This window comes from Leuciscus leuciscus (genome assembly GCF_965113295.1).
Source record: "Leuciscus leuciscus genome assembly, chromosome: 21".
Classification (NCBI taxonomy): Eukaryota; Metazoa; Chordata; class Actinopteri; order Cypriniformes; family Leuciscidae; genus Leuciscus; species Leuciscus leuciscus.
The window spans coordinates 19,343,965-19,449,922 of record NC_138745.1 but is presented as its reverse complement, the minus strand read 5'-3'; the positions used below and the strand labels follow the sequence as shown (position 1 = coordinate 19,449,922).

The following is a 105,958-nucleotide window of genomic DNA, read 5'->3' as shown; positions in this document are numbered from 1 at the left end:
TTTTATTTTTTTTTTTTTTTTATTTTTTTTATAAGGTTAAGTGCTCACGGAAGAGATGGGTTTTCAGCTGTCTTTTGAATGTTGTCAGGGATTCTGCATTCCGGATGAGGGTGGGGAGAGCGTTCCACCAGCATGGAACTGTGAATGAGAATGTTCTGGAAAGTGATTTTGTGGCTTTCTGTGATGGAACCACGAGACGTCGCTCTTTGACCGATCGTAGGCTTCTGGTAGGGATGTAGACCCGTAGGATTGAGTGAAAGTAGGAAGGAGCTGAGCCTGTGATAGATCTGTAAGCAAGCGTCAATGCCTTGAACTTGATGCGAGCAGCGAGAGGTAGCCAGTGCAGAGAGATGAACAGAGGAGTGCATGTGGGCCCTCTTGGGCTCGTTAATAATGTCAAGGTATTGAATCTTCTCTCTTTATTCCAGAACATTTGATGTTTTGTATCTAATATATTTGAACTGATTATGAAATTGACCTGATACATTTACCTGACATAATAAATTGTAAACATTTGATTTTATTCTAAATCGACTGACATTATTTTCAGTAAAGAGTATAGTCAAACATTTGCTCACATTTAATGATGCATAGATATCATTAAAACCTTTTCATTTATGGAGTCAGATGAAATAACGAGAAAATACATATGATAAAATGTATTGCATTTAATCAAAAATACTTTGCCACAAGAAAAGACAGTAACACGCAGAGACCTTCCCCGCTGGTCGGATGCCTACATTGGGCCGATTGAGCGCAGGCTTACAACATTGAGACAATAACAGTATCGTTTCAAAAACGTATACTTTGAAACTCATTTTCAAAATAATTCATTTTCAGGCCCCCGACATGTCATTGTTGTGTAAAAGAATGCATAAAAAGTAAAAAATTTTGTTGAAAACGGTGTTGTGTAGCCTAAACGGCCCCTGAATAACTGCAACAAAAACAAACATTCCTACACTCTAAAAAGTAGAACTATGATTTACCAATTGTTTTTGGTGAAACATTTTTTACACTCAAATTTTTGTAAATTTTAAAGCTGTGAAATCCATGAAATGTACTGTATGAATTGAGTAAATGTGTAATAAGGTACCCACTGGAGGCAAGTTGAGAGAACCCAAGTGCAGTTTATTTATAACAAAAAAACAAACGCATGGCAAGGCATGAAAACCATGAACTTACAAGCAGTGGTTACAGCTAACAATACTAGACAAAGACACATGGCAAACATGAGGGCTTAAATACACACAAGACTATGACTAGACAAGGGACACCTGTGAACAATGAAACATGACACATCAGACAAGGGAACACATGGCAGGATCACATGACGGACGAACAAACCCAAAAACAAAACCGTGACAAAATACAAGTAAAAAAATTAAGTAGGCCTAAATCTGAGTAACTGCATCTGGTACATTAACAAATAAAATTGAGTAGAGATCATTTAACATTTAAACATTTAAAAAACAATATTTATGAGTAATATTAACAGTTTTTATTTATGAGTAATATCTTTTTTTGGGGGATTTCCTCTAAACCTTTGTAAAATAGTTCCATACAACCACCAGTATACATGACATTGGCCTTTATTGTCGATGAGTACAGTACAGCAATACAGCATATTTTACACTGTTTTAGCATGTTAACAATATTGCCTACATTTAACAAACATTTTAGAAGTAAAAATGAAACATTTAAACATTCAGGTAGCCTAATTCAAGTGTAATCAACCAGTCCAATTGTTATCCAATTTCCACCGGATCAGCGCTGGTTCTCGTGCCGGAGATGGAGATCTCGTCCTCATGCTCTGCAGGTGAACCTCTACTTCAGACCGCTGTCCTCTCATAGCCGAAAGATACTGCGAGCGATTGACTCCATAACCTGACAATAAACAAACAGTGCACAGTTCTGAGGACATTTTATCATCCAAATTAATTATATTGATTATCATTAGGAATAAAGTGGTGTGTTTTATGCAAGGCGTTTCAATCACGCGAGAAGACAAGTGCGACTCTCGTTTAGGTGTCGAATTACACCTCTGTATGTTGTTTTGCATTAAATAAAATGATTTAAAGCACAGTAATGATTTTATAGATCAAATAAAACATACACAAACCTGAATTTCACAGAGGAAATGCACCAATTCTGCGACGCTGAGAAGGGAGAACTGTTCTGGAGAGAATTCTAACAGTCCACCCTCACTCAACCGTTGAGTTGTGATCACGTCAGAGGGTGGGGGAGGGGTGCATTGTTTTAATTGAGTAATCTTACTTAATTTCTTAAGAGTGTGTTAAATATATTAATAATATTGATTTGAATTAAGTAATATTTTTGTTTCTTGAAACAGATCAGTTTAATTCCCCACAAATTTCACAAATATATTAAATGTATTATAAATAAATAATTGGTTAGTCAAATACTAAATTCTTTTAGTGAAAAAAAACCTTAAATATAACTGTACATTTGAGATAAAATTAACTGTTGGATTTTTAGTCAATTATTTTGGTATGTTTAACTCAAACAATCAAGTAAACGATATTCAGAGATTTTATTAAGTTAATAAAGTTAATTATTACTGTAATATTTACTAAGCCACAGAATTATTTTTTAGAGTGTAAGGTGCTTGTGTATCCTCTACAAATGAGAACATGTCCTGATTTCTTTATGCTGTCAGATCTATTGTATTTCAGGAATAAAGCCTTTATGTGCCATCAGCATCTTCAGAAAAGTGTTTTTCTCACTGGAGAATGTGGTTAGTCCTGTAAAGTGAGTTAGTTAGTTTCATCAATCAAACATGACAGTTTTTACTTTCTATATGACAGTGTGATACAACAGTCACTCACCTCTGTCAAGCATTTTAACCAAAGGTATCCACACAGGTCCTTCATAGTAACTGCTGAAATAGGACTGGTGCTCATCAAAACTGTGGTTGATTGTCTAATTCCCCAACAAGCATGGTAGCAGTTGTTTCTGCCAAAATATCAGATGCAACAGATCCATCAATCTATTCTTCATACCACTTCTCCTCAGGGTCGCGAGAGGCCCAGAGGCTATCCCAGCATCTCAGGCCAAAAGCAAGGGCCAGATTACTATATATTGTACAATACATTAATATTGGATCTCCATCATAGACTGTTTTTTCAAAATAATGTTTTTTATTTGGTTAAATTTCATGTAGGCCTAAATACACTATTCAAAAGTCAAAAAATATTTTATGCTCACCAAGGCTGCATTTATATGCTCAGAAATACAGTAAAAACAGTAATATTGTGAAATATTACAGTTTTATAGAACTGATTTCTATATTAATATATTTTAAATTAATAAAATGTATTCCTGTGAGGGCAAAGTTGAATTTTCAGCATCATTACTCCAGTCTTCAGTGTCACATGATCCTCCAGAAATCATTATAATATGCTTAATTGTTGCTCAAGAAACATTTCTTATTATTATCATGTTGAAAACAATTGTGCTGCTTATTGCTTAATATTTTTGAGCAAACTTTTTTTCAGGATTCTTGGATGAATAGAAAGCGCAAAAGAACAGCATTTATTTGAAATATATTTCAAATAAAGTGAGCTATAGCTCACTTCAAACTTATGAATTGTAGTAGGCCTATATTTGATCAAGTTTCATTTCTTTCCTTTGGTTTTGTTGTTGTATCAATATTTTTTAGATGAAACTATATTTCCATAGACTATTTTTTTTGTAAGGGAAGACTTATTTATTCGAAGAAAAAAAAAGAGTTAAATGGAGATGAAATAGAAAGCACAGTTCTCACCTCAGTCTCACAAAACTATTGACGAGGTTACAGGCAGTCTTGGTTTTTTATCTGAAGCATTGTAATTCCCATTACAGTTTCGATTGCCCTGATTTACAGCCCCTGTAAAGGAGAGATGAAAACCAGGCTGATGGGAAAGAAGCTACGTATTTAAAACTCCTGTCGATATCTGGAATCTACAGTGAACTAATGCAGAAGAGGCGGGATTTACCTGCACATCAGAGCAGATTCTGGATTCTGTGTTTGTTTAAAGAGCAACTTTATTTATGTAAAGTTTCTTATAAAGGCTTTATTTGTGAAATCATTTTCTTATTTTCTTTCTCTCTTACTCGTTAAAATTTTTGATCCTCATAAGAAGGCATTCATAAAAGAAGAAATCTAGCAAACGTAATCTAGTTCACGTAGGCCTAACGTCAATATTTTCATTAAAAGAAGGGCATACGAAGTCAGTATATTCGATTGTCTGCAATGGACAAAATATTTGTATTTCTTTAGACGTTCATTTGGATCAGAATTAGGTGGCACCGGTGTTTAATAAATGTTCGAAATCCCTGTAGTCTACAGGTGGAGCTGCTGGGACTTTTATTTTGAATTGTCCTTTAAGGTCCTTATGTAGGTCACAGTCATCAGCTTCACACGCTTTGGTTTCACGTTGCTGCATGCTGTGACATCCCTAGTCACAGAGTATTTATTTATATTTCTTAAATAACCGAATTAGCCTTAATTACACTTAAAACGTGTGCTTTTCTATTATTCCTGAAACAGGAACGATGATTTGTCAAATTAGCTTCAACGGCTGATCCAGCTTTCTAACCTTGACTGAATTTGACCACAGTCGAACTATTACGTTAATGCGAATAACGTTACATAGAATTTAAAATATAAGATGTTACGGAATATTTGTAGGTATCACAGACAATTTGGCCAGGTCATTTGGCCGTTTCCTCAAGGGCATCATGTTCCTAGATTATCAACACACCTACAAAAGGCAAAATATGCCAGTGCCATAACGGGTAAGATCATTACAGATATGTATAGCCTATAACTTAAGGACAAACCTAATATATTGATGCATGATCTCTTGTTCTTACATCGCGTTTTGCAGAAAGAAAGAAGTTCTACGAGAATGTCTCGATATCTCAAGTAGATGGTGAGCGTCATTAAGCATAGCAACACACATCTGCAACTTAAAAATAATACACGTAGGTTTTCAACAAGAGAAAAATGATGCCTGTTTGAAAATAGTCTTTGTGTTGTCTACAGGGGGCTTGTTTGAAATAAACCTTGACAAGCGAAAGCTGAAGACTCCAGGTGGAAAGCTGTTCACAGTTCCCAATGAAGCTCTTGCCATAGCTGTTGCAACAGAGTGGGATGTTCAGAAGGAAACACTGAAGTTTTACACCATGCACCTAGTAGGCCATTATTATTAAACGTTAAAGTTTCTAAATTGTATATATTGTGTATATATTGCATTTAAAATTCAACTGTATTCGTATACATAAGGACTGTCAATCACATAAAGCAGTATACAGTCGTTAAAAAGAAAGCTCTTTGAATTATTTGGTTTTATGTATCAGGACATAATACATCTTGTCTTTTGCAGATCTTAAAATTAGGTAAATACAACCTCAGATGAATAACAACATGACCTATTACAGTGTGTCATGATCTGTTTATGCACAGCTCTCTTAAGGTCCCGCCACAGCATTTCATTCAGGTTGAGGTCTGGACTTTGACTGGGCCAGTGAAACACCTTGATTCTTCTCTTTTTCAGCCATTCTTTTGAAGATTTGCTGTTGTGCTTGGGATCATTGTTCTGTTGCACGGCCCAATTTCAGCCAAGCTTTAGCTGTCGGACAGATGGCCTCACATTTGACTCTAGAATACTTTGGTATACAGAGGAGTTCATGGTCAACTCAAAGAGGTGTCTGTGCTGATATGCTTGGTTTGGTTTCCCCAAATGTGGCGCTGTGCCTTATGGCAAAACATCTCCACTTTGGTCTCGTCGGATGACCTCTGTTCCAGAGGTCTTGTGGTTTGTTCAGATGCAAATTTTCAAACCCTTTGCAATTCCTCCTTGGTGTTGTGTAAACACATACTTGGGGTCCATTCTTCGAACCTTGCTTAATACATCAGAGATGGTTTAACAGGTGCCAGATCTTCTAATCGTAATTTCTAACAAATTTGTGGATTTCATTAAAATATCTGGTTTAAGTTGTCTAATATCACTGATGGACTACACAACACAATAATATTGTTTTAAAATTATTTATTTATTTTTTATTATTATTATTGTCCCTGGTTCAATAGGGTACTATTGTAAGAAAGTAGCAGTGGCTGGGACAGACTTTAAGTATCACCTTTAAGAAATAAGCTTGCTCCTGAGCAGGTTTGAGCTTACAGACTTGTTGCTATGACAGCAACTCTGGGATGAGTTTCGAAGAACCTAACAATCAGTTATTCAAGGGTATTTGATTAGCTGTGCCTTGTTGCTATTTACCCTTTTAATTCCTATGGAAGCAGTAAGGGTGTATTTAGTTTTTTTAATTTTGCACATGGCTTCTCCATTTTGGCCCAGTTTTTGTTAAATAAAAAATGACACACTGTAATATTTCATATGTTGTTATCCATCTGAGGTTGTATTTACCTAATTTTAAGACCTACGAAGGACTAGATGATTTTTAAAAATATATATCCAGATACACACAACCATATAATTTAAAGAGGGTGTACTTTCTTTTTCACATGAATGTATATACTACAGTATGTAGCAGATTTTAACTGCTTGGTTGTTTATATTGTCACAATGTGAACTATATTATTGCCCAGCTCTAATCTGCTAAATGCAATTATAAAGCATGAAGAAAATAAGATTATATATATTGTATACACAAAACAATTGAACTGGCTTAAATGGTATATATGCTAATAAGACTTATTTCTGTCCATATAGACCACACTTTGCAACACAGCTCTTGATAACCCAACACAAAGGACGAAAGAACAAATGATCTCAGCAGCTTTAAAGTTTTTGGAGACTGACACTATCTGGTGAGGTTCACTGGTTTATTACTTAATGGTACTCTGCCATTATTGTGTCACAAAATTACATTAAAGGTAAATGGTATTAGTTCTCCTAAATAAATCTGCTGACAGTATTATGATATCATTAAATCAGATCTACCTTGCTTGCAGTTACAGAGTAGAAGAACCTCCAGGTCTTGTGGAACTGCAGACAAATGAATGGGAGCCTGTAATGAACTGGATAGAACAAAGGTGATATGTAGTTGTTTTGGCTAGATTATTTACACATTTTGGCTAGATCAGGTTTAATAAAAAAATATAGCCACAATAAATGGTGTATATGAACATCTTGTTATTTTTTAGATACAATGTAGTCATTGGCTCATCCTCCAACATAATGGGCCCTCAAATCCCAGAAGAGACTAAGGAGACATTTCGTCAACACCTTCATTCCTACAATTTTTGGTCTCTGACAGGTAAAGATATTTGGTGCTTTTGCAACTTATGGGAATGGGCCCGTTTGAACAGTGCAGTTTCTAATGTTCCTACAGGGCTTGAGTATGTGATCACTCAGCTGAAATCGTTGATCTTGTCCCTTGGGCTGATTGACAGACACCTAAGCGTGGAACAAGCGGTTCTGCTGTCCAGACTTGAGGAAGAATACCAGGTATGGTGGTTTCTTTTTTATTCCAAATGTTTAATGATTATAGCACGGTACAATTTTCCACATGTTTATGATTACTGTACATTTCTGTTCTGTTTTGTCTTAGATCCAGAGCTGGGGAAATGTGGAATGGGCCCATGATTACGACATGTATGAGTTGCAGGCACGAACAGCTGCTGGTGCAATGTTTGTGCATCTGTCTTCTGAAAGCACAGCCGTTAAGAGAAAAATTTTACGGGATTGAAAAGGCCAAAAAGGCTCTTTATGGGACTGAAACAGATTTTTTTGTTATCTGTCTTCGTTTACTTTTTACAGTAAGCAGAGGTGACACTAGTCACCTAACTAGTAAAACGATGTTGCTGTCCAGTTATGTTTGGAGCAATAATAAAGATGTCTAAGGTCATTATGTGTATTTTTAGTTATAACAGCTGCTGCATGGAAAAATTGTAAATGCATAATCCTAGTATGTAAATGTCAGTTTAATTAAACAGTTAAGCAAATATGTTAGAAACCAAAAAAAAGGAGACTTTTTGATAAATTACAATCATGTGCAAATGTCTGATCGAGTCACGTAATTTGCTTTTGCTACATGGTCACCCAGACATATGTGCTTTTCAAGCAATTCCCTTAAGGTCAAAGTCGCATATACAATGTCTGCTTCTTAAGTGCATAGTCTGAAAGGGCAAACTGATACATAACCATTAGTAATAAAGTATCAAATCTGCGGTTTATAGCAGTCGTGTCGACGAGTTCACTACTGTCCCTTTAAGTAGCTGGCGTGTCATTTCAAAAACAGACAGCAGGTTCGGCCAATAGCTTTGCAGCCCTAAATAAACCAACCAATAGGAGTCGTTCATGGGCGGGGCTTGAGTGTTTACTGTCTCATTGACTGTTTGTCGTTGGATATGTTGACAAGATGGAGTTCTTGCTGGGAAACCCATACAGCACTCCGGTGGGACAGTGCATTGGTATGTTTTTCAGAAATTAAATGATGTTTAAACATTGTGTCACAACAAGTTAACCTCTAAAGCGATGCATTTTGCCGAGCCGCTGTACAGAAGCTCACCATATGGAGAGCCTCTCAGTTAGCTGTCTTACAGCTAACGTTAATGCTCATTCATGCTAACTGGTCTAACTCACAGTTAGTTCTCAAAATGTGCTGTAAAAAATAGTAATATCCTTAATTCTTTGAATGACCAATTCTAGGGAGGCGAAATGCTGAAATGAGTTTAAGTAAACTGAAGTACTTCAGCGGCTATTAGCCTGCTAACTTAGCCACAGGACAGTGCGTCTATCTCTCACACCCAGTTTCATAGCTAAAGCTTGAGGTAATGTGTATAAATGAATCATACTAATGAACAACGTTTATAAATGGCCACTCTGTGTGAGGAACATGACAGCTTGCTTTGGAAGACACCCAGCGTTATCAAGCACATAATATTGCACAGCGGTTTGCAGATCAGTGCAATGTCATTAGTGTCGATGTTTTTCCAGATTCTCTTAGTAACCGATTCTCTTATCAATTTGCCTTTTGATCTTCTCCAGAAAGGGCCACAGATGGCTCCCTGCAAAGTGAAGACTGGACCTTGAATATGGAAATATGTGACTTAATCAATGAAACAGAAGATGGGTGAGACATGAAAGATGCATGATTCATAGCATTTAACCTTTTTGCTGACATAATCCGTAAGCCTTAGGAAACTAAAAACATTGTTACACAAATCCAGAAGTTGCTGTCATTGTTATAGTTGTACATATTTTTCCTAATATAAAATGTTTAATGATGGCTGAAGGATCAAGTCCAGGATGTTACATGACTATTCTTCAACAATGTGTTATAGAACCTGGTAATGCTTTCTAGCAGAACATGATTCATTCACTTGACCATGTCATTATACAGTCAAACCAAAATTTAGGCTATTAAGACACCTTCAATATTTCTCACAATATCACAGTTTATTCGGTATAGATATTTCACTGGGTTTGGCCATCCTTCTGTTAGACTGTCACAACTGAATTAGGTTGAATGGCTGTCAAATGTTAAATTTAAGTACACGATTAGATAATACCAATTTAGGTCAACCAATTACCAAGCAATGCTTAATTTTGTTCAGTCTGTGGTGTAAAAAGGTTGCATTAGCAATTATAGAAAAAAACACTTAAGCAAAACATGGTCAGGTCAAAGTGTGAATAATTTTTGGTCCCAAATTTTGTATACATTTTACTGGTAGTCCACTGTATGAAGAATGGGTATAATATGTCACAGATTCACAGTTTATTTTGTATTAACTATAGTGTCCTGCACCCACTAGTAAAACAAATATCAAAAATTATATCTGGTGTTTGAATAATTTTTGGTTTGACTGTAACTCCATAATGAATTGCTTTTTAGTTGCATATATGTGTTATCTGATTTATAGGCCTAAGGATGCTATAAGAGCTGTGAAGAAGAGGCTTAATGGGAATAAAAACTACAGGGAGGTGATGCTTACACTGACGGTGGGCAACAGTCGATGGAAACTTTTCTCTTTATAATCTTACTAACGGCTGATAATTCCTTTTTAAATTGTCCTGTTTATTTAGATTTTCATAATGTGTTCAGGTTCTTGAGACATGTGTAAAGAACTGTGGCTATCGGTTCCACGCACTCGTCACCACCCGGGACTTCATAGATGGCGTTTTGGTGAAAATTATATCTCCTAAAAACAACCCACCGGCCATAGTGCAGGACAAAGTACTAGCTTTGATACAGGTATGGATTTGGTTGTTCATGATCAGTCAAGAAAAATGCATTTGCCTTATGGTTTAAACATACCATGAGGAAAGGAAAATGACAAGAATGAGAGCATGATGGAGAGAGAGAAAGAGAGAGAGAGGAGGTGCATCATGGGGCTGGTTACCTGATGCTCGGTAGTCAAGGAGATCCGGCTGATTCGTTGGCACTGAAGTTGTGCTCATTAAAATCTAGTGGATCAGGTTACCAAGTTTGGCTCCAATGACCAAGGGTAACTTCAATTTACATGGTGTTGCATTTAATGTGATGCCAGAAATTTCTCATAATAAAAATAATCAAGATGGAATCTCTAGAATGGCGTTGTCTAAAGAAACTAGGCAAGTAAAGTTAGTGCTTTGCATTTTTGTTTGCCATTCAAACAACTATTTAAAACAGTCACCTGATTGTAGTTACTACACTACTTTTCAAAAGTTTGGGTAAAGTATTTTTTGAAATGCATTAATACTTTTATTTAGCATGGACACGTTAAATTGTTCAAAAGTAACAGTAAAGAAATTATATTGCAAATAAATGTTATTCCTTTAAACTTTCTATTCATCAAAAAATCCTGAAAACAAAATGTATCACAGTTTCCACCAAAATATTAAAGCAGCACATGTTTTTAACATTGATAATAATAAGAAATGTTTCTTTAACACCGAAATCTGCATATTAGAATGATTTCTGAAGGATCATGTGACACTGAAGACTGGAGTAATTCAGCTTTGCCATTACAGGAATAAATTTCATTTTAAAATATATTAAAATAGAAACAGTTATTTTAAATTGTAATAATATAATAGTACTGTTTTATACAATTTTTTGATCAAATAAATGCAGCTTTGGTGAAATTCTTCTTGCAAAATGTCATTTAAAAAATCCTACCGAACACAAAACTTTTGAACAGTAGTGTAGTTTGTGAATAAGGTATTGAATGTTCAAGTAGAGAAGATCTGAGCAGCTGAACGTGCATTCCTTTAGAAAGGTTTTATAGTATACAACACCAGTTTTAAACTATATTAATAGCTAGCTATTCTGATCCATTTTATGTCATGTTTTCACATGTTAATTTGCATGTACTCTATCCATCAGGCATGGGCAGATGCTTTCAGGAGTAGTCCAGATTTAACAGGAGTAGTCCACGTCTATGAAGAAATGAAGAGGAAGGGTATAGAGTTTCCAACGTCTGAATTGGAGACCTTGTCCCCCATTCACACACCACAACGGGTAGGTGTTGATGCCAGGTATGTTATGGTTTGTTTGTCACAGAGGTTATGGTGGCTTCCTCTAAAATATAATGGGCCTTATCATTTTCTTAACTTTATCGCTTTACCTTCCCTCTTTATCTCTGCGCTATCTCTCATTGTCTTGCTTTGTTGATAATAGCTGCAAAGTGCTCCAGAGATGGACCAGCCGAAATACAGCGCCCCAGTCCAGCCCAAGCCACAGCCTCAACCTCACCCTCACCCTCACCCTCACCCTCTCCCTCACCCTCACCCTGCCTCCGCTCCTCCCTTCTCTGCCCCTGTGACCCACACTTCCCCACAGATGCCCAATCTGCCCATCAACCCTTCCCCAGAACAGGTACTACAGAATCTCCTTGTTTCATTCTTTTAAATGGGATGATTCAACATTTGTTTCCTCAGATTGCTTAATGATGTCATAAAATATCATTGATTAGATTTGCAAACTGCGCAGTGAGCTCGACATTGTGCGCGGGAACACTAAGGTGATGTCGGAGATGTTGACTGAGATGGTTCCCGGTCAAGAGGATCTATCTGATCATGAGCTTCTGCAGGTTTCTCATTCAGTTTTTGTTTGTTTTTTATGTTAATTTTGCTTGAAAGAGCTACATAAGGCCACTAGAGGGAGTGTTGGTACAGCATTATATTGACCATTTTTATTATTCAGTATTACAAGGCTTGTTTGCTTTGTTGGAAGGAATTGAACAGGACGTGCAGGGCCATGCAGCAGAGGATAGTTGAGCTCATCTCACGCGTGTCCAATGAGGAAGTCACGGAGGAGCTCCTGCACGTCAACGACGACCTCAACAACATTTTCCTACGATATGAGAGGTGTGAACAAGCAGGATGAATTTGCCTTTTCTTTAAAGGGATAGTTCACCTGAAAATGTTCATAATTTCCACACCCTCGTGTTGTTCTAAACCCATTAGACTTTGGTTAATCTTTGAAACATGAAGATATTTTTAATGAAACCTAAGAGGCTTCTGCCCCTTCATTGAAAGTCCAGGTGACCAAAAAATCTGAAGATCATAAAGGCGTCATAAAATGAATCCATGTGAATCGAGCAGTTTAATCCAAGTCTTGTGAAGCGAAATTATCATTTTATATAATGAAAAGATTTTATTTAGACTTTTATTTACATCTAAAGAATTATGGACACACATACATTGAGCACATCACATGTTAAACACAGATGCTCAAATGTGCGAGTGTTGATGCACGAAAACCTATGAGGTTTGTTTTAGCATGTGATGCACACACAAGCTTCTGTTTATGTGTTTATACAGTATGTGAATAAAAGCATAAATGAAATCTGTTTATCATATAAAGCGATCGTAACACTTCACAAGATTTTTTACTGCTCGAGTAATGTGGATTCAATTTACTGCCTTTATGACCTTTATGGATATTTTTTGGTTACCTGGACATTCACTGGAGGAACAGAAACATCTCCTGTTTCATTGAAAAATATAGTTGTGTATCAAAGATTAACCGAAGTCTAATGGTTTTGGAACAACATGAGGGTAAGTAAATGATGGCAAAATTTCCATTTTTGGGTGAACTATCATCTTAAAGCTTCATGAAAAGACTGTTTTAAGCGAGGGTAAGGTTTTAATGATTTTGTTTGCTCACTTTTCTTTAGATACGAGAGGTTCCGGTCTGGCCGAACTGCGCAAGGCATAAACAATGGGGTGGGTTGTGTGTCTTCTTTAAGAGAGTGGTTTTATCTGTGTGTTAGCATCAGTTCATCATCAATGTGTGTGTTTTTTTCCCCCTCCAAACACATGTGAGGTAAATTGTTCATGCCAAAAGCACAGCTCAGAGTCACACGTGTCATTTTCTCTTCCCCTCATTGCTTGCTTTTTGCTCTAAAATACAGTATGCTCTGAGAAAGCATGGTACGTTTGCTTTGAGATGCATAAACTTTCATCATGTGCGGTTATCAACTGAAAATGTGATCGCATGTTGGTGTTACTTATTGTGTGGTTTGGTCTGTTTTGTGATTTGTTTTTCTTATTTTTATTTTTTGGTATTGCTAGCTGAGGGAGGCAAGTATGAGTCATCTAATCTAATTTTTTTTACTTGGACATGCAGATGCTAAAGAATGTTGTGTCAGTATTGGCCGGTCCAGTCCCAGTCCCGTGTTGCATCCATTGAACCTCCACTAGCATGTAGAATGCCTGTCCTGCAGTCTGTGACCTTTGCTTGCCATCCCCTCCATCTGCTTACCCTAGTACTAGTTCCTCCACTGCTTCAAATAAAATAGACTACATGGGGATTTAGGAATGGTGCATTTTATGTAATGGATATATGATTTTTAATAGCATAATGCAGCAATAATATGCTACTTTAGGCTATTTTAGTAGTTTTCAGGATTCCCTGAGAGAAATACACAACCGTTCAAAAGTTTGGGGTCAGTAAGATATATATTACGCTAAAAATATATCACGGTTTCCACAAAAACATTAAGCAGCACAATTGTTTTCAACATTGATAAAAAAAAGAAATGTTTCTTGAGAATTAAATCAGCATATTAGAATGATTTCTGAAGGATCATGTGACACTGAAGACTTGCTGTTGAAAGTTCATCTTTCCAGCCAATACAGGAATAAATTAATTTTTATTAATATATTAAAATAAAAAAGTTGTAAATTGTAATAATATTTCACAATATTACTGGTTTTACTGTATTTTTTTTAAATGAATACAGCCTTGGTGAGCATAAGATACTTTTAAATACATTAAAAACTCCAAACTTTTGAATTGCAATGTATTTTGGGTATTTTTGTTAAAAACAATTGTTGAATTTATTCATGTGGTGTCTAGTACTATGGAAAGGCGACGAGATGCACTTATTAAATATGATGTACCGTAGTTCACTGTTATAGAATCTGAAGCCAGTTATCACAGATTATTAATGTGCTTTTTTCTACTTTGTTACACAATACAGTACAGTAATACAGCACAGATGTATTATGGCTTCTGACAAATCACATTTTGACAGCATGTGTCTATTACTATTATTATTTATGGACTTTTGCCTTGGAATAAATAATTTCTTGTCACGAGCATGTCCCGTACCAACGTGCCACGACATCAACAAATTACGTTTTTTTACGTCATTTGGTGTTTCTTTTTAAAGTAAAATAGAGGATTCAAACACATTTAAGCACAACTCCTCTGAAATACAGCAACATGCCTTTTTTAAGTGGCAAAGAAACAAAGGCTATGAGTAACATTCACACACATGGAGTAATAATTGGCCTGGGAATATCCATTAGCCGTCCTTCTCGTGCACAGTCTAATAGTCAGTGTTCCTGTCTCACCACTTCACCTTTTCATCAATTCTTTGAATTTATTTCCTCTTACAAAAGAGTTGGTGAAACCGGTGAAACATTGTATGTAATACATCCCAACCATTTGTCTTAACTCCTCTCAACCTGTTGAACTGACTGCAGGGTCTCTCTCTTTTTTTTTTTAAGCAAACATTTAAAGGAATAGTTCACTTCAAAATGAAAATTGTTTCAAACCTGTATGAATTTCTTTCTTCTGCTGAACACAAAGGAAGATATTTTGAAGAATGGCAATAACCAAACAGTTGATGGACCCCATTGACTTCCATAGTATTTTCTTTTCCTACTATGGAAGTCAATGGGGTCCATCAACTGTCTGGTTGCCGACATTCTTCAAAATATCTTCCTTTGTGTTCAGCAGAAGAAATAAATCCATACAGGTTTGAAACAAACGATGATGACAGAATTTGCATTTTGAAGTGAACTATTCCTTTAAGCAAAAGTAAAAAAAGTAGAAGTATGTAAACCAGTTTGAAAATGTTCATGGTGTAAAGGTAAGATAGCAAATATATAATCTTTCATTTTTCCCTAAAGTGTCTGTAACTAATGTGTTTCTATGTGAAATGGTGTTGCATATCAACAGGTCCTGAACGAGGCGACAGAAGATAACCTGATTGACCTGGGACCGGGGTCTCCTGCGGTGGTCAGTCCCAGGATCAGCGCTACTCCTCCGTCCAGCCTGCCTCCCTCCATCGCTGCTGTTCGCTCTGCCTCTCCAGTCACACTCTCCTCCAGACTGGCGGTTTTGGGTGAGTCTCGTACCTTGGATACACAATATTCTGTACATTTTTGATATCTAGAGAGAAGCTGTTTTGTTTGCCTGCACTAATGTGAGAATACCGTTGCTTCACAGATGTGGGTTCTGACAGTGTGACTGGCACCTTGAGCTCTTTGACTACCTGTCAACCCCAAGATGACTTTGACATGTTTGCCCAGACCAGGACTGGTACCATTCCTGAGCGGAAGAAGTATAAACAAATCAAAATTTCATGCAACCAATAGATTATAATATATAATAGAGTTAAATGCCCCCCTTAAAGGGATAGTTCACCCATCTGTCATGATTTACTCACCCTCGTGTCGTTCCAGACCCTTTAGACTTTGGTTAATCTTCTAAACTCAAATTAAGATATTTTTAATGAAGCCTAAGAGATTTCTGTTTTTCCAATGAAAGTCCAGATGATCAAAACAAAAAGGTCAAAGGCATTGTGAAATGAATCTATTTGAATCAAGTGGATTAATTCAAATCTTGTGAAGAGACACTATCACTTTATATGATGATTTAATTATGACAGATTGAATTTAATTTAATAAACGCACATACATGGAGCTCATAATTCATGGTAAACATGGAAGTGCATTGTGTGTGCTTCGAGCTAAAACAAACCTCATTGGTTCTCGTGTTTACCATATTTGATGTGCTATGGCAATTTTATCCTATTTAAAGATGGCTTTATGACGATACATCATTCAATATGTTATTAATTTGAAATAAATGGAAACATTAAGCCAATTAGTTCTAATACCCCACAGCATTAACCTATCCCTAATTACTTTTTTTTTTTTTTTTAATTAAAAAAAGTGTTTATGTAGTTTGTCTCATTTCATGTAAAATACTAAACCAATTAGTTTAAAATAACTTATATATTCACAGATCACTATAATTCAGTATAATTACATTAAAGGTGGGGGAGGGGCATCATACCCTATAGTATATTATATAATTTAAATCATAAATAGGCAATAATAAAATATGTTTTATATTATATTATCCCTCGGTTTCAGACCAGGCTTAAGTTAGTCCCAGACTAAACTGCATGTTTGAGCTGTTTTAACCGAAAGCAACTTGCTCTGACACATCTTAAAATATGTCAGTGTCATTGTTTTATCTCAAGATGCACACCAGTAATGTTTTTTTTCGAAGGCACGTTTATAAAAGATACTTACAATAATCTAAGCCCTGTCTGTGAAACCATGACTATATATTATATTATATTATATTATATTATATTATATTATATTATATTATATTATATTATATTATATTATATTATATTATATTTAGGGCTGGGGGAATTAACGCGTTAATCTTTGCGACTAATAGTAGGACTATATTTTATTTTGATAATTAGTTAAAAAAATAAAAAATAATAATAATCTGTTAAATTGATTATATTTTAATATAGGGCTATTTTCTGTTCCTTTTCCCCCCTGTGTTGTTTAATTAGGTGATTCTAAGTTAAAAGGAATAGTTCACTTTAAAATGAAAATTCTGTCATCATACTCACCCTCATGTTGTTTTCAAACCTGTATGAATTTCTTTCTTCTACTGAACACAAAGGAAGATATTTAGAAGAATGTCAGTAACCAGACAGTTTCTGGGTCCCATTGTCTTTAGGAAAAATATATACTATGGAAGTCAATGGTACCAGAAACTGTCTGGTTACTGACATTCTTCTAAATATATTCCTTTCTGTTCAGCAGAAGAAAGAAATTCATACAGGTTTGAAACAACATGAGGGTGAGTATATGATGACAGAATTTTCATTTTAAAGTGAACTATTCCTTTAAATATTGATGATTACAAGCTTGGGGGAAACGCAATTAATTGCAATTAATTACAGAAATTGTGCAATTAATTAGTTAATTTTTTTTAATCGATTCCCACCCCTAATTATATTATATTATATTATATTATATTATTTTATATTATTAGCATTTAACTCACACATTCCTGGTTTTGAACTCCCAGTGTACCATTCGAAGACACAAAGGCTTCAAGTGGAGTGGCCCCAACTTTGGATGTCAGACAGCAAAACACTGGGGTAAGTTTTTGGGGTAAGACTGTGTGTGTGATTTATTTTCAGACAGTTCCTTGCCTTCTCCATCAGCATATGTACGTATGGACTTTTTGTTTTCGTGTTAAGGAGACATAGAGCTGGATGTTAAGATACTTATTTTGAAGTGGTTTATAAAGCTGAATATTACTGTTATGCTAAGTACGTAGTACACAGTAATGTATGTAGTGTCAGGGCTCGAAACATTTCTATATCGCCGGTAGCCCTTCGGGCGGGCACTCTTCAGATTTTGGTAGCCCGAAATGAATTTTACTAGCCCAAATGAAAAGACAATTTTTAATGTAGAAAATTGGTTAGGAGTCAAAACATCAATCAACAACTTTTTCAAAACACAAATATCAACAATTGGATATAAAATAATCAAATTAGAATCATCAATACAAATATGCATCTGGTTCTAACTGAACTGAAATTTGTGTGACCAATATGGAACATGAATCGGAGATATCATCTGAAGTGCGCAGCTCTGTTGTTTTAAAGTCTGACAACGTTAAAAGTGTTAATTTTCTGATGGAATAATTCACATATTGAAGTGTAGCAATAAATAATAATAATAACAATACCAGATTTTTTTGAGGCAAGTAAATGGTGCTGTAGTTATTTTATGCTGTTTATATAGCAGAATATATGATTTACAAGTGATTCAAACATTCTGACACGCAAAGTAAAGCATTCATGTGAAAGTGGAGCTTTAATTTTTATTGATCATGTGCATAGGCATAATTTGCGGGTGGGACGGGTGGGACATGTCCCCACCACTTTTTCTCAGGATCGCTATTGTCCCCCACTACTTTTTGAAACATTATGATGTGGCTAATACACATAAATAAAACATCTCCAGTTAACTAGCAGAGCATTCATTTAGTTTGTGAATGCTCTGAGACAATCTAGCGCTAAAATGTGTTGTTTTTTAAATTAAGCTGAGTGCTCATTGCTGCTGCTATCAGTTGCATGGATACAATATATGGATAGTGATATGGATAGTGTTCTCTTGTGGCTCGCGTACGGTCTTCACTCGGACACGCTCTTCAATCTATCGCCGTTGCGGAGACTCTCTATTCGTTCCGGTGAAATCACACAAAATACACACAAATGTGTCCCTGCTTGATATAGACTGTAACCACTGATGAACATATTCGGTTTTGATAAAAAATAAAATAAAATAAAATAAAATAAACTATAGAGTGCGGATTAGAACCCAGAACCTCTGACGCACTCTGCAAAAGTTTTAACCACAAGACCATTTAAGTACACAAGCAACAATTCTCGGCACTAACAATATTAGTAGATTTCATTAAAAGAATAATTAAACCCAATGTAACGTCACTATTGAAATTGATTTCTAGACATCGTAATGTAATTTTTTTCCCCCTAAAATTGTTATGGTACATATATCTGATTTAGCATTGTATTAGCAACCTCTAAAATAATTTACTTATTAGTAATTCTTGACCAATATTAATCAGTCAGTGCAGCTCAATGGTGTTGATCTGCTGTTTTCTGCGGTGACGCGCTGTGCATGTTTCACTTGTCCATATGGGGGTAATTTACTAATATTTGATTAAGACTTTTATGTTGAAGTCTTATTGTTTTTGTTTTGTTTTTTGTCGTTTGTTTGTTTTGTCATGTTTTCTTGGGATTATTATTTTTATTTTTTATTTGCTTGGCTCCGGCCCATGGTTTGGGCCCATAGGCAGCTCTTGACCAGTCCTCTGTCATGGATGACATTGAGGAGTGGCTCTGTACTGATGTGGTGAGATTTCCTTTTGTTTATTTTTATTTCCTTTTTTGTTTTGTTTGTCTTCTTCAGGACATAACTCACTTATTTGAAAAGAAATATGTAACTGCATATTTCTTTTTTGTTTGCCTTTTTATTCCTGGCTGACTACCTTGTACCCTCTTTTTTGGGTCACTAACAAACTCTCCTTGAATGGTTTTGCTGCGTTCCTTACTTTTCTGGGGTATTCTGTCAGTTATTTTAGAAAACACAGAGTGCGTAGTGAACAGACCCTTGCTTGACATGCTTTTAACACTTTGATATTCTATACTAATGCCTTTGGATGTTTTGGGTAATATCATTTAGAAAATGTGTTAATTCAAGAACTTCTATTGGAATTTTGAAGGGAAGAAATTATAATGTTTGATGTGGCTGCAAACAAATTGTGCTCTTTTTTTAAAAAGCCTTCATGCGCTGAAATATTTTACCCTTTTTTCTACTTCTCTTCAGAAAGGAGATGAAGGAGAGGAGGGCGTGACAAGTGAAGGTATGAAGAATTACTTGATTTATACTACTGTTAAAAAGGTTTTCTTTAAAAAAAGAAGAAATTAACACTTTTATTCAGCAGTGATGCATTAAATTGATCTAAAGTGACAGTAAAGGACATGTATAATATTACAAAATATTTCTATTTCAAACAAATGCTGTTCTTTTGAACTTTATTTTCATCAAAGAATCCTGAATTTTTATTGCATCACAGTTCTCACAATATTAGGCAGCAGAACTGTTTTCAACTTTGAAAATAATAAGAAATGTTCCTTGAGCACCAAGCATCAGCATATTAGAATGATTTCTGAAGGATCATGAGACACTAAAAACTAGAGTAATGATACGGAAAATTCAGCTTTGCCATCACAGGAATAAAATACATTTTAAAAATATATTACATTTATATTACATTACATTGTAAAATATAAAACAGTTATTTTAAATTGTCAGAATGGGTAGAATATCGAAATAGCATATTATTTGAAATAAATTCTGAGGTTGGGAAAAGATGTGTCTATCCATTTAGATCAAGACACGACCAAGTTGCGGTGAAGAAGCACCAAAATGTCAATACTGTAGTACCAACTTGTCTGTAAAACATATTCTTTTGGACTGCCCAATCTTTAATGTTATGAGACAGCGCTTTTTATCAGGACAAACCTTTATGGACTTATTTATGGATCAAGATTTTAAAAAGTACATTTAAAGAATCTTTATAGAATTTTACTAATTTTGTACATTTCTCTTTTTTGTCTAAGTTTGTTTTCATTATATTGTTCTTATGATATTATGTTGTTAAATGTTTAGTATGTATCTGCCATGTAATAGGCGGTGGTGCTATGGCTATCAACTCAAATACTACTACTATTTGAAATTGTAATATGTTTCTGCCACTTTTGAGTGGTAGTGTATCTATTCATAGACCTAGCAGTTAAAGGCAGTTTTTGACTTTAAACACTTTATGAAAACTTTCTTCCAGAGTTTGACAAGTTTCTAGAGGAGCGAGCCAAAGCAGCAGAGATGGTGCCCACACTGCCGACCCCCCCGAGTGACGAGCTTCCTGCTGCTTCCGGTGCTTCTTCCAGTGCAAGTAAAAAGCCAGGCAGGTCCGAGGACGCCCTCTTTGCCTTGTAGATAAGTGTCAGATCCTCAGGGGCGGCCCAGCTCTGCTCATGTGGCGGTGGTGGGTCAGTTCCTTTGCAGATCCATCAGCATCCCCTCTTTCTCTCCTGCTTCTCCAGCTCAATCAACACTATCACAGCTGAAGTGATCAGAACTGTTTCATGATCTAGACATTTTCATAATGGACATTTTCTTACTTTACCAAGTTTTCATTCCATTTGAAAATGCTCCACCGAGAACTCCCCAAAAGCATACCGTTCCGTGCGAGTTTGAGAGGTCAATGTCTATTTTTTTAATTGATATTTGTGGTATAAAGCAAGAAAATTAATGTAAAAGTCTATTAGATCCGGCCATGTCTAATTTTTGTGTTCACTGTGGTCCTGCATGCAACAGCTGAATAATCCTATTTCTCTTTCCTCAAGGATAACCTGTAAAGGGAGTTAATAATTGTTAGTTTTTCTTCTTCTTCTTTCCCCCCCCCCCAACTTTATCTACCGGAAGATTTGCTTTAAAGGGATGTTATATATAGGATTATTTATTATACAATTTCCAATTAATACCTCTGACAAGACATACCATAGCAGAAAGATGATGGTAGCAGTTCAGCTTTCAGAATTGAGAATTTTGTCATATTACCGGATATTTGAATCAGTTATTGAAAGAGACATAATTTTTAAGCATTATTTATAATATATTCAAATTAAAACTGAATATTTAAAAGGCAGAAGGACTTCACTACATAGGTCACATCAAAGGGAAAATTATATGATTATTATTTCACTGGATTCTTTTAATGTTATTATTTTACTTGGCAGAAGCATTGCCTATTAGAAAGCATTTATAGGAACAAAAGGTATGTATTTCAATTTAATTTGCACTGAAAGAATTATTCGCCTTTCGGCTGTTAACAGAGCTTTTGTTCAAATACAAAATTTAAGCTGTCCTTCATTTCAACGCTCTCTATTACGAGACCGAAAAACAAATGGAGTTTCTAGAGAACTGATGGTGACTGCAAGGCAGTTTAAATTGGATTTTACGTTCACAACTGCTGCAGAAAGGGTGTCAAGCTTAGCGTTGCTATTAAGGAATGAAATGAATCTGCCTTAAAGAACAGATTGTGGCTAGTTTAAGATGTAGTCCGCTAATGATCATGTAACGTTTGGTACTCTTATGTTTGCACACCAGACATTTGATTTAGTGAGGTGAATGTGCTGACGTAATATCTTTAGTTCGAGTGCTGTGTCTCGCTGTTCTGTACATACTGTTTTGACGGACCAAATGTTTAACCTTAGCAAATAATTTAAGTGTAAAGTCAACTAACTTAAGACATATATTGCTTTTAACATCCAGATGGGTTTTTAGTTGTGTTTGTATTTGTGCAAGATTTTATTTGTTGATATAGGTGAGCACAAATCAAAGGGACGGTGCACTTTTGCATGGCTAATTATTTTATATGATTTGTCACACTACACAAATTATGTATTACAAATGCAAACAACCCCAGATCTTTTGAGTAACTAAGCTCTGGCACTCATAATTTCAGTTTGAAAACTGGGTGATTTTTGAGGATCGCCGCCTTTGGGAGAATTATTGGGAGTTCATTATGCTGTGTTTGTAAATGTTAGTTACCGCAAAACTGGTTGATCTGTTAAAGCAATTTAAAGGGAAACTGTTTAAGGAGCTATGAAAAGCTGAAGCTGTTGTACATGCAGCAATAATGTCTGGTTTGTTAGAAGAGCTAAGTAAAGGTTAGCTGTAGCAGGGATGCAGTCTGATAATGCACGAGCATTAATACTAAAATATTGTGGCTTTGTTCTGTTGACAACAGGAGACTTGAGGGACACGACATAATTGTGGGGACTTGTTAGTTTTCCTAATTGACTTGTTCGTTTTAAGAGATTTATATATCCCCCTACACATTATTAATATGTACACTAAATTCAATCTATAAAAAAAAAACATACAGATTTTACCTCCCATGGATGTTAACCATCTCATGTAATTGCTGTTGTTATTGTTTTTGACTCTATCGCTGATATGGTTCATCTTAACATGGATAATGTTATACATCCATGGATGGATGTAACTTTTGAGTTATGTTATATCACTTTATTAGCAACTACCTTCAATTTCAATGCTGCACTACAGTTTGATTTCATTTGAAATGGTTTTGGCTGTAAATTAGTCTCAGAAATGTACAGTTTGAGAATGTAAAAGAAATTTATTTTGCATCTTTTATTTCAGAAATCAGTATTGGTTAACTTTATATTAGTATGAAGGAACTGTAAAGCTCAGAATCATAGGTTTGGAGTTTCCGCTCTTGTTTCTTGTTGCAGTTTGGAGTGAAACTCTTTCACTGACTTATTTTAGGCAGACACAATTTTTCCCCAGCATGTGGTCAGGTTTTGCCAATGTCTTCAGTAAAGAAACCCTTTTGTACCTTTGAGAGCATTTCTTTATAGGTACGGCACTTTTCTTCTCTTTGATATGTATTTGGAGTTATGTGTGTGTGTCTATCTATATGTGTGTGTGAACAACCGCTCCTGATATCTGCTGCAGACACCGTGTTTATCCTGTGTTTACCAAGGGACGGGAAGGAGAGAATCTAGCTTTCCAACATGACACATCTCTGTAAAGGGAGTGAAACTGCAGCGCGTGTGTGTGTGTGTGTGTGTGTGTGTGAGTGTGAAGGGCTGGTGTAAGCTGTACTCTCTAACCGGTGATCATTTCTCTGGTCAATCTTGGTTTTACAGATTGCACTGGTGTTGGTCTGTGTGCTTACCTGTTGTTATACCTCAAGCTGCTCTCTGTACTGTTTGATTCATGCATGTGTTGAACTCCAATAAAACATACCAAGACGGTGATCTGTTATTCTGTCTATTGTAAAATTGTCATATAAAATGTATTTTCTATTCTAAATGAATTACAGAACTAGTGTGGGCGGGGCGGTATGACCAAAAATCTGTATTACTGTATGCTTTTAGATTCTGGTGTTTTCACGGTATATCAATTTTATTTGTATTTTTTTTTAATGGCTGGACCTTTATATAAGCTCACAGTGGTTTAATTTACTGTCAGGAGTACATAGAATATGAAAACATTGCAATGTCAAAAACAAATTTACTTTAAAAAATGGAGGTAATCAAATCAATTTATAAAATTACTGTAAAGTGGTATAAAAAAAAACAGAACAAAACAATTTAGTTATCCTTTTAAAATGTAATAATTCCTTTTGGTACGTTTACTGTTTAAATTAAAACAAATGAAAAATTGTTCTATTTCATAAAAATAATGTTTTAATAGGGGTTCAAGCACGTAGCACTGAAACATTTTTGTAATGGTTCAAATTTCCAAGAATCAGCATTCTCCCCTAAAAGTGATCGGGCAGACCAAACCGTAAGTTTTAGAGACTTGAAACTTTGAGGGCTGGTAGTACTCACACAGTCTACACCGTCACCAAGGCTAGCCCCGATCGGCCTGACGGGGGCGCTACAGCGGTCAAAAGTACGAAATCGTTCATGACCCCTAAACCGTTAGGCGTAGGCTCAAGTCAAGTATCTTATATCGTTGGAATCCTTGGCTCACGATGACCAAAATGCATGCCTCGAATTTGATCGTCGTCCTGTCAAAATTTTCGGGTATTTTGGATTTTTTGGATAAACCTAATTTTGCAAACTAGTTCTAGGTTTTTGGCCCGATTGGAGCCAAAAGTATATATAATAATAAACTTTTATTTTGATTTGTGGTCTCTAAGGGCCACCAAACCGTTCTAAGTGGGAGGAGGCACTTTTACTAAAGGTTGTTGAGCTGCACAAATCATGAAATGGCTACAATAGTTAATGGTTGGAATATTAATTTCCACTATCTGGGCAATAAGGAAGTTTAAATCAACAGGAGATGGTAACATGCGCTGAGGAGGATCCAAACAAACTGTAAGGATCAGAGTTGGAGAATTGCAGATGGACATAGCAGTCCCCTGACCCAAACCCCATAAAAAGCCTGTGGGGGATAAGCTGAAGAAAAGAGTCCATCAGCATTGACCTCTGAATCTGAAGGATCTGAAGAGATTCTGTATGGAAGAATGATGCTCTCAGATTATTATGCATTATAGGAGAAGATCTAGAGCTGGGAGGTTGCACAAAGTATTAAATGAAGGGTTGCCAATCATTGTGGAATACATTTCAGAAGGGAAAATTTGTTTTTATATATTTGACTTTAATTAAAGGTTAGATTTTTATGAATATTTTGAATGAACGACACATTTCTACAGTCAGTTTTGTTCATTTTTACGAAGGGTGCCTTTGTCTCTGTTTTAAGACCATTCACCCTTTATTCAAACATTATTAAATATTTGTTAAATATTTTGTAAGCATATTGCGTATTGTGCTTGGAGTAAATAGTTTATAACTCAATGAAAAATGCCAAATTGTGCGGCTGTGTGGAACACATACAAAAATAAGAGAGTACCAACAAAATATGAATAACTTTTGTAGTCAATGTATGCTTTTTCTTGTGAGCTTTTTATTTATTTTATTTTATTTAATTTTTTATTAAAATAAAATATATAAACCATCAAATATTTTCCTCATATTTTGATGGTTTAATAAATCATATTTTATATATATATATATATATATATATATACATACAGTGGGGAGAACAAGTATTTGATACACTGCCGATTTTGCAGGTTTTCCCACTTACAAAGCATGTAGAAGTCTGTAATTTTTATCATAGGTACTCTTCAACTGTGGGTGACGGAATTTAAAACAAAAATCCAGAAAATCACATTGTATGATTTTTAAGTAATTAATTTGCATTTTATTGCATGACATAAGTATTTTATACATCAGAAAAGCTGAACTTAATATTTGGTACAGAAACCTTTGTTTGCAATTACAGAGATCATACGTTTCTTGTAGTTCTTGACCAGGTTTGCACACACTGCAGCAGGGATTTTGGCCCACTCCTCCATACAGACCTTCTCCAGATCCTTCAGGTTTCGGGGCTGTTGCTGGGCAATACGGACTTTCAGCTCCCTCCAAAGATTTTCTATTGGGTTCAGGTCTGGAGACTGGCTAGGCCACTCCAGGACCTTGAGATGCTTCTTACAGAGCCACTCCTTAGTTGCCCTGGCTGTGTGTTTCGGATGTTGTCATGCTGGAAGACCCAGCCACGACCCATCTTCAATGCTCTTACTGAGGGAAGGAGGTTGTTGGCCAAGATCTCGCGATACATGGCCCCATCCATCCTCCCCTCAATACGGTGCAGTCGTCCTGTCCCCTTTGCAGAAAAGCATCCCCAAAGAATGATGTTTCCACCTCCATGCTTCACGGTTGGGATGGTGTTCTTGGGGTTGTACTCATCCTTCTTCTTCCTCCAAACACGGCGAGTGGAGTTTAGACCAAAAAGCTCTATTTTTGTCTCATCAGACCACATGACCTTCTCCCATTCCTCCTCTGGATCATCCAGATGGTCATTGGCAAACTTCAGACGGGCCTGGACATGCGCTGGCTTGAGAAGGGGGACCTTGCGTGCGCTGCAGGATTTTAATCCATGACGGCGTAGTGTGTTACTAATGGTTTTCTTTGAGACTGTGGTCCCAGCTCTCTTCAGGTCATTGACCAGGTCCTGCCGTGTAGTTCTGGGCTGATCCCTCACCTTCCCCATGATCATTGATGCCCCACGAGGTGAGATCTTGCATGGTGCCCCAGACCGAGGGAGATTGACCGTCATCTTGAACTTCTTCCATTTTCTAATAATTGCGCCAACAGTTGTTGCCTTCTCACCAAGCTGCTTGCCTATTGTTATGTAGCCCATCCCAGCCTTGTGCAGGTCTACAATTTTATCCCTGATGTCCTTACACAGCTCTCTGGTCTTGGCCATTGTGGAGAGGTTGGAGTCTGTTTGATTGAGTGTGTGGACAGGTGTCTTTTATACAGGTAACGAGTTCAAACAGGTGCAGTTAATACAGGTAATGAGTGGAGAACAGGAGGGCTTCTTAAAGAAAAACTAACAGGTCTGTGAGAGCCGGAATTCTTACTGGTTGGTAGGTGATCAAATACTTATGTCATGCAATAAAATGCTAATTCATTATTTAAAAATCACACAATGTCATTTTCTGGATTTTTGTTTTAGATTACGTTAATCTAAACCATAAAAATATGAGGAAAATATTTGATGGTTTATATATATAAACCATTAAATATTTTCCTCATATTTTTATGGTTTAATATTGGGTCATTAAAAACAAAACATCACTTTTGGCCACTATATACTGTATATATATATTCAAATATATTACAATCGAAAACATTCATTTTCAATCATAATAATATTTCACCACACTGTTTTACTATATTTTTGATCAAATAAATACAATCGTGGTGAAACTCCAAACTTTTGAACCGTTCAAAACACAGACAGCCTAGAAAAGGCTGGAGAAGGAGAAGGAAGAAGAGATAACCTGTTCCAGACTACTAAAACTTCTAGTTTGAATGAAAGTGCCACTTTCAGCAGGAAATGATCTCAAACAGAAGTGAGTGAAGAGCAGCTCAAGATCTAAAAGGTGAGTGTCTTTATCATAACCACCTTATTTCATGAGTATTAATTACGTGACTGCCAGTGAAGGGGTTACGTTGTTTCTCGTAAACCCTTGAAGACAAGAATCCTCTGTGCATGTGGACAAATTTGACAACAATTTAGAGGAAATGATGCAAGCACCAATGAGAATCAGGCTCGCGTGGCACATTCCTGACTATGGGTTAAAATGACTTAGAAAGGCTGTAGTAGTAAACACTTACAACAAGTGCATGAACACTTTCATCTAGGGCAATAGAAATTAATTATTTCCTGATCAAAGTGCAACGGCCCATTAACGTGTTCGCTTTTTGAGCTCTGTAATTAATGTGATAACCTCAATGCCTCAAATGACTAAGCATTGCATAGAAAACATGGCTTGATAATCATGGCTTTGTTATTGATAGAAATGCAGGAATGAAGACTGTACATTTTTATGACATGGCCTGTTCAGTTTATGCTCTCCTGTGAATTTTTAGGTATTTAGAGATGATGTTGATTACCACAAAATATTTTGATCGCTACATTTGCAAACATGATAATATACAGTAGCCTATATAAAAAAATCTTACATTTAACTGGTGTCAGTCCAAAACATACAGTAGCAAACCTCATAACCCGTAGTTATTTAAAGAGCTCTCTTTAGCTTCCAGGTTATTCAGAAGCATATGTGCACATCCAGCCTGATTCATTAGATTGGGAGTTATTCAATGAACACTACATCCTTAGCGTGCACTAAAAATCACACCTTAAGGAAATCATGATTGTTAATCAGGGACTTATTATTGCATTATAAGTATTTCTTAAAGGTTTCATCGCTATCTTGTTTTTGTAATAATTTCCTGGCCAAAATCCAATTTTAAAACAGGGAAAAAGGCAATGAAAGCTAAACATTTTGAGCAAATTAGCTGTTTATGTTTATTATATGGGTGCTATTATCGTTGCACATCACTGATTTCCCAATTTCCTCGTTCCGTGCTGTTTACCTAGCCCTAAGCCTTTCATTTCACCTCGCTGACAATGCTTCAGTATAACGCAATAAATATATGCACAAAAAGAGGGTTTATTTACAAATATAAGAGGGAAAGATACATTTTTTTATCTTAAGATCTGTACAACAACAGACAAGGCAAGTGAACAACACTGTCACAATATTCCAGAGACACATTAATCTATGAAGTGTAAACTGGTTTTAATTAAAAAGCAAAGCAAAAATTGAGCGTTTACTCCTTAAACTAACATTAATCCGTACGCCATGGCAGGGTAAAGGAATGCAGCCAGAGCTTTGAGGGTTTTTTTGGGAGGGGGGAGGGGGGGTATCTTGGGCCTTTTAAGATCAAGCCTTGAAGCACTTTATGCTAAGTTAATTTACCCAAATATATCCACACCAGAGCACACAACATCAACAATGCTGTTAATAGAAACCTGCTGATCCATAACACTTTTAGAGTTAGATGTTCACTGGGGGCAGTGCAATATTTACCTTAATATCAGTGATCGATCAGAGGATTTGCAAGCCGGCATAAGGCGTTTAATTATAATTGCATCAGGATAGGTGTTGTAGTGGCAGCAGGATTTGAATAAGGTCACATCTCTGGCTAACCTTGCAAGTGTAATGCTATATTAAATGCCACTCATGTTAAGTGTGTTGAAACCTTTCTGATGCAGTCACTCCGTAATATAAAGGTTAAATTGAAAAATGTCCCCTCCTGAGCACAATGCAAGCCATGATTGATACACCTTAGAAGGAAAATAAATGTTAACAGGCTTCCCGTTCTAAACTCCCAGCTTTATGAGTGATATGTATTCTAATAGAGTGTTTGGATCGCATTAGTCGGACTTCATATAAATGGAAAAGGTCAGTCAGAGAGATTAGGGAGATTTGGAGAAGGTTAGACTGCACTTGTCTGACAGTTTGCTAATATTCAGTTATGTCTATTCAAATATGCCAAATGCATTTCTATACCATTAAGGAACATTTTCATGGCATGTGAAATGGACTTTCTACTGGCCTACATATACATATACATATACATATACATATACATATACATATACATATACATATACATATACATATACATATACATACATATGAAGAGTTCTTCATTTTTATCAAGCTTGTATATTTAAGTTCAGTAATTTCACTTAAATGACAATTCATCGGTCATTTTCATTGCCATTTAAGTGAAATTACTGAACATAAATATACAAGCTTGATAAAAATGATCATTCTAGAAGAAAATTTCAGATGGCACTTAGAGGCTTTTGCATCTGAACTCTTCATATATATATATATATTGAAAATAGAAATGCGTGTATATATATAATATATATAGGACATAAAAGGAATCACTATTATTAAAGCTGGCTGGGATGTAGAGTTATTTATTTATAACCTGTTTTTGTTTAACCTTAATTATAACAGTTAACAATTTTTTTTAAACTATTTTAATGTCAGAATAACTGTTTGTTAGCATATATAGTATAGAATATTTTCTCAAATCTTGAATAATGAATGTTGGTGACTGGAAGAAATGAGGCCTTATATTCAATAATTACTGCTTTATTGCCTTATATTGGCATTTAAACAATATTTCATAGATCTCAGCATTGCTCCTATAAACCTACTAATTTAGCAGATGCTATGGTATATAATATACTGTGTGTGTATATATATATATATATATATATATATATATATATATATATATATATATATATATATATATTTATATTTATTTATTTATTTATTTATTTATACAAGCAGGTTTGATTTGAACTAAAAACGAATGACCAAACCAAACTATTATGTGATATTGCAATTGAATCAGCCAAACAATTAGGACTGAGAATAGTGTAGCACATCTCACTTTTTTCCTTTGAAAAACTCTCCTTCGTATATCATCTTTGTACAAAGTTTAAAGATGCTTTAAAATAAACAGAGATTCCCAAATAAAACCTCAAAAGCAAAATAACACCCCGGGGAGGGCTTTAGATATGGAGGGCTCTGGTTTTGCCCAGGGGAGCATATTCTCAGTCTATCAGTGATTGATACGGATCACAGACTGTCAAGGGCCAATGATACACATTATAAACAACATATGTAAACAATAGAGTCGTTCAGCAGTTGTGCAGTGAGCAGGGAATGCTGATTACACTAACCTCATGTTAGCGCATTTGTTTGCAAACACTTCACTAACAGCAAACCCTTGTCCTCAACACTAACACACCTCCGGTGAGCATGAGATTTGTAATTAATATTTGTAATTTGTACTAATTGTGAGTTTTGTATTGGTAACACTTTACAGTAAGGTCACATCAGTTAACGTTATTAATGAACAATGCATTTGTTACAGCATTTATTCATCTTTGTTAATGTCAGTTAAGGTGTCCTTGTTACAGTATAATTATACATAATACTGAGTAATATTAATTAACAACATGAACTATATATATAGAGAGATACAGTAAACGTGTAACGACTGTAAAATAGTGTTACTACACTTTATTTTAGTGTCCTGGTATGTAACTATATGTAACTATAAATTAGGCATAATCACATGCAACACACTCTAAACCAAATCCTAACCCATAGTAAGTAATATTACTCATACTTAAATGTATAATTACACTGTAACAAGGACACATTAAAAGAAAGTGTAACCAATAATGCATTAGTAAATGTTAAAATTAACATTAACTGAGATTAATGAATGCTTTAGAAGTATTTTCCATGTTATTAAAACATTTTATGTTAACTTATGTTAACAAATGGAACCTTACTGTAAAGTGTTACTTGTTTGACATGAATAGTCTAATTGATTGATTTCATCAAAATCAACTGTCTATGCTTTCAAAAATTCATGGCGATATTCGAAGTGACCTTTTCAAAGTAAGCATACTGTATATATATATATATATATACTCAAACTTCTATTATTAATCATTAAATAATTATATATTCATAAGTTACATTCTTATTTAACAGCTTTTCTCACATGAGCGACAGCAGACTTACTGACGAGAGCACTAACACACAATAAACTGCATGTGCTTATATTGACAAGCCAATTTGCATTATGGGAAGAACTTTTTGCACACTATTGAAGCTTAATTTGTCTTTTTCAGGTATTTACTGAATCTTTTCTGCCTCCTATGGTTTAGGTTACATGGTCCAGAAGTGTAGATTGAGATGTTGTGGCTCCAGGTGGTGGATCACAGCTCCAGCTATACTGTTAGGGGCTCTGAACCCTGGCAGAGGGTCCGGCGTGGACAGAATGTAGTCAATGCTGAATTTGATCTCAGGCTCAGGTTTGCTGAGGGCTGGATTGTTTTGGGCCGGTCTGTGACTGGTGTTCACGGGGCAGAACGAATCTGATTCTGTGGATCTTACTGCGACGCCCTGATGAGTGTCCGTGGCAACAAAGGTTTCGGCTGGCTCCTTCAAGCCCATTTTTAAGTTGCGTCTGCGGCGCCGGCGACGGAAGTTGCCATTTTCAAAGAGGTCCAGCATGGACTCGCAGCCCGTGGCGAACGTCCAGTAATTACCTTTTCCTTTCTCGTTACCTTCCGTACGGGGCACCTGAGGAAAACAAATAATCAGCAGCCAGTTACAGCAAACCCCTAAAGTTAAGAAAACCATTAGTAATAATGCCCTTACAATTATAACTATGGGGTTTCTTTACTTTTTCTTAAAACGTTTGTTGATTTCAGAACTTCCAGTCATGCCTGGTTGCACAGCATAACAAAACAATCTGGTTATATTTGTATAATGAAAATTGTTCATCCACTTAGGTTTTTTTTTTTGTTTTTGTTTTTTTATCTAGGTACTTTACGTTTACATTTTAGCATACACATCCAGCCTCCATCCTCATACCTTTATGAAGCAGCTGTTTAGAGAGAGGTTATGCCGAATTGAGTTTTGCCAAGCCCTCTGGTTGGATCTGTAATAAGGAAATCTCTTCATGATGAACTCGTAGATTCCAGATAGGGTAACTTTGTTCTCTGGGCTCTGCTGTATAGCCATCGCTATTAGTGCAATGTAACTAGAGAGACAGAAAACGCATGTTAGCGAAAATTTGTCCTTTTAAAGAGGCTTGTATGCCCTAATTTAAGGGATGCATGCTCGTTTGTAATCATTCTCACACACACACACACACACACACACACACACACACACACACACACACACACACACACACACACACACACACACACACACACACACACACACACACACACACACACACACACTCACAAATAATTAATAAAAAATATACTAAGAATATAATATGCTTTAAATGTTCTGAAACACGTATTAATCTTGCTAACATTGCAAAAGCTTATTGCAAGTCTTCACTGATCTAGACAACAGCATAAACTTATTGTCATAATTTCATAAAAAAATATTGTAATTATAATTACTACATATTACATATTGTTTTCATTTTACATAGTATATAGCTGATACATTATAACTTTTAAAATGTTTCATAATAATAATATAATATAATAAACTTTCATTCATTACTTATAAATATATAATAAATATTATTACCCTCTGTAATGGTCAACACCATTCGCCACATTAAGAAATAGAATTTGAAATATAAAATAATAAAACAATGCAAGACAAAACAATAATTTAAAATATCAACAACTTTTACAACAATGTATTTAACTTAACATAAAATTATTGTAAAAGTGCTAAAATATATTTTTTTACTACCTTTTATTCTATCATATAACAAAAAAAATATTATTAATACAACTAATAATAATAAATAATAATGAAATACCTGTAAGCCGGACGACACACTTTCTTCTCTTCATCTGTGGCACAAGAGGGATATCCTTCTCCATCATAGTTAAAACAGTTATAAGGATATTGCGAGCTGTCAAACATCATCAGACGTCCAGGGTGGCTAGCCTTTGTGATTTATAATAATAAAAAAGGCTCTAGCTGGCCAAGATAAATGAAGCAGCTCTCATGAGAAGTGTGTGTGTGTGTGTGTGTGTGTAGTGTAAGTGACCGGCTGCTGCTCAGATGCTCATGTAATGGGCGTACATGACTGGAACTACTGTAAACGTCTGAACCTGGGGCGTGATCAACAAACTCCAGTCACTCATTCACTCTTTGATTCTGGGTGGTCCAGTCCTACTCGGGATTGGATGTTTTGTTTTGTCGTGTTTCTTTTTATAGTCTGACCCTCTTAACTATAATTGAACGACGAATGAAACATTAACAAACATGTTTCTCGTGTCTTTAGTCTTAACTCTTTCAGGTTGTTTGTGTTCCTCTCACAAAGTTGTGGCCCCTTGAATCACATATCTCTCGGCACTAACTCTTGGCTTCTGTAGATGCAATCTATAATGCGACATAATAGCCATAAATTGTGTTTCCGTGACTAAAAAGGGGATGTGTGTTCAAAAGAACATTAAGTGGCATATGAAGGACTGAGAAACACGAGCAAACAGCCCGCGGCGCGAGATGTCGGTGTGTGGCCTGAGATCGATCTCGCTGCCATGTTTGAACACCGCTCGGACAAAAATAGTTGTTTTGCTTTAGTTATTAGTCTACGCTTTGTTAAAAGTTGATTTGATATTTTAGCAGGTGAGAATTAAACAGTCAATGATTAAAGTCCAGTTGTTTTGCGTTGTAATGATCACACAGATATTCGCGCTCATGTGGCGTTTCCTGTCAGACTCTGAGTGCACAGAGAGTGCGATCTGATAACGTTCCCTGCGGAATCCCGGTCCGTTCCCATGACGCCGTTTCCTCTGCTGGACCGTCTGCGGCTGCTCTGATTACTGCAGTCCCTGTCCCCCCAGACCAGTCCAGACCAGACCACTCCAAAAGACCATTACTGCACCAGCACAACAACACTGTGCATCAGGGACAGGTCAGCCATTAGCCAGGGCTTGAGGCAAAACTGCCCCAGATATTTAAAATGTTTGTTATCAAATGTTAAAGGCGTAGGCTATAATAACATTCGATATATTTCATTTACATGCCTTTGGATTTTTGCCACTGAATACACTGACATGCAGCTGTCAGAATAGACTTTTAACATGTTTGGGCTTTTAAAGCCTTATTTAAACGGAAGCCTTAAGAGGCCATGGATTATAATGTTTTTCTATTTTGTTTTCTCGTGATGACGACTTAAATTTCTCGTGATCTCGAGATAACAAAGTTGTTATCTCGAGATCACGAGAAAATTAAGTCGTCATCACGAGAAAACAACATAGAAATAAATATATAATCCATGGCATCTGGGCTTCCGTACCCTCAAGTTGTTCCAAACCTGTAGGAGTTTCTATTTTCTAACACACAAAACAATATTTTAAAGGATGTTTAAACTGAACCAGACAGTTGACGGCACCCATTGACTCCCATAGTGTGTGTGTATATACACAGTCATATATATAGCCGTCTACCAGGACATTTTCAGAGCACTTCATGCTTCCTTCATTTTCCAGCAGGATTTGCACCTGCCCACACTGCCAAAAGAACCAAAACCTGGTTCAATGACCATGGTATCACTGTGTAATTACTGTGTGATTTCATGTAATATTCAAATTTTTTGCAATCCTGTTTTCGTGGGTTTTATGAGCTGGAAGCCCAAATTATGTACAAATAAACAACTAAATACTTGAAATCGTTTAAGTTGTGGGCCCTGAATCTATAATCTATGGAAGTTTAACGTTTTGAATGGATTTATGGAAATAAATAAACTTTTCCATGATATCCTAGTTTTTTGGAAAGGGTCTGTATGTATGCATGTATGTATGTATGTATATATATATATATATATGAAGAGTTCAGATGCAAAAGCCTCTAAATGCCATCTGAATTTTTCTTATAGAATGATCATTTTTATCAAGCTTGTATATTTAAGTTCAGTAATTTCACTTAAATGACGATTAATAGGTAATCTTCATTGCCATTTAAGTGAAATTATTGAATTTAAATATACGAGCTTGATAAAAATGATCATTCTATAAGAAAATTTCAGATGGCATTTAGAGGCTTTTGCATCTGAACTCTTCATATATATATATATATATATATATATATATATATTAAACATAATATTTTATTATTTTATTTTATTTTTGTACTAGAAGTCAATGGCTTTGATTACAAACATTCTTCAAAATATATTATTTTTTGTCCAACAGAAAAAAGAAACTCATACAGGTATTAAACAACTTGAGGGTTAGTAAATAATGACAACATTTTTGGGTGAACTAACACTTTAAATTACAAAATCTACAAAATCTACATGAAATACATTTATGTAAATGTATTTATTGCATTACTGTATATAATTATCAGCTCCTTTTTAGCTCCTTTTAAAGTTTAGTCTATAATTAAGTCATACTTGTTATGAATAAAAATGTATTTGTATTTGAAAGAATACCTTGATGTTTCCTTAATATTCTTTAATATTATTTGACATGTGTAGAGGTTTTCAACCTTTACAGATAGGAACCTCTTAGACACAGCAAACTCATTGATCTCCAAGATAATAAAACAAATTCCTGTGCTCAGTGACACTTCATAAAATACTTTAAAACATTAATAACATCTGCATTAATGTACCTATATCTAATGATTTCTGAAGCTCTATTTTAAGTCCCATTTAACTGATCATGTTAAAGTGGAACAGTGGGCTTCAGGGACAGTTGGACAGCTTTTAAAAATTTTCAGACGGATCATTAATTAATACCATTATTAGCTAATGTATAACCATGTCATGTTAACAGCCCATAAATTGTCTAATCACTTTAATTGTTACAGATTTTTTACATAGGCCTCTAACTGGTCATTTATGGTCAGTAGCTGATCTAGAGATGATTGATCAGTTGGACGTATTTCAACAAATTTCTATATTTGATTGCTATTAGAACAAACATTTGCTCTAAAGATGATTTTGTAGCCATTAAATTGAAGCAATTGTTTTCTGAAAATATTTTGTGTGATAAAGATAACACAGTAACACTTTGTTTTACAGTGTTCTTATTACATATGTTACATGTAGTAACAGTAGTACTAAATTATGCATAATTACATGCAATTAACCCTAAATCAAACCCCATTCATAACCCTAACCATATAGTAAGAACATGTAGTTGATTCATATTACTCAGTTCATATATAATTACACTGTAAAACGGACACCTTAAAATGAAATGTAACCGATAACACTTTACAATAAGGTTTAATTTGTTAACTACATTAGTTAACATGAACTAACAATGAACAATACAGCATTTATTAATCTAATGTTAATCTCAACATTTACTAATACATTTTTATGATCAATGGTTTATCTGTTAAACATTTGTTAATGCACTGTGTGAACTAACATGAACATGAACATTTTTATAAACTTACATTAACAATGGTTAATAAATGCTGTAAGAACAAAGTGTTCATTGTTAATTCATGTTAGTTAATGCATTAACTAATGTTAACAAATGAGACTTACTGTAAAGCGTTACCTAATGATATGTCACATTCTTTATGAAAAAAAGTGCAAAGCAAGCCGTATTTAAAAGTCTATGATTACTACACTGGAATTATTATATAGGTTATATTAAAAAAGATTATCTGTATTCCATCATTTGCTTAATCTCTGTTTATTGTACCATAACCAATGGACAAACTGAAACAAAAGGTCCCGTTAAGAGACAAAATATGACAGCAACAGCAAAACATACTGTAATCCTTTGAAACTGTGAAAATACTAACTGTAGGTATGAAGAAAACAACAAATCGTATGAAATTGCAATGTAGCCATAATATAATAAACCACATTTATTCTGCTGATTACTCTCACATCTCCACAACCTAGTATTCAAGTATTTCTCTAATTGCACAGGCACTGGATTCACACGGTATTTACAGAACGTCTTCAGCAGTGTTAGTAGAAATGTGTTTTGTAGCACAACAAAGGCTGTAGAGAGCTGGACATAAACACCCACATCCTTCCCACCCTGAACTAAAAAGACAACGAATGTTACAATGTACATGCATGTCTATACATACGCTGCAGCATATCATATACAAAATTATACTAAGAAAAAAGCTCAATTAGCAAAACTAACATAACCTCTGTGCTACTGCCGAGTCCCGACGACTAAACCGAGTGGTATTCATGCATGTTAACTCTCATGTACTGTTTCTTTAAGAGCTGTGTCAATAAAAAAAAAAAAATAAAAAAAACGAATTGAAGATTTTTAAAAGTTTTTTTTTTTTTTTGGGGGGTCAAAAAGTCAGAGGACTAAAAAGATGTGTATATCATCCATTAGATCTAAAGAACATCATTCACATAATGTTTAATAGCATGAAAATTCTAGTAATTAATCTGACATTATTTAATCAGCATCCTTGTGCAATTTAAGGGCTCCATTTACAGGTCACATGTGGGTGAAAATGCAGCAGTCACTGACAATGTTGATTATTGATATTTGAATGTTGAATTTTTTATATCGCCTTCAATTTCACTGAAAACAGATCATGATGTGCAGGAAGAGTAGGCAAAGCCAGAATGATGTGAGTTGTTAAATGTTAAGGACATTTCTCTGAAATGCAGTAACCCATCAACTTTTTTCAAACATATACTGCACATTGTTACTTATCTACTCGCTATAGCACAAATACTGCAACTGGTTTAATGTACCAGATAAATTTACCTCTTTGATTTCATGTAACAGAATGTATGAGTGGCATGCTTAAAGAACAATAAATATGAAACTCAATAAATAATCTCTGATCAGCTATAACATTACATGACAGACGGGACAGTTTTGGGAGAAATCACGCAAAGCTTTTTGTCCGAAATAAGGTCATGAAAAATACGTTGCTATATGAATGCACAGTCCCTCTTATTCCTCCTTGTATGGAGAGAGTATAAAGTATTTTATTTGAAGACATGAAAGTCCACATATATTCAGACAGATGCACATGTCATGTACAGCGGCGAAAGAGTTTGTGAAGCTGTAGTTTGAACCTTCTTTAGCTGCAAATACTTCAGCCAAACATTCACTGTAGCAGGTGATCTGTCCTGCACAGCATTTGCTCATTTCTTTAAAATAAAATAAAAAAGTTGATATATCTCTAAAGTTCAAATACTTTCCCAAAGGGACAGCAAATACTGGTTAAATGATGTTCTGCAAAGACATGGAAATATAAGCGTTTTTGTTATGTGTTTAGATCCGTTATAACTGTGGTTCTCAACTGGTTTTGCTTTACATCTCACACGAGACATTAAGTGGCAACTCAACACAGGAACAAAGTTATTCACCATAAAAAAATAAAACCAAAAATATCCTTTTTACACTGAAAATTATTATTAGGACTAATAAGAACTGCATAAACCCAATAGTATGCCACATTTTTAACCTGATATAGGCTGAATAGGAAAAATGGCCATTTAAAACTTTTGTTTTATTTTTATAAAGTACATAAATAATAATTATACGTCATCAGAACAAGTCTGTGACCCCATTTTAGGTGATTCTTCACCAGTTGAGAACCACTGCTTTATAACACCGGCTGTTACATGTGAAGATCATCTTACATTTTGGATCAAATAAATGCTGGACTGCTTTCTCTGTCTACGGTGTGTCCTTATTTGAACACATGGTCCATTGTTTGAGGAATGAGTCTTTGGAATTCACTGAATTCAGAAAAGTCATCTCTTGCAAGACGTTCATGGTCTATAGAGCTGTGGCGGGACTTCAAAGGACCCGCAGGGAGCATCTGATCAGTCTGTGCCCACTACCTCTGTGGGACCGTGCCCGTGTTCAAGCCCTCTGTGCCCAGGTCGTCCTCTACTACGTTACTGTAGCCCTCCTTCTCAATGCAGTCGGTAAGTACTTGAAGCACCAGGCGTAGCCGACGGTCCATGGCCTCCAGATGAGGTTTAATGAGGATGGGCGTCAGCGTGTCCGCCTGCAGACTTTCCTCCATCAGAACACTCAGTTTGTACTCCTCCTTAGCCAACAGCTGAAGCCGTAAATGAGTGGACTTCTTCATCCTGAGTCAAACAGATCAGACATAATCACTAACCAACAACTACAAAGTAATCAGGACATTCTTTGTGGATTTCAAAATTAGGACAAATCAAATATTTTTAATTTCAATGAATCACATAACATTTATAATAACGGTTCATAGAAATAATGATAAAAATTTCAAAACATGCTTAAATAAGTAAGGGATAATCCACGGGTAGCTGTGCATTAAGCGGAAAAATTGTTTAATGCACAGTTAGCCGTGGATTATTCCACTTATACCATGGTCATTTGACAGCATTGACAAGATAAGTGGTTATTGATGTTTGCAGCACAATATCTGACCGGAAGGGTAAAATAGGCCGTTATTTTCGTTAGTTACGGTTCTAGGGGTTCTTTCGACAGTTACGGTACTAGCATCCTGCCCACTTTAAATCAGATATAAGATAGTATAAGATAGTGTATATATATATATATATATATATATATATATATATATATATATATATATATATATATAGTATAATAATAACATGATACAAGTAGTGTGGAAAGATTACATTTATTTGAATTAATTATAGCATTTATTTATAAATAAATATATATATATATATATATATACAGTATATATATATATATATATATATATAAATGCTATAATTCATTCAATGTATTAATTATGAATTATATATATAAAGAGAGAAAGAGAGAGAGATGTGTGTGTAAATTACCTGTGTAATTTAAATGAGAGTCTCATTTATTTCAGTTTAATTACTTCAAAAACAGTTGCTGAGAAATATCATGTAGCGATTAAGTGAAGCTATTTTATTTCTAAATAATAAATTCCCTGTCGCGTGGCAGCGATGAGAAGTTTCTGTGCTCCTGAATGTTTCTGTGTGTGCACCATCTCTCATCTCTGACTCTGTGTGCGAGTGTACTGTACTGTACTGTAAAATGCACACTTTCCAGCCAATTAGAATCAAAGTATTTAGACAGACCATGATATATAATAATATAACTTTTCCTACACTTTGTGTATTTAATCTTATTCTTTTCATTCATGTTTGTGCAAATAACATTATGTTTCAATTTAACATTTGATATTTGTTGAGCTTTTAATGAAGTTCCAAAAGCAGGTTCGGGAGGAGCCTTATCATTCAGTCCTGTCGATTATCATTACGAGCATATCTTGCTGCCCCAGCGACAATTCTTCCAGCATCCCTCCACCTCCCCATCTCCTCTATTTCTCTCATTCTCCCATTATGTAGTACCGTTATAGGGGGTTTAGCTCAGAGCTCGGACCTTGAGCCGAGTCTTGGGTTCGAGCCTCCTTCAAGGACAGCAAGCCATGTTCGTTTACCATTAACTATTAATGGGCAGGCGAACTAGTGAATTGATCATTCATTTCTACCATACAAAGTGAAATGGCTTTTGTTAAACGCCACAATCACATTTACACATTAAGTTTGACAGCCTTGAACTTTTGGAGATTCTTGCAGTGATATGACAAATACTGAATAATAAATCATACTCTACCTGCAGCACTGACTCAAAGGCACCAGTATGGAGAGCTCATCATGAGAATGTTTCCCAAAGCTGAAGATTAAGAGACAAATCAGATAGAAATGACATTTGTATGACAATGCTTCAGAAAACACACACACAGCACATTGATTGTAATGAATTTAAGAAGTTTTTTTTTCATTGACAGTTAAAAAAAAGAAGAGAGAATAATGTCTTACCCTCTTCCATTATCAAGGTGAATAATGAAAGTTTCATTTCCAAATTTTTCAAAAGTCTCATAATGATGACGATCCATGTTTCCTTTGAAGACATAAATATGAACATTTATTATATAAATACCTTGACTGAATTTCAGCTTTAGTTTTGTGTTCAGGTACAGATGATGCACTTCTGTGAGATCGTCTTACCCATGAGGAAATCAAAAATGGTCATGTCCATGATGTCCAGCAGGCGTGTGCCGCTGTCATAGGGTGGCGTCTGCTTCACCTCTTCACAATAATCTGGATCCACCTCCCACCTACAAACACACACACCTCATTAGTGTCCTGCTAACACACACACTGTACAAAGAAAAACATGCTGAAGCTCAATGTAATGAGACACTGTAGGGCTATCATGATAATCTGAGGAGAAACTGGACGATTAGAAGTGAGCAACTACACTACTATTAATGAGTTTTATAATGAATATGTCCTACATTTTGGCATCTGAATCATTTCAGCACTGTTCCAATGAAAGTCAAGTCAAGTCAAGTCAAGTCAAGTTTATTTGTATAGCGCTTTTCACAATACAGATTGTATCAAAGCAGCTTCACAGTATTAAATTAAAATAATACAACAAAAGTGCTTCATGTGATGAAGGCTGATCTTAAAAGGGATAGCTCACCCAAAAATGACTCACCCTCAAGCCATCCTAGGTGTATATGACTACAAAGTCATCGACTTTCAGACGAACATAATCTGTTATGTAAAATATCCTGGTTCTTCCAAGCTTTATAATGAGTGTGAATTTGGGGAATTCAAGATTTTGAAGCCCAAAAAAGCATATCCATCCATCATAAGAGCCAGGATATTTTAAAATATAACTCCGATTGTGTTCGTCTAAAAGAATAATGTCATATACACCTTGGATGGCTTGAGGGTGAGTAAATCATGGGCTAATTTTCATTTTTGGGTGAACTATCCCTTTAAGGGTGCTTTCACACTAGCACTTCTGGTGCTCACTCGGGTTCGATTGACGTCAGAGTTCGGTTGGTTTGGATGATGTGAACGCTGTTTTCTCCTTCTCCTGCATTGTCATCACCAAGAGACAGGATTAAACAGCTGCTGCCTTGATGATGCAAACGCGCCATCGTTTGGACCCAAATAACGGAGGGGGGAGCAATCAAACTCGGGTCCGAACCAGGCAACAGGACCAAGTGTGAAAGCACCCTAACAGTAATATGCAAATATATGAACGTTTCTTGGGATGTATTTCTCTAAATGAGGTGTGCTGTGTATTCCTCACTCTGCTTTCTTGCGTTTGTGATAGGATCGTCTCCAGGGGTTTCTCCAGGTCCTGCGCTTGGCCAAGGCCAGGTCGGGCAGAAAAGCTGCTAAAGAGCCCTCGATCTGGTCAGGCTTCCCGCACAGAGCATGCTCAGTGGAGCAGTAGTACGAACATTCACCGTAGAAACAGATGTTATTGGCTGCAGGGATGATAGAGCGTGATAAAAAACAGACAGACATTTCAATACATTTATAATGATGATTTTAAAGTCAACATTAAATCCAAATGCATGTTCCGGGCATAATTAAGCCCAATTTCCAGAAATGAAATGATAAAAGTTAAAAATATATATTTAGCTCAGTATTGCTGTTTATTTACTCTGTATTTGTATATTGTTTCATATAGATGAAAATGAGTAATTATCATGCATCCTCCTTAAACATTTAGTGAAAAAATGTGCCTAGATTACTATGAATTTTATGAAAATTGTATGTGTTGTTTAAGTCTACTTTACAACACTGGCTGTTTGGTTCCTTGCAGTTTAAGGGCAAATAAATATTGAGATCAAACAGTTTTTGTTGAATATTTGGTTTCACTTGGAAAACTATCACATTATTGTATTGGAAGTAAATTGCATTTCTTTAAAAAAAAAATTCTGTAGCAAATAATTAGTTAATTAAAAACTATTGTCATGACGTTAATATACACTACAGTTTGCAGAAAGATTTTAGTAAAAGAACTTAAGCAATTAATACTTTTATTCAACAATGATGCATTTAACGACAGTAAAGACATTTATAATGTTACAAAAGATTTCTATTTCGAATGAATGCTATTTCGAATGAATGCATTCATCAAAGAATGTTGAAAAAATTTGTCACATTAATATCAAGCAGCAAAACTGTTTCAAACATTGATAATAAGAATTTTTTCTTGAGCAGCAAATCAGCATATCAGAATGATTTGTGAGGGATCATGTGACACAATGGCTGCTGAAAAATACATCTTTGCCATCACAGGAGAATGTTTTTATTTTATTTAATTTTTTTTATAGAAAACAGTTCTTTTTTAATTGTACTAATAGGCCTATTTCACAATAAAGGTATTGTACATATTTTAATTGCAGCCTATCAAGAGGATTATTTGGCATAAATCTGAAGTTGGTGTCAAATGAGTTCTCACTTGACAATTAATTGACCAACAGCGCCATCTACTGGTTACCTACAGTAGTAGAAGTAGTAGAAAATCGAATAATCCTCTAATTAGATAATAAAGATAAGCACAAAAGAGATCAGAAAGGTCAGAAAAAGCATAGTTTGAATTGGTGATGAGAAATTATCTTGCCTCAGTAAGGGCTATTTGGGGCAAAACTACAGATTTTGATAAGTCCCCTTTAGTCAGTAAATTGATAATAAGTGATGAGAGAGTGACTGCTGGATGTTGAGTACCTGGCGAAATGAAAAAGGTTCTCCACAGTTTTTTGTCACGGGTCACATCTCTGATCTCTTTGGTCATATTCACCAGTCGCCCAGTCACCGGCGGCACTCTGCGGAAATCCAGGATCCTGATCATCAATCAAAGGAGACATAAGTTAGTTTTTACATGGATACCACATACGGATTGAAGCCCAATAAAAAAATGTTGCTCAAATAAATTAAAACACTCAAACCAAATTCATAGAGAATTGTGGGAAGAAACTATGGGAGGTCAAATTGGTAATAACTTTCACCAGTAGAGGGCGCACGAAGTACACTACATAAAATACACTTCACAGATTGAGAATAATAAATAACTAGCCTGTCAAGGGATGAAACATTTGTTTTCTATCAAAACCCTTTTACTTACTGTATATTTCATATTTCATATTGAAATATACAGGAAATAACACATTTTTGCAGAATTTACTGTATCTTTTGACGGAACTGACCTTGCACAAAGCTGAATTTATTGCTGAATGTAACATAAATGTGTTGGCTTTCTTCCTGGTTATTTGTGAGCATGGTCTGCTCATCCATGTTTTAAAACATGTTCACCCTGCGTGCAAGTGTAGACTCTCTGCTGACAGGGCAACTTGAAAAAAACCCACCCTGAAAACAACTAATGGACGGGGCCGAAGGGATAAAAGCACTTGAAGCTACTAATTGCCCAGTCATGCTGACAGAGATGACAGAGAGAGTTTGTGTGCGGGAGCGCTTTCACTGTCCGATGCATAACTCAGTGGGAACTGTGGGGCAAATGAAAAGTTGTCCTTTCAAACCTCTCTTCTCCCTCAATCCCGTCTTCCTCCCCAAAGCCACGCTACAATAAGCGTTTCCCATCAACTAAAATCCGATAATTAATGGTACGTTGTCAGATTTAGCCGTGGTGGGCTTGCGAGGGCAGAGAGGCCCACTGGGTGATGGCGCTTTAAAATAGAAATAACAACCTGCACTTTTGTCTAACCCAGATGAACTTTATTTAGAAAAGCTGGTGTTTTTTTCATGTTCTTGGTTTGCGCTTTCTACCCACACACATGCCTGTGTGTTCTGACTGGATTTTACTCCCGGCCAGATGTGCAGAAGCGAGGCGGACCAGGCCGGTCTGGGCCTGCTGAATGATTATATTGTGCCCAAGACTCATGCTGGGTTCAGTCTGACTCACGCTCGCACTGCCGGAGAGGAGGATCCAGTGCCGGCTAGAGAACAGCACAGGACAAGACAACACGCCAATCATGTGAGGGACCTTCACATTCGTATGGTTGGGCCTTACACACAAAAAGTAGACATTACACTTCAAAAATCATCTTCTTAATGGGTATTTGTTTTCTAGCTAAATAAGCATTCTTAAAAAATAATTAAATAATAAAGATAAATAATATTCAAACAAAATAATACTGCTGAATATGTGAGAAGTAAAATTGTGTAAGATAATAAGACTAAATATAAATATTATTACTAACATCTATACTAACATCTTATACTATTCTTAATTTTTATTTCTTATCTTATTTAAGAAAAAATACAGTAAATCAATAATATTGAGAAATATTATTACAATTTAAAATAACTGCTTTCTTTGTTATATAATATACCAATATAATATATTTTTAAATGTATTATTTATTTTTATTAAAATGTATTCCTCTGATGGAAAAGCTTAACTTTCATACATATATTTATGTGACCCTGGATCACAAAACCAGTAACAAGTCGCACGGGTATATTTGTGGCAATAGCCAATACATTGTATGGGTCAAAATTATCGATTTTTCTTTTATGCCAAAAATCATTAGGATATTAAGTAAAGATCATGTTCCATGAAGATATTTTGTAAATTTCCTACCGTAAATATATAAAACATTTATTTTTGTGAGTGAATGCAGCAAAATCACGAACATAAATGGACAACTTTAAAGGCCATTTTCTCAATGTTTCGATTTTTTTGCACTCTCAGATTCCAGATTTTCAAATAGTTGTATCTCGACCAAATATTATCCTATCCTAACAAACCATACATCAATGGAAAGCTTATTTATTCAGCCTTTAGATGATGTAAAGATCTCAATTTCAAAAGATGTACCCATGTGACTGATTTTGTGGTCCAGGGTCACATTTATTAGTGCTGTATATTTATACACACACACTATAATATAATATATATGCACATTTTTTATATAAACAAAATTTTTTATCGATTAATCGATTTAACAGCGCTAATAAATATAGCATTCAGCATTCATTAGAAAGTTCAAAAGTAACATTATAAATCTATTTACTGTCACTTTTAATCAAATTCAGAATCAGAATGTGTGTTTTATTCTGCAGGTGTGCAAAAACACACAAGGAATTTGGTCTGGTTTCCAGAAGCTCTAGATACTTACTAACATACAAATATACACAAGAGAATAGAGAAAATGAATTAAATAAGTAGAATTAAATCAAAACCTAAAGTATTATACATAAAAAAAAGTATGTACATCTATATGAAGTTGATGGAATGTACTTAAAAGTTCACATTAAGTATTCTATATACTTAATATACTGTATAAAATAATGTATTTACATGCACTCCTGGTTTGCATAAACATCATAAGGATATTGTTCTAAAAAAAACAGCTAGACAATAGTGGGAGTGCATCCTTTCTGAATCCTTGCTTAAAGTATTTATTTATTTAAAAATAATTCTTACTGACCCCAAACTTTTGAACTGTATATTATATTATATTATATTATATTATATTATATTATATTATATTATATTATATTATATTATATTATATTATATTATATTATATTATAATGAAATTATATTATACTTTTTTTCTCAAATGTTTTTTGTCCATTGGGTCTCCTCTTTGACAGGGCCGGGACAATGTTTCCGGATGTTCACACCCATCACAATGATGAGGAGAAAACGAGATGAGAATGGAAACGAACTATAATGGGAATAAATCCCAGAGTCTCAGATCACAATCGAGGAAAATCTGACTCATATAGCAAACAACCAATAAACTCGGCTGAAAAGAGCTGACAATGACAGATGTACATGGGTTATTGCGGCTGACACAAATTAAAGCCTCTCAATCACTAACTGACATTCATCAGAAGGGTAATCACCAATAAGCAGACATTGTTGGATGGGGCTCGATCGGTGATCAGATCCTGACGGATGTGTTTGCGTTCATTCAGAGTGAGTCATTATATTCTCTCTGCATTTGGTGTTTATAAGTGTTAAACTGCAGGTTTCAGACTGCTTACTGCCCCGAGATATGCTCACATACTGTACTTTCACACATACATACAAACACAAGTTCAAACGTGCTGAAAACATGCAGGACACCACAAGCGTTATACATTCACACGCACACAAAACATTCTTGTGCAAACAAACGCGGCCCCACAGGTTCATATACACAAGCAGGCAACATACTTATAAGTAGCATGTGGTGCATGTATCCATACACATATATTCAGAGGAAGACAAACATCTCACACACTCTATTCATGCCAGAGGCTGACATTTATGGCGCTTTACCTGTCTAGATGATATGCTGCGATCTCGGCATTGTGCCTCTCGAAATCTGAGAAGTAGAAGAAGTCTGGGGGTGTCTCCTGCTCCCGTGTCTGCCTGCAAGGCAAAGGTTAATCTGCTGTGAGCCCCTTTCATCAACAAAGCCATAATCACAGCCCTAGCCCTTGAAACTAAAGCCACCCTGTCAAGAAAACTTTAAGAGACGCCCCTCCATTATTTCTGGATTGATGTCTGGAAGGAAATATCTTTTCTTAACATATTTTTGAAAAAATACCTTATTTTATTTATTACTAAAATAATTGACAGAGACAATAACTTTAATTTTCATGCTAATACCTTAAAGCTTGTATATTAAAGATCACAAAATTGCTTGAAGAACAGGTTTCCTTCCTGTTGATTTAGGTTATGTTTACACAATGACAATATGATGTTTTATTAACAAAGTTCGGGAGGAGCAGGTTCAGATAATTAACCAAATTATGCACAGCTGGAGATTAATCAGTAATCAACTCAATGACAGAGTATAAATTCACAGCAGACCTATCTCTGTTCATTGAAAGTTTGTCAGCATCCCTCCTCCACCCCATCTCCTCACTTCCAGTTCCATCTACACTTACCAACTGGGGGGAGTACTCTGGGTTCGGGCCTAACTCCGAGCTCGGAGCCCTCCCCCCGGACAGCACGCCAAATACGCATAAACTTATTGTACTAATTATATGTAGATGTGAATTCGTGAAATGCTTAAAACGGAGACGTTTTTCCTTTGAGTTTTCCGTATACAGACGACACCATTGTCAAAACGATTCCCATTCACACGGATCCAAGAAACCGACTAAAACGCTGTATTCTGCTGCCAGGGTGTTAGATGGCGATGAAACACTATAGACTGAACACGTAATACGCATGTGCATGACGGCATCGTCTTCAGAGATTCGTGTTCAGTTTGTTTACACGGAGACCGCTTTCAAAAACGTGCACTTTAAAACCCGGTTTCAAAAGTTTTCGTTTTCAGGCATCCAAAACGTCGTTGTCGTGTAAACGAACGGCCAAAACGCATACAAAGTTTTACGGTTTTAGTTGAAAACGGTGTCGTGTAAACATCCCCTTATTTCCTCTGGAAAGAGAATGTTTGGATGGGACATTTCAAATGGCTTGTCCTTCTTTTTTTTAAATAATAGTAATCAAAGGCCATGATCTGCTAGCTATAGTTGCTATTGTTAGAATTTGCAGGACGTTTTAGGGGGAGGGACATTTTTGTCTAAGAGAGGATTTCATTGGACAGAAATCTGTGTAGTGCAGGATGAGTCATCAATCATTTCCCAGTCAGTTTTCCCATTAATGTTATATTTCTAAAGGCTAATTTTGTTAGCGTTTAGGAGTACACTATCATAATGATGGCTCTTAAGCTAACTGACATGGACTTAAAGCCACAGAACTTCCATTTTGATTTCATTGAAACATCCAAAATTATGATATTGTACATGAGCAGTTAATAACAGGCCAAACAATATGAAAACAATATCATTTAATCAATACTTGTAGGTCATTGGAGGACATATCAAGTTCCAGGCAAACATTTCTCCACAGACAAGAGCCAGAGAAACTATTTTTAACCTGGGCCGACTTCATACGGTCCCGCTGAAATGTTTTCAGCAGACTCCATTTCAAACATACTTGAGATTTCTCTCTTTGCTCTTCCCTTCTCTCCCTCTCTCTCTGAATGCTGTCCGAATGTCAGAACAATTAAATCCAGCTGGGTTTCTCGCCTTTCGTAACAGCCTTAATCATGTAAGGACGGTTCAAAACAATGACTTCTCTGGGAACTGAATCTTGTCACATCCCAACATCTTTGTGGCAAACCGAAGGCAAGGTAGCTGGCGGGAGGAGTGCCAGCTCTGTAATGGAAACAGATCCTTATCTTGGCGAAATCAGGCATTCAGTATCGTCCTCAGCTGGCGGCAGTCGTTCAAGGCGCAGCTGTGAGACTGACACGCTCACCGATCGTTAAATAACACAGCATGGGACCTGCCAAACGAGAGTCTCCAACTTCACATTCTTCTGCAGTTCGCTCCTCAGAGCCCCGGATAATATCGCTCCACTCGCCAACTGTGAACCTCTTTTCAGGCATGAAGAGAATTAAAATGGATTTGTGTTTCTGCCGGAAGAAACAGGCCTACTTCTGCAACAAACCCAGAAGTGTCCTGGTGATGAACTCATTGGACGCTTGCCCTCAGACGCTCAGATGTTTAATTGGCAGAGAAGTGTGTGTGTCTGTTTTTTTTGTGTGGAAAGTAAACACCCCTAAAGGACTTTTCACTCTCACAAATTTTTTTTCTTCATTTGTCCACTAGCAACGTCTGACAGTCTATTTATGATTAAAAACATATTAAATATTTATTTATACACATGAAACTGTGTAACAAAATGAACTAGAAATGATGCACAACATAAAACCTCAATAAAATATCTCATAGGAGATATTTATTCACACACAAGCTCTTCGCCAACACCACTGTCTATTTGAAATACTGGGTCATTTAAAAAAAAATGTAATTGTAAGATTTAAAAACATAGACTACTGTACAAAAGTTAGATTTTTTCAAAGAAATTAACACTATTATTCAGCATAATGCATTAAACTGATTAAAAGTGAAATACATTTATAATGTTGCAAAAGATTTCTACTTCAATTAAAATCTGTTCTTTTGAACTTAATATTCAGCAAAGAATCCTAAAAATACTGTATCATGGTTTCAGCACAACTGTTTTCAGAATTGATAATAATATTAAGAAATATTAAGAAATGTTTCTCGAGCACCAAATCAGCATATTAGTATGATTTCTGAAGGATCATGTGACACTAAAGACAGAAATGATTTGCATCACAGAAATAAATTACATTTTAAAATATCAAAATAGAAAACACATTTTAAATTATTAAATTACACAATATTACTGTTTTTACTATATTTTTGATCAAATAAATGCAGCCTACTTCTTTCATAAAAAAAAAAAATCTCAATCTTACCGACCCCAAACTTATGAACGATAGTGTATCTCTATACATTTATACAACATTTTTAAAGAACCAAAAAACAAAGAAAGAAAAAAAAACACCTTCCAAAACACAAAACAAAGCTGTTTTAATAAAAATCATAACTGGACATAAAAGTCTCTGAAGGAAACACCTGTTCACTTGTGTGAAAGACAGTGTACCACAATTCCACTTGCTTTAGCTCATAATTTCAGTACTCTGGGACCCGCATCGGCCTGTTTTCACAGCTATTATGATAGCTCACTGTCTAATGCACTGTAAAGTAATATTAAGTCTCTAAGCACTTATTGAGCACCACTGTGCCCAAGGACTTGACCCAGCCGAGGCCTCCGCTGTGGTGACAGCACTTAGCATCTGTACACATCTGCCTCTATTCTGTATATGCTATTCATCAAATAGGATTCCATCAAGGTAAAATTAGGAAAAACAGGAAAAAAATAAATAATAATAATAATACACAGGCTTTTTAAAAGCTCATAGACCGCAGCTGATGGCAAAACCCTCTGAGGAGTGTTCTGTGGGTGGAGAACTCGAAACTCCCTCCACTCACACTGGCACTCCAGACAACCTTGTTAAGCTGGAGCTTGAGAGCTCTCATTTATTCCCGTAAAACCCCAGAGAGACATGAGGAAAACAACATTCGACTGGCTGCTGGACCAGAAAATTATAACAAAAGAAACCAGACACAGGCCAGCCTGTCAAAGGGTCAAAACAATCCCTCCGAAGAATTCTGTAAAGCTTACTTTCCTACATTCGACATTAACTACACCTCGGAGAGAGGGAAAAAAAATCCCTCTTTAAAGACAACATATAGAAATGTAAAGACAGCAAGATAAAAATATAGAACATAGCATTTAGAGTAACAACAGTTTCTAATGGATTTCATTAAATTAACAAACCAACAAAGACAAGTTTATGAGGCACTGAATATAATAACGAAAGGAAAAACAGGTGCAATCAATGTGCGTGGGGGGTTGTTGGGATATAGATTGAAAGCTCAAGGTGATTTTTTTCTTCTATTTTCTTCAAATGCGCGATCGGTGGATGTGGTTCACCATAAAAGACGCCATGGGAATGGTGGCCACTCTTAAAGTAGCCTACACTTAAATAAGCCTCAAGATGGGCTGCCCTCTGGGATCTTAAAACCAACTCAGCTGAGAGCAGAATATCTCTAGTGATCAAAATACGCTGAGAGAGTGCTCTCCATGACCCTGCACTTCAAGGTAAACACTCGGTTTACTCCTGCCAAGCCAATAGATTATTGATTCATGCAAACAGGCTCACAAAGACGCTAGTCGTCGACTTATATAATGGCAATATAAACAGCAATATTGGAATATACTATTATATTTTTATGTTATGGCCAATAACCATAAATGGCTGATATTGACATTTAATACTATTTTGTGTAAATAAATTGCAAATAAAACAATAAAAGAAATTAATGCTACAAGTGAACTTAGGCATCACAACATTATAATGTATAATATTAACAATGGATATTAATTTTGAACACTTAATTAGCTCGCAATTACATATCCAGTGTCTGCCTATATTTAAGATTTTTAAAAACTCAAACACTGGCTATTAGCGATACTGTACTTATATATTGTGCATCTCTAATTATTATTATTCATTAAACTAATTAGTAGTTCATTAACTTAATTGTTGGCTGTTTGAGGATGCCAAGCAAGCAACTATATTGAAATATAGAACATGACATTTTGAGTAATATAGAATTTATAGTCATTGTACAACAGTTTATAATGGATTTCATTCAATTAACATCCCAGGTTTTGGAGCTGACACTAAACAGATGCTAGGAACTTTTATTAATTAGTCCAAACCCGACATGAAATAGTCAAATATCAGCCGATCAATCGCCCTGGCTGAGATATAAGCCTATATCGGTCTCTCACTGTACACATGGTTTCAAGGCCATGGCTACATGTAAAAGCTGGCATTGCAAACAATAAAACAGTAGCAGATTAGAAAATTCCTGATGGACAAAGTGCAAAAGGTACAGACAACCACCAAAAAAATTAATAATAAAACCCTGATCTATTAAGAAAACACACAGGAGCAAACAAATGAATCAAACAGGACACGGTATCTAGGACACTATATTCTGCCAAATCCCTTAGTTGGCTTTACAATGGACAAACACGAAAAAAGCTCACACAATAGCCATGAAAGCAAATTCATCTCACAAAGCCTGATGGCTGCAGCACTTGTAAAAGCTTATCCCAGCATTCTTAGGAGGTGTGTTGGTCAGACTGCAATTGCGAATGAAGAAAAAACAATGTTCAAGCAGACACTTCTGGAGCCTTAAAGGGACAGTTCACCCAAAAATAAAAAAATGATTAGTCATTTACTGATCCTCGCATCTTTTCAAACCTGAATGACTTGAACACAAAATGAGTTATCAAGTAGTATTGGCCAAGCTGCTCTTTTTCATACAATACCAGCCACTGTCCCAATTCACTTTCATTATATACAAAGGAACAGCTTGGACATTCTTCAAAATATATATTTTTTTTGTTCCACTGAATAAATTAACATTTCTAGGTGAACTTTCACTTAAAAGAAAAACTGTTGGTGCGAGTACTAAATTTGGTCACTTCCCAAGCTGTTTTCCATAAGAGCCACTCTGTGATTTTTACTGTGAATGATGATCAAACGGAGCATTGTTTAAACTGCAGAAGCATGCAGAAACGACCTTTGGAGCGAATGTCATGGCGTTGGGAGCAAATATTAGAGAAGGAGGCACCAGGACAGGAATAAAGCTACATTCTGTGGCTTGTTTGTGATAACAGGTAACAGGTAATGTCAAGAGGCGGCTCACATTACAAACTTCAGCCGTCGCTGTTTCTCACAGCACTGCATAATAACATTAGAGTTTAAAAAAAGACAGAAAAGTGCAGAAATGCTGCTATATATTTAGCCAGGCCTCTTTTCTACCTTTTTCTACTTGTTCTGCACCAGTGACATGCATCATTGTTTTAAGAAACTTGTCAAAGCAAACAGCGGTGTAATTTTTCTTTGTTTGAAAATGTAAGTTGTTGATGCTTTTCCATCTCTTAAGGGCGACCTCTCCTGAGTTAAGGTCAAACCATTCCTCCTCTCTCGCTTAGAAGTGCTACTGGCAGGTCAGTGGGGATGTCTGGTATTTAGTGTTGCATCTGACAGTGGCGGTCGAGTTGTTGATGAGCGTGAGAGAAGAGACTGACGTCGGCCTTGAGCCTGCTTTATGTGAGGGGATATTCAGACCTGCTGTAAAAATTCCACAGAGAAATGCTTTTCTCTCTGTCTCTGGATGCGGCTTTTTTATTTTCAAGCTTTGACAGGTTTATTGAGTTACATTTCTAAATTTGCTTACGCACAAGGCCAGCATATATTTTTGGGAATATAGGCTTTATGAATTTAATGTGCTTAAAAGGGCCAGTTCACAAGTTTTGTAATCATTTACTCACCTACATGTCACTCCCACACGTATTTTTGTTGTTTGGTGAAACTCGTGTTTTGGCATTAATGAGATTGCAAAAATAATGGATGAGGTTTCAGGGAGTGTTTGTGAAAGCAGTCATTCTTTTTTTTAAATCTATCCATCAACGCCAGTAGGATTAGGCAAAATTCTAAATGAAATGAAGATCTGGCTCCCTGAATGTGAATTTGAATTCAATTACCACAACCCACAACAAGCACAATGAATGGGAATTTGAATTGGAATGAAAAGAAGAGAAATTTACAGAACAATAATTCAAAGAAATTCAACACAGGTGATGCCTTCTGGGAAATGCTGTGTTCTTCCATCCTGGTCTGCAAAAACTAATAGATTAATCTATTTACCATTATCTCTGTCCATAAGGGCTATAAACATTCAAACATCAAGGCTTTTTAAAGTTGGCATGAAAAAAATAAAAAATAATTTACACTTGAATATATCTGTTTTTACTTCCGCTTCACATATGTAAACCTTTAACAAACTTTTCTGTTCTAAAATTAGTACATACAATTAATTTTATTTCTTCATCCTCACATTCAAATGGGCTTGCCTTAATCAAAATTCAATTCAAAAATATGATTTGAACTGGTATTTAAAGGGATACTCCACTTTTTTTGGAAATAGGCTCATTGTACAACATAATCGAGAAACTTTGCTGCCGTACCATGGCTCCAGCAGGCGTAATGATATGACGCAACGCCTGAAAATAGTCGACCCTATAGTCTACTGAGCTGGGGACTATTTTCAGGCGCTGCGTCATATCATTACGCCTGCTGGAGCCATGGTACGGCAGCAAAGTTTCTTGATTATTACGCAGGAATGAGAGTACAGTTCCTAGCCATATCAGCCTAGAAAATCGCAACTTTTCATTTTCCGTCGGTCTTAGTACACGATGTAACTACAGAAGAGTCAAGTTTTAAATAGGAAAAATATCGAAACTCTTTGGTCATTTTTTTGAGAGAGATGCTAATGGTCTTGTCCGATTCAATGATCTATGCTTAGCTATGCTAAAAGTGGTACCGCCAGACCCGGAGATCGGCTGAATGGATTCGAAAACGGTAAAACTCAACTGTTTAACTCTGGGGGAGTTGTAAAATGAGCCTATTTCCAAAAAAAGGGTTTCTTCAAATGCAATAAGTTTGCAGATTTGCTAAATTTTAGGTCTCTCTTCATATTCCTTGAGTTTTGAGCTCAATATTTTTACTATATCATAATACAGTATATGAGCCAAAAAAAGCATGCAGTATCAAATATGATATAACATAAAATGCGATATGCAATAACTCGTTAAATAATGCGATATTCGATAATGCTTTAAGTGTGTAAAATAAATTTCAATTATATTTAAATATTAAAAAAATGAAAATAATAGAACCAACATACATGTTTCACATTCTTCTTTTTGTGAGAAGAAAGAATCCTTATAAATTCTGAAAGTGAACAGCAGTGTCTAACTGTAGCATTACATAAAAATTGTCATTTTAACATCTGTGTAAACCAGGTATGGATGAATTAAATACATACTGATTCTTATTAAAGCTACAAAAGTTTTTTAGTCAGGAGCAGTGAGTGATTTTCTCTTAGTCTTTTGTTGTTTGATTAACATTAAGCACACAGATAGAAACAGGTTTATTAGGCTGCTTTCACTTTAAGAGCTGCACGTGTCCTTTCTCAACTGTTTAGTCCACTTAAGACATAACTGACTGTGTTTACATGAATACTCACCAAGACAGGCATTTTGACATAACTGTGTGTGAATTTGGCCATATAAGCTGTGGAAGAGAACTGATCTCGGGATCATGCACTCTCTGAGAGGCGGCTTTCTGTGCGTGTGAGTACTTCGCATGTTGCATTTAATAACATTAAGCATGTCACACGTATGCAACAGTCATGAGTCCAGTCTACTCTCTGCTGTCTGCGGCGACCTTTTTTTTTAAATCCTGCAGTTATCGCAAGCCGTTTTGATATGTAAATCATAATGTATATTTGCGATTTTTTTATTATTTCGATATATCATGCAGCCCTACATGAAATACACATGCAAACTTTTTAAAGATATTTTAAAATATTTTGTCTAACAGTTCAATAAAATGTTCGATAAAAAAATAAAATAAAATTCTGACTAATATTATTATATTTCTCAGGCTTTACAGGGTTAATCTTAGCCTGACGTCGTCATACTCAGATTCTAGTCAGAATATGAGTCTGATACTGCTCCATTGGGCTGTGATTATGGGGCGTGTTTCAACCGAACCAGGAAGGAAAATGCCTCTGCACTCAATTGGATAGACCTACAACCAATCAGAGCAACGGAGTAAGTGACGTATGTTCTTCATTCATCTTTCCGATCGACAAATGCCTTGATCGCGGTTCTCTGTTCCTCTTTTCAAATTAATGCGCTGTCAATATCTTCCAGTGATGCGCGGGTCAATGTATAAACAACCCGGACCCGACCGACGTATTCAACTAACCCGCCCGCAACTCGGACCGCAAAAAAAAAGAAAGAAAATATTGTACCCGACCCGCTTCCTGACCCGCATTTTTTAAAAGTAGGCTAGTAAATGCATAGCAAGAAATACACATGACAAAGCCAGCACTTTGGTCATTATCTTTCATTATTTCGGCAACTTTGCTCTTTCTGTTTGTGTATTTGCGGAGCTTCCACTCCCCAGTCTTCACCTTTTCTCTTGCCGCCTCCATCTCTACCTGCAGACTGAGCTCGTGCGTCATCTTCGCGCCAGTTATTCAGCCAATAAAGTGTAGGCCTATGTATTTCATAGAAAATTGCATGTGAGCGGAGTGGAGCGGGAGCAAGCGGGCGGATCTTGGACAGAACGCAGAGTGGCATTTTTAAAAGGATGGAGCGTCGCCCTATTTCCCGCTCCAATTTCGCTCCGCGCACACCAAGATTCTGAAGCATGCTCAGTCAAGCCTGACTCAGTCTACTGTTGATGACTGCAAGATGGATTCTATTTTCAGTCAAAACTCGGCTCAATAATGGAGTTCAAAAAGTAGGCTACTTCAAAAAGGAAAATAAGAAGTCATACAGGTGTAAAACTAACTATTATGTGGTAGAAGAAAACGACATCGTTTCAGTCAGTAGGCCTAAAGATTAATTTTGGAATCTAAAAAGACACATCTCTCGAAAACATGCAGTGTGATATGTGAACACGCTGGGAAGAAAGCAAAAGGTTAGCAAATTGAATACGGTAACTTAAAGTGTAGCCTAAATTAAATACAGCGTAAAATGCAAACAATTGATACAAGCCCATTTAAATTTTAATCCTGCGCGCTGCGCACAAGTTCAGTTATAAGAATGTTGTCCTAATAGTTAATTTAGCCTAGGCCTACTTTTAAAACGTTTATGTATATTTATTTTATATTTTTGTTTATATAAATTTTATTTATATTATTAGGCCCATTTATTCGTTTTATTTTACAGCAGTTTGTGTGTACAATGGATATAAGCCCATTTAAATTTTAATCGTGCGCGTTGCACAAAAGTTAACTTATCAAAATTCTGGCCTAATAGTAAATTTACTTTTAAAATTTTTATGTAGGCTATATTTTTGTTTATATAATTGTTATTCATATTATTAGGCCCATTTATTCGTTTAATTTTACAGGACTTTGTGTAGGCTATATTCCTTCTTACATAGGCCTAATTTGTCATTTGAAATAAAACATTTCTATTTGAAAAATGTTGTTGTTGCTCATTAGTTCTTTAGGAGGTAAGGCTGTGGTCTAAGCTACAGTGATATAGGCTACATGTAGTTTTTTTTCCCCTTTTTGGAGCGAGTGGGGGGCGGTTTGAGTGGAGCGCGGATCAAACTGCGTTGAGCGCTGATCGAGCGATAATGAGCGGAGCGGCCTGATGTAGCTTTGAGCGGGGGAGCGGAGGGGTGGACAGTTCCGTGAGCGATGAGCGAAGATTCTCACCGCTCCACTCCGCTTATGCTCTCTATACTACTATATAAATTACAAAGGTTTAATTGGCATCTTTATTTCAAACGACCCGACCGACCGCGACCCGAATATCATTAAAAATATTTTTGGATGACTCGTAACCGCGGGTAACCGCGGGTGACCGCAGGCACCCGCTCATTTCGGATCAACCCGCGCATCACTGATATCTTCTATAACAGACGCGATGGCGGAATCTACACATGATGTTTCATAAACAAAGTTTGGGAGGAGCACGTTCAAATAATCAATCCAATCAACTTGTCATCAAACAATTACCATGTCTAGTCCCTATCAGCATAAGAGGAAGCATTTATTCACTGTACACTCACCTAACATTCCTTGACAGTTTTCTGCATCCCTCCACTCACTCTTGGCCTGTTCTTCCACAGCCTGGAATACGGGGGGGAGTACTTTGGGTTCGGGCCGAATACCGAGCCCTGAGCCCTCTCCTCGGACAGTACGCCAAATATGCATTTATTCTATCTGACTTATTTGTAAGTGTGAAATCTCAATTCTCCAGCGGCAGTCATCTTTGTTGTAAACGAATTCAACCCAAGCGCTGTTTGGTGACGTGGATGATTACGTTACTGTTGATCATCTGTCCATCATCGTATAAAGCCCGCCCTGACAATTTGACTGGTCCGCAGTCCAGACAGAACTTACCGACCTAAAAATGTTGTGGGCGGGGCTAAGTTCGGCTGGCATCCAGGCTAGGTTAAAGTCCCCGTGAATCGGAAGTTGCAAACGACTTTTCTCCAGTGTTGTGACGTATTTCCCAGTGAAACGGAATATTGAACAGAGGGCAGGGTTTTACTCTAGCGCTCCTCCTCTCCATCTCTGCTCATAGGTTTGAGGGGAGTGGTTAAGCGTTTTTCAACCCAAGCCGTCAAGCCTATGTCATCAGAGAGGGACCTCCATTCCAGACCGGAAGTAACTTTTCAGACTTTGATTAAAGATTACCACGGCAAACAATTTTTTTCTGTGGATTAATTGTTCACCACAAGACTAGTAATATGCGCTAGCAAAGTAAATAGGGTCAATTTTGATTTCACGGGGACTTTAATCTAGGATCTAGAATCAAACTTTTAAGAGTGAAAAAATATATATCACCTTTAATATCAAGTGTAATGTTTGTATTTCACCTCTCTCTCTTTTCTCACACTTTCACAGATGTGCTCAAGGGTATGATATGGAGCTCTGTGAGCCAGCTGTTTTCTTTAAGTCCAGTACAAGCGTGAAAAATGGCTTGACGTGAATACGAGACTACAACTAAAAAAAAAAAAACTAAAAAAAAAAGTCCACCCCCTCAGGAACTGGCTGCTTTTTGTACAGAGCAAAAAAATTTGCTATGAGAAACTTGGCTAGGCTGAAAAAAATGAAAGATCCTTTGCACATGTATTGTGTTTCTGAGATAAGCATTGAGTGCTCTCACAATCACTGAACATGAGACTTCTGAGATGACAATGGACTAATAGATCTTGACTGCAAAGAAAACCCAGGCACTCACAGGAAACAGTACACACAGACACACACACACACACACACACACACACACACACACACACACACACACACACACACACACACACACACACACACACACACACACACACACACACACAATGGAGAGAGTCAGAGAGGAAGAGCTAGGGGTTAATGAAGAAAGAGAGAAAGAGAAAAAAAAAAGAGAGCACACACTGAGCTGAAAGACAGACAGGCTTAAATAAGTGAGACCACAGCATCAGCCTCTCATGCGCATCATCCCTGTAATGGCATCGTGTAAATATTCCAGCCAGATCAACAAGCCATAAAGAGGAATCCATCATCTGCACATAATCTCTGACAGATTTACTGGCCTGGGCTGACAGGCTTCCCTGTATGATAGCACGTCTGGGATAACACCCCCCACATGCGCGCACACACACACACACACACGAGCCACAGAACACATCTCCCGCCTGACAAGTGGTTAAAGTCAGGTTAAAGTGTGCAGTGTGTGGATGGTGTGCTTTCAGTCTTGTGGTTTGATCTGGGCTCTCCAATGTTGAAGGGGCTGCTGTCACACATCTCAAAGTGGAGGAATGGCAGAGGTGGGAATCGCCTGGGTTTGGGCAACAATATGATACATTTAGTGATTAGAGATGTTTTGAGACGCAAAAAGTATTCTGATGCATTGTGATATATATTTCATTTGACTTTCATATGACAATTTCATGGGTCACTATAAATAGTCAAGGAAATCCTAAATGCAGATAAAATAAAATAGAATAGTAAAAAAATTTGCCAGAATGCTTATCATCATAATCATAATCATCATCATCATCATCATCATCATCATCATTCACTATAGCCAATAATTAAATCCATGTTTAAAAAAATTATTAAAATAATAAAATATTAAATAACAAATAATAAAATAACACAAAACAAACAAACAAACAAACAAACAAACAAAAATAATAAAAGAGAACCTAGATACAAGTTAAAATATAATAAAAATGATGTCAGGATTATTATTATTATTATTATTTACTATAACCGAGGATTGTTAAAATAAAAATTATATACATAGAATAAAACAAGATAACCTAGATACAAGTTAAAGAAAAAATAAGTACATATATAATTATAATTATAAAATAAGGACTTATATAATTATATAGGGATATATGTATGTATGTATGTATGTATGTATATATATATATATATATATATAATTATTACTTAATATAACCAAAAACTAAATGCGCGTTAATGTATTATTATAGTTCATGATAATGCATTACTACTGTTAATTAATTTTTTCTGTCATTTTTTATTTTATTTATTTATATTATATATTTATATTCAGGCTCTGTGGAAATATTGCAGCAATACACATAGACCCTCACTGGATCACAAACTCTCTGAAATCACTGAAAGTCTAACTGGAGGTCTCAGAAACTCCCAGAATGTTCTCATCTTACTCGTATTTCATTTTCACAAATTTAAGATGCCCAAGTTAATTAAAGTCTTTGATTTAAAAATGGGCTTAAAAATACGATTTCCTATTTCACCCAATGCCTAGTATCATCCTTGAGAGACAGCGTACTGAAACTCCATGATCCACACAGGCCTAACATCCAGAGACAAATAGCTCCTATCTCTGCCCTGCAGGTCTGCTCGTCTCCTCTCTCATTGGCTGGCCGACCTCATTGAATCAAAACTCTCACTCCTTTATTCATTTATTTTGGTCATTCAAACATAAACGTGTATCGTTTAAGAGCAGGTCTATGGGGCGTTCAGCCATGAATGCCGTACCTAGGTGCCTCTGATGTGAAATAGAGCTTTGTGTCCATGATCAAGGCTGTGACCCTGTCAGTCTCTATTACCAAGCTTTATCACTTTCTGCTGGTCGTAAAAAACCCCAGGGTGGGTTAATGATGAAATGGTGAGATGGGACACATGATTTGTAATGACCTAAAATCAAACGTGACACTGAATGTTAACCAAGAATAACAGTCATAAACTAGGTTACAAAAAGAGATTCAAATCGATGAATCACACTGCCAATACATCTGTCAAAATGACCAATAAAGCTTAAACATCAAACATCCGCCTGTCAGTTGTTAATTATTTTAAAACTTTTTATTAAATTAAAATATATTGTAAAACATGCAGTGATGTGATACGTCTCGGTTAGGTATGTAACCCTCGTTCCCTGAAGAGGGAACGGAGACGTAGTCGATGTGTCGACTGATTGGGATCACGCTTAGGGAGCCTGTCATCTTTGAGTATTGTTAAAACGAGCCAATGCACATTGGCGTGCATGAATTGCATCACAGTGCGCAATATACGCCGCAGTGCAGGTATAAATACGATAGTGGATGCACGCACTCGTTGATTTTCGCTGAGGAGCCGAGCGGAGCCCGGAGTCAGCGGTGGTCCAGCAATAGTGGCGACGGGACTACGTCTCCATTACCTCCTTCAGGGAACGAGGGTTACATATGTAACCGAGACGTTCCCTTTCAGTCGCTCACGTTCGACGTAGTCGACGTGTCGACTGATTAGGATCCCTATTAAAATGCCACTTGTGCTGCCACCTTCCAGTGCCTAGAAAAAAGCCTTCTGATCCCCCCGCATTATTGAGGCAGAGATAGGACAGGGCTTAGGCCAGGGAAGTCACTGCTGTTTCACAAGACCACTGGTAAAGCATTAACCTTTCGTTGGAAGGAATACGCTGCGGAAGCCAAATCCTGCCCGAAGGGAGGTAACATGTGGGGAATAACACATATGGACTGGGCGATTTACCGGGCAGTACAACATATGGAATGTCACTGAGTTGGCTCCAGCCTATAACAGGGGGGAGACGCAACCGATCAGTGACGGCAGAGCAGGCTTGCCGCAAACACAGGCATGCCGCAGGGAGCCGTACCGTGGAAGAATACACATATGGGCCGTAGGGATCACAACATATGGACCCAGCCTAGCACAGGTTCCACCAGTGCATACGAGAGTTAGGCCTTGGAAATATGCGCCTTGGAAATATACACCAAGATGATGGCAACCACTTATCCAGTGGGCCAACCTCAGCTTGGAAACAGCCTTCCCTTCTGCTGGTCTCCGTAACAGACAAGAGCTGGTCTGAGGTCCTGAGGCTTTGCATTCTGTCCTGTTATAACCGCAAGGAGTGGAAGAGACAGAGAAAAGCCAGGGCTGGGTCTGCCTCGTAAGCAAGCTTAATTTATTTTAGAGGGTGCTCTCGCAGAAGTGATGGTATCTACGATCATTTTGAGGTAGATACCTAGAACCTCCGCTTCGGAACCAGACATGGAGTTTCCAGAGGTCTGGCTCGGGTGCCAACGGTGCCCAGTCCCTGAGATGTCTCAGAGGAATGGGTCAGGAAGGGGCTGTCGAGAGGAGCATAAGTTCGGGAGAACTAGGTCCAGTTGGGCCATTAAGGGGCAACTAGGAAGACCTGCTCCTTCTCCTTCCTGACTTAGCACAGTGTTGTGCCAATGTCTCTGTGCCGAGGGTCTTCCGCTCGGTCGGGGAGTAAATAACTGGCAATGGGACGAGTTCGGAGAGGCAAACAGATGTAACTGTGCGGCCTCGAAGTGATCCCAGAACAGCTGGACCGCCTGGGGATGGAGTCTCCACTCTCCCTAGGCCACAGGCTGTCGTGTGAGGCCTCGTCGATGGCACGATTGAGCAGGCCGGAACTTTAAGTGGACGAAGCAACCTCAGAAGCTTCTGACTCCATAGGAGGAGGTGGCGGGCGAGTTGCAACATGCGAGGGAAGCATAGCGCAACGGTCTCTGTACTGACCAGTACAGGCTTGCTGAGCAGCGACGTCAAGCAAGGTGTACTGCTAGCAACTCGAGGCAATGGATGCCAATGCAGTTGGAGGCTCGCCCAGACCCCCGTTACTGCATGCCTGTTATACGTGGCCCCTCAGCCGGTGTTGGTGGACGCTTGTTCTAGCGGCGGCTGGCCCAGAGAAACAAAAGGTCTGATCACGGGCTGAGGGTTTGGCGGCAGGCCAGGGTGATTGTCACACGGAGCGTGCCGCTCGGCTACGGCCACCTTGGGACTCGGCCACGAAGCCAGTGCTGAAGCGGTCTTCATATGGAGGAAGCCGTTCTATTGCGGCTGCACCTACCATATGCCCCAGGAGCCTCTGAAAAGTTTCAGAGGGACCCTTTCTCACTTCTGTTTAGCACCGACCGGACACGTTCCTCTTGAGAGACGTGTTGGTTATGCACTCTCGCAAAAACTTCCATTATAATCATTGTCTACATTGCTAAACGATTCTCGTTTTCATTGTATCTGCACTTCGTTGTTTATGATGAGAGAATCCGCAAGAGGGCATAATTTAGTGAGCGTGAGCACTAAACAAAACTCTTTATCACCGGTCTAAACTTAACGACTCTGATTGGATCATTACATTCATACGCTCAACAGAAATGCATGTGATTGGTTGGCAAAAGTCATAATAGATTTAAAATTAATTCTTTAGGGACTAGGGCTTTGTATTGCCAATAATCTGGCGGACCAATATGTATCACGATACAGAGGTACAATATGATATATTGCGATACTGTAAGACAGCAATTTAAAAAAAATTATGTTATAAAGATCATACCACCATATGCACTAAACCTGAGCAAAAACAAAATCAAAAACAGTGGGATCTGCATTTGCATTTATATCACTAATCACCGCGCGGGGGCCGGAATAATTGTATCATCTTGTGAGCTGGATTTGCTAATGCTAACGCTAGCGATTCACCCATGTTTGCATCTCCCCTTCACAGTTTGCGTTCTCAGATAACACTGTCATCTGGCGGTCGGGTTTAAACCTAACACAAAGCCACTGACACGAATCTTGGATTTAAAGTAACATAAATATCGATACAGTGTTTTTGAGAATCGATACAGTATCGGCAAATATAATATCGCAATATTCCAGTGTATCAATATTTTCTTACACCCCTAATAGGGACATTTTGAGGACAAACTTGCCATTTTTGCCCCAAGCCCCTGTAATTTCCCATAATTGTAATTATGGGCCATGTCAAGTTTGTGCAATACTGGAGTTCCAAGCACCTCCATGTACAGTAACTGGAATTGACTGCTCCATCTCAGCCACTGCTTTCCAGCAGCAAGAAAGCATCTGCCATTATCATTTATAATTACAACTGACCCATGGGATCAGTGAGTATTTCTCATTGATTTCCGGTGCTCAGCCATGCTTTTCTAGGCAAACATGTCCTTTTCATTGCTTATAAAAACAGAACAAAGCCCTGACAAGGTCAATGTTAAATGCATCATCTGAGATTTTGCCGAGATTTTGCTGAAAACAAGTAGGCTATAATGAGGTTATTGTGATTCCCATCAAACAAAGATCTCAATAAAAATATAATTTTTGTTTTCTCCTTAACATTTTTCAAGGCACTTTAACGATTGGCTTCAGTATCTGGTGCAATCCATGCTCTTTATTGTCTTTTGTTTTGATAGTAGTGGCATCCATTACAGGCTTTCACAGCTCGATCTAGACCCAAGTTTCACTAAACAGTTTTACAGGCTACATAAAATCAAAAATGTAAGTTTTTATGGCTTTTAGATTTTAGCTTTGAGGTCATCTATATAGTGTACTCCTAAAATTTGTCAAAAAATAGATGCCCCCATCCACGCAAAGACCACTTATTTTTATTATCTTTATTGAAACTGTATAGAATGACAATCATAGAAGCATGCTCAACCTCAAGATTGGATGGCTGTAATACTGTACAAAAATAAATACAAATAAAAATACAAATAAAAAATAAATACCCATATATGTATTCAATATATGTATATATATGTACTCAAATGTCAATACAAATGAGCACAAGTATTAAATCATCTTTCATGGTTGTGACATAACTTAATCTTATCGACTCCATGTTCTTCTTTCAAAAGGAACAACAACACATAACCGAAAACGAGTGATTACATTCTGTATCTAAAATGTCAAGTGAAAAAGCTTTATAAAACAGAAATGTAAGGATCAGACAATACAACACCTTTTTTAAAAGCCCATTAATCACTGTTGCCTCTAAAAAAATCATAAGTGTTAGCATGCTCATGGTACACTGCAAAGCTCTGAAAGGAAAGTGGTGTCTTAAGATGTATGACTTACAGTACAGAAGAGAAAACAAGCAAATTGCTTTGCCTATACAGCAATTAGCACTAATTAGTCAGGCTGAGTCCTCCATTTTGGATTTGGCTCTCAGTGCACGTAGCACACCTTAATTGTCTCTCCTCAGACTAAAGCCTGCAGCTGAGAACACAAAGGCAATTCTTCAACCACAGGAAAACAATGCTAATGCTAACCCTGGGAACAGCAGAATAACTGCTCAGGGGATGACCAACTCTTGACTTTACAAGGGGACGTTTGCTTTATTGTTAAATACAAGCTACCACATTAGCCTTTGTCTTACAGTGGAAAAGCCTTTTACTGAGGCGAATATCGGTCCGCAGCATTAGGTGTTATCTTCTGGCTGGAAAACAACACAGAGTTTGCTGCAACGCAGTCAAAAGCAAAACAGCAGGATATGACAGAGCTCTTGGGAGAAGGCTTTACATAATTTATATCCCATATTCCCATATTACTCTCTTAAGGGGCATTACCAGGAATGTCTAGCATTCCAACAGCCTAATGGTCATAAGCTGCTGTGAGTGTGTTGTGCGTATGTGTGCATTTAAAGGTCGATTATTTACAGCACAGGATGAGTCAACTAGACATTTTACAATAACTAGACCCACATGGAATCTGTGCCTGCAGAGTTCTGCAGAAAGCTCCGGAAATTAGTACACAATCTCAACATTGTGTTTATTTATTTAACATTATGGCTATTTAGATGATGTTTTCAGCTACTCTTAGCTCTGTTTAACGCGGTAACAGAATTCCGACTGGAATTCCTGTGGATCCCAATAACTTTTTTTTGTCTCTTCAGTCTTCTGTACAAGACATCTGTCAAGTCTAGAAAACAAAACAAAACAAAACCAGCAAATTATCTTAAAGTGCTCCTATTATGCAATTTTAAAGATTCCTATTTTTGTCTCCTACAACAGGTTTACATACATCCAAGATAAAAAAAAAACCATTTTAAATTTCCCGTAATATACATTGCACATCACCTCATTTCCTAAAGAGTCTAAAAAAGGTTTGTTCAAGGTTTCAGTCTCTCTAAATCCCTCCTTTCTGGTCTACTCTGCTCTGATTGGTCAGACGGCCCAGTCTGTTGTGATTGGTCTACCGCTTACAGCGTGTGACAGAAATGAAATGACCATTACCATATCTGAATTTCAGCTCCAGAGGATTCCTCAATGCTCAATGCTAGGTATGTAACAGCGAGTGAGACTGGAATTGATGACGACTCATTTTGGCAGTTCAAATCGATTCTTTATTTAAAGTGACAATAACTTTATTTGTTGTGCACTTTGACCTTTAAAACTTTTAGACCTTTTACATTCACAAACAGCGTTATTACACACTTCATGAAAGGCAATATTTGAAAATGCATAATAGGCATTTTATCAAAAAAAAAAAAAAAAAAAAGGCCAGCAAGTAGCATATTTCATGGTTGTGACATAACTTATCTTATTGTTTTTGTTTTCTTTACCGTTATATAGGGGGAAATAATAATTTAAGTCTTGGGTGATTATTAAAATATGCGAGCTGACAAAATCTCAATGTTTAGCTGATATAATAGCAATAATTATTCTCCTATCACCATGCATTCAGTGAGCAGTTTAGGAGTGCTCTTGGATCAATGTGTATAAGTGCATGGGGAAAAGGCTTAGAAAAGAGCACGTCTGTGTTGTGAAGGTAGGGATTATCTCTAGACGGCATTCAGAGAGCTTTTTAGGGCTTTACACTCAATATCATATCCACCCCACTCTACCTTCGCCTTAATAGGATAACCCCAACGTCTAATAAAAAGCACATCATTTGTGCCATTCCAGCGCCCGCCTCAGCCATGCAGCAAACGCAAGCCCCGCAGAGGGCAGATACACAGACGGGCAGGTTAATGATGACACAGCCAGAATGTCAGGGTGCCGAGGGCACTCCATTCCTTCATATTACAGAGCTGCTGGAAACGGCTTAATGGACAGGATCCGAGGCCAGAGCGCAGCGTGAGGGCAGAAAGACATCGAGAGATATCGAGACAGACTCGGACGAGCGGGACACGGGAGAGAAAGAGAAGAAAAAAACTCTCCGGAGGGGATGGTCATTCTGAAGGCAGTGATATCCATCTGGGCGGGAAGAGAGAATGGGTGTGGAGAATAGAGAGATGCTGTTAAGAGCCAGATTTGGCACCAGATACGGAACATGGAAATACATACACCAGACCTCTCACTGGGAATTAGGACTCAACAACAAAATATGTTTAAAATGTTTTTAAACAACATATTTATGTAGGTGTAAGACAAATTTATTTATACTATTCATTAAATGTTTTCTTTAAACAGAATGTGTTTTTGCTGTTAATCTGAGACGCAGGAGAGTGGAAAGTTGAACTTATTTTAACTTGAGTGTCACATTTTTAGAATAGGGGGTCATGCGCAAGATGCTGCAAAGGACACAAGACGCGAACGAAACTGTTACTCAATGGAAAAGTTCTGGGTGAAGGGTCATTCTCAAAAAAAATTATAATCTGATGGTAAGAAATTAACATCTTGACATAATCACATAATAAAAAACATCCTCTTCTTACTCAGAACTTTTACCTGGAAGTATTTATCCACAACCTATTGTATTTTCAAAATACAAGTTTTTAACATTGATAACACCAATGACTAGAAATCAAGGGACAAATATTACTTTTAAATGAATCATATCCCTAATTATTTAGTTTTACTTGATCTTGAACTACTGCTTAACCCAGGGGAGCAAAGGAAGGAAAGAAGGAAGGAAAGGATCAAACAGAAGTGTTACAACAGATGAAGGGGACAAGGGTCAAATGTTTTTTAAATGTGCAAAAAAAGATTAAAACAAGTTAATCATATTCAATAATTATAGTTGATGCCTTTCTTGACTGACATAGTTCACATGACTGAAAAGCCAATTTACCTATTGTACAATATGATTATCATTCTGGAAATTTGACATATAATGTCTATAATATTACTCTGTGACAGCTTTAAACACTTCGGCTGGAAAATGTTGGCATATTCTGCAAAACATTACCGATTTGTTTATAATTACAAACGTATTATTACTAAGGCTACCAAGACATTATCTATTATACTAATTAAGACAAGTTTGTGTGTCTCTCCCCGAAGAAGCAGAAATAATAGGGCGGCCTTTAACATTTTATTTTTGCCTATGTTACTTCATTTACTTTACAGAATTCACATAAACAATATTTAATGCATCACAGAAACTGAAAGTCTGCAAGCCATACAAGCATAGTCACATAGTGCTTACATACAAAACATTTAGTGTTTGCTGCTCTAAGGATGGCAAATCTGCCGTCCACATGCAGAAACAGAAATATGCCGGCGATAAAACAAAAGGGAATCGGCAGGATGTTTAAATGCTTTTTCCTTCTATAATATCCAGTCAACAGGCTTCGGATCAAGCACTTGACATTTATCGACATTTTCAGAGTTTTTCTCAGGTCAGGAAGGATGGTGTCAACCACAGTTGCAGCTGCACAGATAATTCAGAAGAGCGACTGCGATTAAAAGGCATTTCCTCTTTTGCTGGGGTGCTGGTCTCTATTTTCCTTGTAAACAGCTTGGCTGCTTTGCCCAAAGGGATTTACTGAGGCCACGCTGAGAATGGAAGAAACATCTGCCTGCAGAAGGGTGTTCTGTTGTTTCCTGTCCTTGGTGCTCTGACAGCAGCGGTAAAAAATGTCACTGCTGAGAAAGACTCTTACAAGAGGCCTTGTACTGTTTATGACAAGTAAACTTCTTTGCTCTCAATATAACATTATCACACTATTACATGTCATCTTTTGTTATGCTCCTAAACCTAGCAAGCATTTTAAGGCATCACAGCTGTGCTCCTAGCAGGATTCAATGATGAACAAAGCAAAAGAAAATGTACAGTAGATTAAAAATACTTCTATTTTCCCCTAAATACAGAAAATTATTAATAAATATTTTGCATGTTTAACTCCTCTCTTTCGACTACAGGGAAAGCTCCGCCTTTTGAGAAATCGGACTCACCTACTGAGTTTTATATATATATTAAATTTTCTTTTCATCGAAGAATCTTGAAAATATCACATTTCCACAAAATTTTGAATCTGTTTTCAAAATGAAATGTTTCTTGAGCACCAACTCAGCATATTAGAATGATTTCTGAAGAATCATTTGACATTGAAGAGTGAAAATTCAGCTTTGCCTCACAGAAATAAAATAATATATTAAAATAGAAAAAATTCATTTTTAAATTGTAATAACATTTCAATATTACTGTATTTTACAGTATTTCTGATACTTGCTGCATTTTTAAAGTTTCCCTCAGGCAGATTTTGAAATGGGTTCAAGTTGGTCACACAAATTTGCTGGGTTAACCAACAGAAAGCTGCTTGGTTTGAAAATGAATTGTGTGTGAGCTACACTATTGACAATAGAACTTTTTTGACCCATGAAATTTCCCAGAAACTTCACTAATGTGGCAGCACCTTAAGAAAAGCATTCTACATTAGTCACTTATGAGGTTCGATTTCAGACTGCTGCCTATATACGTAGACTCACAAGGTCGCTCACTAGATTTTGAAACCGAGCTAAAATCTTCACCCCTTCTGTCTCCCGCTGTCTCTTTTTTCTACCATAGTGTGCATTTCCCATAGGCGTGCAGTCAACACCCACTCCTCAGGCCCTGAGGGGGAGCAATCAGTAGAAGGACAATAGCAGAACACTGCACCTGCACCAGAGACGCTCTTCTGTCCCGCCACGGAGGGGGGGTGGACCCTCAAGATCAGTTTCCTGACGCCCTGACTGGTTGCGCACTGAAATTCTTGATGACAACAACATATTGCAGTGGAAGTGCTTCAAATGCAAAATCAATCAGCTTTCCTGTGCTTGGAAATGATTTAGACATGAGAACAAGTCTCCTTGTTTGCCACCGTTTTAATAGGTCCTCTGAAGTGAAAAGAGGCTTAAGCTTTAGCACATCAACAAACTGAAGAGACACCATTTTTGAAGCGTTCGTCAAAATATTTTAAAATCAAACGTTCCCTAGATAAATTCTATATAAAACATCTTTTAAGTTGCTAAGTGCTTATTTGGTCCCTACTGAGTGTAATTAAAGATGTTCCCTGAATTCTTTCATGTCTGGCTTCAGATTTATTGCCGAGACAATTAGAGTAATTATACTGCTGGAGTCTGGTCTGACTGTTGGTGGCAACAGTGCTGGCAAGGCCTGACTTGTGCCCAACATGTTTTCTTATTTTCTCATACTTAATTGCAAAAGCAGCATCCCTTTGTTGTATGTTTAAATCATTTAGACCAGGTGTCTTCAACCTTCTGAGGCCAATGACTCCTTTGGTGGACAGCCAGAGACCCCTGTTACATAACATATAAAATTGATTGTCACATTTTAAGCCTGGCCTATAATACGACGCGTAAACTTAATGCATATACATTATTTGCTATGATGCTCACATTGCAAAGCAATTAAAATATCCATTACTGAATTGAAGGACAGGAATACATTTAGCTAAATGTTAACTTCTTAATATAGTGATAGTTAGAAGTGGTTGAACATAATGTTGTATTTTATTTAATGCATTTTTTTCCTCAAAGATCTAATAATAATAATTGCCAGACCCCCTGCAGTACAGTTGCAGACTCCCTAACGGAGACTAATGCAAACCTCTTCTCCATAAATACACGTTAGATTACTTTCTGTTTAAAAAGTCAACACATCACAATTGCAGTTCTTTAATCCAGAGTAATATTTTAGTATTCCTTCCAGCCCCCATAACAAACATCATGCTCAGGTAAAAATGCAGCCGTAAGCAATGAACAGGGAAAAAAAACTCCCTGAGTCTGTGGTAAGCATCCCACCATGAAATTAGGTAAATTAGTGGGTGGAAAAGTAAAGCGAGAGTTGATAAGCAGAGCTCTATAAATTAAAGGGCAAGAAAAGGCCCAGCCCTGGTTACAACAGTCTAACGAAAAAAAAAAACATTGCTTTCGCAGACATTGCGCTTTCACTCCTCACTTAGGCGCGAGCGCTTCCCCTTCAGGAGTGTTTTCAAAAATAATATTCCAAGTTCAATATAAGTTAAGATCAATCGATAGTATGGGTGGCATAATGCTGATTAACACAACATACTTCGATTCGTCCATCATTTTCTGTAAAAATAAATAAATAAATCAGTGTAACAAGCGTTCCATGTTGGAAGTGAATGGGGCCAAATTTGGGGGGATTTAAAAACGGAAATTTCAAAACTTTAAGAAATTTTTTTAAAGCACACTACTGTTCACTACTTTTTAAATGTTTTACTTTTATTCAGAAAGGATGCATTTAATTGATCAGAAGTGACAGTAAATACGTTTATAATGTTTATTTCAAATAAATGCTATTATTTTTTCAAAAGAATCATGAAAAAATATATATCAAGGTTTTCACAACAACATTAGGCAACATTAAGCAACTGTTTTCAGCATTTGTTAAAAATAAGATTTTTTTGTTTTGTTTAAACATGTTAAATTCTTAGAGTTGCAAAGTTGTGCTAGTCATTTTTTTTTTATTTTTTTTTTTTATTATTCACAAAGAAAAGCACTTTTTTTAAGATCATAGTTCACTTCCATTATAAGTGCCTCAAGTCGAAACTATTTTTGTGGTTTTTGCCACACATGCAGTTGATTGATAAACTTATATGGAACCTGGAAAATTCCTTTAAGGTTTATCTGATTGTGAAGTTGACGAAAAGTTGTGAAAAGATGACAGACAGGCAACTGTAATTAAATGAACACAGACTAAAAGAGACAAAGGCTTCTGCACTTCTGAGATCTAACACAATGAAATATAGCTTCGTTCAAAGGGTCAAAATACTCTAAAATTCAACTGAAATCACACGCTATTGACCGTGTGGTGAGAACATGGAATCCAGTAGCTGGCCGTAGCACAATAGGAAACATATCGGCCACACTGAGGAAAGCAGTGCCAGAATCGAAATCATTAAACATTTATAGAAACAGTCTGAGATGCTTTAGAGGGGGGAAAAACAAGTTTGTGAGAGAAAGCTTGGATTAACTGCACTTTTGATGCTGGCTTGGTTTGAAGAGTTCACATTTTCCAGCTATATAGAAGTTCCTTTCATAATTCCCAGAGCATAGACACAAAAGACAGGGGAAAGAAGGAAAAAAACACATTTGCTAGGCTGCAAGCCCTGAAATCCTCAGCAGTCCCACTGGTAGAGTGAAGTACGTGGCATACTGCCTTTCTGAAGAGCGAGTAGATTACAGGCTATATAGATTATAGAGGAAGGGTAGACAATAGAGAAATATCCTGCAGTTCCCTCACACTATATACAGTATGTGCAGACATAATGTTTTTAGGTATACTGGTTGTGCAAGTTTTCATTGACTTTCTGACCCCCCAAAAAAACTTCATACATTGTACTCTTGGAATGACTCATTAGGCTTAAATGATGTGTGTTGGTTAAGCTGCTTTTTAGGAGGTACTGTGTTTGTTGAGACAAGGATTATGGAGAACTTTGAGACAGTTTCTCAATAAGAGCTTTTTGGGTGTTGGCTATTGTGAAGGTGTGTCTGTGAATATTCTGCGCATGACAAAAGCCATTTCCTCTGAATCCTCTAACTGAGCAACAGCATTATTCTAATACCCAAAATACAATGGCTGCATCATTGCATGATTGGAGATTAGACACAAAACCATGTGCATCAACCAAAAATTAGACTCCAAAGCTCATATTTGCATATGCTGTACCACAAATGGGGTCACATGTTTTCTCAGGTCTATTGCCTATTTCTGCAATCCTGAGTAAACAGATCAATGGTTTTCTGCAAGTTGTTTTGCTCTAGTGCTGTTCAGTTATTCGCCCACATCTCCCAGTCTAACAGCACATTAGAATTATGCCTATAGTCTAAGATGCAGACAATTGTCACTCTTTCAGTTTGAACAGATGTTAATCTATTGTTGGGTCATTCCTGTTATGCAGTACCTTTTGACTTTTAAAAATGGTATATATTTGAGTTGTAATTTGAGGTAGTATTTCTATGAAAAGGGTATGGCACGCTATCAAGAAACAAAAATTGGTCAAGCTCAGCTACTTACACTTTATTCATTTGGACTTGGCAATAAAATTAACAGGATGGATTCTAACAGGGTGGAAATAAAGAGCCATTTCTCAGTGAGGATTGAGACGTGTCATAGTTATATGACGGTGTCAAGTTCATTTTGACATATTTTTTAACTCTCTTTTGAAAGGTTGGTGGGTATTATCATACCAATTTGACTACTTAGATTGAGTAGATTGAATGAGAAACCAATAAATACAGTTTTTTTGTTTGTTTGAAAAAAATTTCAGTTTTTTTTAATTCATAGCTAAAAATTATGTTTTGGCTGTAGTTGTTCCACTTAAAATTATGTCACTTCCTGGAGTATTAAAGACCTGATTTCTGTTAGTTAATGGATTATTACAAAAGATTAGGAAAACATTTACACATTACCTTTCAAAAGTATGGGATCAGTATGGGAGCTTTTTTTTTTAAAGTAAGATGTTACTTATACTTTTATTTAGCAAGGACACAACAAATTGATCAAATGTGACAGTAAAGACATTTACATTGTTACAAAACTGTTTCTCAAATAAATGCTATTCATCAAAGAATCCTGAAAAAAAATCATGTTTTCCACAAAAATATTGAGCAGCAAGTACTGTTTTCAAAATTGATAGTAATGAGATATTTTTCTTGAGCACCAAATCATGTGACACTGAAAACTGGAGTAATGATGCTGAAAATTGCAGCTTTGCCATCACAGGAATAAATGACACTTTACAATTTATTAAAATAGAAACCAGTTATTTAAAATGGTTTAAAAAATAAAAGAATAAATATAAATATTTATAATAAAATAAATATTTTACCATTATATTCAAAATATTATATTTTACTTATATTTTATATTTTTACTGTATTTTAAACAAACAAATGAAGCATTGGTGAGCATAAGAGACTTCATATGATGAAACCAGAATATTTCTCATTCTAGGAACTGAATCTAGAATATTTTTTAATAAACTGTAAATTTTTTATGTCAGAAGTTAGTGTACCTGGGGACAAGTGGCATCTGCTCAAAGCAAACTGGTGAAATGAATAAAATATTACCCCATGTTTGTTCACATAACTGTAATACCATGATAAAAAAGAAAAGAAAATCAAACTAATATGAATTCAATCCTCAAACATTGTGAGTTCCAATATATTAAGACATATATGATGGGGACATAAAAATGTACGGCACAGTAGGAATGACCCTGCGATGTTATTCTCTTTTCTCTTGATCCTTCACTATGAAAGTCTATGGAGAGGAGCAAAGAGCCCCGATGCAGAGGCTTAAGAGGTACAATGCACCGTGCTTTTCCTGGATATAGTGAAGCGCTTATCACAACACAAACAAGTATCTGCGGTAATCCTGGAAGAAGCAGAAGGAGAAATAGAAAGAATGTGAGGGAAGAAGCGAAAGAGACAGGGTAAGAGGGAGGGAGTCCGCCTGCTAACACAGATTAGTTGTGGGCATTTGTATCCAAGGCCAGTTACATCATTTATTTTGTCTACCCAACCTCACTGTTACTCCAACACAAGTGAGAGGAAAGTAAAGAGGAAAGTCAAGGCCATTCAGCCGAGCAGTCCTCATCCTCCACAGATCAGCTCTATCCGAAGCTGTAGAACAGACGTCTTCAAAGCTTCGGTGTTGCTCATAAGCTGCAGTACTTTAGTAAGTTTAGTTAGTATTATAGTACTCTGTTGTCCCCAAGGTGTGTGCATTCTGTTGTCCCCCAATTATCCCATCATTCAGGGTTATGTTTCAGATACTCTGGAACATTCAGAGCCAATTAGGGAATTTGTCCTAATGAGAACAGATAAAATCGTGCATGTAACGCCTGTGCTGTTATAATTAAGAGTGACAATCAAGAATTTTAACAACTGTGAAAACAGTATTTTACCTTGTGCCTCAATTATCAGATAATTATTCCCCGAGGTGCTCGACTGACAGTAACTACAGGTTATAAAATAGATCCGTTTCTGCTGTTGTGCTCTGTGATGCTGCTTACACACCCATCTGCTTTTAAAACTACACCAACACACAGACACTACATAACAGAGATTGGCTGATATTGTTTTTGTAAACATTTGTTTTTGGGAGAAAATTTATAATAATTAGTAGTAGTATAGTAGTCGTAGTAATAATACATTTCAAAACCCATAGTATACTGTAAATTGTATGATCAATAAGTTATGATAACATATGTTTTTACATTACTTTAACTCATCAAAACACATTAAACACTAATTTTTTTAAGTCAGTTTAATGTTACTTAAGTTGAAATGAGTTAAACATCCAAGTTGATTGTACTTAAAAATTGAAGGCAGCAAAAAATGTTCAGTTATATTAAATATTAGAATAATTAAAATATTATTTGTATTATTCCTTTATAAATTAGACTTTACACTTAGCTGTTAGACTTAGTCTACCAAACAACAACAACAACGATGTATGCCATTATATTTATTTTCATATACGTATATATTGACTCACTGCTAAGTTTAAAATGTTACATATTTCTTAAATTAAGTAAGTTACTTCACATGTGACCACTTCCTTTTGAACGCACAGTTGCATTGTTGGGTGCAAATCTTTAGAGATCCACTAAATTATGCCATTTATCGATGGTCCCAGTATTGTAGAAACGTATCAGTAAAAAATATTGGTCAAATCAGTTACCGATCTCTAATAAATTAACACTGCAAACAAAACTGAGAAAATGAATTCTTTAAAGCGACATGGAATTTCATGGGGCATTAAGCTGGTATGAATCCCTTTTTTTGAGTCAAAGACCTGCAAAAAGGCCTTGATAAAGACAGGACAAGAACTAAGCAAAAGCACTAAAAATGTGAGTGAGCTCTGAGCTGTCTTATGGAAGACTTAAGGTCTGTCATGAGAGTCATATCTTGAATGGGAACAGATCTGTGGAAAATGAAAGCTTTAGCGTAAGTTCTACCAGGAAGACTCAATTGTTACGTCACTTATTACCTTCACATCTAACCAATCGTGTTCTAATACTTGCAGTATAAAAGATCGGTACTTACACATGTCTGAGTTCGCAGATGCTGACGCCATCAATTACCTCCATCCTCCCCACCACCACCAGGATGGTCCCTGTCCATACCTCCCAGGGGATCGGCTGCGCCCCTGCCTTCGTCTTCAGGCAGGAAATGCAGATTCCGTTACCCTCGGATTGCGAGCTACGGATGAGGCCTACGCCAAAGAACTTTATAAATACTTGCTTGCTGGGCTGTTAATAAATGTATGCTTTGTTACGTTATTTTGCCTCCCGAGTCTTTCTGGTAGAACTGCACTGCCAGAGTAGATATCATTAACCTTGTCGATGCACAAAACCTCAGATCATTCAGACAGTAATACTCTATGACAGACACCCCTGAAGTACATGCTTCTGAGACTATGAATCAAGCATCAGTATAAACCACATGAAATAACAAAGACGCTTTCAGCATGACTAAACACAACGCATAAAGACAAGTTAATGGCACCGGGGCTTTTCCAAATGGACAGATCGAGTGTCTCGCCAACTGGTCAGTCAAACATAGCCCCACCCGAACCCAAGCCAATGTGGTTGTGTTGTGATGTTCTGGATGCACAGAAGAACCACAGTGTTAACATTTCTCAGGAAGTGAGCCTACAAAAAAATTACTTATTTATATAAATCTGGGATATAAGAAAGTATTTGAACATTAAAAAAATTGCACACTTAAGCTTTATAGATTTTTTCATTTGTTGTGTAATTTAATTGCACTGCCTTTTCAAATGTAAACATGTATTTTTCACACACAATACAAAATCAATATCAACAAGAAAGTACAGCAGGCAGTAGTTTGTATTATATGCATAAGTGATACATTTAGTGGGAGATTTTCTGCTTTGGTTTGTGATGGGCCAGAATTGGGCTCAGGCTATTTTCCAGTCCCAGTCCAGCCCTAGTTAATGTTACAGCAAAGAAAATTCTCAAAGTATGGACAGCATAAGTGTTGTCAAGTAGTGGCTGGGAGCTATTTTGGATTATTGCAGTTTTATAAAAAGAAAGATTGACTCTGACATCCATGTTTGCAAATGCTTAAACTTCATTATGAAATAAAAGCTTTTATTTTGATGATTAGGTCCAATGTCCACTGGCCTACCATATTTTTTTTTTACTCCTGAATGGAATCATGTAGCTTTAATGCAATGGGAATGCAAGGGTAAATAATGAAATCTCAAAAAGTGCTTGTCAAGATCACTTTTCAGTAACATATGGCCTTTATTACACACCACTCTGTTTGTTTTTAGGATGACAAAAAGTTTTAAAAGTAGATTTTTCAAGATGGTCTGCTTAAGTGGTCTAACAGTGCTCATCAATGACAAAATGATTGAGATGGCTAATCAAATCATAGAAGCCTCCTTCAGTTTTAACTGTGAAAGAGTGAGGTAAGATAAACATTATATATAGGACAACTGTTAAACAACATAATATCCAGTGATGCAAACTACTTGTTTTTTTGGTAATTTTCTCCATTTTGAATTGAAAATATAGGTTGTAATTAATGCGATTCAATCAAATGAATTATTTTACAATAAATTCTTTAACTGTTTTCTGTCTTTTATACATCATTAACTATAGTGAACATAACATTATAGTATAGTATATTAAAGTCACCAATTCTTGTTTTTTTATGCAATATTGTGTTTATTATAAATGATTTCCACGCAATCTATATTTCAGGGGGATCCAGCTAAAGCACACAGATGTTCTACAGTAAGAAACTAACAAAAAGCTGATTAACTGGTTCTCTTCACTGAGGGGTGGGACTTCCATTCTCAAATTATTATTTTTTACAATTGGTCTGTCTCTTTCTCCTTGGTGAAATTCTTACCTCTAGAATAAATTTTACATTAGCATCTCTCATCAGTCAAACAGCTAAACGTGCAGCAACGGAATGACTCATCAGATTAGCTTAATCAATGACAGCATGTTTGTCCAAAAAATCCTGTCTAGTGTGACCAGGGAGGAGCTAATTATGGATGAAGCATGTCAGTGTTTCTGTGGGGGGGCTGCAGTCAGCTTCATGGTGGATCAACACTAATGGAGATTTCATGAGTGAGGGATATCAGGCAAACACTCATTCATCTGATTCATTTCATTCAAACTCTGAAACTCATAGTCATGCACATGTACTAAGATGTTCTCTATCTAGTTGTCCTCCACTGGTGGGTCCAGACAACATGAAAACAAAACAAAAAAAAACAATGCTAAATGTGAATAATAAAATGCACTTAACTGTATAATCAACCATAGTTAGGATGACAAAATAAATATTCCAAATGCCTCAAAAACTAAGAACAAAACAATATATGGTAAAAAAAAAGACCATTTTTATTATGCTTTACTTTTTTGGTTTGTGCCCACTACTCAATATTTTTTATTCATTTACACACCTAAATACAAGAGAAAACAAAATGTTCACATTCAAGCTATATTAGAATAATCTGTGTATAATAAGTAATTTTGCATATTGTTTAGGGATGCAAGATACATCGGCCACCATATTGGTATCGGCTAAAATATGTAAAATTTTAATGTTATCGTTATCGGCCTGAAAAGAAAATATTGCCGATATATTAAAGCTGATAAATAATGGATTATTTCCTTCAGCTGAGACACTTCAGATACTCACTGTTCACCATGATGGTTTTGAATTGCTTTAAATATGATTGGAATCACTTAAAAAAAGGAAAATACAGTTTAATGCAACATGTGTAGCGCAAGTCTGTCATATACGCTACATAAAATTATAATGAGAACATTATAATTGTGTGCTTGGGAAATGGGTTTTAATGGTGAGACTTTTGTTTTGTGATCAAAACATTAAAAAATTATATAAAAATTTGGATTTATATTTATCGGCCAATATATCGGTTATCAGCTTTCAACTAAAGAATTATCAGTTATCAGTATTGCCCAAATTTTCATATCGGTGCATCCCTAATATTGTTGGACCAATACAGTTCATAGTAATATTAATACATTTTCAGTAAAAAAATCCAGTAAACTTTTGTCAAAGAAACAATTTCAGTATTTAAATTGACATTTGATTTCCATTGATTCTAACAAACTGAGTCCTAAAGCAAAAACAGTGGAGAACCACTGCTCAAAGTCAGTGTTGTGTGCTTGTGATGTGATATTTACAGGGATATGTCAAACAACACAAGCAGATGAGAACAATTGTGTTGCTGTCCATTCGCCTCTATCTCAGAACAGAGGAAGATCCATTTTTAAGCATTTCATGCCTCAGAGAGCAGCCTTTAAGGCGCGTCTGTTTGCTATTGAAATCTCCTTTATCTTTAAATAGTGCTTGAGTAATGATGCATTCAGAGGAGCTCGCCTCTCCTACATTGAGTTCTTGTATCTTTTCTTTATTAAACCTCGAGAAGCCCAACTGTGGAAGTTCTTAAAAACTATCACTCCCTCTGATCTGTCCACCCACTAATCCACTCACACACCCATTCATCACAGAGTTTCATTAATTCTGTTAAATAGCCTAAGTACTAGCCTAAGCAGAAACCACATAAGAATTCCAGACCAAATTACCTGCTTTTGAGACCAATCAAGCAGCTTTTATTCTATCAAATGATCATAGGGAATTTGCTAACAATCTAACCAGTTTTCTATTTCAGGAGCTCAGTTCCTCTGCCAAAAACACAAGCTATAAATGAATAAATGAATGAAACATTTAATGCTGCTCCACACCTGTATAGTTTCCTTTGTTCTTTAGATCATAAAAGGAGATGTTATTTATGGTTTGGAGGCTGCTTGTTTCCATTGAATGAAAGCGAATGGCAACTCTGTGGCAAAAAATTCTATAAAAAAAAAAGAACCACATGACCTTTAAATCGTTATTCGCTTAAGATCTTTCTCTTATTTTTAAAGTTTGACAGCCTCTGGTCACCATTCGCTTTCATTGGGAGGAAAAGAGCAGCAGGAACATTCTGCTTAACATCTTATTTTGTGCTCCAGGGAAGAAAGAAAAATATACAGGTTTGGAACAACATGAAGGATGACAGAGTTTTTTTTATTATTTCTCAGCTAATATGATTAAGAGAATTAAAGCTGATTAAGCAATTTCCTCAGGCTATACAGTAATATAGGAATATCTGAGTGTGTGGCATATTTGAACATGTGGACATGAATCAAAACGAAAGAAACTTGTCCTACTCAACCACAAGTGTTGCAAGAACACATCCTTGCCTGACTTGTCAGGGAAGGCATGGAAAGCACGTAGACAAATCAGTTCATGAAAACAATATTTACTAAATGTGATTACAAACAAAGGCAGAGATGAGTAAAGACGTTTGAAGTTTCATCTTGACTTTGATTACATTAGCAATGTGCTAGCTGGCAAACATCTGAGATCGTGTCCTCAAAGAAGGTCGAGCAAGTCCTGGGTTTCAAACTATCAGTGAAAAAGGAGAATGCAAGAGAAAAGATGATCTCCAAAAGCAAGATGGGGGTGAAGTGTTTAGCTTGTGGCTGGAAAAGAAATAAATGTGTCTTTGTTGGTCTGTGCTAATTATAGCAGGAACAGCCTGGGCTCAGACCTCCTCTCTCTAATAACATTTATCAGCATCTTGTCACCAAAGACCCATTGTTCTCATCTCTCCTTAAATACTCCCCAAGAACAAACCAAGAACATCTCTGAACGACTGAATCCTCTGGGACACATGTGCCTCCTATTTGGCTTCCTTAATTCTGAAAACATTATCGAAGAATACAGAAACAACATGGACATTTTACATTTGTCTATATAAAATTCAAGAATATTGATCAACTCTTCGATTTCATGCTCACACACGGAAACGCATCTCATATTAAAGTTTGTCAATGCTAAAGCGTGTCTTTATGAATACAGGATGTCTGCAGTCTGAACACCAGCTTCATGGCCAATAAAGGCACTCAGCTGGCAGGACATACGGTAGACCAACACATTAGAAATGATTCAGTCACCAAGGCCCACATCCTGTATACATTACTCTTTAACTGGTGGTGCTATGAAAAACCATTGAGGAAACAGAGAGGATCTCAATGATAATAATAAAACCACTAAGACATTAAATACTAATCTGCCAGAGAAAGCATAAGCAGTGTCTGTGAAACAGATAGTTAAGGCGCATGCAGATGGAGGGGCTGCTGCTCTGAATCTGACAATGACACCAAAGATTTACTTGCTGCCATTTATAGATCTGGAAAATTACAGGGAGGCAACTATTATTTGTGCTGAGGGGTTGTCAAATCCGTAAAAACAACCTCCCTCCCTTTGTAACCTACATTTCAAATAGGATGTGATCCGTCCATTGTGGATCACTACGCAGACGACTATAAATCCATTTTCAATAGCTCTGATCCCAGCATATTATCACACGATTATAATAACAGACATATCCAAATAGAATTGAGCAGATGAGCTAAAAGTACCACACAATGGTGTCCGTCAGAAGATTTAATAACAGAGTATAGACAACTATATAGCACAGGAAATATTCCCATAAGACAATCAGAAGATATAAAAATCAAAGCTGCTGATGTTCACACAACTATAATATTTAACCATGGGTAAATTAGTCATTTCATTAACATTTTCCTATTGCTGCATCACTTACTTCATGGGCTTGAAGAGCGCCTGGCCATAGTTCTGGAATGTCATGATGAGCTTCAGCTGCGTGCCTCCAGATTTCATTGCTACAGAGAGAACAAGAGTGGCGCTAAACACTCGTCTCAGGAAAACAACTTGAGTTTTCTTACAATTAACCATTTAAGATAAGACTCATTATGCAAGTGGCAATAACAATGTGAAAATTCAATAGTGAAAAGAAAACTCTTCGTCCGTAATCGTAGATGGTTATAGTCTTGTTTTTGATTATACACGGTTGAAAAAAACGAAAGACAACAAGTGTATTTTGGCCATACACACTGTCCTTTTCGGGAAGTTGATAAGACCTTTTTTAAAAGCTGTAATGAATTGTTGTAATGAATATGCAGGCAATCACAAACAGATGAAGAAAACAAGGGGACACCGCCTCAAGTCACTTATTAGGCTGCTGTGCCCATACCAGTTTTTTTAAGGATCACTATCACCGTAGATTAACATTTAACTTCCTTTAGATATAAAATTAAATAAACACGGATCCCAACCAGGGGGTCTTTGTTCCTTAAGGGATCATCCTAAATGGGTTTATTTTGTGAAATATCTAGGTCACTAGGCATTCTGTAACTTATTACACAGCTACTTAGCAAGTAAGTAAATAAATGGACATGAAATATTGATTTGAGGAATTATTTTATCATCCGAGAAGAAAGAGAAAGCGGGTTGATACGAGTGAGATTGGTTGCCAAGGACAGTGGTCAAATATGTAGTTTAGTTGTTATTATACAAAAATATTCTGACCACAGAATACAGCAATCATCCAATCAGAATCAAGTATTCAGGAGAGCCTGTTAATAATAAGTTGAGAAATTGACCTTGGGGCTTCACATAAATGCAGCCCATCAAGCACAAGTCTACTTGACAATATGAATGCTTGGCAGGAGATACTTTTCCACAGCATGGCGTTTGATTAAGTCTAAATTGCACGCTCTTCTCATTCATTTACCCTGCTGGAATCCACTACCAGTGAATCTCAGTCCAATTTTATTGATGCATCCGCAGTCAGAGTGCAGGAAGAGTCTAGCCATTATCTTTGAGAAACTTCATTCAAAGCATCTATTTAAATCTGTTAGGAGGAGCAGAACTGAAAGATGACGCTGCACTCAAATCACGCATCACAACCACTGCAATCCTAAAATCACTTCCCCATTTAACGTTTAACTCTAATGCAACTTAATTGTGTATTCTCAAATATTGTCTTACCAACACTTGTGATCCTTTGCGACACCAGATCCTTCAGCATTGCATCAATGACCGGGTTGTGCCTGGAGTAAAGCTCATACCGGTTGATCCCAATGTGGAAGCGGAGCCAGTTTGGGTATGAGTCTGAGGACATCTCGCCGGTAGGAGCATAATCCCCATCTTTACCTTCCCCATTCCTGTGGAAAGACAACATGTCCCAAATTGAATGAACAATGTGGCATTTTTCAGAAGCCATTACAGAGATTCATAATATGTTGTTCTGAATGCCATGAGTTTATTGACATCATCAAGATCAAATGCATGATGATAATAACAATTCTTTTAATTCAATTAATTTCACATTTATTTGTATAGGGCTTTTCACAATACATATCATTTCAAAGCAGCTTTACAGAAAAAGGCACGTTTCTACATTACAATTTAGAGTAATCTGTTACCAAAAGTGAGGTGACCAAAATGTGTCCAACATTTTTTAAGTTCTAAGATAATACAAATCATGCAGTTAGCTATTATTATTTTAATAGATAATATTATCACTACACTTATTATTGTTGTTGTTATGAGTGAATCGATATTAATTGGGGAAAACAGAAAGATTCTGAGATTCTCAACCTACCACTCTGGGTTCTGTGCAGCTTTAGGGTCAAATCTTATATCAGTGTTGACATTGAATAAAGTGTCTTCATCTTCATTTAAAGTAGGCAATGGCCTGTTGTACAAAGGATGGTCAAATAGCGCAGAGAGCCTCGAACCCTTCACAGCTGTCTTCAGGGTAGAGTCCCGCGTCGCGTGCCTCTTCTCGTCACCTGTCAACTGCTCAAATCTTTTCAAAGCCTCAGGTCTCTCCCCAACGGTGATCTTTTCCAGTGAGTGAGAGGACAGGTTTGAGTTCGGCTCGTTGCTGAAGTCTTGAAGTATTCTGAGAGTGTGTTTATTAGGCCAGCCGGACTCTGATCCCGGCTTGGCTCGATGCTTAGCCCAGTTCTGCGGCTCTTCGCTGGGTGTGTGCGAGCACGAGCACGCGCTACTGCTCCGTCTCTCCAGCTTCGGTAACAAGTCTATCATAATGTGCATAGAGCAGGCTATAAGAAACACCATCAGAATCAAGACGCGGAATTTTCTAAAGAGGATCATCTTCAGGGTCTCTTGTTCGAGAAATGACTTGTTTGGAATGGCAGGGATAAAAGTGAGCAAGCGCACTACATCGCTAACAGTACATAAAACACGGGCTCCCAATTTTGTGAGAAGAACACATGGAACGTTTTCGTTTTCATTTTCCAGTTTAAGGGCAGAAATGGGGGTTTATTTAGAAAAAGCGCTCATCCACATCCATGCGAAACAATAATCCAGTTATTTACGTGCGCTCGCGATTAAAGTCCTCCCGTGCAGTCAGTTGACGAGACACGAGAACAGTCTCGACACAATCGCTCATAGTCTATTTTAACATGCAATAGCTGTTATGCTGCAAGTATTTGCGAAATATAATTAAGTCAAGCCTCATCAGATAAATTATCCACAAAAGTGCGCGTTCTCGGTGCCGCAGCTGCACAAGTTCATTCGCTTTTCTCATCCAGTACAAATCGAGGCTGTTCAGTCGTTGAAAGCGATGAACGCATGGCAGGTTTCGAAAAAGTCTGGCATCGCATCGAGCTCCTTCCGTCGATAAATGTGATCTGTGGAGAAAGTTTCAACGTTTCATCCTGAACATCCAGCTGGTATGAAGGTGATACCTGCCCGTTGACAGGCGCTTGAGGAAATACCTCTGTCGGAGTTCAGGGTGGGTGTGTTAAATATCATGATGCTGAAGCCCCTCGCACATAGAGGATTGGCTGAGCTTGAAAACAGAAGACAGACAGTCCAGGCTTGCTTCCTGTAGCGTCAAATTGTGCAAGAAGAGGGCGTCTGAACACACACAACTACCCAAAATGACTTTTTAAGATGTGTTTAACACGCATGCCCCTCTCTACCACCTATTTCGGTGGAAAATTTCTGGACTTTTTCCATGTGGCATGTCATGGAGCAGCTGACAAAGAGGCATAGGCCTACTGCAAATGATGAGGTAAAAAATAATATGACCAGAACAGAAAGAACCCTAATTAAAGTGAGTTCACCTAAAAGTGAAAATTGTATATTGTTTACTGTTAATCCTAACATGTGATTTTACTCCTCCTGTGAAACACAAAAATAGAGAAGGATGACTCATTTGTGAAGAAATTGTTCAGACAGGGCATTATGAACTGGATCATCTGATTCATTGATTAGCTCATAAATCAGAGTCACTTATTCTCTCATGAACACAAGAAAGCTAGAAGATGACTTCAAGATTTTTAGTAAATCACTCACAATGTGACTTTGTTTTCTTATCCAAAGCAATTGCGTAGCTTCAGAAGATGTGAAATATATATCACACATTGTGGAATAATAGAGTATTACGACTTTTAAGGTTTCTACATTATAGGGTGAGTAAATTATGACATTTTTGGGGCGGTTGGTCTATCCATTTAAAGGGTTGGTTCACTCAAAAATGAAAATTATCCCATAATTTACTCACCCTCAAGCCATCCTGTATATTACTTTCTTCTTTCAGCCGGAGTTATATTAAAAAATATCTTTATAATGGGAGTGAATGGTACCTTACATTTTGAAGCCCAAAAAAGTGCATCCATCCATCCATCCGTCCATCATTAAAGTGCTGAAGAGTGACTTCTGAACCAACGCATGACGTATTGACGAACGCTAAAGAGAGGACAGAGCAAAACAAAACACCCTACAAAACAAAACACTAATTCGTGACGAATTAGGAGTCTAAAACGAGAATTTGTAAAGAGAAATGTCGGAGGAGCTATATATTTATATAACTTTTGGCCTGTACTGTATATATATATATATATACAGTACTGGCCAAAAGTTTGGAAGTTTCTTCTGCTCATCAAGCCTGCATTTATTTGATAAAAAATACAGAATTTTTTTTTTTTATATTGTGATATATTATTACAATTTAAAATAATTGGTTTTCAATTTATTAAACTTTAAATTATCATTTATTTCTGTGATGCAAAGCTGAATTTTTTAGTTCTCATTACTCCAGTCTATCACATGATCCTTTAGAAATCATTCTAATATGATGATTCATTATCAAAGTTGGAAACAGTTCTGCTGCTTAATATTTTTTCATAAATTGTTATACTTTTTTATGATACTTTGATGAATAAAAAGTAAAAAAAAAAAAAAAAAAAGAGGCAAATGTTTTAAAAATAGAAATCTTTTGTAACAACAATATACACTACTGGTCAGTAATTTGGGGTCAGTAATTTTTTTTCTTTCTTTTTTTGAAATAAATCAGTACTTTTATTATATGCATAAATTATAAATGCAGTTCTTTTTAACCTTTTATTCATCAAATATATTAGGCAGCAGAACTGTTTCCAACACTCATAATCAATCAGAATATTAGAATGATTTCTAAAGGATCATGTGATAGACTGGATGTCACATGTGACACTGAAGACTGGAGTATAATGATCCTGAAAATTCAGCTTTGCATCACAGAAATAAATGATAATTTAAAGTATAATAAATTGAAAACCAATTATTTTAAATTGTAATAATATATCACAATATAAAAATAAAAAAATCTGTATTTTTGATCAAATAAATGCAGGCTTGATGAGCAGAAGAAACTTCTTTCAATAGTAATCTCAAATAGTAATGTTTCCAAACTTTTGGCCTGTACTGTATATATATATTTGTTTTTTGTTTCCATGGTTTAGAAGTAATTTTAGGCCCCTTCAGAAGTGCTGTGGCCCGCTAGTGGGTCGCGACCCCCTGGTTGAGAAGCATTGCTCTAAATGCAATCTTCATTTCATCAACTCCACAATGCTGTAAAGCTCCAAATATGTATTTAAATAATGCATAAGATTGACACAAAGCATAAAATATAATCAGCAAAGATGAACAGGAACAATAAAGGCTGGAACAATAAAGATAATGAAATAAAATATGTAATTAAAATTTACTTTGATCTGATCATGAATGAACATGTGTCTCCCTATACAAAGAGCAGGTTCAGAAGACAGAGACATGTAGACAGCACTAATCACTTAATTATAATATATTAGGTCAAATGTCACATTTCAGACAAGTGAACCGTCAGAGATGACAATGAATGGTTGATTGTCTGCGGAAGGAGTTTTTCTCAAATTCCCTGCTGAATTTTGTGCCAATACCCCAAAACCAAGTGTTGTTTGGGTTCTTGCCTGAGGAAAGAGCTAATTAATGATCACTGATTTCAAACAAGGTTTGATTTCACTATGAGAGAGCTTCTGTTCTTTCATTGCATTTCCTGTGATAAGATCATATTCCTATGATAAGAACTGGCTTAACACAACTATAACTCCCTCATAACATTAACTCAGACGTGTCCTTCGCCTACAGTATGTGTCGTATGAAAAGCAAGGATGTCAAAAATGACTGAGACAACAGACAAGCCATTCAAACCAGAATGCGCAGCTTGTGTCAACACTCGGTCCACCTCCGTTGCATCTCTCATAGTGAGCAGGCCAGCAGAATGGCACTGGCTTGAGAGCTCCACAGATGGCAAAGGGAACACAGAGGATTTGTTCCTTTCAAAGCGCTGACTACAGCAGAGGCTGTAAATAAGGCTGAATAGATTTATGACCACTCCTGTATGTCTCTGCAAGGTATCAGGGTGGACCATTAGATACAGTTCTGTGGACAGAGATAGGGGATTATACTGAAGATAGAGATACAGATACAGATAGGGCGAGGGCATGAAAGCTTTGGCTGACATGTCTATTCATTATTTAGTCAGAGATTTATGCTACAATTTGCTCGGATAGCGATAGAGAGTGGGAGCGTGGGTTTGATGGAAGTTGAAATTAATTTAAAGTATAGTCAATATGCTTCAACTTCAGTCAGTGATCAGAAGGGAACAGTGAGGAGGTGTAATGGGATTGATTTCATCTTAAAATTAGCATTAAAGTAAGACACATTTCAGTGGCAGGAAAATGCTTATATTTTTACTTGACCTACAATTCCCAAACTCCCCAAAAGTTTCAGTTCAGTTATTATTCATATTATGAGACTTGCTTTATTACATGCTTCCAAAAGGCATACTTAAATGTATAAAAACACAACTTGATAATGACTTATGAGATGATCACAGTACTTCAATTTAAGTAATACTTCTGCTTTTTGTTGAAAAGACTATATCATTTATGGACATAATTTATGCACATTGCCACATTTTGTTTTTAGTGTACTTAATCTATGATGCTGAGGTAGCAAGGACTGAACGGATGCAGAAAATGCATCAGATAAAAATACACTACAAATCACAAAATTTCGTATTTAAAAAAAGTCTGATACCTATATTAATATATATTTTTTTTTTTATTGGTTTTGAAGCCCAAAAAAGGGAGAAACAGGCAGTTCATAGACATATCACCAAGGTTGCGACAAAGACAGATTTAAGGGTGTGAATTAAAACTTGTGTTCTAAGAAATAAACACCATGGATGTGTAAATTAAACACTTTGGAATTTAAGAATCAATGTGCAAATTTAGATTGTGTAAATAAAATTTAAATAAATTAAAAGAGCCAAAACATGATAACTGAATTAGAACTATATTTCTGTAACATTTCAAGTCCAAAGATGATGAAGGCAGAGTTTCAAAATAATAACAAGGTTTATTAACAAAAGCAAACACTAAAAATACCAGACCATGACAGAAAGGAAATGAGAAACTTAAATACTCAATGATAATGAACTTAAAAATCAGCTGTGATAATTAAATGAGTATCCATGGTAACAGATGAATGGCGGGAAAACTAAAACAAAGGAAACAGGAAACAGACAAAAAACAAACTAAAAGTCCATGAAAGTGAAACCAACTGAACATAATCGTGACAATTTAAAAACAATATTTTGTGCATAAAGTGCAGCATATAAAAGGACAATCTTAGGTTTTACACTTGAACAGCCTTTTTTAAAAATGTTAGCACGACTTAGAAAAGATACAAAAAATACACTTAGAAAAGATTAGCCTATATACTATTTTAGATTTCAGATTGAGACTGATGGCACTCTTCAATTATAAAGATGAAAAATAAATCTGACATTTTCTAAAGTAAAACAGGTTATTTTTGTTTAACCTTCATATGCTACAGTAAACAAACAGAGTCTTATGATAGCTAGAAATAGGATGATTTTTATGATAGCAGAAGAGGTAAACAGTGTACTCATGAAGAGATTGTACTCTTGGGCCAGCAGATATGTGGTAACACACAAGACTAAAATAAGCCAGAGCAATAACATTATGAAAGATCTGCCTGTCCCTGCACTCTTACGCGGCCCCCACTCTGTTTCCCTTCTGTCTTCACCTATTTTATTTATAGCAACATTTTGCAACTACACCTTTTTCGTCTATATGTTTGTTTAAGCAAGCGTCGAGAAGTGAGAGGTCACATAACCGAAGCATGCAATGTTTATGTCTTGAGTGGATGAACCAGAGAAATAAGTTGCGCACTACAGGCCCCATATAAAACTATAATTAGCTCTGCGCGGATGGTTTTAATGAGTGTGAGGTTTGACAGTGAAGCTTTCTAGCTCAAATGATTTCGTTAGGCTTGTGTTTATTCCAGTGTGTGGGTTTTAATGTGCATCCCTAAGGATGGCTGGTCTACAGTGATTATAGTAACAACCTCCTTGCCCTGTCCAAATAACAGTCATCTGTGCCACACTGTTTGTTATTTTGCTCAAGTACTATATATATATATATTCAACAAAAAATGACAGCCAAGTATTTTGTTTGTTGTCATAGACTAGCATCGCTAAGCGAAGGAATGATTTGAATAAATGTAGGACTTATTCACTCATGAATCCGACTGTACATCCGAGAATATTACTGTTGCATCTGAGAGTTAATTTGCATATCTCATGGTAATTTGAAGAGGGGTTGTTGTTATCAGCACATCAATTAGCAAATTCTAATTGTGCGAAAATGGATCGCACAACGTGTGCTTAGGTTTGACTGGTGAGATCTACCTTATACCGTTAGCTAATCATTCTGTTGAAGATTATTAACAACAATTTCAAGCCTTTGATAAGCATGTCAGACTCGCCTTATGGATGTTTTGACAGGCTTTTAATGTGCAGCCATTATAATTTACTTTATGAAGTTTTCCCCGAACTTTCGAAAAGGCAAACTTTTTCTCTGCTGTCTTGACTGTTTCCTTCTCTCTACAATCGTACCACTCACAGCTCCTATATGGCAATTATATGAATGCTGACTCGGCAGGTTATCTTCTAGCAGCTTCTCGCAGTTATAAGTTAGTAGACACTTGGCTGTGGCAGGTAGCAGTGTTTGCTAAGACCTTTATTACCAGGGCTGTCTCCCTGCAAAATGTCACCATGCATTGTTATAGGAGGCTGGATACAAACACCAGCATAAACATGAGATTACAGTGCATTGGCAGAGCTGTTCTGCTTGAGTTAGGCCAAGGGAGCTGTCAGGTCATGGTGTCTTGACTCATAGTTCAGTTATTTAGTACATGAAGTACATCACTGTGTGGCAGACATAGCAACAGAAAACCAGTGAAATACTCTCGACCTCAGCGTGCAGCTGCCGTACAGTAAAACGGCTGTGCTCGGCAGATCTTGATTACCTTTTTCCTTGCTTTAGCATTATTCTTAACATATTTCTCAGCACGTACTTCATCACTTCATAAAAATATGCTGCTAAATGAGAACTGTGTATTTCTCTCTATATGTACTGTGAGTCTGTTGTTAGCTTTGTTTAAATGGGTGTGAAATGTCTTGCTTGAGAGAAACTAGACGTTTCGAGGGTCTAGCCACTCTAAACGGATCCTATAGTCTCACTCTCACACATATTTAAGTGGTTTTGTGCGTTTGCCAATTACCAGATTAAAAATAGTCTCTTGTATAGAAGTCTGAAGACAAAATGCTAATTCTGGCACTGTGAGGTCTTACTGGACTTGTGGGCTAGAAGTCTAACGCGGGTGTCGTATCTGTTATCTTATAATGAGACGATGTGTATGAAGAACGAAGGGTGTAAAAATCAGTGCATGTTTAAAGTATTACATAAATGCATGCTACATATAAGCAGGTTCCGTGTCATGACTATTGGAGGACAGAGCTAGATTTCATGAAGGTTGAGCTTTCCTCGAGTGTAAAGTAGACTGACCTGTCTGCTTAAGTGTGAGGGAATTTCCCTGAGGGTAAACAGGAGCATTGCTAGTCTCTTACAGCACAAAAGCTTTATTGAAGAGCGATTGTGATTCTGTGTCCTCAAGTTGCCTTATCAAATGTCACGAGAAATCTAATGTCATGTTGTGTCCTTTCCTTTACTATGGAAGCTTGTTTCCACCATGGAATAATAATAGAAAAGGGAAGTGCGCCTCACAATTCTGACTTTTTTTCTTGCAATTGCAAGTTTATATCTCACAATGTGGACTTTATAACTCATAATTGTGAGTATGTATCTCACAATTCTGACTTTTTTTCTCACAATTGCGAGTTTATATTTGGTTATTTTGATTTTATTCCTCAGAATTCAAGATATTCAAGAATTTATATCTCACAAAAACGTCTATCTCACGTCTCCAGCAGGAGCCAGGTGCATAAACATAGCCATTAAGTTAAGTCTGTGTCTTGTGAACTAGTATGACCAACTAGCAGTTAGTTAGGGGTAGTCAGTTTCAGTATCAGATTAGACTAATTTATGTTTTTATGTAACTAACTTAAAAAATATATGAACAGTCTTTATGAACTGAATAAAAAAAAGGATGACTAACTTGTAAGACTGTCTTAGCGGTTTATGCAACCAGCCCCAGAATTGCGAGTTATAAGCTTGGAATTGCAAGAAATAAAGTCCAAATTGCGAGATAGAAACTCACAATTCTAAGAAATTGTGAGATATAAACTTAGAATTGTGAGATAAAAAGTTGCAATTACCTTTTATTTTTTATTCTGTGGCAGAAACAAGGTTCCATGCTTTGCCGCTGACATTAGGATTTAAAAGGCATTTGTATTAGAAGAAAGTTTAGTATTATATTAAATATAATATTACATAAATGTGAAATAAAGTAAATATAAAATATAAATAAAAAAGGACTGGCACAATCCTTTTTTTCACAGCAGAAAGTCATGCATGTAAATTATTCTTTTAAAAAGTGGCAGTTTTCTCGAAAACAAAGCATGATCATAACTTTTAGGAGACCTGCCTTTTGGAAGATATAGCATCCAGATTTTTAATGGCCAAATGATCAGAATTTGTCTGAACAATATGTATAGCTGTCATAATCAATTCCTTTAAGCACTGATTTTATGATTACACTCATTTACACAGAGGGTGATTCATCTATTTATTCAGTTGAGCAGAATTAATGAATATATTATTTAATCATTTGAAATATAAAATCTTGACCTTCAATTTTGAATTGTTTGCATCCACCATGAATGATTCACTCTAAATAGAGCAAAAGACTGACACACATGAACAATATTGTATAGGCTAACACATAATGGCACCACAAAAAATATTTATTTTTTTATGGAGTATTGCAGTATTTATCAACCACAACGATCCAATCAGTTATGTCGTGGGGCATACATTTTTTCTTGTTTGAGAAGCACAGTCTCCCATGGGAGAAATTTGTCTTAGGCATTCAACAGTTTACATATTCCAATCATAAATAGGCCTATAAGAAATATCCATGGTATACCCTTACGGAACAAAAATATAATGTGATATATTACATAAGACATTTCCATACTAGTGCGTATATTTTTCAATATACTGCAATATATGCATTGACCATGTATGGCTATATTAATACATGTACACAATAAAGGATAACACGTGAATATCACATGTAATGCTATTTTTGTCTTCATTGATTAATATTTGATATTGCACATACATGTTCTCATATAAATGTGAATGTATGTTCACACATACACACACATTCACTGAATGAGTTACAACAGATTTCTAGTTCCCAGCATGCTTTGCTTCTGACTGTTAAAGGAGAGCAAATGTTAAAATTAAGTGTTATTTAATGTGTTTTGCTCAATATTAATATTGGGGGAGATCTGTTTGTGTTTAATGTTCTATTATTTTGGAATTTAAATGGTTTTCTGGGATGTCTGAGTTTTTGGGGTTACTGTTGTGCTGAAGTGTAGAGCCTGTGGTTCGGTTGACGATTGGCCGAAATCCATTAAGACTGTAATTACTTTATTTTAAAAGTAATGTTTGTGCACCCCTCAGCACAGTGATAGTCTAGTGGCTGAATACTTTAGTACATGCAGGTGTGCTTGTGCTTTTGTTAACTATCTTGAAAATATTAAACATTTATAATGTAAATAATAAAAAAATATAAGAAATATATTACATTATATATTTCTCTATAAATGTGTTTATGCTGCATGAGTAAATATATCTGCAATATATTATACATGCAGAACCATATCTGATCACATTTACATCTATAATGAAGTGTATTACTGTATATAAAATCACAGACATTATGATATATTAGTAAATATATTGTAAATATAAATATAATTCCTTTTGTACTATTCAATATATTGTAATATTTTAACACAATATTATTCTGTATATTTTCAAATATACTGTTGAACCATTTAATATATTGATCATTCATTTATAGAGAAATATATTTTCTTTTCATAAGGGTAGCAATACATAAAAAAATCAACATGCAATTAACATACAGTATATTTCTTTATATAAAAAAGTTAAATAAACAAGAAGTTAATAGTGAGTAACCTACATCTGACAAACAAAATTAGTTCCAAACGAAACCAAGCACAGCAATTCATTCCTGTTTCGAAACTGTTTTGAACAAATCGGCTGAGTGCTTTTAAAGCGGCATAAGACGGAAGTTGCGATATACCTTTCTTCCCTATTGTGACATATATCTGACTGTTGTGGCTTGCTTTTGTGGTGATCTCATGTAAGTGACAGGTTGTCTCGCCCTCATGCCAGTAAACACATCATCAGAGAATAAGAGACGTGGCAGCAAGAAGGAGGGGAAGTAAAATATTGCAATATTCCATTAAAAATCCCTTGTCGATGTAAGGATGTAACCTGCAAAAAAATCTCTGAAAAATCCTCTCAGCTACACAGATGGACAATTCCTAGAATGAGCAAACACAGACTGATACAACCAGCAAAAAGTCCTCATTACATTTGTGGACTGGAATTAAATGTTGTATACTTAAAAGTATTATTAAAATTTGATAGTGGTAGTATTTTAGCAATACAATTGTCTTATTTACACAAATTAAATAGTCTTATACATTGTCAATTCGCATTTCTATGAAAATGAACTCTGTTTGAACAAAAGTAGTCTGCCTGAACAGCAAACCTGACAATACTGGCCCTTCATATTGAAAGTAAGGCCTCCATTCTTTATTACAACTCGTACATCTGAAACCTAATATTCTCTAGCTTCAAAAGTGGACATGGAACAAACAAAAGGAGCAATTTACCTCATGTTTGTATGTGAATTAAACACCTTCCTCCTTCAATGAAAGGACAATGCACATTGTTAAGACCAAAAAGGTCACGCTGTCTGTGGCAGCAATCTGAGAGCGGAATTTTCCAGAAGAAATCCAATTAGAACATTACCTCATGTGGTAGTCGGGGGAAAAAAAAGGCTCAAACATACCCACCTTTGTTTAACAAGACCTTTAACTTTTAGTCTATCATGTTGCTGCATGCACCTCCTGTGCTCTTCACCTGAAGAGGTGTGCTTTGTCAGGAGGTCAGGGTATATCAAACATCCAATTAGAGCTTTGTAACAGATACCCACACACACACATATGGTCACTTCTCATTACACGTGGGGGCTGAACCTCTGTCTGTTAGCTCTGGCCCTGCAGGCTCACTTTCCCCTACAATATTAGATCAGCCATCAGAGAATGCAGCATGGGTCCTTCAACTTGTTCACAGTCAAATGCCATGGAGCTCATTTCAGAGAAATATATGTAAGATGAAAACACAGAATGATGGCTTGCAGCATACATTTTCATTTTCCACCCCTCCATAAAATGCATTTTATGTGAATGTACTTGTAATAAACATATTCAAGGTTAGTGCACTGTAGGGCGAGTTTTGAGTAATGACATCATTAAATGTTCTGTTTGTTTCAAGTAACTAATCAAACTGCTACAATTAGACGTGAGATGTCCATTGGAATGAGCAAGAGTCCAAAGTATTTAATTTTTTTTGCATGACAAAAACTTGTGTTTTCTAAAAGAATAAAACTTTTTAATTTTGTTAGATGAAAATCCAACCTGATTTTTATCAATGATATATAAAATTATTAGAAAAAAAGTAAGCATGAACGTCCACCCCTAAACATACCTGACACTGAGGCGAAAGCAGACCATAATTTTTTTTTTTGCATGTGAGATCACACAAACTACCAAATAGCTACCAATTCACCAAAACGTTAAATATTTACGAATTGCTATGAGATCGTGTTGGAAAGACTTTTTGGAGATCGACTTTTACTACTTTTCAAATCCTTTTGTGCATAGATTTTATCGGTTCAGTCTTAAAATATGTAGATCTCATGCAAATTTGAATTATGTCATGTTTTAAACCATAAAATCTTAAAGGAATAGTTCACCCAAAAAATGAAAATTCTTTCATCAGTTTCCATGTTTATATTCATTCTCAAGGTCTAACAAATATGTGGAAAGCATTTCCTTCCCTATTAATGGTAAATATCGATATCATATGATTTGGGAAAAATATTGTGATTTTTTTTTCGCCAGCCCCCGAAAAAACTTTAAAAACAAACTAGTAAGAGTAAGTTTATACTCAACAAGAAACACCCAATCATTATTTGAGCACACTCACTGTGTACTGTTACACATCTCTGTTGTGTATCTGTCAGATGCTAACATTATTTAGCAGATTATTTATCTTTCCCCTACAAGTCCCGTGTTGCTTGAATCACAAAGACGCCCCCCAGCTCCTCCCCACCTGACCTATAGTGCCCAAACAGTTATTGTCTACATCAATAAAGCTTTCATATTGCATCCAATTCTCCCCTTTACACTGGGTGGAGGACATCATAATTTCATTGAAAGGAAAATGGAGCAGAGGCTGAAATAATATCTATATTACTCTCAGAGACGAGGGGGGAAGGGACAGAGCTGTCCGGTTTGCGAGAGCCAATGATTTTTCTTTCTTTCTTCATGATCTGGCATCCCAATTACCTGGCAGTGATCTTGTGTAGAGGGAGGAAATGGATCTATAACTCATTTACACTACTGTCAATGAGGCCACAGCAGGCCTTGGTTTCTTAGTACCCAAGAAGAGGGAATAGATTACTGTCAAAGATGATGCACTCGTAATAGGAAATGTCCCTCGTTCGTTTTGATATCATCTTTTTTGACCCTGAATGATTAATGATGTCATTTCTAAGCTTAGTTTAGTTCTAAATGGCCCATGATTGAGATGAGATATATAATATAAACTAACTATAAAATATATATATATATAAATGTATTAGTAATGCACGAGTTCTTGATCAAGAAATTGAGAGTGGGGAAAAAAAAGATCACAAAACAACCAATTTTTCAACCAAAATATCCATCACTTATCCTGGGAGGTTATTAAAAATCACTGTCAGTAAATGTCAGTATTCTTTATCATCTTAATAATCTCATCTTTTAAATAACTGGTTGCTTTTGTGAGGTTCGAAAGCCTGGGGTGTGATTTTGACTGACCTTTGAGTGGATCAGAAGAGACTTGAACATTAACTGCTGGCCACTGATTCCTGCTCACTCATTCACTGATGTGTCTTATAAAGCACAGTTTTGATTAAGACTGCAAGGTTAAGACATGAAAATGAAATTCAAATTGAGATGAGCTTCAAAAGGAGCTACATCAGCAACTGAATTTCAATCTAACAGACTGAGCAGAGGACTGAAAGTTGAGTGGGAAACTCATTGTGATAAAAAGTCTCATTTGAAGGATGTCCAACACCACTGATATGTGCTAAATATTCTTATCTGACATATTTCACGATGACTCATTTAAAAATCTAAGATCCCCTCAATCCGTGGCATGGCTTCACACTTGAAGTCAAGTAATTTTGACGTGCAAAATTGTGTAGAATTCCTGTTGAAATATTACCAAGGAGGTCTATAATATCTGGGGAAGATGTAATCATATCTGTAAGCATTGTCATTCATCTCAATGGCAGTCAGTTGGCACAGGGTTCTCCGGATGGAGGATGCCATCTTGCTTATGGGCACTGAATCACAGGAATATATGTCGTGACTGATCACATGACAAATGGCAGTGGACAAGGAAATAAGTAACTTACTGCAAGCCTCCAAAAATATAATGTCAATAAAATACAATAAAATAAAACGAGCAATTTATGTGTTAACTTATAATTATGCTTGGATTTTTATCTATATATTTATTTGTGAAAATACATAGTGTTTTTGCCATTTTAAAAGTAGAGTACCTACCAGCAGGGGCTATTGGGGCCCATCAATGTTCAAACACACCTGAACAAGCTAATCAATAGGTGTGTTCAACTTGAAGCAGCGAAGGGTTGTCGGTGTATGACATCAAAGTACCGCAAGAGCGATCAGAGAGCAGACGGCTCCGTATGCTTTCGAATATCGCTCTCGCTGTATTTTAATGTCATACACGAATTGGTCTGCGCAGCGCCGCTGCAAGTTGAACACACCTAACGTCTTCAGGATTTCTAGAAAGCTACAGGCAGGTGAGTTTTTATCAGAGTTGGAGCTAAACTCTGCAGGACAGTGGCCCTTCAGGACCGAAGATGCCTGTTCCCGCTGAAGCTCAAACAACAGAACATGGGTGGGCAACTATGGCACTTGAAATCCACTCTCATGCAGATTTGAGCTCCACTTCTAATCAAACACACCTGAACAAGCTAATTAAAGTCTTCAGGATTACTAGAAATTACAGGCAGATGAAATTGATAAGGGTTGGTAATAAACTCTGCAGGAAAGTGGATCTCGAGGGCCAGAGTTGCACAGCCCTGCAAAAGAGCATAGTTTTACAAAGTGAAATTATATATGTGTTGCTTTGGATACATGTGTCTAAAAATGCATAAATTAAATACATTCCTGATTCCTAAGCAAGATAAATCGACCTGTTCTGATGTAAATCACAATAAAACATTTCATTTGAAACAAAAATATTTTGAAGTATACAAAAATAAGATGTGTGCTTAATGTCCTTTGTAAGATGGTAAGCAAACAATCAGTTTTTTATAATCAGTGTGTTGGATACAGGAGAAATGGGTAGGCATCAGGAAGATCTGAGTGACTTTGATAAGGGCCGAATTGTTATGGAAAGGCGACTGGGTCAGAGTATCTCTGAAACGGCAAGGCTTGTTGGTTGCTCCCAGTCAGCAGTGGTGAGAATTTACCAACAATGAACTGAGGAGGCACAAACCACAAACCGGCAACAGGGTATTGGCTACCCAAGGGTCGTCGATTCACGAAGGCAACGAAGACTATCCTGTCTAGTCCGAGCCAACAGAAGGTCCACTGTGGCACAAGTCAAGCAAAAATTGTAATGATGGTTATAGGAGTTGTCACACAGCGCATCACACTCTGCTGCTTTTATTGGACAGACCTACCAGAGTGCCTATGATGACCCCTGTCCAGCAGTGGAAGAAGGTCACCTGGTCCAATGAGTCCTGTTTTCTTTTACATCTTGTGGACGACCTTGTAAGTGTGTGCCATATACCTGGGGAAGTGATGGCACCAGGATGCCCTGTGAGACGACGACAAGCCGGAGGGAGTGTGATGCTCTGGGCAATGTTCTGCTTAGAAACCCTGGGTCCGGCTATTCATGCGGACATAAATTTGACACATGCCACCTACCTAAACGTTGTTGCAAACCCCCTTCATGACAATGGTGTTTCCTGGTGCCTCTTTCAGCAGGATAATGCACCCTGCCACATTGTTCAGGAATGGTTTGAGGAAGAGTTCAAGGTGTTGCCCTGACCTGCGAATTCAACAGATCTCAATCCAATTGAGCATCTGTGGTATTACTGGACCAACGAGTTCCGTCCACAATGGCTCCACCTCGCAACCTACAGGACATGAAGGATCTGCTGCTAACATCTTGGTGCCAGATACCACAGGACACCTTCAGGGGTCTTGTAAAGTCCATTGCATTGGCAAGTCGGCTCTGTTTTGGCAGCATATTAGGCAGGTGGTCATAATGTTTGGGCTCATTCGTGTATATAAACAGAACAATTTCCTGCACATTAATCCTATATGTCTTTTGAAACATACTTTTTATTTTTTCAAGGAACTTAAAGCCAGCCAGCAAGCATGGCTTGCCAAATGCATGGCCTACTATGACACATTGGGCAATGATCATATAATAATAAAATCACAAAATGTTCTTATTGTACTTTCTGTAGAGAATCGTCTTTATTCTATCGTCATAGCTGGTTATCACATTACATTACATCACACCCAAATGAGGCACAGCCTATCGGGAATTGTCTCCACTCCTCTCTGATTAGCCACTCCGGCCGTGCTCTGTGAATACTCTGAGGTAATGGAATAGAGCTGCAAAGCCAAATAGAATTAGTTCAGAAGCAGTAGAGATATTTGTGTTTCAAAAGCAATATCTCATTTGATATAGTACAGCCATATGGTTGAAGCAGATGGTGGAGAGCTTTCTCAAGACCTTTGAGAGAATTGTGTTATTGTTCCCCCGCATTACTCTTCACATCCCAGAGTAATCATATCTGCTCTCAAAGATCCGCACACTGGATTCGGGGGAACACTTTTTGCTAGGAACATACTATGAGGATAAAGGCATGTCTTACAAATGGAAATACACATAACTTTTTTTTTTTTTTTACAATTTTACAATTGTATACTTTTTAATAAAAATAATTGTCATTGTAATTATTAAGATTAAAAAGTAAAAATAAATAAATACAGTACCGTTGGAGTCGGTAAGAATTTTTTCTATGTTTTTAAAAGTCTCTTACGCTTACCAAGGCTGCATTTATTTGATCTAAAACTGTAAAAACTGTAAGATTGTGAAATATTATAACAACAGTTTTATGTTAATATATTTTAATATATTTTAAAATGTAATTTTAATGATGGCAAAGATCAATTAAGCAGCCATTGCAGTCTTCAATGTCATACGGTCCTTCAGAAATCGTTCTAATATGCTGATCAAGGAACATTTATTATTAAATATAAATATTGAAAACAGTTGTGCTGCTTAATATTTGTGTGGAAACCATGATAAAAAAAGAAATCAGGATTATTTGATGAATAGAGTTCAGTGGGACAGTATATACAGACCCTTTCCAAAAAAATTTGAATATCATGGAAAAGTTTATTTATTTCAATAATTCCATTCAAAGCGTTAAACTTCCATAGATTATAGATTCAGGGCCCACAACTTAAACGATTTCAAGTATTTAGTTGTTTATTTGTACATAATTTGGGCTTCCAGCTAAAAAAAAACACGAAAACAGGATTTCAAAAAATTTGAATATTACATGAAATCACACAGTAATTACACAGTGATACCATGGTCATTGAATCAGGTTTTGGTTCCTTTGGCAGTGTGGGCAGGTGCAAATCCTGCTGGAAAATGAAGTCAGCATCTCCATAAAGCTTGTCTGCTGAAGAAAGCATGAAGTGCTCTAAAAATGTCCTGATAGACGGCTGCGTTGAGTGGACAGCACAGTGGACCAACACCAGCCGATGACATGGCTCCCCAAACCAACACAGACTGTGGAAACTTCACACTGGACTTCAAGCATCTTGGATTGTGTGCCTCTCCATTCTTCCTCCAGACTCTGGGACCTTGGTTTCCAAATTAGATGCAAAATTTGCTCTCATCAGAAAAGAGGACTTTGGTCCACTGTGCTTTATTAAATCCAGAGTCAACGCAGCCGTCTACCAGGACATTTTCAGAGCACTTCATGCTTCCTTCATTTTCCAGCAGGATTTGCACCTGCCCACACTGCCAAAAGAACTAAAACCTGGTTCAATGACCATGGTATCACTGTGTAATTACTGTGTGATTTCATGTAATATTCAAATTTTTTGAAATCCTGTTTTCGTGGGTTTTATGAGCTGGAAGCCCAAATTATGTACAAATAAACAACTAAATACTTGAAATCGTTTAAGTTGTGGGCCCTGAATCTATAATCTATGGAAGTTTAACGTTTTTAATGGAATTATGGAAATAAATAAACTTTTCCATGATATTCAAATTTTTTGGAAAGGGTCTGTATTTGTAATAGAACTCATTTATAAATGTTTTAATTAAATGCATACTTTCTGAATAAACTGATTCATTTCTTTTTTTCTGACTTCTAACTTTTGAACAGTAGTGCATAAATTGCAACTCAACTGTTTTTCTTCTTTGAAAACAGATGGTGATGATGTTTAAGAAGATTCCAAACAGAATGTTGTGCCATATGGGAAAAAAAAGAAAGAAAATCACATCAGCAGCATCTTCCTGCAGCGCGGTTCCCCGTCCGACTCCTCAGCTTCCACACAGCGTGTGCATTTCATTAACAGAGGGGAGTCTTGTGTCTAACTTATGGTCAATGGCTCGGTAATTGTATTAATTAGCCTGAAATCTGCCATGTAAAGAAACCCTGAGGGATACATGAAAGACAGAATACTGTGTTCTCTGTGGCCAACATGTCGTCAACCCCAAACGCAGTCAGTCAGGCCTTATCTTGCACTCATAGAGAGGAGCTAATGGTCAAGGCTGGAGGATGAGGTCTTTGTAAAATGGACGGTGCAATTAACGCCTGCCAGTACTCATTATCCTCCATGTCAGTGGGTAGAGGCTGGAGGCCAGGAGGTGGATTAGAGAGAAAATGAAAGGAGAATTAAAGACACTTAATGGATGCTGCTTTAGATTTCTCTGCAAGTTCTATTAACCCTAATTTAAATCAATTTTCTCCTTTCTGCAATTCTGTGCTAATAAAGCTATCTGTCTGACAGTGACTTTGTGTGTCCCAGGCGGGTACGTTTGAGATACATTAGCCTGGGCTCATTTTGCTAAGTGCCCACAAAGCACACAATGCTGTTAGCAAGTGTGGAACTGGTTGCTACCCAGCAAACAGGGAACGTTCTCAGAACTTTGGCTAAAATTCTGGCAAGGAATTCTCTATAAGGCTGTGTGTCCACCAAAGCATTGTTTTATAGGCTAGCGAATTTTTCCCTAATTGTTTTCAATGGGAGCGCCACGTCTTTTTAAAAGCCAGCCAGCTGGGAGTTTATTTCGCTCACAGTTTTTTACTAGTCGACAAGAGCTGAAGAATGTTCAATAATGTTTGAAAAATTATCAAATTAAATGCTTCCCTAGAGTTTGGACATTAAACCGGACATTTTTAACATTCAGAAATATTTTTTTCAGAACTTAGCAAAACATTCTTAAAACATATTTTTGTTATAGTTGGTAGCACCGGTGTCCTCTTTGCCCTTCAATACAGACACAACCATCTTCCTCAAATTTGGTGCTTTGGCACGTCAGTCACATGTCAAATATATGCTTAGTAAATTGTTGCCAATAACAGTACAGGAAATCCCTGTCAACACCAAGCTGCTTAAAAAGTACATTAGCATCAGTTAACAGCTTTATCTCTCCTGAAGACAGATGATTATGCACTGAGTTATGTCATCCGGGTTGATTATGTAGAGTCTGAAGTACAATATTATATATTATTGGGTCTGATAGGGACTTAATTAGGAGCATAATGGTATGGTAACCTATCAGTCAAGGCTAATTACTCTGGCTTTCATGCAAGAGTAATTGGGTTTTTAGTTCAGGGGCTGAGGTTTGGGACACTGGTACGAAGCAACAATTACTGGCGACAGAGATCAGAAGATTTATGGGTTGAAATTCAAGATGGAAAATGATGACATGTGATTCATCAAATCGCTTTAGCAACCCCCACCTCCACTACACACACACATCACAATGTTCAGAGCAATATCTGAGAACCCACTGAGCACTGATGCCACTGAACCGTGCTATATGTTCATATATTAGTTAAATGACTTGGAATCTTATCTGTTGTATGTATTAATGGTTAATGAAGGTTAAAAACAATATGAAACAGGCAGAGAATCTAAAAGTAACGATGCTACATTTTTCAGTATTATGACAGTAGCTATTTTCATAATAGTCTAACTTTTTCAGTAACAAGCTACTTTATACAATGGCTAGCATTTGCACAACCAAATGCTAAAACATGTTTTAATGATATATTCACCTAAATGGCCCCTCTCTCCCTTATCTGCTTGTTAAGTCGTGACATAAGGACTAGCCAACTGTTTCCAGGTTCAAGCCTCTACTCGTTTCAATTGAGAATACTCTCTCAACAGCCGTTTATGAACACTATTATTCATATCACACATTTAAGCTAAGCTTTTAAAAACTCATTGTGTACTCTGCAGTCTCTGGGCTCACACCATCCCGGACAGCAATATTTTAATGATTCATTCAAGATTAATCACTGACTGGCCATCTGAGATTACGGAATGGAGATAAAAGTTAGGATCATGATTTTTAAAAAGTATATTTGTTTGCCTTTGGCATCTCATAGAGCATTTGCACCCTAAACCATTGACGTCAGACTTAACAAGCGTTGGAAGGTCAGATTCATTCTAGTGAATCGGATTGTCCTAATGGTCCCTTATGAAAAGAAAATATATTTCCCTATATATGAATGATAAATATATTAAATGGTTTAACAGTATATTTAAAAATCTACAGAATAATATAGGAATTGCCGCTCTTCATATATTGAAAAATATGTGACAATATATTTACTAATATATTATAATGCATGTAATTACATATTCAGTAATACACTTCATAAGATGTATATGTGATCATATATGGTACTGCATGTGTAATATAGGCTATTGCAGACATATTTAGTCATGCAGCATAAACACACAATTTTAATAGCAGTTAACAAAAGCACAAGCACACCTGCATGTAGTATTCAGCCACTAGACTATCACTGTGCTGAGGGGTGCACAACCATTACTTTTAAAATAAAGTAATTACAGTCTTAATGGATTTCGGCCAATCGTCAACTGAACCACAGGCTCTACACTTCAGCACAACAGTAACCCCAGACATCCCAGAAAACCATTTAAATTCCAAAATAATAGAACATTAAACACTAACAGATCTCCCCCTATATTAATATTGAGCAAAACACATTAAATAACAATTAATTTTAACATTTGCTATTCTTTAATCAGAGGCAAAGCATGCTGGGAACTAGAAATCTGTTGTAACTCATTCCGTGAATGTGTGTGTATTTATATGTGTGAACATACATTCATATTTATATGAGAACATGTATGTGCAATATATGTAAAGGATAACACTTTGTAAATATTACATGTAATGCTATTTTTGTCTTCATTTATAAATATTTCATATGTATATAGCCATACATGGTCAATGCATATATTGTATAATATATTGAGAAATATAAGCACTATAGTTTCCCATATTTACTTACTTACTGCCCATTATGCCTCTGGCATGTAGGGCAGCAACAAAGGTCCTCCACTCTGGTCGATTCTGGGCTATTTTCTGGACATCTCCCCATGTCAGGTTCATAGATTTCATTTCTTCCTCTACTGTGCGACGCCAGGTGATCTTGGGTCGTCCTCTCTTTCTTCTACCTTCGGGTGTCCAATGAAGGGCTACTCTTGGGATGCTGTCTTGCTCTCTTCTCAAAACATGCTCTCTTCTCCAAACATCCAGTTCCAGCGCCGCTTTGTTACAATGCTACCCATGCTGTCTTGTTGACATCTTGTTAATAGATCCTCATTTGATATCTTGCTTGGCCAAAAAATCCGACAGATTCTTCTCAGACTCCTTGTGTGGAAGACTGACAGTTGGCATATGTC

General features: G+C 36.5%; 4 protein-coding genes across 5 annotated transcripts; 2 read left to right on the top strand and 2 right to left on the bottom strand.

Moving 5' to 3' along the window:
* Window positions 1-4,388: 4,388 nt before the first annotated feature.
* Window positions 4,389-7,875, top strand: atpaf2 (ATP synthase mitochondrial F1 complex assembly factor 2). Its single transcript, XM_082152868.1, has 8 exons — window positions 4,389-4,797; window positions 4,890-4,934; window positions 5,048-5,196; window positions 6,738-6,835; window positions 6,980-7,060; window positions 7,172-7,284; window positions 7,360-7,475; window positions 7,579-7,875. Exons 1-8 carry the CDS (start codon window positions 4,671-4,673, stop codon window positions 7,714-7,716), a joined length of 867 nt encoding a protein of 288 aa, XP_082008994.1. The 5' UTR covers window positions 4,389-4,670; the 3' UTR covers window positions 7,717-7,875.
* A 140-nt stretch (window positions 7,876-8,015) lies between these two features.
* Window positions 8,016-23,953, top strand: tom1l2b (target of myb1 like 2 membrane trafficking protein b). 2 transcript variants are annotated; one of them, XM_082152775.1, is made up of 15 exons: window positions 8,016-8,440; window positions 9,018-9,102; window positions 9,893-9,971; window positions 10,075-10,224; window positions 11,338-11,472; window positions 11,632-11,829; window positions 11,927-12,043; window positions 12,187-12,320; window positions 13,133-13,181; window positions 15,427-15,592; window positions 15,697-15,811; window positions 17,596-17,668; window positions 19,395-19,454; window positions 19,929-19,965; window positions 20,947-23,953. In XM_082152775.1, the coding sequence occupies exons 1-15, from the start codon at window positions 8,389-8,391 to the stop codon at window positions 21,099-21,101; spliced, it is 1,605 nt and encodes a 534-aa protein (XP_082008901.1). In that variant the 5' UTR covers window positions 8,016-8,388; the 3' UTR covers window positions 21,102-23,953. The 2 variants fall into 2 exon arrangements, with proteins under 2 accessions (XP_082008901.1, XP_082008902.1); XM_082152776.1 differs by lacking the exon at window positions 19,395-19,454.
* Window positions 23,954-30,385: 6,432 nt separating this feature from the next.
* On the bottom strand, window positions 30,386-34,622 carry foxl3 (forkhead box L3). Its single transcript, XM_082152879.1, has 3 exons — window positions 33,470-34,622; window positions 32,548-32,716; window positions 30,386-32,253 (listed from the first exon to the last, which is right to left on the bottom strand). The coding sequence occupies exons 1-3, from the start codon at window positions 33,577-33,579 to the stop codon at window positions 31,837-31,839; spliced, it is 696 nt and encodes a 231-aa protein (XP_082009005.1). The 5' UTR covers window positions 33,580-34,622; the 3' UTR covers window positions 30,386-31,836.
* Window positions 34,623-37,300: 2,678 nt separating this feature from the next.
* fam20cb (FAM20C golgi associated secretory pathway kinase b) lies at window positions 37,301-85,786 on the bottom strand. The gene is made up of 10 exons (XM_082152766.1): window positions 84,557-85,786; window positions 83,941-84,116; window positions 82,694-82,772; window positions 47,721-47,813; window positions 44,156-44,271; window positions 42,726-42,906; window positions 41,627-41,736; window positions 41,438-41,519; window positions 41,232-41,291; window positions 37,301-39,718 (listed from the first exon to the last, which is right to left on the bottom strand). Exons 1-10 carry the CDS (start codon window positions 85,072-85,074, stop codon window positions 39,460-39,462), a joined length of 1,674 nt encoding a protein of 557 aa, XP_082008892.1. The 5' UTR covers window positions 85,075-85,786; the 3' UTR covers window positions 37,301-39,459.
* Window positions 85,787-105,958: the final 20,172 nt, after the last annotated feature.

Coding starts and splice junctions, on each gene's coding strand:
- foxl3 (XM_082152879.1), bottom strand. CDS start 33,579: ATGATGTTTGACAGCTCGCAATATCCTTATAACTGTTTTAACTATGAT. Junction 32,717..33,469: donor GTGTGTCGTCCGGCTTACAG/GTATTTCATTAT, acceptor CTGTCTCTCTAG/TTACATTGCACTAATAGCGA. Junction 32,254..32,547: donor TAAACAGCTGCTTCATAAAG/GTATGAGGATGG, acceptor TGTTTTCCTCAG/GTGCCCCGTACGGAAGGTAA.
- atpaf2 (XM_082152868.1), top strand. CDS start 4,671: ATGTTACGGAATATTTGTAGGTATCACAGACAATTTGGCCAGGTCATT. Junction 4,798..4,889: donor ATATGCCAGTGCCATAACGG/GTAAGATCATTA, acceptor CGCGTTTTGCAG/AAAGAAAGAAGTTCTACGAG. Junction 7,476..7,578: donor GACTTGAGGAAGAATACCAG/GTATGGTGGTTT, acceptor GTTTTGTCTTAG/ATCCAGAGCTGGGGAAATGT.
- fam20cb (XM_082152766.1), bottom strand. CDS start 85,074: ATGATCCTCTTTAGAAAATTCCGCGTCTTGATTCTGATGGTGTTTCTT. Junction 82,773..83,940: donor GCAAAGGATCACAAGTGTTG/GTAAGACAATAT, acceptor TTCTCTCTGTAG/CAATGAAATCTGGAGGCACG. Junction 41,520..41,626: donor CATTTTTGATTTCCTCATGG/GTAAGACGATCT, acceptor ATGTCTTCAAAG/GAAACATGGATCGTCATCAT.
- tom1l2b (XM_082152775.1), top strand. CDS start 8,389: ATGGAGTTCTTGCTGGGAAACCCATACAGCACTCCGGTGGGACAGTGC. Junction 8,441..9,017: donor TCCGGTGGGACAGTGCATTG/GTATGTTTTTCA, acceptor GATCTTCTCCAG/AAAGGGCCACAGATGGCTCC. Junction 19,455..19,928: donor AGTGGCTCTGTACTGATGTG/GTGAGATTTCCT, acceptor ACTTCTCTTCAG/AAAGGAGATGAAGGAGAGGA.